Raw genomic sequence first — 143,605 nt, 5'->3', positions numbered from 1 at the left:
ACTTGCTGAGGAGGCAGGGAACTCAAAGACCCACTATGTGATGCTTTTGGGGGTGACCCCCCCCTGAAACAGCCACCTCTCGCTTTTTTCCACCCAGAGCCGGCTCTGCGGCAAGCTGAGGACACAGAGCTGTGAATGGGCATTGGAGGGGGAGTGCATGGCAGGTAAAGGTGGACCCTAGGACCTTCACGTGGAAGGACAGAGACACCTCTCCTCCCCAGTGCAGGCCTGAGCATCCCATCCCCTGCCAAGAGCCCGTGAGACGGGTCCCCCTGACAAAGCCACTGCAGGAGGGGCCACATGGCATTTGAACTGTGAGCCGTGACCTAAACATGGCCCTCAGCATTTTGAAGGTGTTGAGAGCTAGGATCAGAGCACCATCACTTCAAAGCCTGACGTTAATTAGTTCTGCCTGGAGGAGGGGCCCTGAGTTCCCCCTGAGGTCTCAGGCAGCCTTTGTTCTGGGGTCTGTCACTTGAGCAAATGTAACCAAGACGCTCTCTGCAAGGCAGGCTGCTGAAACCTGGGGCGCCCACAGTCACGAAAAAGACACCAGAGTGGGTGGTTGTGTACCGCCTTCTGCAAAGTGTATTCTCGTGGCCCTGTTTCCAAATATAGTCACATTAAGGGTTAGGGCTCTGACATGCGAATTGTGAGGGACGCAATTCAGCCTCTTGCAGATGGATGTACTCTGTGACCTGGAGTTAAAGAAGTGTGCTTCTTTTGTTTTTCCAAATTAAATGTAACCCACTCTGAGCTCATCAGCTTTGTCGTAGGATCGTCCAGCTCCATCGTCTGGGGCCCCTGCCCCGTCCCAGGACCCTGCACAAGGCCTATGGGCGGTGTCCCACCAGGGCCACACTATTTGCAGAGGCCTCTGAGTCTCCGTTTACGCTGGTCAGTTAGCAGGCTTGAGGCTCCCGCCTGCAGCCCCTGAGACCTCAGGGTTAAGTGGTCTCTCTCCTTCAAGCCGGAGGCTCCCTTCAGCTTCTGCGCTGCTTGGCGGGGCTTTTCTTGGAACCGGGCTTGGGAAGCTGGCACTCTCCCCTCCCCGAATCTGGCCACACGCCTCCATGCACCCCCCAACAATCCTGCAGGGGTTTCTCCTCCGGACCTCTGCTCACCCAGCCCGGCTTCCTTTGCAGGCAGCCGTCTTACCCGGCGGGGTGGCCCTGATGGCCAGCGCCCCCTGCTGTCCGAGCATGGAAGCACGTGCTGCTTCAATTCAGCTGGACTGGCCTGGTGTTTCCTGAGCAACCTGTGTGTGTCCACTCCCGTGGGGGACAGGAAGGACAGAAGAGGGGGCTCACAGCCCCTCTGTGAACATTTGGGGAGCAGGGAACAGGGTGCTTCCTGAACCCATAGCAGCTGCAAGCCCTGTGCACGGTGCATGGTGTGTGGTGTGGAAAGGGATGAACGGTGAGCCGTGTCCCAGCCCCTCCAGAGAAGGGCCCTTCCCCGCCACACTGCACCCACCCGGGAGCAGGCAAGGCGCCCCGAGACCTCGGTGGGAGCGGCCAGGACTGGGGGTCTCTGTGGCGCCCACAGGCCCTCCCGCCACCACACCTCCTCCCAGCCCCGTTCTCTGCCCTGGAGAAGGCCTGGCCGCCACCCTGCTGGAGCCGCAGAGCAAGTACACCCTGCAAGTTGGGTTTCCTGAAAAGCTGACCCAGAAATGGAGCTTAGCCTGTGGGAGGTTTACTAAGAGCGCTCTGGGGACCAACACCTGAGGAGGGAGGGGACAGAAGCAGTGAGGACAGGCAGAGGAGTTGAACTAAAACGCAGGCCCCGTGACAGCCTCTGCCAGCCCTGGGAGACCTCTGCGGCTAGGAGTCGTCCTGGGTGGGAATGGGATCCCCGACCCGCATGCATCCCGGATGGGAGCCGGGGAGGGAGCGCAGCATTGCGTGGGCAGCTGCCTGGGCTGGGGGGCTGGAAGCCGCTGGGCAGTCAGTCCTCACTGGAGGGGTCCTGGGCTGAGGGTCCATGCAGGGGTGAGAGGGCGGCTTGACTGGATCTACTCCGGGGCCACCCAGGGCCCCGGGAGGAGGGGGGGTGCACAGATGGTGCCCCAGGAAGCAGGTGGGGGGGAAGCCACAGAGGGCAGAGCAACACCCCTTGTTCTGGGAAGGAATGCAAAATGGGCAGCTGAACAGAGGTGGTCCTAGGAACAGAGGCAGCTGGTGGCATTGGTGTCCCGTGTGGGGCTTTTACAGAAATTGGGGCTTTTACAGAAGTTAGACCCAGTGTCTGCCTCGAAGTGCCTTTGAGACTCTCAAAATGGCTTTGAGGCTCTCCAAGGGCCTTTGAGACTCTCCAAGGGCACAAAATGTGTTCAGGGCCGAGCCCTGCTTTGAGTGGGTAGGTTGATGGGTGGTTGGGGGGCTTCTCAGTGCCCAGCTGATGCTCTGCAGCTCCTGGTAGCCTGGTACTCAGAGGACCAGCTGAGAAAGCCGTGGTACCAATGATGAGAATGAGTGACGTCCCATTCCAAGGACCACGTGTGCAGGCCACCTTACCCACAGGGCTCCTTCCCTCGGTTGAGAGGCCTGTTATAGATGGAATGTTTGTGTTCCCTAAATTCATATGTTGAAACCCTAATCCCAATTGGTGATATTATGAGGTAGAGTCCTTGTGAATGGAATCAGTGGCCTTGTAACAGAGACCCCAGAGAGCCCCCTCGTTCCTTCCACCTGGTGGGGACACAGTGAGAAATCCTCAGTCCAGAGCAGGAAGACGGCTCTCAGCAGAACCTGACCAGGCAGGCACCCTGATCTCGGCCTTCCAGCCTCCAGAACTGTGAGAAATCGCTGTTTGTGGTTTCAGCAGCCTGAGCTAAGACAGGACACAATTTAGTAATTAGATGTTAGTGAGATTGAGAAAATGTCATTAACCCAAATTCCCCTTCAGCAAGGGAAGCACTTCGGAAAGTCCGCGGATTGGAAGTGGGAGAATGTGTGCCCAGAGAAAAAGAGGCCAGGTTATTGTACCAGAAAGGGGGGAGGGTGGAGGGGAGAGCAGAGCAGCCCTGGGAGCTGGGAAGAAACAGAGATGGCGGAGGGCGCCTGTGGCCTGGAAAATCGCCAGCAGGGCGTGGAAAACCATGCAGTGCCCAGAGGGAGGCCCCGGGCCTGAGGCAGCACCGGAAAGGAGAGGTGCAGAAGGACATCAGCCATGGAAGCACGGTTGTCATGCGGAGGGCTCTGTTCCCCCTTAAGACCGTGACATTGGGGTTCCTTCTGGTCAGGGTTATCCAAGACTGAAAGGGGCAGAGAGCCAGGGTGGCCTTGGGAAGCTGGCAGTTGCTTGGGGCCTGTGGACCAGAGCAGGCCACTGCCACCCCCGGTGGGCTGAATGCTGGACTCTCTGGCCTGCCTGGCCGTGGGAAGCCCCAGCCCCAGGGTGAGCTCCCCTCAAGTCTGGCTTCCCAGGACCTTGGTGACAGCCTGCCTGAGGATGGCGCACTGGGTCAAAAGGTCAAGGCTGACTCCTGGCTCCAACCCTGACCCGCGCTGCGCCATTCAATGTGCCGGGTGGCCTGGCAGCTCCACCTGTGATACAGCAACAGGCAGGGAATGTCCAGCCTATGGCAAGGGCTCCGTAAATGTTCGTTCTCAGAACTGTGGTGTGCTTCCTTTAAAAAAACTGCTTTTTTAACAAAAGAAACAGCCAGTTGCTCTTGGTTTGGCCACGAGTCTTCATCATTTTTGTGCGTGGATTCCTCCTGCAGCCTGGAGAGGCTGGTGGGTTTGCCCCAGGATTACAATTGTAAATGCTTACCGTCAAATGCATAGGGTTACAAAGGAAGCCTAATCATTAAAATACAATTATCAACATCATAAAAATTGTGGACCAAAAACATATGTGCCTCTTTAAAGATTTAGGCCTTGGATAAGGTCTAGGGACAAGTTTAATAACTGTCACAAATAATTAGTGAAGAGCTGAGCTGAAACAGTATTTTAAAACATCTGCTCATCTGTGGCGTGATATGAAAATCGCTGAAGTTTCTGTTGGTGACAAAGTCCCAGGAACCAGCTACATTACTGCAGTGTGATACCGACGCACACGGGGAGGGAAGTGCTAGTTTCAGTTAGCACTTAGTGAAAATAAGTGTGTGATGTTTTTCCCCAGCCAGTTCATGACCCCCCTGAACTCACCTCCTGATTCCCACGTTAAGAACCCCTAGTTTAGGCAGAGACACAAGCACACCCAGAACAAATGTTCTTTCTCAAGGGAAGGGTCCTTTTATCAGAGTGTCTTCTTGGTTGTGTAAATGGGGGCTGCCAGGGCACCCACACCCTTCCCTTGGGGTGTGTGGGCTCTGGGCCCTCCGAGACGCTGGCCGGCCCCTGCTGGATAACAGGACTCCCGGTGCCCCTGCATGGCTGCCCAGGCCCGCGGACAGGCCCACCATAGGCCCACACCCTGGGCTGCACCTCACGGCACCTGGCCCGTCTCTCAGGGCCTGGAAGGGCTGGTAGTGATGAGGGAGACTTTGGGGTCCGCCAAGCCACAGGATTTCTCATCTGGCTTTTGGCAGAATAAGTTTCCTGACCTCTGCTCAGAGCGCTAAGTTATTCAGGTCAGGGGCTCAGTTTTGTTCATCCCTAAAACGTAGCAGAGTGCCTGACACATAGTAGGAGCTCAATAAATTGTGTTACATGAATAAGCAAGTGGCATCGGGGCTGAATCCATGCGGTCTGTGCCCTTTACTTCAGAAGGCGGCTTCACCTGGACCGCACCCTCTTCATGCTCCTGCCCATTGGACAGGGGGACCAAGTACCGTCTTGCCCAGGACAGGGGGTTTCCCGGGACAGTGGGCAATTGGTGCAAAAGCTGGAGAAGCCTTGGGCAAACCCAGACAATTTAATCACAGTATGGTGATCCCTCAGTTACTGCGGGTATTACGTTCTAGACCCCCACCCCCGCGATAGGTGAAAGTCTGCAAAGTAGGAACCTTACATTTATTTTAGTATTTATATATATATTAAGGCTCTATAAACCCTTCCCACACACTTATAAACCTTTCCCACTCCCTTATTAACCTTTTCCACACTTTTATAAACACTCCTTATGTTCTTAAACATATTCTACACCCTTAAACCTACGTCACTTTAACAACATACGTATACAGTACCGCAAAATCCCGTGATATGGCGAAAAATCCACAATAACTAATTAAATATTATATTTTTAAAAATCCCGCGATACAGTGAGGCTGCGATAAGTGCACCGCGATACAGACAGGGACCACTGTATATTGAACAGCCTGGCCTCTTTCTGTGTGGGAGCACCTGCCTGCCCCATTTGGGCCAGTTAGCCCCCCATGGGTTGCCGGGTAGAGCTGTATGCCCAGCAGAAACGGGGACCCACAGCAGCTGCATAAGAGCCTCAGATTCACAGAACCATGTAAAAGAGCAAGGCAGTGCCCAACGCCAGTGAGGAGTCTGCAGCGGTAGTTGCCATGGGGACCCTGGATGCTACAGAGCAGAGCCGAAGGACTCTTGTTGGGCGGGAATAGTGAACAAAGCAAGGCTTCCTGGGGAGCAGGGGTCTCCTGGGTCCTAACTGAATGAGGAGGAATCCTCTGCTGTGAAGAGAAAGAAGGCGGTGACTTTACCGGTGTGTGATGTCCCCTATGTTCATTCATCAGTTTCCAGGGGAAACAAAGATGGTCGTCACATGGTCGTTTCTGAGTTTTTGTGGCCTGGGGAGTGAGGTGCTGACCAGCCAGCCTGGGTCCTGGGCCTGTCACGGGGGGCAGTGGGGTGCGCTGCCGACTGTGGACCAAGTGCACCCCCTTGAATGGAAGAGGAGGTGTGGAAGAGAAATCGGGTTTGGGTGTCCAGCTTGGTTGGGGTTCCTTGGAAAGCAGAGCAAGAAGCAAAAGCTCAGGTGTCACCCCTTTGTTAGGGAGAGTGGGCCCAGGGAGCAGGAGGGAGGGAAAGAGGGGTGTAGCTAGGCAGGAGGGGGAGCCAGCCGGCTACAGCTTGGTAGCCAACGTAACGGCATCATCCTCAGAGAAGCTGTATAAATAACTCATCACTCAGAGAAAGGGAGAAGCATTTGTCCCCAGGCAAACCTCTCCCATCAGGTCACTTCCAGGGTGTTAATTGCCAGGACTTCCTGCTTGCCTGTGGCCGATGCAGCGTGGTACACGCTGAGGTCCAGGGAAGCCCCAAGGCAAGAGGAATACAGCCTGAGGCCAGGGGTGCTGGGTTGTACTTGGGTGACACTGGCGAGTCCACACCGGGATAGCAGTCTCAGCCGTGGCTGGGGCGTGGCCAATGGCCCTGATATAAGTGAGAGGGTCCAAAGAGGCACAGAGATGTGTCTGACACAGACAACTTGGGGGGGCGGGGGCTCGTCCTGAAGCTGAAACCAGGGCTGCCTGGCGTTGGCACAGAGAGGTGACTGGGCTGAAGCAAACTCCGGGTTCAGGGAAGCTCAGCCGTCTCTAGTGGGAACCGAGGGGTAATCCTTAGTGCCCCCCACCAGCCCCCAGAAAAGAAAAGGCGGAATGAGCCCCTCCCTGCGGAATCCAGAAAGATCTTATGAAGGCGGCTGGGCACACAGGTCATTAAACCGAAAGAGGTCGGGAACTCTCAGGACCCTCGTTTCCTTGCACGTGGCCCAGAAGCTCTGAAACCGAGCGCTCAGGGGAACCCAGCATTAAACAGCTAAGTCTGAAATTCTGCCGAAGGACCTGGAGGGGTGGCAAGCAGATGCCTGGCCGGTCATCCTGAAAGAACCGGGGTCCATCCAGCCCTGGGTCCTGGCCAGAGAGGAGGGAGGAGTCTGCTCACCTCACTGCTCAGTCAACCCCCAGCCCTCCCCTCTCTGCTGGGGCTCCAAGGTCATGGAATCTGAGGATCTGGGGTCCATCCCTTGGCCTTGTTCACGAGCTACCTGTGCAGGAATAATCAAGGCTTCTGTAGTCTGATAAGAACTTGGCCAAGGTCAAAAAGGACAGTGAAAATAGCAACATGGGGCATCACCAGACTGTGCAGCTTCCGGCCTTGATGACACAGGAAGGCATTTAATATGAATCTAACACATAGGTCCCCTGCCTTGCTTGTCTGGTGCAGACACCCACTCCCCCACGTGCCTCGGGCTCCCCCACAACGCTCAGCACACCATCTGATAACTCGCTGTTTATTCGGGCTCACTAGGCTGAGCTCTGGGAGGGAGGGCCCGTTCCTTGTTCACCGCTCCACGCCACACTACAGGCACCCAGCCATGCTCCAGAAACCTGGGTTTTGTATCTGGGTCTAGGAAGTGGGTCTGTGAGTCACTCCTAGCGGGGAGGGTCAGTGTCCTGCTCATCTCTGTCCCCATTCCCTGGGCACGGCCCAGCCGTTGAATAGAAAGTATCACTTCCTCATTCACTCCCCTTTGGTGCCAGCCCAGTCTGCAGCTGCGGTGAGCCAGGATGTGCAAAGGAACCTCTCCTAACTGCTGGGAAAACTGTGAGGACATCCGCTCTGCGCAGAGACAGCACTGGAGCCGATGGTAGGGTTCCTCCTGGCCTGCCCAGGACACAAGGTGGGGAGTGGTTGTCGTGGGCGGTGTGCGCCCACTTGCCCCGAGGGGTGGCCATGGAGCTGCCCAACCAAACTGGTGGAAGACGGCTCTTCTGAGCCAGGGTCTCTAACCCCCCCAGCTGGGGCCAGCCTTGGAGTGGGGCCACTGAAGCCCCGGGATTATTGGTGCATGTCCCCAAATACTGTTCTTTCCACTCAGTTCTGGCAAACGCGGGTTTTATTACCAGCAACGGCAACACCAGCACAAAGACAGAGTCGGAGAAGATCCAACTGGAAGCTTTCCTCGTCTTAGGGGCACCATCTCTTCTCAGCAAAGTCTGGCCCAGGGAGCCTTGGTGACAGTGGTCGTCTCCTGGGCAACGGGGGGCCAGAATGGGAACTCAGGCCCTGCCGGAGGGGGGTGGTTTTCTCTGCAGTCAGCTGGGCAGCTCTGCTGTGTTGGGGTCCCCTAGGGGAGAGCTGACCGGGTGGGCACTGCAGCTCTATCTGCACTGCAGGCTTGGGAGGTGGGCGCACTGGGGTGGTGAGGAGCTAGGATGTCTCCACGAGGCCTGGGGGAAGAGTGCGCTCCTGAAACAGGCTGCATCAGCCCTTGCACCCCGTATTGCAAAGCCCTCAATCACCTCAGCCCAGGCCCGCACCCCAGGAATCTGGCATTTCTGAACATTTGAGACTCAAGTTTTTCCATCTCTTTTGAAACAGAAAGGAAGGACTTCTGCTCCCTAGACTGGTTGAGTGCTGCCTCATTTCCCAAATCACATGGTGCGCCATCAGATTGCTGTGGACTGCATCGAACCACCTGAAGGCAGAGAGGAACCCAGGGTGGGCCAGCTGTGCCCCTGCTTCCTACAGAAATCCTTCAGCCAGGGACCCCGCAGAAGGGAACAGGGTGGGGGAGGGTGGTCTCCTCTTCAGAGCCTGACCCCACCACTTCCTACCCTTTTCCCATGCCCGCCTTTCCCTAGGCAGCTGATAGCTATACAAGAATAAACCACTCCCAAACCCTGGCTGCTGTGGCTCAGTGGATTGAGCGTCGGCCTGCGAGCCAAGCGTCGCTGGTTTGATTCCCAGTCAGGGCACATGACTAGGTTGCACATCAGGTCCCCAGTTGGGGGCGTGAATGAGAGGCAACCACACAGTGATGTTTCTCTCCCTCTCTTTCTCCTTTCCCCTCTCTCTAAAAATAAATAAATAAACAAACAAATAAATAAATTATTACTAAAAAAAAAAAAGAATAAACCACTCCCAGGTCACCGGATCCAACGAGGTGGGGTGAGCAACGTTAGCATTGTTCCACAGGATGGAAGGCTGTGTTCCACACCATGGCCTAGACACCCCTCTGGTGGTACCTGGAAGACCCTCCGGGAGCCAAGACCAGACTCTGGGCACTTGGCTGCATTTCAGGGAGAGGGGGAGGATTTCAATGAGGTTAACAGAGGCGGGGAGCAAGACCAAAGGTGGGGGGGATGGTATCAGAGACAGGTGCTGAGGGGACAAACGGTGGGAGAAACATCCCACCACTGCCTGGACACCGTGTGTCCTCAGCATTGTCTAACACTGATCTTGAACTCTTTGAGCCCTGAGTTCTGCGTTCTCCCAGCTGCTGCGAGCTCAACAGAGAGCTAATTGAATCCCATCACAACCGAGCGAGGTAGAGGTTGTCCCCAGGTTCAGAAGGGGAGACTGAGACTTGGATTAAATTCCTGGCTCAAATTCACTGGAGCAGCTTGAATCCAATGGCCCAAACAATTTCACCCCTCCCTGTACACATGACGCTTCTCCCCTTGAGGCGGCACTTCTGTTCCCTCCTCTTGTTTCTGGGTTGAGCCCAGAACTACTTTGACCCACAGAACAGAAAAGAAATGATGTTCTGGGACCTCTAAGCCTGGGAATTAAGAAGGCTTGCACTTGGGCTTCCTCCCTTTTGGAACCCAGTCTCCATAGTGTGGGGACGCCCAAGGGATCAAGAGGAGAGGCAACACGTACCACTGAGCTGGTTCCAGACTGTAAAATCTTGAGCAGACACATGCAATTTTAAGTCACAGTTTTGACAGGGTTTCTTATGCAGCAGTAAATAATTGAAAAAAAAAAAAAATCACACAGCCAGGAAGTGGTGGAAATGAGATTCAAACCCAGGTCTTGTAGTCCAGAGTCCCCCCTCTTACCACTGCCCCCTAGCGCTGACAACTACCACTGACAGGTAGGGTAGGATCTGAAGTTCTGACTCCTCCCCGAGATGTCCATGATGCAGGGCAGGTGCTCTAAGTTCCCGGGGACCTCAGGCATCAGAACTTTCCTCCTCACGCAAGTCCCTGAACTCCCAGCCTGGCCTGGAGAGGTGAAGAGCTGGTCTCAGGGTCAGAGCCAATTGCCCGGGGTACAGGCAGGGAGCCCGGGAGGCCTAAGGGATACGTGGACCTCATGAGGTTTTTCTGACCCATTGTTCTCCCCACAGCGCCCCTCCAAGTGTGGATAGAAGTCCCACGTGCTGGGAGGAACATAAGTCAGGAGAGGTCAGGTTGAAGTGGGCAGGTCTGGGTCGTCCTGTCGCCCTTCACCTTCAAGAAGGGGACCTGTTAACACCCCTCAGGGATCCGAGAAAAGACAGGGAATGTGTCCACTACTCAGACATTCCAAAATAAAGAACTTGCAAAGGAGTGACCCCCCCCTCCCCCGCCAAACCAACGCTGCAACTCTTACCCGTCCCCCCACATTAGGCTCACTAACTGCACAGAACATTTCTGAGAATAAGTAGTGTCCCATGAACTGTGTCCCTGCCTTTGGCTTAGTGCAAGCGGCACCCCTGTGACTAGAGAACTTGATATGTGTCCCCAGCTGTTGGGAGGGGGCGGCCTGAAGACCTGGCGGGTGACAAGCTCCTGGGAAACTAATGGTGAGCAGTGAGCTGTGGCTGGAACTGCCTGCTTGGAGCACAGAGCAGGGAGAGAGAGGTGGCCGTGCTGGGCGCGCCCGCGCTGGGGTAGCTTAGCATCAGAGCACGGGGGACAGTCTCAAAGGCACTTAGTCCCAGCCCGAGAAGACGGGAGCTGGCAGAGCATTCACCTGTGTCGGGCTGCAGTGAGAGATGAGGAATGGGGGTGTGACCAAACACTCTCAATGAATCCCTGCCCAGAATGGTGCCAGATACCATCAGTAACCCCTCCTGGGCAGGATCCCCCCCTCCCCCTAGCCCAGTGGTGCTGGAGTAGCCTGGGGAGGTGGAGCCCGGAGTAGGAGCGTGGAATAAAAGCCAGCCACCCTCTCCTTTGCTGGCCACAGGCTTCCCCCGTGGGGCAGGTCTCAGAGGGTGGAGAGGAGCAGCATCAGCTCCAAGTGAACTTGGGAGTCTCCGCTGCTTTTCATAACTAGACATTGTAATGACTGAAATTGGACTTCTGTGCCTAAAGGTGACCCCAGGAAGTTCAATGATCTTGGATGGACCCCCAACCCAGAAACTAGACATCTACCTTAGATTTCATTCAAGATTGGGTGAGAACCAACCCACTGAGCAGGTTTGACAGGGAAGTGGGAAGAAAGAATTAAGGAGTTTTCTGATTACGAGGTTCTCTAGCTCAAGTAACTCAAGATCAGGAAGCACTCGGGCTGATCTGGGCAGGAAGGACTTTACTGGTGGGATGCAGGGTGGCTCAGAGGATCACTGCTGGGCTGGAGAAACTGCTTCAGCAGTCGGGGGCCTGACAAGGGGACCGCGGGCCAGTGTAGGCCAAAGAACCACAGAGAAGGCACCTCCGCCTTCTTCTGCCCATGGGATGCTGGGTGACTTGGTCTTCACTGTCCCCCATTCCGTGTATTTCAAGAAATTATCATCGGAGGCAGCCGTTGTCTCCGATCCAAGCCCTGTTGGTGGGGAGACCCCTAACACAAGAACATGACTCAGAGGCTGCACCCTAAAGCTAAAATTAACATTTCCTAAAAGGGTGAACCCTTAATTGGTTGACCTTAAAGTGGCAGTTTACCTGAAAATGACCAAGATTATGTTTTCTGCCACCAGCTAACCTGGGATTTGAAAATTAAGTTGTTATACAAAATAGATTATTGTAGAAAAAAAAAAAAAGGACACCTTTTGCAGGTGTCTATGAAATTCATACTTACCCCACAGATAAAGTAAAAAGTGAAGAAAATATATCAAATGCTTGAAAAGAGTGCCCCGCCCCCGGCTTCCATCAATAAATGTTGGACAAGGATCCAGGTCAAAGTTACCCTCCCCCTCCCTCCCATCCCCCCCAGCGCACGGCTACCTGCGTCTCCTCTCATCAGGCCTCGGTTAGGTGCACACAGCTTCCGCGGGCCAGGTTGCAGGACAGGTGAGCTTCCAGAGACGAGGCTGGGTGTCTCACAGGTGGGAGGCTGACCCCACCACGACCTCTGTCTGCCCTCACTTCTCCTGCTCTCTGCACTGGTGGCCGGAGCCCGTGAGACGCACAGCAGGTGACAAGGAGAGGCCAGCAGTCTCAGGGTGTCACTGAGCGCGGTACCCACAGCCTCGGGAAAGCACCATGCATCCCTGCTGCCTCCAGCCCCGGACTCCGAGCCTCCCTCCGGGCCCCGAAGGCCCGGTTCCGGAGGGCCATAGGCTCTACCACGCTGCCCTCTGCTCTCTGGCCCACAGAGGGCGCCCTGCTCTCTCCCGCGGGGTTCCCCACCTTCTGCCCTGGCTCCTCACACAGCCTTTGAAGTTCAGGTGCATTCCCTCCTCTGAGCTCCATGCTGTTAGACCACATGCAAACCATGTGCTCTCGGAGCTGGGAAAGACCTTCAGAACAACACCCCCCATGCTCCATTTTACAGAGGGGCGCGCTGGAGCCCAGACCCCAGCATTGGTCCACCACCGCTCCACAGCGCCCCGGTGGTCAGTGCCAGGGTCCAGGCCCCTGGACCTCCAGATGTGGGCCCTTGTCCCTCCAGGGATGCTGAACACATGGCTTCCCCTTAAGGACATGTCCTGTGGGGATGACGGGCTCTTTCTCCTTCTCTGGCAGGACCTGGGGGTGCCCAGAGTCCACCAGGCATCCCTGGGTGGGCAGGGGCCAGACCACCATTCCGTCCCTAAGCATTTATTGAAGCTCTGAGGTCCCTGTTAAGTAAGACTCCAACACCCGTGGGTGGTAACTCCTTCAGGCAGAGGGTTGAGAACAGTTTCCATGGAGACCGCCCAGGCTCTGGTTTCCGTAGCAACACTTGCAGGAGGTTACAGAGCTTCCTATTTATGTCAACTTAACATTTGCAACTGCTCTGTTCTTCAGGCCAACCTGGGCTTAGTACAGGGTTTCCTGTCTAGGAAAGGGGATGGATCACGAGGGCTAGAGGGGAACTGGGTGACCCTGTCGTCAGATGACAGTGAGGACATTTTCTCAGCCAGCAGGCCCTCCCCCATCCTGGCTGCAGGGTGTCTATACACGGAGACATACACACACTTAAATTATAAGGAGGATCCATCTTCATGACATGAGAGGATCTAGTCCTCCAGCTGCCTGCCCTCCAGACAGAACTGTGTAACGTGGTTTGGGGTGCCCTTCCTGAAGTAGCGTGCGCACATCCACAAAGCTATCTTTTAGAAAGTTCACAAACGGGTTATGTGTTCTGGCTTCGCCAACTGCTTTACCCTCATTATACATCTCAGAGAACGTTACACATCAGCACAAATTAGAGCTGCCTCATTCTTTGCAATGGCAGTGACAACGAAAAAATGGTGCTAAAAATAACAACTCCTCGGCTGAGGGAGTTTTGTTTTCAGTTTCTTGCTATTACAACAATAAATATCTTTGTACATACATTTCTGTATACTTGTTTGAGTGTATCCATAGGATAAATTCCTAGCAGAGAAATTGCTTAGTCAAACACATGGCATTTTAAAACTTGATTCTTGTCAAACCAATGTACTGCCATCATGGGTACAAGAGGGCTTGAACATCCTTGAGACGACTGGGCATTATTAAACAAAACCAAACCACAAAACCAATCTCCCTAACTTATTCTATGAGACCAGTAAAAGTAACACAAAAGCCTGAAAAGGAGAGTATGAGAAAGGAAACTTACAGGCCAACCTTACTAATAAACATATACCTAAAACTCCTAAAGAAAATATTAGCAAGCAGAACCCAACAGTGTAGAAACAAGATAATACATCGTGTCCAAATGAGCTATTAATGTTATTCACCACATTTACAAATTAAAGGGGAAAAAAACATGTGAACACATTGATAAAGAAGAAACCATTGATAAAAGAATTAACCAGCTATCCCTGATTAAAAAAGAAAACTAGAAATAGAAGACAACTTCTTTAACCTCAAAAAGAGTATTTTTTCTATTTTCTATAGCTAAAACTATACTCAAGGTCAAATCAAGAATAAACCCAGATTGGTGACTATCACCATGGTACCAGAGCTCCTAGGCAGTGAGGTAGGACTAGAAAAAGAAATAAGTGTTTTAGTTATTTGAATGGAAGAAATAAAATCTATTCATAATCAATATAACTGCTTATGTAGAAAAACAGCAAAAAGTCCTCAGACCACCTCTTAGCATAAGAAAGGCAGCTTGGTGAGTTTGCTGGATCAATATTCAAAAATAAATCACATTTATACATACCAGCAACAAAGAGTTATAAGTATTAATTATAATAATAACAAACATAAGAGACTCAAGCATAATCTAATGAGAGAGCTGCAAAACCTCTATTGACAAAAGTATTAAACTGTATTGGAAAATATTAATGACCCAAATAAAACACGTTCATGGATCAGGACACTGAATATCATAACTGTTTCAATTCTGCCCAAGCGGATCTACAGCTTTAATAACGGCCAATAAAAACTTCAAAAGAACTTTGCACGAAACTTGATAAATTGTTTCTGAAGGGCATGTGAAAACAATGGCCTAAGAATAAGAACGGCATTGCTGGGGAAAACCAAGGTGGTAGACTTATACTACCAGATATCAATGTAGGGGCACCAAATATTCCCTGTAAAAAGTTTCAATATGTAAGTATGTAAGGGCTTTAAATGTTCTTTGTAAGAAGTAGCAAGGACTTGCTAAAAGGCCTTGGAAAAAGGAATGTAAGAAGGAGTGTTATAGCAATTAGTGATTTACAAGCTAAAAGGACTTCAGCCTCTATCACCTCCCATTTGCTTGCTTGTGTCTGGTTTATAACATTTGTGAAGGTTGTGCTTTGCAGAATGTCTAGCCCTTTGAAAATAAATTGCCTCACAGGGAGTTCGTCCCTGGCTGAAGAGCTATGCTGCCGTCGAAGATAACCTTTAGCCTTGCGAATTTCTGTTCCTGTTACTGCCAAGACATTCCTGCAGTCCTGCCCAGCCCCCTCTTCCTAAGGCTGTTTCCCGCCAAAGAAGAAACAAAGAGACTGCACCAGTATAAAAACCCAGCGTTTAGACTCCATTGTAGGTTGGAGCATGTTAGAGACCTGCTCAGGGTCTGCCCAACTCCTGGCCAATATTAAAAATCCTTTGCTTAACTTTATACACCGCTTCAGAGTGTTCAATCTCGCCTATGTAGCCGTAACATTTTGGAGGCCCCAGCGAGATGCCTCTGTAAAGCGGTGCCGCCTTCGGTGAGCCCCCGGGGCTTCGTGCGGTCCCGTGTGTCTAGCTGACGTGTGGCAGGACAGCGGCCGCAAGCTCTGATTGGGAGCAATTCCCTGCGCCTTCAGGAGACACTCGGGAGCTGCTAGAAGCCCTGACGGCCCAGTCTAGAGTAAGCAAAGGACAGAGGACAGCCTCGGCGACAGGTGAGTGGCAACCCATTTGGGCAGCGGACTTGGGCCACTGCCACTGAGACTTGGTCTCTTTTGTCCTCTGGACGCAGAGGTACATATTCCCGAACAGGGAATTTGTTGAAGCCGGCTTGGCTAGCTTCATTTGGATTGTATAGAGCTCTTTTGGTTTTGGGGTTCTGCTGCCTGTAGCCGATGCTGTTCATCTAATCTCAGAAGCCTAGGCGGGGTTTGGGTGGGATTGTTTAACCTCTGAGTGAATGTGTGAGTGAATGTTAAGGTTAAAGTAAAAAAAAAGTTATTTCCTCCTTTTTGTGTGCCTCCACAAACTTCGGTCTATGGAGTCTGAGTGGGCTCTAGCCTCGCAGGAGGAGAGGCCAAGCGGGCATTTGTTTGGCTTCCTTTGGGAGCTCCCAGCCCGTGTTTGTCTGCGCCGTGAGGGGGGAATTGCTCCTGTGCCTTGTGTTCCAGCTCCTAATTGTAATCCAAATTAAGTGCATGTTTGTAGCAGTCACCTTAGCCAACATAAGGGGACGCCAGTCTAAGCCTGCACCCACAGTTCTTGACTGTGTGCTCCAGAATTTCCCCAAGTTCCGGGGACAAAATCCCTTCATAAACTCTGGCACCCTGGAAACATTCTGTAGGTCAGAGTGGCCTGCTTTTGGGGTCGGATAGCCCCCCCCCTTGGGAGTACTTTAAATCTAAATATTATAAGTGTAAAATGGTGTCTCTCGCGAAGCAAAAATGCAACAAGCAGAAGGGAGAGTGTTATTGGGGGAAGTAGCAAGGCAGGAGGGAGCTGTGCCTTGAAAGAGTGGCTCCTGCTCTGCACTTCTAAGGGAAAAGTGTTTTTTTAAGAAGAAAAAAAAAAAGGTATTATCTTGCAGATGGCTAGTGAAGGCCAAACAAACGTGGGTTAGTTTCACATATTCTGTAATCTGGGAAGGCCCCTGGTTCCCAGATCAAATTGCTATCTCTCAAACAGCTGCAGGCGCAGGAGAGGGGGATGGGGAACAGGAAAACCAAGGCTATCAATATGGGCAGTGTCCCCCCCAAAAAATAAGCCTAGGACCCTCTGTGCTGTCTCCTGCTGCCTTGTAGCCCTGGCCAGAGGGATGAGGCTCCTTAAAAATTTCCCCAGAGAACTTGCTTGCAGCATTTCTTTCCACCCCAGGTAACTTCTAGCAATACAGTTTGCATCTGAATACTCCCTGCTGGAGCTGCAAGGAGGGACAATGTTAAATTTGCTAGCGAAGCAGCCGTCTAATCCCCTTGCTACAGGTTACAGAAACAGCAGAATGTCTGTCTCTCCAACATGGAGGGAAAAAAAATGACACTTTTAAAACTCAGGCCGCTCTTTAAACTGGTGCAAGCTGCTTGGGTGCCAATCAGCAACACCTCTAAAGCTGTAACTAAAGAGCCTTCAATCTCCTCACTGCTTCAGCAGGGGGAATGTGCCTGTATCTTAAGGAAAAGTGTTGTTACACATGAATAAAACTAATGTCCATTCTAGACATCCTCTTCAATAGGAAAGAAAGAGGAATAATCAGGTGGGCTGCTATAAGAATATAAAAAAATGCAAGCATCCTCCTGGTCAGGGAATTGTCCTGGCCAAACAAAAGGTTCCCAATAAAATCCTAAATAGAATATAATAGGCCAAATAAAACAATTGAAAAACTTCTCAGGAAAGCTCAAAAGTGTATGTTAGAGAAGAAGAAGAAGCAGGAAGCTTCAGAAAACTGCAGAATATCTATAAATCTAGGGAAATTTTAGCTGCTAAATACTGAGTTTGAGTAGAGTCCTTTACAGTGTGGAAAAGAACAAGAATTGGAAATGGATTATGGTTAAATCTGAATGGGTAAATATATGGAAAGTTTGTGAATGTTGCAGAAGGTCTGTGGAAAGTCATAAAAATGTATAGAAAGGTTGTGAAAGTTTTAAACCTGGGGAAAGGAAACCTCAACTACTTGTGGTCTAATTGTATGGTTACTGTACCTTTGTATTGGCATTTAGCCTTGGGACCTATGAAAGGTCATTTGGAATTCCCTGTGTTGGTATTAGCCATATAATCTGAAAGGAAAATTGAGGTTCCCCAGAGAGAGTTAAAAAGAAAAAAAAAGAAAACTTCACATGTAGGAAAGTGAACAAAAGAAGGTATAAGGCATGGAAATGCAGTTTTAGTAAATATTAGAAGAACAAGGATTTTCCTTCACACTGTATATTTTTCTCCCTACCTGATCCCTCCAGAATTTGGCAATTTAAAGAAGTAAGTAATGACATTAGGTTTCTTTGCATAAAACTAAAAAGACCAGTTGTTAATAAAGGTATTGTTAACCAAGACATTGACTGGAATAATATGCCTGAAAGAGGCATGCTTAGGCTCTGGTTGTTACCAGGAAGCCCTAAGGAACTGGATTTAACTTTTGAAGCTAAGAAAAGCCCATGAGAAAAAAGGCCTGACACCTTGGTTGGTTGTGCGGTTCATGGCAGTCTTTCCAGGGAAGGAACGAAGGTTGCTTTCCTGAAAAATGGCTAGAAGGAACCTCAAGGCACAATGAAAAATCCAAAGGACTTGGGAAAAGCAGGTGTTTACAGGCAAGGCTGAATGGCAGGTGTGTGGCTCAGCTTCTGTGCCCTAGTGGGCAGACTAATAGTCAGCATGAAGGTTCCTTGTATAAGTTCCAGCAAAGTAGACTTAAAAATCATATGTGGTCAATCACTGCTCTTGTTGTGTTTATGCAAATGAACAGGCTAAATTAAAACTGTATTTAATGCAGTTCCTTTAATAACAAGGAGGGTAATCTTAAGGAGAAAAATCGTGACTCAAGGAAAATCGCAATGCTCAGTGCAGCTGTCTATAAAGTTTATCTTCACTTAAATGTTAAACCAGGTCTGTGACATTATCAAGGATGCTTAATTTACAGGCAAGAAGAATGTCAAGTGCCTTGCAACTGGATGTCTTCCCAATAAGACAGTCTCTCCGATTTGGAGACTGGTTTGTGAATTGTGTTGTGTGAATTAACATGTGTGTTCTTTCTGTTTTCACAGGGCATAAGCTTATGATCTCATTACCTGAGTAATTGTACTTATAGGCCTCACTTAAGAAGCCCATCTGCAGTGCCTCCTCCTAAGACTCGACGGTTTGGCTGAACTAAGTGGTTGGGTTGGTAAAGTATGGGGTAGTCTGTGAGCTTCACTTTAAAACTTATTTCTCTTTTCTATCCTAATGACTTGGACAAAAAGGGCCTAAAGGTCTGAGAGGGGGGAAAAACCTAAAATATTTCCCTCAGCCCTAGCTAAGTATAGTGAGCAAAAGAATTTTGGACAGGTGTGACATGCCCTGCACACCTTCCTCCAAAGAAGCCATTTCTTTTCCTAATGTGGGACATTGAAAAATTAATCTCTGTCTTTTGTCATCTAGTGGTTGTGGGTTAAATTATGCCTTTTAACCCTGTTGCCAAATCTGTTGCCTCCAGAATATGACAAGGATGTCAATTTGTCCAACAGTGCCAGCCCTTGGAAACCAAGAATGCCGCTGCCCGGGGACAGCCAACTGACCTGGACTCTGCAAAATCCTTCCCCATAAGGGAGGGCCGCACTCCCCTCCACCCCCACTCTTACTAGAAATTCCTAGACCCAAGGGTAGGTAGGACGACGACCATGTTCAGCTTGAAGCAGCTAGAAGAGCACGAGACCTTCGCCCATTGTCCTCTTATAAAATAAAAGGTCTTAAGTCTAAGGAGGGGAATTATACAGGGGCTTCAGACATTCCTTATAAGAAAAGAAAAAAAACTGGGAATTAGGCTAATTCCTCCCAAGTATACTGCACTACATTGAAAAAAAAGGGTAAGGCAAAAATAAGTACAGTGCCATAAAATTTTCTATCATTTTGAATGTAGTGCTTTCTTTGTTGGTCATTTCCTTAATTGCTATTAATCTTTGACTAGTTTTCAAAGCTGTAAAAACTTATTTTAGTCAGTTCCTAGTTGTTAATTTAATGTTTCCATAAGGGTCTGGAAATTTGTTTTCCATCATCTTGCTAACATTCCATTTGCTCTTCTTATTAATCATTGAATCTACAATGCATGGCACATAGCAAGTGCTTAACAAATGTCTGCTAAATTAAATTGTAAGTGTTTGCTTTAGGTTTGTGAGATATGTTGCTGGTATTTTAATAGAAATTGCATTGAATCTATGAATTGCTTTAAATAATGTGGACATTTTGGAAATGTTAATTCTTCCCATCCGTGGATGTGGTGTATGCTTCCATTTATTTGTGTCTTTCTTAATTTCTTTCTTCAGGGTTGTGTAGCTTTCCGAGTGCAGGTCTTTTGCCTCTTTGGTTAAGTTTATTCCTGAATACTGTTGTTTTTCTTGTTGCTATAGTAAATGGAATTTTTTTCTGGTTTCTATCTCTAATGTTTTGTTGGTATATAGAAACGCTTTTAATTTCTGAATATTAACTTTGTGCCCTGCTGTTTTGTCAAATTCATTTATTAGGTCAAGTAGTTTTTTCGTAAAGTTTGTAAGGTTTTCTATGTATACTATCGTGTCTTCTGCAAGTGGTAACAGTTTTGTCTTCCTTACCAATTTGAATGTCTTTAATTTCTTCCTGTCTAATTGCTGTAGTTAGAACTTCCAACACTGTTTAAAAAAAAAGGAAAAAGGGAAAAAGTAGACATCCTTATCTTGTTCCTAATCTCAGAAGGAATGTTTTCAGTTTTTGTCCACTGAGTAGAGTGTTGGCTTCAGGTTTCTCATATATAGCCTTAATTATGTTAAGGTATGCTCCCTCTATTCCCATTTTGCTAAGGGTTTTCATCATAAATGGGTGTTGTACTTTATCAAATGCTTTTTCTGCATCTATTAATATGATCATGTAATTTTCGTCATTCATTTTGTTTAGGTGATGTATTATATTTATTGATTTGCGAATATTAAACCATCCTTGTGTCCCTGGGATGAATCCCACTTGATCGTAGTGTATAATCTTTTTGATGTATTGCTGGATCCTGTTTGCCAATATTTTGTTGAGAATTTTAGCATCTATGTTCATTAGCGATATTGGCCTGTAGTTTTCTTTCTTTGTTATGTCTTGACCTGGTTTTGAAATTAAGGTAATACTGGCTTCATAGAAAAAGTTTGGAATTTTTCCCTTTTCTTGAATTTTTGGAATAGTTTGAGAAGGGTAGAAGTTAGTTCTTCCCTAAATATTTTGTAAAATTCGCCTGTAAAGCCATCCGGTCCAGGGCTTTTGTGTGCCGGGAAATTTTTGATTACTGTTTCAATTTCCTTCTTTGTTATTGGTCTGTTAAGACTTTCTACTTCTTAATTCTGTTTTGGAAAATTATATGTTTCTAGAAATTTGTCCATTTCATCTAGGTTGTCAAGTTTCTTGCCATATAGTTGTTTATAGTAATTTCTTACAATTTTTTGTATTTCTGTGTTATCGGTCATAATATCTCCTCTTTTGTTTCTAATTTTGTTTATTTGGATTCTTTTTTTCTTTATAAGCCTAGAACCAGCCCCTGCTTTTGTTAATCTTTTAAGTTGTTTGTTTAGTCTCAGTGTCATTTAATTCTGCTCTAACCTTAATAATTTCCTTCCTTCTGCTTGCTCTGGGCTTTGTTTATTATTGTTTTTCTAGTTTTTGTAGCTGTGGGGTTAAATTTTTGTGTGGAGTTCTTCTATCCTCTTTGGGTAGGCCTGTATTGCTATGGACTTTCCTCTAAAGACTGCTTTTGCTGTGTCCCTTTTAGTTTTGGGATGTTGTATACTCATTATCATTTGTTTCTGAAAACTTAATTTCTTCCTTGCAGCTCCTGAAAGCTAGCATTATAAATACCCAACTCCTTATCCTTGCTACTAAGCCCCTCCTGAAAACCAGGGTTTAAAAACCCTACTTATAGTCCCTAGACGTCCCTAATAGGTTTAGTCCAGGGACTAGAGGGGGGATTATGTAGGGGCACCAAATATTCCCTGTAAAAAGTTTCAATATGTAAGTATGTAAGGGCTTTAAATGTTCTTTGTAAGAAGTAGCAAGGACTTGCTAAAAGGCCTTGGAAAAAGGAATGTAAGAAGGAGTGTTATAGCAATTAGTGATTTACAAGCTAAAAGGACTTCAGCCTCTATCACCTCCCATTTGCTTGCTTGTGTCTGGTTTATAACATTTGTGAAGGTTGTGCTTTGCAGAATGTCTAGCCCTTTGAAAATAAATTGCCTCACAGGGAGTTCGTCCCTGGCTGAAGAGCTATGCTGCCGTCGAAGATAACCTTTAGCCTTGCGAATTTCTGTTCCTGTTACTGCCAAGACATTCCTGCAGTCCTGCCCAGCCCCCTCTTCCTAAGGCTGTTTCCCGCCAAAGAAGAAACAAAGAGACTGCACCAGTATAAAAACCCAGCGTTTAGACTCCATTGTAGGTTGGAGCATGTTAGAGACCTGCTCAGGGTCTGCCCAACTCCTGGCCAATATTAAAAATCCTTTGCTTAACTTTATACACCGCTTCAGAGTGTTCAATCTCGCCTATGTAGCCGTAACATCAAGACTAATTTTAAGTGTGGTTATGGCTCAAAGGGTAGGCCCGTTGGGGCCGAATAGAAAGCCCAGGGGTAGACCCTACATCGATGGAAACGTGACTGTATTCCACCCAACACGCATGGAAACAGACACGCTGTAGCTCACGGGGAAAGAGCAAAATGAAACCCAAACCAAAGGAGGTGGTTATCCCTACCTCACACCATACCAGAGAGTATGTTCCAGGGGATCTTTAAATGTAACATACAAAACTTTAAAAAGACACTTCCAGCCAAGATGGGAGCCTAGACAGACACGCTGCATCTCCCTCCACAACTAAGAAGGAACACAACTACCTCAAAACTAGAGACAACCAGAAGTGCCAGAAAATCAAACTGCATGGAAGTCCAACAAACAAAGATATAAAGAAGAATACTCATCCAGGCAGGTAGGAGGGGCGGAGCTGGGGTGGAGAGGACACGGTGTGGTGGTGGCAGCAGCGGCGGCAGCGGCAGGCTGGTGGAGAGCACAGTCACACATTTTAAAAGTCAGGAGGGACACCTGGGAGCGTTCCCAGCTCCTGACCAGACCCCACAGTCACGGTCCCAGCGCCGGGGAAAATCAAGCCTCATTGCTTCCAACTGTGAAAACCCATGGGGGTTGGGGCGGCGGAAGAAACTGCAGGTCTCTCAGCAGAGTCTGCTTGTTTAAAGGGCCCCCACGGTCCTAGGACGTCCGCAGACCCACCCACTCTGGGAATGACGGCCAGGGCAGCAGCTAGAGGGGCACCAGTCCCATATGAAAGTGGGAGAAGTACCTGGAAAAGGTGCGAGTGCTGAGCAAGTGGCATTGTTCCCTCTCGGACACTTCCGCCACATACAGCATCACAAGGTGGTGAAACAGGTCACCCTGTACTGACGAATCCCTAAGGCTCCGCCCCCTATAATGTAAGAGGTGCGACAGCCCGGCCCCAAATCAAAGAGGCAAACACAGAAAGATCAGGAGACAGAGAAGTACGACCCAGAAGCGGGGCAGATCAAGGTCCCAGCGGCACAACTAAGCAACGGGCAGACAGCATGCCTAAGGGACGAGGAGGTGGATAACCTAACAGAAGCACAGTTTAAGGCACTGCTGATTAGGATGCTCACAACGCAGACAACAAAGATTAAACAGGACGGGGAAAGAATGAAGGCCATCCTGGCTGAGAGGAAGGAAAATCCATATGAAACAAGTGGTGAAAGAAAGGAAACTGGGGTTCGAATCAACAAATTGGAACATAATGAAGAAACAAACAGTCAACCAGGACAGAAGGAGGAAGTGAGAATTTAAAAAAACAAGGAGAGGCTTAGGAACCTCTGGGACAGCTATAAAGGTGCCAACATCCGAATCATAAGGGTGCCAGAAGGAGAAGAGGGAGAGCAAGAAATTGAAAAATTATGTGAAAAAATAATGAAGGAAAATTTCCCAAATTTGGTGAACAAAATGGACATATGGGTCCAAGAAGCACAGAGAGTCCCAAACAAGCTAGACCCAGGGAGGACCACACCAAGACACATCATATGCAAAATGCCAAAGGTTAAGGATAAAGAGAGGATCTTAAAAGCAGCAAGAGAGAAGAGAATTACTTACAAAAAATTACCTATAAGACTCAGCTGATTTCTCAAAAGAAACATTGCAGGCAAGAAAGGGCTGGCAAGAAATATTCAAAGTGATGAAAAGCAGGGACCTACAACCAAGATTATTCTATCCAGCAAAGCTATCGTGTAGAATGGAAGGGCAGAGAAAGTGCTTCCCAGACAAGGTAAAGCTGAAGGAGTTCATCATCACCAAGTCATTATTATATGAAATGTCGTCGTCGTTGGCAGCTGTCCGTCTCGAGAGACGATGGTGTAGCTTCTTAAGAGTCTATCTGCACCGCTGAGAATGGTTGTGCAGTCCAACTCGGGAGTGACACGGTATCTGTCTCCTCCCGTGTTGAATCGACATCTTGCGATGACGCTGGAGTGTCCTCTCCAGTGAAGCTGAAGCTACAGAGCCTGGGCAGGGTGATATGGAGGGTCTGCTGCTGCCCATGCAGCAGACCCCCCCTCTCTTCGCAGCTGAAGGGTCCAAGGGAAAGACGGAGTCAATACAGCTTGGCTTCAGGTGCGCCGCAGGAGTTGCCGGTGTTGACTACAACGTCAAACCGCCTTAGGGACTCCGGCTCCGGATTTTCTGTCGGGGTTTACTCCCTTAGCCTTTCCCCTGAAGAGGTATGCCGCAAGGCAGCGGAGGTTTTTTGGAGTCAGAGTTTTCCTTCTCTGATATATGAAATGTAGAAGGGACTTATTTAAGAAAAAATAGATCAAAACTATGAACATTAAAATGACAATGGTATCACAACTATCAACAACAGAAGCTAGGGAATGGAACAAAGGTAAACTAAGCAGGCAACTAGAATGGGAACAGAATCATAGGTGTGGGGAGCATGTGGGGGTAGGGTAGCTGGGAGGGGGAAGGGGGAGAGAGAGGGAAATGGTGCAGGAATTAAGGAGCATAGTAGGAGGGTGGGGAATAGACAGGGGGATGCTGAGAAGAGCTTTATGCACGACCCATGGACATTGACTAAGGGGGGTGGGATTGCTGGAGGGAGGGGGGTTGCTGGGTGGAGGGGAGCAAAGTGAAAAAATTGGGACAACTGGAACATCATAATCAATGAAACATACAAAAAATAAAAATAATAAATAAATAAAACTTTAAAAATATTAGAAGACAATACAGGACAATGTCTCTTTAATCTTGGGATAAAAAAGATTTCTGAAACAAGATGCTAAAAGCTCTAACCGTAAAGAAAAAGAGGGCTAAATTTGACTACGTTAAAATAAATAACCTCTACTCATCCAGGAAACCACAAAGGAAGAAAAGACATGTCACAAACTTGGGTAAGATATTTGCCACACATCACTGACAAGATATGTAAAGATTACATAAAATATATACATATACAAACCACTCTCAGTCAATAAGAAGACAGCAAAACATCCAACAGAAAAATAGGTCAAAGGACACAAATAGGCACTTTATAAAAAAGGAAATTTGAGATAATAATCATACAAAACTTGCCCCACTTTCCTCAGGAAACTGCAAATTAGATCCATAACGACACATTGTTTTACTCTCCATCCACTGGCAAAAAAAAATTCCAAAGAGTTGTTAATATTAAGTGTTGACAAGGATGTGGAGCAAGAATACCCAGGCAGCACAGGTGGGAGTGCGTATGGGTCCAGCTGCTATGAAAACAATCTGGTAGAATTTCATAAGTTGAACATTTGCATCCTATCTGACCCGATGATGCCATTTCTAGGCATATATAGTAGAGAAAACTTCACACAAGTGCACCAGAAGCCTCGTAGAAGAAATGCTCACTGAAGCATTGTGGTACTAGCTAAAAATCAAAAAGAACCCAAATATTCATCGTCAGGAGGCGAGGGAATTAAGTTGTATATTCACATAGTCAACTGATCTACATAGTAGTACAAAAGAATTAAATAATATAGGGGACAAACACGAATCTTAGAAATAAAAGATGGAGGGGCAGAGTTAGAGAATAATACACATATTTTATTACTATTTTTGTAATGTTCAAATCCAAGCAAAACGACATTAGGGATTCATAGATATGTGGAAGAATTATAAAGCAAATTAGAGAAAGTCAGGAGTTATACTTAGCCTGGATTGGATGAGGAGATTGGCTAATATATGGGAAATTAACATATTTTCATGATTGCAATTGGATCTAAGAATAGATGTAATTTTAATGTCCCTTGAGGGTACAGGTGTGGGGGCATGGAAGGTAGGCGCTGGGGTGATGTGGGGGGTCTCTGAACATGGGAGCCAGCATTCCTCACACTGCATGCTTCTCCCCATATCTAGAGACAGCCTACTTGTCTTTCACATAAATCAGGCCTGACTTTGTGACTTGCTTTGACCAAGGATGCCATGAAGGAATGCTCTGGAACTTTGATTTCAGGCCTTCAGAGGACTGGCAGTGAGGGCTTCCCTTCTCTCTGGAAGGTCAGTTGCCAAGCTGTTAGGGAGGCCAGGCTAGGGTATTGATGGAGGTGGAGAGGGGAGGGACCATCCTGAATGGTCCGGTCCGCAAAGCAGGAGGGAGCAGCTAGCCCACCAGTGCTGGAATCCGTCACGCCCAGAAAACACTCCTCCTGCAGAATCAGGAAGCCTTTTGCTTCCCAAGTTAGCAGGTGAGTTTCCGGATGCACATTGGTCACTGTGCTCCGTGCCTCACGTCCCCGTGATTTACAGAGATTTTGTTTACTTTGAAATACATAAACCCTCCCTGCAAAAATGCATCTCCTAGTTTTGTTATTTTCTACGTAACATGTTTAGCAATGATCCATGTGTATTTCTCTGTGAATTGCCTGTTTATATTCTTTGCCTTTTTATTGGGTTGTTAATTTTTCATGATTTTAAGAACTTTGCATGTTACGTCCTATGTTTCAAAAACATTTCCCACAGTGCGCAGCTTATAAATCTTTTGATTTGGTGTTTTGCTGTATATAAATTCTAAGTTTCTGTAGTCCAAGTTATTGGCAGATGTCATGTTGAGAAAGGTTTTTCCGCTTTGAAGATTAACTTTTAAATCATTTCATGGCTTCATGTCATACCTAAAACCTTTGCTCCAAGTAAGATTTTGTTAAAGGATGTAGGGTCCAGGTTAATTGTTATCAAAATGGCTACCCAGTTGTTCCATTAAAAAGAATCCACACGTCCCACACGGAATTTCTGTGAATTTAAGTCAACTTCCACCCTACCCCCGCATCATGTCCTGTTGACCGTTTCCTTTGCTCCACTGAATTCTTTCATTATGGAAGTTTATAATGCTTAATATCTGGAGCCTATTTTCCATGTGTACTTTCCTAAAAAAACTGAATGTGTCAAGTTAAAAAAACAAAACGCTGGCCCTGGCCAGCGTGGCTCCGTGGACTGAGCATCGGCCTGTGAACCACAGGGACGCTGGTTCGATTCTCAGTCAGAGCACCTGCCTGGGTTGCAGGTTAGGTCCCCAGTTGTGGGCGTGTGAGTGGCAACCACTCATTGCTGTTCTCTCTCCTTTCCCTTCTCTCTAAAAATAAATAAAGTCTTAAAAAATATTCTGTTGGCATTTTAATTGATTGCATTGCATTAGATTGCATTAGATTGATGCCTGCAAGGCTGAGAACAAGGAGTGTCTGCATGGAGACTTTTATGTCCCCCACAGGATTATGGGGCCTGTGATCAGGACCAAAGGTGTAGGCCTAGTCTTACCACCTGTCCCCCAAACCTGAGGGCAGGACCCAGGTCCCACTCAGCCAAGGCTCTGGGCAGTGCCCCCTCATCTTTCTCTGCAGAACGTAGACGTGACTCATCATGCCAGACCTCAGCTCGGATCCACCAACAGTTACTTAATGCCCAGAAACCGGGGGGAACATGACACCTTCCCTTGTACTGAAGGACAAGCAACAATGACGTCATCTTCTGTGCATTACCCTGGGGTGGTTTAGAGGCGCCTGAAAGCAGCATGACCTTGGCAAGTTGGGGAAGCTCTTGGGAGCCCTGCCCTTCCCCCTCACCTGCGCTATGTGAGTCTACCTGGTCCCCGAGGGGACCCCGTCAGTCCTGGCTGAACCAGGGCGCAGGCCCATCTCTGCAGGGGTCAGATGCGGAGGCCTGCTGGCTCCTCCCCCACCCCACGGCCCCTGCTGGCTCCTCCTGCCTGCCCCCACCTCCCCCCACGGCCCCTGCTGGCTCCCCCCCCCCACGGCCCCTGCTGGCTCCTCCCGCCTGCCCCTCTGCCCCCCTCACCCCCTGCCACTCCAGCCCCAGGCTCACAACACACGGCACAAGATGCGGTGCCCCCACCTGCCGCTTTCAAGTCAAAGTCAGAAGTCAAAGGCTTTATTGTTCTACAGACACTTCTGAAAAGAGATCTAATTGAGAAAATATACAAAGCGTTCAGAGTTTCGTCTCCAGGAGCTCCGGGCCTGGCTGGAGGTGTCGAGGCCCTCCTGGCTCAGGGCTCAGAACGGTTAGCATATCGAATAATCAGTAAAAACATGCAAAAGGGAGGAGGAAAAGGAAAAACGGCGCATTCCCCCAAAGCAGAGGGGGACAGAGTTTCAGAACAAAGAGGAGGCGGGGTGTGCAGGTACCAGGCGGCTCTCCGTCCCCGTCCCCTCCGCATCATCTCAAACGGCTCCAAGCCGGGAGGAAGCGAGGAGCTGTGCTGTGCTCAGCCCCACAGGGACAGGGGACACGCACTTCCCCTGGGCCCGGTCCCACCGGTCGCAGCTTCGGGACTCTGCTTGTGCTCCGGGGGGGCCAGCGCTGGGGCCCTGGCTCCTCCCTCTTTGGTTCCACTCAGAAATCGATTGTGCTTGACAAACCCACCCCCCCTCCCCCAGTGCCAGGCTCCCTCTGGTGGGCTGAAGGCACTGTCAGGAGTCCTGGGAGACCCCAGGACGGCCACCTTCCCTTGTGCTGTGGGTGAGGCCATCCCTGGGCACAGCCCCCTCAGCCCCCATCCTCAGCCAGGCCAGGAATGGGGACACAGAAGTGTGCCATCACAAGAAAAAGCCTACGGGACTTTCCCAACGGTGCGGACCATTCGGAACCCCACTCCACACCCCGCCCCCTCCATCCTGTCCCCTACCCCAGGACCCCCACATGCCCGACCCCCTAGTCCAGGCCTTTCCCATGGGCCGCCAGCTCAGCTGTGGGCCTGGCCCTGAATGAGCCAACTTCAAGATGGTGGTCACAGAAGCCACCCTGGGGCACCCTCTCTGTCCCCAGGCCCAGAGGTCAGCAGAGGTGGGGGCCTCGAGAGGTCTCGGCTCTGGTACGGCGAGGCGGGCAGGGCCGGACAGGAAGGGGAGACATGTCACACCTATGGAGCAGCATCCAAAGTACAAGCTAAGTGAGGGGAAGGAGGCGGGCCAGAGCCTGGCAGCAGGAGAGGAGAGGCGGGGGTGGGGGCGGGAGGGGCGGAGGCCTCACGCCGCCCCACAGATGAGCGTCTCCACCACGAAGGTGTTCTCGAAGTGGCGGATGGCGTTGCAGTTCTTGGCCGCACGCTTGTTGATCCCTGGAGGGGACAGAGAAATCCCTGTGAGGCCTGTGTCCCGGCCCAGAGCTGGCTGGGCTACAGAAGCCCCCTGCCCGAGCCTGAGCGGGACCGCAGAGCTGGGGGCGGGAGGACGCCCAGGAGAACTAACCGTGGCTCCCCCAGAGCCTGGAGGCAGCGCAGTGAAAGGCCGAGGGCTCCGGAGCTGGCGTCACATGGCCTGGCTCTGCCTCCCTCCTGCCGAGGGTCTTTGGAGGCCCTAATTAACTCCTCTGTACCTCAGTTTCCTCACCTTTAAAAGGGGCAGCAGTAATAATGATGATGATGATGATAACATACGTTTTAAGGGTGTGGAGTGTAAAATGGTGTGTGGTGTGTAGTAAGGGCTCAGTTAACTCGAGCTGTTATGGCTGCTGCTAGCTGAGCTCCTGCCCGCTGCTCTCCAGCTCGGGGCCTGCCACTGCTGGGGACTGCTGGGGACTGCTGTGGTCTGGGGACCAGGGCCCGGGCCACTCACGCCGCCGAGTAGCCCGGCGCCGCAGCCGGTAGGTGTCCTTCCCGTTGCACAGGTGGTAGATGAAGGAGCCCAGGGCCTCCTTGTCGTTCACGTGCTCCGTGACCACCATCTCCTCCTGGATGATGTACGTCTGCGGCAGGTAGGTCCCTCTCTGCAAAGGGAGTGGCCACAGTGCTGCTCAGGCCGCTGGGCCTCCATCCTCTGGTCTCCATCGCTCACCGCTCACTCCCCTCGTCACCACCCTACTGCTCACTCCAGCTGTGCCCCCCAGTGTTGAAATGCACACATGCCCCCCGCTGTCCTGCAGCGGCCCCACAGCTCGGCCTCTAACGTCCCCAGCCACTTCCTGCTGTGCCAAGTACTGTCACCTGCACTGCCCTGCACCCTGCGTGTGTGGGAGTCTGGTCTCCCACTCTAAGGGTAGGGCCCCTGCCTCTCCCTGCATGGACTGGGGCATGGACTGGGGCATGGACTGGGGCATGGGCTAGGGCGTGGACTGGGGCGTGGGCTAGGTCATGGGCTAGGGCGTGGACTGGGGCGTGGGCTAGGTCATGGGCTAGGGCGTGGACTGGGGCGTGGGCTAGGTCATGGGCTAGGGCGTGGACTGGGGCGTGGGCTAGGTCATGGGCTAGGGCATGGACTGGGGCATGGACTGGGGCATGGGCTAGGGCGTGGACTGGGGCGTGGGCTAGGTCATGGGCTAGGGCGTGGACTGGGGCGTGGGCTAGGTCATGGGCTAGGGCGTGGACTGGGGCGTGGGCTAGGTCATGGGCTAGGGCGTGGACTGGGGCGTGGGCAAGAGGCTGCCAAGACCACCGCGCACCTTCACGTTCATGAGGAGCTCCCAGAAGTTGCGAGGAGGCAGCACGATGGTGGTGTTCAGCTCGATGACGTAGCACTTGCCCAGGGAGATGTCGTGGTAGGCGGTCAGACCCTGGAAGGAGAAGGGGTCACATCAGGCCCTGTACGCGAGGGCCTGGCCCAGGCGGGGCCGTGCGAGGCCTTTGGCCAGCAAAGGCAGGAACCCCGCCGGCCACGGCGGTGCACCCCACCACCCTGGACACCTAGACGGCCCCCCCTTTTTCTGCTCCTCTCCTCGCCTGGTTTCTAGGGGCTTCCACTTCCTAGATGAAGACACCAACTCTTCGGTGCCGCTGGTGTCAGAAGGGTGCTTCTCACAGGGTTACAGAGCTGAGGTTCGGGGACACGGCAATGTCCCCACTGTGCGTGTCATCGGAGCCACGAGGCCCCACGCTGGGGACCCTCAGTGAGGAATGCTTCAACCCAGGCTCTTGGGGCTACATGCCCCTCGAGAACACGCTGGTACAGGAATACTTCAATAAAAAAGGGCACCAGCCTGACCCGTGACAGCCAGCATCTGTGGCTGCCTGGTGGCAAGGAGCAAGGACTTTAAAACCCCGACAAAGTTAAATCCTAGCTGTGTCCTACGTGCGGCTGATATAACTGGTCAAAGGACGTCCAAGGCACATCAGTGTTCTCTTTCCATGCCTGTTCTTTCTCAGGACCCCTGGTGGAGTGGGGGCTGCGGGTCCCTGGACCACCCCCTCCCAGCCCCCGTCCCTGGCCAGCCTCACCCGCTGGAAGTCGTGGATGATGTCTGCCGGGTCGCCGCCGCCAAACTGGGGCACAGGCACGTTGATGCGCTCGTAGTTATCTTCGAGGTAAATCTTCACGTCCTCCTCCAGCTCCATCCGCGTGTGGGCCTGGGAGGACAGGGAGTCCTCGTAGAAGACGCCACAGTGGAAGAAGCTGTCGCGGGCCAGCTGAGCCAGGTGCAGAGAGAGACAGACTGGTCACACAGTGCCCTCGGCAGCCACTGAGCATGCCCAGCCACTTCACGCTCCTAAGGCTTGGGGATGGGGGGAGGGGGGCCTGTGAGACCCCTCTCATAGATGGAGAAACTGAGAAACGTGAGGAGCCGGGGCGGGGGGGGTGAGCCGCCACAGCCATTACCTAGGTGGACGACCCCTCTGGGCCTCAGTCTCCCCATCTGTAAAGGGAGGTGCTCCCTCAGGCTTCTTCTGACCTCCGAGTCCATGAGTCTGTGCTTGGGAAATGGGGTGGACCGGCAGGGGAGGACCCAGAAGGACAGACACCTGAGAAAGAGCTTGGGGTGGGCAGGGGGGGCCTCAGGGGCAAACACAGGCACTGGGACAGGAGAAGCTGGGCCCTGGGGGTAGGTGGCGCCCTCTACTGCCACCACAGGGCACTCACCCCTCTTTCCTGCCCTCTGCTGTGGGGCCCTGCAGAACTTGGGGGACAAAGGGGTGGGGGAGGAGCTGAGAGGCAGCCCCTTGTGATTCCAGCTGGTCTCCAACCTCACACAAGCCCCCGCCACCTTCCCTGGGCCGCACACCTCGGGAGAAACCTGGACAAACGCTGTATCCCCCATCTGAGCAGCTAGCCCAATCACTCCATCAGCAAGGGAAGGGAGGCCGATGGAGAGACCGGGTGGACCAGGAGGCCCAGCCTCACTTCCCCGGGGGCTCCTCCATGTGTGCCCACACCACTGGCCTGACCTGGGCAGAACCTCTCTTTGTCTCTGCGCAAGCTCCCGGGATGAGTGGTCACGCGAATCCCACGGGCCCAGGGCACAGACCCGGAGGCTGCTCAGGGGTGCCCCAGTGCCTGGGGATTGTGGTGGGTGAGGAACCCCAGGGTGTGAGTGCGGACTGGGAAGAGAGGGGACCAGAAGCCAGAGTGGGCTGAGGGAAGGGCTGTGGCCACAGGGAATTGGGAAGCAGGCCATGGCGGGGAGGGGAGGGAGGACAAAGGGAAAGTCAGCAGGTTCCAAGGGGAAAGCCCCAGGGAATAGACACTCTTGGGTGGTTTCCACTGTGGGAAAGCTGGGAGTCAACGAAGGTGAAGCCCAGTGCCTGAGGGTGGGAGGATGTCACTTGGGTCCTAAATGACTGGCAAGTCCCAGCCTTTTGGTCCCTCTGAGATTCCCTGTTGCATTTAGGGTTCTTCTTTTGAGCTACCTTTAATTTAACTACTTTCAGTTCCAAGAACGTGGGGGCACGGCCTCCCTCCCCGGTCTGAGTGACCACAAGGTCGCTGTGACCAGGAACCGTTCTCTGGGCCCAGCTTCCTGCTCAGACTGGTTGTGTGGGCAGCTAGGTGGGGCATGACCGTCGCCAGGGTCTCCTTCACAGGAGTGGCAGTGAGTCCGTCTATAAACTGCCCCTACCTTTCTCATTTTGTAACCTGACAACCAAACACAAAATGCAATTCCTTCAAACGTGACTCACAGGCACGAGGTTCGGACTCTGAAGGGACCACAGAGCCCCAGTTCTGCTGGCTCTGAGCTTCTGGTGACGATGGCCCAGGGTGACACTGTGGGGAAGGGCTTTGGGCCACACGGGGCCCGGATTCCAATCCCAGGCCCCCGCCCCCCCAGCCTGCTGACTGTACTCCTGGGGGTGTCCCGACGACCTCAGGTGTGTCTGATGACATGGGTGAGGACACTCTTCCAGGGTCTGGGGGCGTTAGGGACAGGGCCCAGTCCTGACTTCTGGACCAGAGCTGGCTCCTCAGACACGGGGCTGAGGGCGGGCGGGCCTGAGCCCCAGGAGGCTCCAGGCAGCGGGGAAGATGCAGGTGCCCTGCGCCAGCTTGGGCACCCCTCCCACCTGGGGGGCATGGCTGGGGCTGCCCGCTGCCCCTCCTGCCAAACCCCAAGCGCCTGGCTCTCACCTGCTCCCACCGCCCTCTCCTGCCCGCTCCCACACCCACTGCAGACTCGTACCCTCCCCCGGCTCCTCTCCAAACGCCCCCTTTCTCTGGAGCCCAGCCCCCCTGCCGGGCCTCACCTGGGCGAGGAAGAAGTGCCTGTAGATGTAGACGGAGGCGAACACGAGGCCCGTCAGCAGCACGGCCACGCCCATCGCCAGGTAGCACATGCCGCCCACGGAGGCCCCCTTCCTGCGGCGGTGGTAGGGCGGCCGCTCCTCCTGCGGAGAGCGGTGTAGGGTCAGCGAGGTGGGGGTCCTGCACCCTGGAACCCTCCCACCCCTTTCCCAAAGTGAGACACCCCACCCCGCTGGCTGGGCAGGACGGACGCTCGGGACAGGTGGGGCATGGTCTGGGAGGAAGGAAGGCCGCAGGCTCTCCAGCTGCTCCGCGCGCGGAGACTGAAGCCCACCGCCGACCACGTGAAATGACGTGCGGTGGCCCAGCAGGTGCATCTGGAATTCCCTGAGCCATGAGTCCCCTTCACGGGAGCAGCTGCGACCACAGCATATTCTTTCAGGCATAGAAGGTGGGGGGTGCACAGACATGGCCTTTGGGGCGCTGCCAGAGCTAGTCACCTACAGCAACCAGGGTGCTCTGGGCAGCGGGGAGTCTCAGGGGCTTCTGAGGTGGGAGTGTCAAGATCCACCTGAAATCTGGAGCCCACAGGGTGCACTGGAGTGAGGGCAGTGGCAGAGCGCGGTGGCTGACTGATGGGGACAGGGCTCCAGGAGGCCCCCAGGGTCTGGGCGTGGGTGCCCCTCTCGGCCCAGCCAGGCAGCACCGCGCCCGGGATCCCCGCTGCGCAGAGCTCAGCCTCCCAGGGCGGTGACGGGCCCACCCAGGCCCCAGATGGCAGCGCAGGGCAGGCTGTTGGGAGTGGGGCCTGCGGGGTGACGTCCGGGGGCGTCCGGGGGCTTCCGGGAGCCGGGGCACTTGTGCCGGGACGGAAACGTGGCCGTCGCAGCAGCGGCTGCCCCCAGGGTGAAAACCTGCTCTGGGAGCCAGACTTGGGCTCAGGACAGGAGCTCCCGGGCTGCCAAGAAGCAAACCAACCCAACCCCCTCCAGGCCCGTGTGGCTGGGCGGAGGGGATGAAGGTCTGTGTATGAACCTCAGTAACACCGCTTTACCCGGACGGAGCCTGCGCCTCAGCCCCTCAGCCGGTGTGTGACCTTGATCTTCCCTCATCTCCCTGCCTGTCCTCCCTATGGCACCCCGCGCGAACCAGGCCCTCATTCACCCCAGGATGCTGCAAAGGTGCCAGGCCCGTCTCTGCCACCAGTGTGTACCGACCAGTCCCTCCTCCGCGGGGTTCAGAGACAGGGGTGGGCGGGGGGGAGGTCAGAGGCGGAGTCGAGGATCCCCCCCCCACCCCGCCCCCTGCCCCGAGGAGCTGGGCAGTGTGTGGGAAGGGCAGGCGCTCCAGCCCAGAGCCCAGCTTCTCCCTCGGCCTCTGTCACTGCCTGCCTGCCTAGCTCCTTTGTGCTGCGTTTCCTCTCTCCCTTCATCCTGCGCAGGTGGCAGCAGGGTGGGGACACAGTTCAGGTCCAGGTTACCCAGGACAGACCCCCATCTCTCAGCACAGGAGGTCCAGTCTGGGACGGAGGGGGCTCACAGCCTGATGCGTCCCTCAGGTCCCCGGCTCAGCACACATGGGGGTGTGCGGCCCGGGCCTCAGAGGCGAGTCCCATCAGAGGGGCTGGTGCCCTGCTGCCTGGGGAGGGCAGAAAAGGCCTGGAGGACCCTCTGCTCTCTGGACACGTCCATCACCAGGCCGGGCAGCCCCCAGCCTCAGCAGTCATAGGGTGAGACACCACTGAGAGGTGTCCCTGCCTGTCCTGCCCTCCCGCAGCCCCCGCCCCCCCCCCCCCAGGTCTGGGCTCCAAGGAGCTCACCTGGTCAGAGCAGGTCCCACCCACTGCAGGCCTGGGGCCTCCACCCAGCCTGGCCCTGCTGCAGGGGGTCGTGGGATCAAGACCAGAGAAACATGTTTGTGAAACCACCCACTGGCCGGCATCTCTCCTCAGCACCCTGGGACTCCCTGGGGGCCCTGACCAAGGTCATAGCACACTTGGCCACTGCCCACAGGACCCCGAGGGACAGCTGCCACCTGGGGGAGGCAGGCACTGCAACGGCTTCCACTTCCCAAGGGGCTCCCAGGAGCAGCGCAAGACAGGGCGACCCAAGAGCCAGGCTCTGCCAGCATCTCACAGGGGGGCAAGCCACCCCAGGGGCTCCAGCCCTCGGGAGTGGGTCCTAAGGAATGCGGATGTGGTCGACCCAGCTGGCGGGCCGGGCTGCGGGACCCAGTGGTGAGAGCTGGATCCAGCATGGGGCCCCCTGCGGCCCTTCCCCCTCCCCGCAGGTTCTCCGGTGAAATGTGAAGGGGCAGCCTCCTCACAGTTTTGTCCTCAGGGGGGTTTTGTGGGAGATTAGAGGAGACAAAGAACCTGAAAGCCCTCAGTGAAGGCAAAAGTGCTAGATAAAAACAGATCTTTATCAGCCCACCTTTTCCTTTTTAGGGCCACCACTTGGGCAGCTGTTGAGGCTGCGTGTGGGTGTGGGTGGAGGGCCATGTCAGGCTCACGCTCCTTCCTTTAGGAACACCAGAGAAGTAAGCTTGTAAAAACTGCTTAAAAAAAAAAAAAACCTACAGTCCAAGGGCTACAAGGGCCTGCCCCACACAGTAACTACACGGTCAAGGTGAAACCTGCCAGTGAGAGCGGCCTTTCTGCCTCGGGCTGGGTCAGGTGTTTCTCAGGGGAGGGGCGGTCAGAGAGGACAGAGGAAGGAGGAGGGGGGCTGGCGTGGCCCTGGGGAATGTGAGGGGTGGCTGCCATGGCTGACACTGCCTTGTGTCCTCACGACTCTGTAGGGCCCACTGTGAAGGTTGGGGATCCCCCACCCTTCCTAAATGTGCAGTGGACAAATGGCGCCCCGGCCAGCCTCTGTTGACAGCTGCCAGCACACACCCGGGGCCCACACCCTGCTCCCCGCCCGGCCCCTCAATCCCCCGGAAGCACCGTGGCCGAGCTGTGGTTGGAAGAATAAGCAGAACCAGAGGCTGTCACGAGGCAGATAGGAAACCACTGATGTCCCTGATTCCAGGCACAAGGGCCCACACAGAGGGGAGGGCCCCAGGACCCTGCCCCAACGCTGTCTTTGCTTCCCAGGCTCAGCTTTACACAAGCAAGACCAAGGCTTGAGTTCCCAAGCCCTGGCCCATTCGCAGGCCCCTCGCACTGACCACCGGCAGCAGAACAGAGGCCCCCGGGGAGCGCAGTCAGCCTGGGCCAGAACCTGGGGCCTCACCCTTGGGGTCCCTGGCTGCCCAGCTCACTCGGGGAGACGGCCCAGGAAGCCTCCAAGCTGCTTCATCTGTCAGGCTGAAGACCCAGGAAAACGCAGCCCCCCACGTGAAGCAGTTACCCCCCGGCCAGGCATTCAGGGTCTTCCATTTAGAACGTAGGAAAATACTGCATAGTGTTTCCACGGCAACTGGGCTTTCTGAGCAAAGTGCCTGGCTGTGCAGTCTTGCGGGACACGTGAGCCAGACCTGCGGGGAGCTGACGGGGGCCCAGGCCTCTGCCTGCTGGCTTCACTCAGCCCCACAGTGGTGCTCATTAAATGACTGAGCAACGCCTGGGCCAAAACAGTCAGGGGCACCCAGCCAAACGGAGCATTAACTCAGCAGACCCTCGTGGCTCCTCTGCTGCCTTCCTCGGCGACAGAGTCCAAATTAACCGCAAGCAGCTTAAGCTACAGTTGCAGGCCGTAGAAAGAGGCTATCCAGGACCCAGACTTCGCTCACTGCAGGCCAGGACCCCAGGACCAATGGCTAGCGGGGAGCGGTCTCCCCTCGCCAGCATCTTTCCCAGACTGCAGATCACAGAGACAAGGGCGTGTGTGTGCGTGAGACAGGACCTGACAGGGTGTGGGGAGAATGGGCAAATGCTGTGTTCAGAAGTACAGATATCAGCTGGGAACATGTCCACAGGGGCTCATGACTTTGCCAACACAGGAGCCCCATTTTGACTTTGCATGAGTGGAACCCCATTCCTGTCCCGGTTGCAGGTGGGCGAGGAGGAGGGTGGGCCTCCGAGGACACTCCCACACAGCCCTCCGCTCTGCTTGGCTGGTCTGGGTGGATTCTCTCTTCTATTCCGCTCCACTCCTGATGGTCAAGAGGAGACACCAGAAAAAGTCTCCAGAGGAAGGGATAAAAGCAGGCTTCTGGGGGAACTCTCCCAGGGGAGAGAGCTCAGAGAGGCTGCACTCCTGTGATTTCACCATAAACGTTTTTCTTTTTTCTTTGTCACTAAGAAAGACTCATTCTCCCTGGCACTCTGCAGGCAGCCTTGAACATGCAAGGTCAGGCGGGGGGAATGGGAAAGAAAGCAAGCAGAAATGTCGGCTGACAGAGGCCCTCTGGGAAGGCCCAGGGAGGGCCAGGAATAGGACAGCCCCAAGTCCCCACACTGCCACAGGGCAGGACCCGAGCTGGAGCGCCTTTCCAACAAGGTCCTTTCATCCCAGCCCCCGGGGCCTGTGGGTATTGAAGCCTATGGTGGGAGGATTCCAAGTCTGGCCAGACCCACCCTCCTAGCTGGCAGGGACCCACCCCCAACCTCCTGGGAGACCGAGCTCCCCCCCTGCCAAGGGCCTGAGGCCAGGGCACAGGAGGTGAAATCTGATTCCCAGGTATGCAGGCTGGGGAGGGAGTGACACAGGGGCCATTAATCAAAGGTAAAAGCCAGAGAGAAAATTACAGCGCTGAGCCGATGGCTGTATTGAACGTGATTCTTTCCTCTTGCAGCCCCCAAGCCGGGTGGAGTCCGTACAGGCCCACACCTGTGTTTGTGTGTGTGTGTTCTGTGTGTGTGTACGGGCGGACACAGGCAGACTGCGGGGGAGGGGAGGGCCTGAGAGGTGCAGGGCTGGCCAAGTTCACGACCGTGCACACCTATCCTCAGGTGTCAGGTTTTAATCCTCCCCCTGGGCCCCCACTGCTCCCTCTCCCCAGTGAAGAATAACGGGGCCAGAAGGGGCTAAGGCAGAGAGCTTCCCTGCCATCTGCCCCGGGCATCCGCCCGCCGAGCAGGCTTCTCATTATCTCAAGAGCTGAACACCACGTGGGGCGAGTGGGCAGCCGGAGGCCCAGCTGGGCCCCAACCCCCATCCCTTCCCGGCCCACTGAGGCACTTCCCACCAGGAACACGTCTGGGAACACACTCCTTGTGTTTTCAGTTTTTGCTCAGAAGCCGCGGGAGCCCACTCTGAGGGTGCCTCCGCCGGCCCCAGGCCTGCACCCAGGTACATTTCACAGGGCAGCCGGGAGAGGGAGGCGAGCCGCTGCTGCGAGGCCTTCGCACGCCCCTCTGTTCATGCCGTGGTTCCTCCTCGGCTCTGGACCTTATCGTTGGGTCCAGTTCAGTGACCAAGAAGGGGTCTAGAGCGCCCCCCCCCCCCCGAAGAGACCTTCTCATAAGCTTTCCTCTGCATCCCCAACCGAAGTGGCACAAAGCCAAACGACCTGTGTTGATGAAGCAGGTCCCAGGGCCTACCCCTCAGCCTGCCTGTCCCTGTCCTTCTGTGCCCTAGTAAATGGCTGATGCTCTGTCCTTGGCTACATCTGTGAGAGCTGGCGCCTGCTGTGCTCACTGCCCGGGCCCTGGACGTGGGAAATGTGCCCACTGGCCAGGCAAGGCCACCAGAGGCTGGCAGAAGTGAATTTCTCCCAAGACCACATTCCAGCAGAGTCGAGATGGCATATCCAAGGCCCCTGGGCATCACCTCAGGGTCTCAGCAGCTGCAGAAATTCACTAATATGCACATCTGTGCTACAGGTGTTGGACTTGAACCCTCCTCCTGGGCGCCCAGGAGCGGACCCTACCCAGCAAGGCCTGGGGGAAGAGGCTTGCTCAGCAGGCTCAAGGCCACCACAGACAGCACCAGGAAGAGGTGGCCATTTCCATTTCACGCTGGGTGCAGAGGAAGAAAGGATGCTCGATTTCGGAGCCAGAGCCTGGAGGTCAGTTATTGCTAAGGGGATGCTGGCGTTGCCACCCTGCCTGCCGGACACCATCAGCAGGCTACTCCTGGAGAACGTGCCACGCCTGCAAAATCCCATGGACCTGCTGATGGGGTTTGAATTACATCCTCCCGCTGTCTGGCTGGTCCTCCCTCCTCCCTGAATCCCATAGCTCTCAGAGCCAGGGGCTGTTCTCCAGGTCCCTGCTGGGTGCCAGGCAGCCGGGAGAAGGGGCAAGAATGCTGCCTGGGGCCCCCTCACCCCTGCACCCCCCAAGGCTGGGCAGAAAGGGGGAAGCAAGCTTGGGAAGTGCTCCTTGCAAACTTTTAAAGCTGCAGACCAGTCTTCACATACGGAGCGCCACTCCCCATCCAGGCATCAGCCAAAGATGGAGCTGCTCTGGTGGGGGCTCACCAGCCCCCCAACCCAGCCCAGGCGGTCACGGATGCTGCAGTGACCACAGTAAGGCAGGGGAGCTCACCCAGGCTCCTCACATTCTGCACTCAGGGTGTTTGCTCAGGCTGTGACACCCGCGTCTTAGGCCCCTCTCCAGAGTTCCCTCTTGCAAGGCATTGGTGAGGTGTGTGTGAGCCATAAACGTGGGGAGGGCGGAGGCGCGGAGGGAGAGTCCTCAGCGGCCAGCCTCAGGGAGAGGCAGGGAGTACACAAAGGCTTTTCTTCGAAGTCCTGTCTCGATGGGGGTTGGGGGGACCTGGGTGCTCCCCAAGACCGTCGTGGGAGACGCTGCGTAGGCAGCTTTGTCCGGACACTAGAAAGCCTGGCTGGCATCCCCGCCCGCGCCACGCGTCCTGGCCCGGCCGGGCCCTTCCCGGGTCAGGCTTCATGCCGCCCAGTTTCCCACCGCGGAAATGCCTTCTCTCCCGGGGTCCCTTGAGGCGCGGGACGCCGGAGGGGCGCGGTGCATGGAGGCCCACCCCCACCGAGCGCGGCCGGGATGGTGGGGGACACTCGGGCATTGGGGGAGCCTCCCCACGGGCGGAGGGGGCAGCCCGAGCGAGAGCCAGGAGAGGAAAGAAGAGGGGACACGGGGTGGGTGGGATCCGGGCGTGCAGTCTCGGAACCCCGAGCCTCGAACCCCGGGCATCCGGCCCGGCGGTTTAGGTTTATTTCCACCACTTCCCGGTCCACCGATTCAGGTGCAGAGCAGCAGCGCGTCCTCCGCCCCTGGCAGCCCCTCCAACACCCCCGTTTGGGAAAAAAATCAATGGTCTCTCTCCCATCGTTGGCACCAGACTCCCTGCGCCCCTCAGCCACGGCCCACCCATCGGACCCACCGCCCTACTTTGGAAAAACTACGTTCACCCCTCCTCCCATCCCCCACCTGGGGACGCGACTCTCGGCCCCTCCCCCTTGATTGGAACCAGACGCAGACCCCCACCGACAGCGTTCCTCGAACTTCTTCGGCCCAGCCCCCTCCCTTTATTTTGGGGCTGGGTTGCTAGGGTCCCTGTACTTATGAAAGAGCCTTTGAGCGCTTCCCGAACCCTGGGGGACCAGCGACTCAGACGCCCCATCTCCCACACTTGGGACCTAGGGGTTCGGCTGCCGCTTTAGGACAGGACCCAAGCGCCCTCCCCACTCTGCGATGGACGGTCCATTCCCGACGCCCACCCCGGCTGCGCTCCCGGCTCCGGGGCCCCGCTGCCTCTCGGGCAGTCCCCGCGGCCGGCGAGGCTCGCCCTGGTCCCCCGCCTGAGCCCCGGCCCCTCTTACCCCAGCCGGCGTCAGCAGGATCTCCGCGGCCGGGCCGGCCGCCGGGGCCGAGGCCGAAGCCGAGGCCGAGGCCGAAGCCTTGTCGGCCTTGTCGCCCTTGATGCCGGCCACGGCGGGCTGGAAGCTGATTTTCACCATGGCTGCGCCGGGCCTCGGGTCCGCTACCTGTGCAGCCTCCGAGCAGCCTCCGCTCCGCACTCTGCAGGCACCGGAAGTTTGGATCCTGCTCGCGTCCCTTTCTCTAACCCCACCTCCAGCCCTCCACGCCACCGCCCCCAACTGGGGTGCCTTGGCGCCCGCTGCGTCTGCGCCCCCCCCGCACCCCCCCCCCCCCCCGCCAACTTCCCGCCCGCTAGGTGCGCAGTGACCCCTGCCGGGCGTGCTGCTGGGACCTGCGGAGGACCGAGGTTCACTCTCTCCCTCCCTCCTCCCTTCCATCCGCCCATCCTTGCATCCTTCCATCCAGGCAGGACCCAGCCCTCTTCCAAGCCTTATCCCTTCCAGCTCCCTCTGCAACACCAGACTCTCCAGAACACACGGCCTGTCCAACTGTGTTTGCTAGGCAAATGCAGCTTCGAGACAAGTTCCCAGGCTCACTTTCCTCTTCCCTCCTCTTTGGAAACTTGGAGCCTCCACTGTCCCTGCTCCCAGCTCCCTGCTCTGGTTTCTTCCCTGTCCTGGGCCCTGGGAGGAGGCTTCAAGGCCAGGCACCCCCTTGCTTGCTGCATCCTGCATCTTGCCTCCGTCCACACCTCATTCATTCTCCATCCTTTTTCCTTCCTCCTTCATCTCCCCAGCTGGGGGTCCCTGGGGCGCATGCGGAGGACGCTGGGAGTGGAGGAATGAAGGCAGCCTGCAAAGTGAGGTGGGTACAGCCACAGGGTCATTGTCCTTAGGCTTGGTTTCCAGTTGGGACTCTGCTCCTGCAAAGCATCAGGGGTATTGGGGAGGAGCAGGGCCTTCTTAGGTATCTCTTGGCACCAAAACCTGGGGTCAGCTGCCCTAGTTCAGGCTGGACAGGGGACAGTGCCTAGCAAACCACACACAACCCTGAACACCAGCTTCGGTTGTGCAGTTGGAAAGGCAGGGGAGTCTGAGAGCTTTTTGGGGACAGTCCAGTCTTTCACTGACGTCTCCTACCTGTAGTGTCTTGGTTGGCTGCCTTGAGTCCAGGGTACTTACGTCCCAGACCCAGCATCCGAGGGCAGATCTTGGATGAAGCCAGCAGCCTTGAGGACAGACAGATCCAGAAGGAAGGTCTAAGTGATGCAAAGGCCATCAGCGTGGGGAACAGGGAGGGGAACGGGGCGATGGAAGAAGGTCTGGGGGAAGCCAAGAGGATTTTGGTTTTGATGAGGAAGAGAGAGGAGGTGCTGTTGACCTCGGAGGTGAATCTTGGTTGTGGAGAAGCTAAGCTCCCAGCCCTCCGTTAGATTCCCACCCGGCACCCCCAACATTTATTCCTCCACGCAGAACATGTTTTCTAAGTGACCCTATGTGCCAAGCTTGTGTTAAATAAGTCCTGTGGCAGAAACACCGGAGAGCCCCCCAGCATTCAAGGGCCTGATTACGTTTGTCCCTTCATCTGCCAAATTCTCTCACGTGTGTTACCTCCACTCCTTTCGCCCCAGTCCCCGAGACCTTCCGGCGCCCTCGTGTTGGTGACAGAAACAAGGATCACAGAGCCCGTAGTGGGCAGATCTCTGGTGGGCAAGGCAGGACCATCTGGCAGAAGCAGCCACCTCCCCGAGGTAGGCACACTTGAACCCTGCCTTCTCTGGCCTGGGTTAAGTCCCTCTGCCCTGTGTACCCTCAGCACCATGTACACAGAAGTGTGTACCTTTCCTTATCCTTGACCTTGGGCCCTGCACCCACTAAGTGCCAGGCCCACATCCTGCTGCAGTGATTCCTAAACTTTCTGGTCTCAGGACCTCAAAGAGCTTTGATTTAGGTGGGTTATGTCTATCAACATTTACTAATTAGGAATAAAACCCAGAAAAATTTAAAACACAAGAGGACACCTACTTCATTAACTGTCGAAGGAATGTCACCATATGTTGCACAGCTTCTAGAAAATTCCATGAATGAGAGACAAAGACTGAAAAGGGAAATAACATCTTAGTGTTATTGCAAAAATAGTCTTGACCTTGCAGGCTTCCTAGATGGGTCCTGAGGGCCGCTGGGGTTCCTGGACCACACCTGCAGAACTGCTGCTCTGGTTGGTGCTCAAGTCAAGAACCCACAGTCCATGGATCTACGACACACAGTCTTTCATATGTTAACACCTCTGAAATCAAGATTTTTTTACGATTAAAATTAGCAGTGATTTTTTTCCTTATACCTAAGGCAATGTTGTGTCTTACAATACACAGCCTTAAAGCGGATCCTATAACCAGTCAATGACCACAGGGCTCCCGGAGGCAGTATGAGGTTAACAGCATACACTGAGCTTTGTGGGTTCAGGCAAGCAGAACAGGACAATGAACTTGGGGACCAGGGGGTACAGCCAGGGCCCCATGGCAGATGCCAGATCTAGGCAAGAACGATAGACAGGGTGTAGATGGGTGACAGGGACAGGAGAGGCACACTGGGTGGGAGAAGGTCAGGCTTGGCTGGGTGCCCTTGCCCAGCATTTCAGCCACAGCCAGTCCTTGTCCTCTGTCCTTTCACCCAAGTGACGAACTCCTCCTGCATCATCATGCCCTTTGGAGCCACTGGGCCACCTCCTCTTCTGGACAGCCCATGTGAATGGTGGCTCTCGGAGCCAAGCAACGAATGGGTGTGGCTTCGTTCTCCAAGTCATCCTCAGAGTGAGGACCCTGACCAGCAGCACCAGCAGCACCTGGGGACTTGTTAGAAAGACAGACAATCTCATTCCTGAACTCGGGGAATGCTGTGTTTAACAAGGCCTTGGGGATTCTGATGCGCGCTCCAGCTGGAGGACTACCGCTTTCCTCACTCTGTCCACACTCCCGCTGCCCCCCTGTCCTCTCCAGACAGACCGCCCTCTCCTCAGCAGCTGAGCTCACCCCTTTCTCCCCAGAGAATGTGGAAGCCGTCCTTGCCGGAGGCAGATCCATCCCCCACCAGCAGCTTGCCGATGGCTACTGTGGTCCCTCCTGGCCCTTCAGGTTGGAGGAGGAGTCTGTGTGTCTTCGCCCTCCTCAGACCCATCCCGCCTTCTTGGGAAGATGCCCCCCACCCCACCCCACCCCGTCCCAGCCCCCAGGCCTCGGTCATTCCCCCACCCCCAACTCAGCACGTTGCTTTACTCCAGTCTCAGGTCTCCCTTCCTTCCTATCAGCTCCGAAACACGCTTGCGTTAACCTTGGAAGAAAACAAAACACTTCCTTTGACCCCTTGTCCCCTGCACTTGTTATCCACCCTATTTTGTCATTTTCTTCTTGGCCAAACTTTTAGAAAATTCGGTCTCCATTTCCTCATTCCTCCCATATTCATCCTAGCTGGATCCGGCTTCTGTCCTCACACCTCCACCTGGTTCTCAAACCTCATGCCACCTGGGCTGTCCTTGGGCTGCTGGCCACGCCCGCTCCTGCGACTCCTCCCCCTCCCCCTCAGCCAAGGTGAGGAGGGGAATTGGCCCCAGTGGGAAGATCTCCTGGAATCAACCCCCACAACCAGTCATTTAAAAACCCAAACCCCAAATGTGAACTTTGACATGTGTTTACCTCTTTCTTCAAATCGAGTTGAGGGCTGTTCCTCAGGGATATCTGGTTTAGTACAACGCAAAGCGCTGATTATTTGAGACTCGCGGCGCTAACCAAGCCGTGGATGCTCGGTGGCGTGGCCTGCTGGAAGTGCAACGATCTCGGACGGGGTACCGTCGCCACCCTTCGTTCTACCGGCTCCCCAGAACGTAAGTCCCTCTTGTAACTTCCAGTTTGCACCCTCTGACCAACATCTCGTTCCCCTGACCCGCCAGCCTGTGGTAACCGCCTTTCTACCCTGTTTCTATGGGTTCAACTACTGTAGACCCCACACACAAACGAGATGACACAGCAGCTGTCTGCCTTTGTCTGGTTTACTTCACTCAGTATGAGACCCTTCCGGGGCATCCATGTTGTCACAGAGACAGGATTTTATTCTTTGTTATGGCTGAATAAATACCCCATTGTGTACACGTGCTCCACATTTCCTTTGTCCAGTCATCTGCGGGGACACCTAGGTGGTTTCCACGTCTTGGCCAAGGTGTGCATAACGCTGCGGTGATCACGGGAGTGCACATGTCTTTTCAAGATACAGATTTCGTTAACTCTGAGTGTAGTACACCCAGTAGTGGAATTGCTGGATCTGATGTTAGTTCTATTTTTAAATTTGTGAGGAACTTCCATACTGTTTTCCATAATGGCTGTACCTGGTAAGTATATTGAAAAGATAGTTTCTCTGAAAAAATCGGTAGGAAGAGATGAATCTCTGGAAAATCTAATAAATAAGAGAAAATATTAGTATGAGAAAGAGGATATATAGATAAGGTGGATATTACAAATATCTAATAAATATGAATATTACAAAGTGGATGATGTTATGGAAAAGTATAAATAGCCAACATGAACTCAAGAAGTGGAAAATCATAATGCCCTGTAATCAAGGGAATTACTGAAAAGAGTTCTCAAGCAATTATCTCAAAAAAATGGCTCTGAGTAGCCAGACCACTTATCTGGATGGTTCTTTCAAACTGAAGGAACTGGCTCTATTGATGCTTCAGTTAATTTTAGGCATAGATTATATATTCTGACACAACAATCTGACAAATAAAAGCGAGAAAAATAATGTTATGAATGGAGATACAAAAATTCAATGGTACATTAGAAAAACAGCGGAGTTCCAGCAAGTAGAACTTTGAAGAATAAAGACACAGATTTCAGGTTCGAAAATCTATTGGGGGAGAAATTGCTTGGTAAAATAATGCTTAAAAGTAGTAGCTAATCAAACTTGAAAAGAATAAAGAAAATAAAACATATGATAAAACCCACAAAAACCACTGTTAATACTATTATATTTCCTCCAATATGTGTGTGTGCTGTGTTTCTCCCCCACTACAAAACAGGGACAACAGTGTGTGTGTGTGTGTGTGTGTGTGTGTGTGTGTGTGTGTGTGTACATTCTCAAGCTAGGGGTGATCCGGAACTTTAGGCCGCATTTTGCCATGCCTGCCCCCACTTGGGTTGGGGAGGGCAGGTGCTGCTGGCCGCTGGTGGTCAGAAGCCAGAGATGCTGCTGACACCCTACAGTGCATAGGACAGTCCCCACAACAAAGAATTATCCAGTCTAAAATGTCAACTGTGTCAAGGTTGAGAGACCCTGATTAGTAGTCTGCTTTTCTCCTCTTTAATTTCAGCATTTTCTCATGTGCTAAGCAGGCAGAATGCCCTCCTCCCACTCCCAAGATAATCCATGCCCTATTCTTTCGAACCGGTGAATTTGTAACCTTGTACGGTGAAAGGAACTTTATAGACATTATTAAGCTTATGAACCTTAAAATCGGGAGATTATTCTGGATTCTGAGTGATCACATGATCCCTTAAAAGCAGAGAACTTTCTCTGGCTAGAGTGAGAGAGATGTGGCAGAGGAGAATTCAGAGAGCTCTGAAGCACGCAGGACCGCAGGACCGGACCGTGTCGCTGGGGTGTGGGTGGGGGATGGGCAACGTGATAAAGAATCCAGGTGCCCTTCAGGCTCTGAGAGGCTCCGAGCTGACGCCAAGAAAACAGAGGCCTCAGCCCCACCACCACACGGAACTGAATTCTGCCCCAAACCTGCATGAGGCTGGAAGTACATTCCCCCCATCCCCCAGAGCCCCCAGGTAAGCAGCTCAAGCTGGCAGGCCTGCTTTTCACCTTGCGAGGCCAGGAGCAGAGGAAACAGCAGGACTCCCACCCCCACCCCCACCCCATACTGCTGATGTACAGAACGCTGAGATAAGGAACTCACGGTAGTATGTTACAGCAGCAGTATAAAACGAATCCACCTGGCATAATTAAAAATTCTCACCTATTCGTAAGCAGCCTGGGCCCCTCTGCCACACCCCACACCGAATTCACCAGAAGGTTCCCTGGGCTCTGGCTCCAAAGTGTATCCAGACCGGCCCGCTTTCCCCACCTTGGTCCCGCCACCCTCTTACCTGGACCATCTCCGTCGGTCTTCCACTTGGACCTTTGCATCGTGGTCTCCCCAGTCCCCGCAAAGTCTGTGCCCCAACACCCGCCAGAGGATGCACTTCTAATGTCAACCAGACCACCGCCTGCCTCTGCCTAAAACCTGCCGATTTCCCAGTTCTTTCAGAATAAAGCCTGCATTAGCTCCGGTTACGTCACCCACACTAAGCTCTGGCTGGGGGCCCCCAGGCCCTTCCCAGTCGGCCTGCCTGTACCCTTCCCATCATTTCTGTTCGTGTGTCGATCCTCACAACGACGGAGAAGAGCCTTTGTACATTCAGAATATTAGCTTTGCCCATCAGAACTCACGTATTTTTCCATTTTGACACCTGCCCTTTTATTATTATTATGGCATTCATGGACTGTTTTCATATATAAATCCCTCAAAGTTTCCGCTATGATTTCTTCTGTGCCTGTACACTTAGATTCTTTCTTCTTTAAACTTATATCCTCACCAGTATTTTCTCTTAGCATTGTTATATACACAGAACATCGAAATTGTTAGTCATTACTTTCACAGTTCTTGGCAAGTGTAATGCATTGCCTTCTCAAGACAAATTTTAGGATGATTTTTTTCATTTGTCTGCAAACACCTATCAGGATTTTTATTGAAGTTGCTTTAATTTGGGGAAGAGGTGGCATTCTTAAGTATATTTTATTGATTATGCTATTACAGCTGTCCCATTGTTCCCCCTTTGCCTCCCACTGCCCAGTACCCCCTTCCCTCCAGCAATCCCCCGCTTAGTTCATGTCCATGGGTCGTGCATATAAGTTCCTCGATTTCTTCATTTCCTATTTATTCTTAACTTCCCCATTTTGTTCCTACCATTATGCTTCTTAATCCCTGCACCCCCCCCCCATTTCTCCCCCTTCCCCCTCCCAGCTGACAACCCTCCAAATGATCCCCACAGTTGATTCTGTTCCTATTCTGGTTGCTTGCTTAGTTTTTGTTTTTTAGATTCAGCTGTTGATAATTGTGGGTTTGTTGTCATTTTAATGTTCATAGTTGTGATCTTCTGTTTCTTAAGTAAGCCCCTTTCATTTGGCTTTCCAAGTCCCCTGAACTGGAGAAAAGGTGCCCACCACCCACCCCAAGCTTTATTTCTTGAGCACCTGCTTGGTGCTGGGCACCGGAGACTCCCAGCGAGGGATGGACACGGTCTGTTTTCAAGGCGGCTTTATATTCTGGGACATGGGAAGGAGTGGACTCCAGATCTGCTTGGAAGCAGAGTCAGAAGAACTGGGACAGGGACTGTGTGAGGGGAGGAAGGAAAGAAATGACTCCCGAGACTGGCTGGATGGTGGGGAAATGAGAGGACCGCAGGGTGGAGAGTCGAGAGTTTTCTGAGGCCTGCTGGACTTGAGGTGCCCTTAAGCATCCAGGTGACGGCAAAGGGCAGTCTGACAGGTGAGTGCCGGAAGGAGGTTGAACTTGGGACTCAGCAGCTTAAAGTCAAGGGGCTGGATGAGGCCCCCTAGAAATAGCTCACTGATAGAGATGCCAAGGCCCAGGTTAAGTTTTGTTATATTAGGTTTTAATTTGTGTTTAAAAATACATTTGCCCTGGTCAGTGTGGCTCAGTGGACTGAGCATCGCCCTGCAAACCAAAAGGTCGCTGGTTCGATTCCTGGTCAGGGCACATCCTGGGTTGTGGGCCAGGTCCTCAGTTGGGGGCATGCAAGAGGCAACCCCACATTGATGTTTCTCTCCCTTTCTCCCTCTCTAAAAATAAATAGAATCTTTTAAACAAAAATAGTTTTATTTCTCTTGTGATTTCTTTCTTGACACATGGATTATGGTGAAGAGTGTTCTTTAATTTCCAAATATTTGGAGATTTGAGAGGTATTTTTATGTAACTGATTTCTAATTTATTTCTATTGTGGTCAGAGAACATACTCTATATAATTGTAATCCCTTTCCTTTCAAATTTGTTGAGACTCGCATGTAGTTGAAGTTGACAACATTCCACGTGCACTTGAAACAATGTGTATTTGTTTGGGGTTTAACCTTCTGTAGCTGCCAGGGATGGCAGGTAGTTGCTAATGGTATGCAAATTTCCCATATCCTCACCGACTTAAAAATGAATTAACTAAATGTTTTAGAACAGTTTTAGATTCACAAAACATTACTCATATGGTACAGAGAGTTCCCACATAACCCACACTCAACTTCACTTATTATTAACATCTTACATTTGTGTGATAATTTTATTACAATTAACGAATCAATACCAATACACTGTTAGGAACTAAAGTTCAAACTTTATTCTTATTTCCTAAGTTTTTACTTAACACACTTTTTCTGTTCCAGGGTCTCCCTGGGCATTTAGTTGTCACATGTCCTTGACTTCACGGTGACAGTTTCTCAAACTTTCCTTGTTTTGATGACCTTGACTGTTTTGACATATTTTGTAAAATGTCCCCCAGAATGGATTTGTCTGACGGTTTTGTCATGATTAGACTGGAGTCATAGGGTTTGGGGAGGCAGACCACAGACATAAAATCCCATTTTAATTTTTTATTGTATTTTTTAACATAACCTTTTAGTCTCCTTAGCCCCCCCCGCCCCCAAGCTAAAATCCCATTTTATATCAAATATTATCAACATGACTTATCCCCGTTGATGCCGACCCTGGTCACCTGGACGTTCTGTACTTTATCTGGCAAACCAGCCCTCTCGCTCCTCCGCTGATGTCCATTTGGAACATCAGGATGTAAAATTAATCTTTCAGATATTAAAATTCTTCCTAATTTTTGTCCGATGCAGGAATGTTCTCGTCTCAAGTCCCCAAGGTCCCTCTCTGCCCGCGGAGCTCTCTGCATACCGTCACGAGGTGCCTCTCACGTGAGAGAAGCTGGATTCCGTCAGCTTTTGAATTTTCCTGCCGGAATGGTGGCTTGTGCTCCGCAGGTGTCCAGCCAGGCTGGTCCGGCCATCTGCTTTGGGAAGCGTCTCCCCTAACATTAAAGGGCACAACCTCTCCTCTCTAGATCAAACACTTGGCGAATACTCATGTATTTTTTTTCCTTTGGTGTTTTTTATAATTTCAGTGCAGCTTTTAAATATGAGTGTACTGATCACTTCATCAGCTAATTTAATGTACATTCAATTTATTTTAAAGTGTTTTTTTTTTTTTAAAGATTTTATTTACTTTTAGAGAGAGGGGAAGGGAAGGAGAAAGAGGGAGAGAAACATCAATGTGTGAGAGATACATTGATTAGTTCTCTCTCACACACGCCCAACCAGGGACCTGGCCCACAACCCAGGCCTGTGCCCTGACTGGGAATCGAACCGGCAACCCTTTGGTTCACAGGCCGGTACTCAATTCACTGAGCCACACCAGCCAGGGATCTTTTAAAGTGCTTTAAAATAACCCTTTAATTGCATGACATCAGTCAGTTTCTGCAAAAGTTCTGATTAATCTTCTAGGGAGTCTGTTTTCTGGTGCATTTATTACATCTGATCCCAAGTTCGTGTGAGTCTTCTCCCAGGAAGGCCACCTAGTGACTCCTCTTCGGCAAGTGGCCACCTCGAGGCTTGATCTGATTTTCTTCAGTTTCCCTTTTTTGGCTTCTTGTGAAAGCAGCTTCATGCATCCCCGAAGATCATCGTTTTCATCCAAAGCATCTCTGGTCCTGTCTGAAGTTTCATTTTGTTTTTTCTTCCTGACGTATTTTGAAGGCTGTTCCAGCTACAGGTAGATATAGGAAGTGTTTTGATGCTTCGTCTAAAAACCGATGTGTCTTGTAATGCTGGCCATCAGCACAACTTGTCCTGAATGTTCAGATTTCTTTTTGAAATGTCCTTTTCTAAAAGCCTCTATTTTAAGCCTGAGGCAAGAGTTGGTGGTTTCCAGCTCTTTATTAATGGGCTCCAGTTTCTTTTTTTTTTAAAGATTTAATTTTTTTCCTTTGAGATAGCTTTAGGCATTTTGGTATGCCTCGTACCAGCTTCCTTTAGATTGATACTAACTCAATTCTGCATAGAAATTTCACTTCGCTGTAGTTCACTTCTATCCCCCTCTCTTTCAAGTTGTTATTGTCATAGTCAAGCTACATTCCATCATTTGTCTTATCTATGTAACTATCAATCTATCCATTCCACCTATCTACCTACCATCTATCTTTCTGCTATAAACATGACACTACAGTGTCATATGCATTCCCTGCATTAAGTGCAGGACACGAGATTCCTGCCATGTCAGCCCACTGGAGCTTTCACCAGCCAGATCCGAAGTGGTGGCCCGTGAATGTCCTCCCCACATGCCCAGTCCGCTTCTGGCTCTGCTACCTACTGCCATGTAGTCTTGGCTGAGTGGCTTAATGTCTCTGTGCCTGTGTCCTCTCTGTGAAATTAGAACACTAGAGGACCTATCCACGGCAGTCTCATGAGGACCGAGTCATCTTTTGCAAAGCGCTTGGTAATCACCCAGCCAATGTTAACAAGAGTTACTGGCAGGTAACGAAGAACCTTGGAAGAACGAGAATCTCCTGACATGGGGGTTTAGGTGGACTTGGATGGAGGGGTAGCAAATACTTCCCTACCCATTCTCACAAAATATAAACGAAATCGATACTCACTCTGGATTGCATCACCCTATGATTGAATTTCTAATTGTTTCCTAAGGAGGAAAAGCGCTTTCTTCTAATTTTAGACGGCCTGCTGTAACCGTTCCAAGGAGGTGTGACCCGCAACCTTGAGGCTAAAGGGGTTTGAGGCAGAGCGAACACAATTTGCTGTTGGCCGGATGGGAGGAGCAGGTGAGCGCCAAGGCAAGGAGTCGAGAGGATGGTCGCTGGTATCAGAAACGAGAGCCCCGAGCTCAGGGGCCTGGCAGGTGGGCCGGTGTCAGTTCCGGTTTGGACCTGGGACTTCGGGGGCTACTGACCGACCTGGTGCCGCGGTCCACGGGTGCTCAAGAGAGCAGACGCTGGAGAAGGGCCTGCAGGTGCCGCTCGGTCCCCTCCCACCCTGAAGACCTTTCGCCTTGTGTTCAGTGACACGTGCTGGGTGTGAATCCTCCCCCTCCCTGCCCCCACAGCCTTTTTTTTGGATCACTTATGTTGTTTCCACCGTTTTATTATAAAACGTTTTAAGTATACAGAAAACTGAGTTTTAGCCCTGGCTGGTGTGGCTCAGTGGATTGAGCGCCAGCCTGCACACCAAAGGGTCACCAGTTCGATTCCCAGTCAGGGCACGTGCCAGGGCTGTGGGCCAGGTCCCCAGCTGAGGGTGCACAAGAGGCAACCACACATTCATGTTTCTCTCCCTCTCCTTCTCCCTCCTTTCCCTTCTCTCTAAAAATGAATAAAATCTTAAAAAGAAAATTGAATTTTATAGGGGAAAATGATAAAATGGGGGAGAAAAGACAAACTTCCCATGCAGAAAATTCCAAGTAATTGATGTAGATACTCTCAAGGAGGTGGAGCCTAAGCCCTCCGCCCCTCGCTTCTGGAGCGTGGGCACCCAGAGCGACCCCTTCCCCAGCCAGGGGACTGTGGCCAACACCCACAGGGGGTGGTGCTGAGCACCTTCCATGGAATGTAATGACCGTGACACTTGACCCAAATCCAGTCTCCTTCTAGTCATGAGAAAACCACCAGACAAATCCCAGCCTGACCAGTACACCTCGAACTGATGTCGAGAAAACAAGGACAGTCTGAGACGCTGCAGCCAGAGGGGCCGAAGGGGACACAGTGACTAGATGTCACGTGGGGTCCTGGGTGGGCCCCTTGCATAGAAAAGGACGTTAGGGGAAAACTAAGGCAGTCTGAGTAACGCAGACTTTAACTATAATAACTCATCAGTATGGGCCCACTGATCACGACAAATGTACCAAACTAACTGAAGGCGTCAGTAACAGGAGAGACAGGCAGGGTTTATGAGAACTCTCTGTACGACCTTTGCAATTTTTCTGTAAACCCAAAACTCTTCTAAAAAATAAAATTAAAAAAAGAAAGTCACAGGCTCTCAACTGTCCACTCCTCTTGTTCAAAACGATGCTCAGGAAGCCTGGTCTCAGGTCGCTTCATATTTATTTTTCCCCTCGTTTTACCCCACGAACGCCTTGGTCCCCGGCTCAGCAGCTGCTAGAAACAAGCTCTACCGCCACCCAGTGGACGTTTCAAATTAAAGCGCTTGAGGGGCGGGGGCGCCCCTGCCTGGGAGAAGACTCTGAACTCAGGCTGCCCACGAACCAGCCCCTTCTCCACGGATCCCCCATTCTGATTCTGGACTTCTTCGAATTCTGCCCCAAGTCCCAGCTGTGCAACCACGTGGTGGGGTTAAACTACGCTTTTCAAGTCTTTTTTGGAAGGTGGAGGAATTGGGCATTTTCCAGGTTCGATGACCACAAGGAGCAATTTCTGTCCCGCTGCTTTTGAAATATTAATAATGAGTCTGGAGGCTTCAGCTGGCTGGACCCCAGGGACTGGGCCTGGGGCCTCAGGCAGCAGGAGCGGCAGTCACGAGCCATCCTGCTGTGTGCTGGACCACGTGGTACCTGCTAGTCAGGCTTTGACACACACGCTGTGGCCACAGAGGCGCGAGGGACAGGAAAGGTGCTTCTGGAAGGGCGGCCACCGTGTTTTGCATCCCATGGCCTCATCCATGTGGGTGGCCACAGGCACGGCTGTCCGTGCCTCTGGGTTAGGAAGAACAAGATGAGCGTGTCTAGCTTGGGTTTGCCCAGAAGCTGAGCTGGGGCCAAGGGTTTGATCCCAGGAAGCCCTGGTACAGGGTCAGATACGAGCCAGGGGAGGGGAAGGATCAGATGAAAGCGGTGCCGTGAAACCATGAACGCGGTGGCCCTGGAGCCAGTCCCGCTTATTCCAGCTGGGGTCCTGGGCACCGGGGCTCGGGCCGCTTCTGGGGACATTAGCTACACTTCTGGTGTCCTGGGCCACAATAAGCAGCTTTCAGAGGCAGGAGCGGGTGCCAAGGGGCTGGGGTGGGGCACGGCCAGGTCCTCGTAGTACGTGCACGTGATGGGGCTCAGCACCCCACGCTGCTCCCCGCACCTCATCCCCAATGGAGCGAGACCCCAGGCGGGGAGAGTGCAGCATCACACGGAGATTCAGCTGAGCACGGTGCCACATGGGTGAGGGGTGGGGCCCTCACCGCTTCCTGCACACAGGCGAGACTTCTAGGCAGGGAGATGAAAAGGTTTTTGGTGTGTAGAAGTGGGTGTGGGGGGGAGGAGAGGGGAGGGAGCCAGCTGGGGGGCAGCCTTGTCCGGAAGCTTCCCCTAAATCTCCAGCCAACGGAAGGCCCCGCTACTGCACACTAGAGAAGGACCATGTTCTCTCCTTGGAACGCCGAGTATTTAGGTGACAAAACGTATTACCAAGAACAGTTCTGATGAGCTGAAGCTCATTCTGTGGAGCAGGCTGGGAAATAGAAACCTTTCCCCCAAATCTCCACTGTCCTCCTGGAGCGCTGCCTAGATCAAGTGCTTCCCAAACTGCGGGGACTCACGCTCCCGCACAGTAGCCCGGCGGCCGCCACCTTGAAGACCTAGATCCCCAGGAGGGGCCAGGCACCTGCCCTCAGCCCAATGACCCCACGGGGAACCCAACGTCATTTCCCAAGACCACTGTGGGCAGACCCAACATGGAAGCCTCGTGCCTGCGTCGGGCTGCCCGGAAGCGAAGTGCGGGCAGGTGGAAGCTGAGGGCCCACTGTTCCTGGGGGTGTGTTGGGGGGGCGCTCCCTCCCCATCCTGGGGCTGGCTCTCGGGGTCCCCCAAGATCACTTCCAGATGGCAGTGTGAGGGATCTCACCTTGTCCTGGATGCCTTCGGGAAACCAGATGGTCGGAGAGGCCATCAGGCTCTGGAGGACGTGGTGAGGACTCAGAAACGGCCAGGAAGAACGGCTCCTACCAACCCAGAAGGAGCTGAAGGGGAGCGTGGCCGGGGCCACTGTCCTCTGTCCTGAGGGGCGTTTCTGCGGATTCTCAGCTGGGATCACTCCCTGCGTGGACTGGCTGGAGCCCCCAGAGGGCACAGCGGTGGAGCACTGCCGCCTCTGCTGCCACAGCCCCGTCGCGCCAGAACCTTATCGGCAAGGCAGGCAGGGCAGTAGCCACACTGCATGGGGCAGCCCGAGGCTCGGCTTCTTTTTCTTCTGTTTTTGCAGGAAGAGGGGACACCTGACTGGTGATCAGCAGGAAGAACTTGCGCTAAAGTGTGAATCTAGTCCCCCGTGCGGCCGCCCCGTCTGACGTGTGACTCCTGCGTTCACACTCAGAGAAGGGCCACGAGTTCTGACCTCAGGCGACCCTGCCATCTTGGAGAGCTGGAACGTACAAAGAGCAAGAGCCACTGAGAAGAAACGGCAACAGGTAAGGTATCGTTCCGACGAGGCGCTCCTGGCAGGGGCAGGCCCACTGCGTCACGCGGCAACGGGCAGAACAGCAGCCGAGGACAGGCTGTGCGCGCCAGGTGCCCCTGGGGGCCGCAGCATCTGCCAGGGGCCATGCGCCACTGTGCCTGCCGTCCTCACTGTAATTTCACGCGAGTGACTTACCACAGTCCGGCCAAGTGCTTTGGTTCCACCGCAGCGTGAATAATGAAGGGTCACAGAAGCGCCAGGAGGGACTGGCTCCTCCAGTGCCGCGTGTCAGGGCGATGCTGTTACAGGGCTGATAACACTTGGCTGCGGAAGGAGGGGCGGGGCAGCGCCGAGCCCTGCGATGTGAGAACCCCGCCTGACACCAGAAACGAGACCCCGAATAAAATAAGAAGACTTGAGAGAGGCGTGCGCACGTGTGCTGTTCCCGGCTCCGGTTTGTCACAGGAGCTGTCCTCGTGTCTCGTGACGGGACCGGTCACAGGGACACAGATGCCAGGATCTGTAAGACACTGTCACACCAGCAGCACTGTTTCTCCAAAATTTTATTTGAATTTAAATTACAGGGCCAGCCAGATAGTCGCGTAAGAAGTTTGCTTTTCCTCAGGAGAAAGGAATGCTCCCCTGGCATTGCCAACAACTGGATACATTTCCTCCTTTTTCTAAGGGATAAAAACCACATGGGGTAACTGACATATGTGAAATTAACCCTTTAGAACACACAGAGAAACCACTTCCAGTATAATGGTTTTGGTAATATGAATATATTAAATGATCATAACTTCTAATGCAACTTTTTAACTTTGAGAGCTTTCACATTTTTGTTTAAAAACAAACGAATGAACGAACCCCCCCAAACGAATAAAGGAACCCCCCAGATCTTAACCACCTCCAGGCTCCCGGGCAACAGCACCATGCCGGGCTCCGACACGCCGCCCACCCCTCGCTGCCCCACGCCTGAGAGCTAGCTACGCCGCATTGCCGAGCGGGAGCCGCTCTGTGGTTCCATCTGAGAACCAGCTTGGCAAGGAACCCTTTCTTCCACTTGGTGTCACGCTCTCACCTTAAACCCTGACACCCAGCACTGGCGACGAGGGCCAGACACCTCGTCACGGCCAAGTCTGCCACCCCAAACACCTTGATGTTTTCATTTCAAGAAGCTAAGATCGCTTTCCCTACTTCCAATGGAACATGAAGGATTTTACACAGATGGTGGTAAAGACAGCCTCAGGAAAACCAATTATAATGCAGACTGCCGTTTAATTAAATAGAATAAAAAAATCTCTATTTTCTGGAGCTATTTTCCTAACTGGTGTTTCCACAACCTGATGAAACATCACTTGGGAGTCTCATTTTACTGGCCGATAAATAATTCAATTAGTAAGAGACTAGCAAAAAATAATCATATAAATTTCTTAGTCAGCCACAGCCATGCTGAATTCGAACTGGCAAACTCTGATTTGTAAGTTGTTAGTTGTGATCTTTGTACCACTAAGATGAACAGATACCATTCTAATAACTTTACAGAGCTACATTCTAGGAGACGCTGTTCTGCCGTGATCACAGTAACAAAAAAGTGGTGCAAAATCAGTTACTTTATAAATACTGATAATTTGCAGCATCGAGGAATAGGACATTAAAAAAAATAAATTTCCCCATAGAACACCCAGGACTAGGAACTCTTCTTTTCCTAAGAGAAGCCAAAGTCTTAATTACTCAGTCTCACAACTACGGTACTGGATTACTTACTCTAACCAGGAGCGGTGCTCTACAGAGGTTTCCCCCCACACAGAGAATCAGCATTAATTTAGCATAATCGGTATCTTCCACAGAGCTAGCAAACCCATGACTCATTCACATGAGTGAAGCCCATATTATGCAGGCAAGTGGAGCTGACCGGACCCCACGGATGGCACCCCATCGGATAACTGAATACGGAGGGCTGGTTGACTTTTTCCTTTTAATGCTGTGATACTTAAATGTTAAATCAGCATTTTCATGTGATCTGAAGTATTTCAATTACATATGAGCATTCATTTTTTGCAAAAACTCAAAATTAGGTAATAGTTACATACTAATACAATAACATTCCTCTGCTGTACAAATTAAATCATTTAAAAGAAATGAGCATTCTAAGAATTATATACAAAAGAAACCTGTAAGCATTGTTGAAACGAAAACGCAAGGTGTCGTTACTAGCTCTACTATTTGAAAAGACCTTCCAAAAGGGAAATTAACAAACACCTTCCAACATATCCAGGTTTATAAGTCTTAAGAAAATCAAATGTCAAGAAATTCTAGAAAGCTGTGAAAAGCATATACACATCTTCCTCACGACCTTATGAAGCTTCACACTTTCAGGAAGTTGCTAAGTTTCAGTATCAAGTTATTTGCATGTCACCTTGATCCACCCATAAAGCTTACACTGTGGGGACGCTCCACCCGCTCTCAAATCAGCACGGTCTTCCTTCAGTGCGCGAAGGCAGACAGTCCCACCGAGTACCCACGCTCAGCTCTTAACAAAGACACGCCACCCGCAGGCTAATCTGAGCCTCCCGACGCCTCCCGTCCCTCCGCCACACCATCACCTGTCCTTCCGCCCTCACGAACCTAGCTGTGTTCACAACTCCTACAGCAAACAGGGTCTCTGAATTCTGAAATGACACAAAGATCAAGAAAAAGTCCACGTGTGCTCTAGTGTGCGAGAAAGCGGCAGCTACGGTCTCCAGGGCCGACTAAAACGAAACAAACAAGGGGAAATGAAAACCGTTCACTTAACAGCAGATGAGCAGTAATGTTCCATGAATCCGTAAGAGTGCCTGATGCTGGCGCGCTAACAGCAAGTGCAGGGTTTGGGTTTAATATTGTGGGTGTTGACGGGCAGTCAGGCTTCTTGCTGGGCTGGTCTCTTCAAGTCCCTGATCTGTTTGACTAAATAGGTCTTCTCGTCGTTAAACTGCTCGTCCTCGGTCCTGTCGTTCTGGAACTTGCTGAGGAACTCTATGAGTTTGGTCTGGTTCTTGAGGAGGATGTCCAGGATGGGCTGCGTCTTGTTAGGGTTGGCAACAAACACCTGCCGGAGAGAAGCCACCGTCAGCCCCGGGGAAGAACAAGAGGGCGCGCGCAGGCCACGGCCAGCCCTTCCGTCCCTGGGGCATGTGGGGAGGCTGGAATAACTCGGTCAGAGGTCTGTGCTTTGGAAAATCTTATTTTACAGTTTGAAAATTTAAAAAGTCTTACATGTCTTAGTGCAAAAAGGACTGGCACGTTCATTCATGCTCTGAAACTCGGCAGTTGGTATTAAATATAGACGCTGGTTTTAGGATAAAATGGCATAAAAGGTCAGAATGGATTTCGAGACTAAAACCCCCACGGAAGCACGAAGACACGGGCTAACCCTCACTTTGTGATTAATAACCTTCTATGGCAAAGACAAGCGGCGCCCTCTGTAAACGAACTTAAGTTTGTTCTCCAATCTAAATGGTTTGCCCTGTTCGTGGGTCTGTTTTTCTGTTTAAACGCTGTACCATGCAGGCATGAAAATTACCTGAATTGTATCACTTCGATTACTAAAGTGGAGCTAATAATATTGCAGAAGTTCGTAAACGAAATGAGATGAGCAACCTGAGAAGAAAATACCGTTTATGGTCTCAGTACTCTACCTTAAAAACGTGGAAGGCCTCAAACTGGATGTTACGACTTTTGTCTCGTAGAAGGTTCATCATTAATTTGAGGTTCTCGGGTTTACTGATGTATTTTGTCATAATTGTGAAGTTGTGCCGGTCTAGTAGCAGCTCGCCGAGAAGCTGAGAAGACAGTGAAAGAATTACTCCACATCAGGGTTCGAAGGAAAACCGAAGTTAAAGAGAGGCCACGCAGCCACCGTCACTATCACCAGGCGCTCCAAAGACAGAGGACGCGAGCGGCACCACGACCTGGGTGCTGGAGCGCCTGCCTTCCCTGCGGGCGTTTAAACCTGGGGTGGGTCCTACCTGCTCCCGGAGAGAACGTTCAGGATACGTGGCCCCAAATTCAAGACTGTCAGAGCTTAACTAAAAATTAATTTTATCTATCTGAATCTCACAGGACAAAGGGTCACGTCCAAAGTTTTCCAAACACTTAACTTCAACACATGCCAAAGTCATATCTGATTCAGAAAGGTTTATAAAATTGAAAATGTTTCTGTTCCTTCTTAAGCCAAGTATCCTGAGAACACTCCACTTTTTCCTTCGTGCCTTCTCATCACTAATAACAACAATTAATTAATAACATCAACTAAGTTAAAAAGAAACCTGTACCTTTAGGGCTGAGTTCTATCTATAAAGGTGGGTTATACTTTAATCAGCCCGTAACTTTCAAGTTGTCACTGCTTAGTCTAGATTTTTCTCTTTTGGAAACCAGTAGTCACCTCTGCATGTGGTCAGCGCCCAGGCCTAGCCGGGGCCTAGTGTGTGGTGCTGTGACCTGCAGTGGGGCAGGGCCGAGCCGTGGCCTGTGGACAGAGGCAGAAGCCCAGTCATGGGGGGACTGCCCCCGCACTCGCCCGCCTGGGCCCGAATCCTGGCTCCCCGCTCCTCGTGCGCTAGGGAACCTCCAACGGCATCATTCATAACCTGCTTCGACACAAAGCAGCCAGGCCTGTCTGTGCTTCATAGCTTCACCACTCACACTGTCCCCCTGTCCCCGCCCCCGCCAGCAAGTCCCTGACATTTGGGCACCAACCTGACCGAATAGATAGGATACTACGTTTTAAAAATAGGCTTCAAAATCTACAGCACTGCCTTGTTAAGAGATCAGGTCCTCTTCAGAACCCTGTATGCTGCCCTCTAACGTACAAGGAGGGGGGCAGGTGCCTCATGTGGGCCGCCGAGGAACCCCGTTCCTCGGCACCGAATTTTGACTGTGGACAACGCATTTTCCCTGACGGTCTGACTAGCATGCTTCTCTTCTCCCGAACCCAACACTCAAACACAGGGTGAAGAAAAACGAAGTACACAAAGCAAATAATCCGTCATACCTTGAGTGACTGTCTTTTTGTCACATAATTTTCTGAATGAAGTAACTTCTCATATTCACTGAAGAACTAAGACAAAAAATACATATCAGTTATTTATCTTTTGAAGACTGGTAGATAACGTTACAGAGCGGAGCGGAAACTTCGCACGTTGTGAAGACCTGTCACTGCCGGAGCCCCCACCCCACCCCACGGGCCCCACGCCCTTCCTCTGGGAAGAGAGCTCCCGGGACTGGCGTCCCCAGCTCTACACAGGCCCACGTGCGGCTTAAGCCGGGTCCTCTTCTGTCCCCCAAACCCCACATGCACGAAACGTAACTCCCGTGCCCTGTCTCCTCACTGGTGAGTAAGCCATCATCTCCTGGTGCGGCATCAGAAAACTCACACTCCTCACCGACGAGCGCGCCACAAGCCCCAGCCAAGCCCCGAAGAGGACGGCGCGGAGACACCCCGCCAGGGACAGAAGGGAGAAGGCGCGCAGCACTGCACTGGGTCGGCAGACGCCCCGGAGAGCGCAGGATGCGGGCGCCGATGTGAGGACGGGAGGGGCTTCACTTAGAAGAGGGGGCAGCGTCCTCGGGGGATAAACACGGAAGGACCCAGCATGAGGAGAGACCTGAAGGGCGCAGACTGCTGCAGGCTGAGAACTGACCGGTGTCCCCCAGATTTACACAGTGGAGCTCACTAGCAAGAACAGTGTCACCAGAGGGTGCGCAGGGAAGTAGGAACTGGAAATGCGGGACCCATGGGGGCCAGAGCTCCCCTGTGAGAAGTGCGAAGGCCAGATGGCTTTAAGACCCCCTGCCCGGCTGTTTTACTACAGTAGCTTTTACCACACAAGCGCACACACACAATCGGTGTAACCACAGTAGCTTTTACCACACGAGCGCACACACACACACATCGGTGTAACCACAGTAGCTTTTACCACACGAGCGCACACACACACATCGGCCTGTTCTCCTACAGCAGCTTTGGAAGTCCCACGGCTTTGCAGCGCTAGCAGGGCCGCCTGAGGCTGCACTGGCCGCGGTGGGTGGCAGAGGGTGCAGCTCTGGGATCTAAAACTGTCCGTGTCCTGGACTTTACGCTGGGTCTTCAGGGGCCATTCATCTGTGGTTTTAAGGAGGGGCTGGCAAACTACGGCTCACAGGCCAAAGCCAGCCCGCTGCCTATTTTTAAAAATAAAGTCTTACTGGGGTATAGCCATGCTTACTCTTTTACTGTAAACACTCATTTATGCACTTTTATTTCTGCTTTTGCGGTCCACCAGGCAGGAGAGCTGACGGAGACCTCAGGGTCTATGAAGCCTCAAACGTTTACCATCTGGCCCTTTGCAGAGAAGGTCTCCTCAGCCTCGGCGTGGAGCTGCCTGTGCGCGGTTTCTTTGCTCACCTCTGGGCTAAAGAGCTGGGATGGGTATCTACGCGCTTAGGTAAGCAAGGCAGACATCTATTTTCGGAGAAGGCTGTCAACCCTGCCTTCTCAGAGGCCATCAAACCGGACTCCCTTTCATTAGTAACATGCAGTACGTACACCTCAAGTTCTTGACAGAAAGGCCAAGTCAAGATATTTCTGCTACATAATTCTGAGCTGCAAGGAATCAATCTCATGCACTCCTCCAGACGTGTGAGGTCTGTCCTGCACCTGGACAGACAGAGGACAGGCGCTGTTTGGGCTCCTCAGAGACCTGCTTGCGGAACCACATTTTAGCTCAGCATCTTCGTGACTGCAGTCACCTCGAGGATGCGTCTGTTAAATGACAACTGTCATTTCATTCCCTGCTAGGAGTGCCAACAACGAGAGAAATTTGTTCCAGGTCTCGGTGCTAGAAAACGTTGTTTCTTTTGAGCAGCAGGCATCTCTTCTGCTTCTTACAGACTGTGATCTTTTAATTAACTTTATTTCCCTCTATGCTTTGGTTGTAACAAAGCTCAAAGCCAAGGTGTCCAGGGTTTTAGAGCATGTATTTTGGTGTAATAACCTCACCTCCGACTTAACGTAAATCACCCACAATCCCCCTACGTGCCTTCTCTGAGCTGACTGTACTGCATACATTTCACCTGAATTTTTCTAAAATCCTGTTAACCCATGTCATCTGTTAATAACAGGCAGGAAAACCTTTTACTGCAAAATGAAACCAATGTCACTGGCTACAGCAAATTTCCTGGACTCTCGTTAGTATGTATCTTTGGTAGGCTTTAGGTTAAGATCCTGGTATGTTAAAAAGAACCTTCAAGACCACATGGTAATGAAAATGTTGCAGCGCTGTCACGCACGTGACTTACACACTCCTCTTTAGTCCCCACAGCAACCCTGTAGGCAGGTACTGCTATGAGCCCCTTGTACAGAGGGAGCCCCTGAAGGCACAGAGGGAGAATGGAGGCCCTGCCCATGGTCCGGGGGCACACCAGAGGGCAGGGCCTGGAAGCCCACGCTTCTAACTACTGTAAAAAGGCACCAATGAAATGACCAAGCTGCCATTTTAGACCAAGAAACACACAAAAAGGAACACACTCATATTCAACTACACACAGGCAGAAGTAAAAATCCATGTCCAGCAATGTTCACACCATTTATGAGGCTATTCATGAGGGACCTACTACCTCCTGTGCATTGTGTTATGATGTTACTGGGAGTAGGAGGGAAATGCAGGGAACAGGGAACACAAAAGAATTAGCACAGATTCTGATATTTTAAGATTTTTGTAAGATTTTATAAGAATCTTATAATTTAGTTGAAGAACAGAGTGAACAATGAAGATCAGCAATACGCAGGATTTCAAAAATTCAAATGACTAGTCAAGGACAAAACCTAAGCCTAAGCTTGAGAGGTGCACAGGGGCTTGAAGTGGGCTGTTACAATGCGACCCCTCGAAGCACCAGGAGAGCTTGACGGGGAAGTCACATTCGTGTGGCACGAGGAGGTGCGCGCGTGCCTCGTGGCGAGCAGAACCATGAGGTGGAGGAAAACACCTGACACCGGGGCCTGAAGGCAGCTGTGCAGGTCAAGGTCAGGCTATCAGTGCACTCAGAATCATGGCCCGGCTTTGGGGGCGCTGTTACTAGGAAGTCTGACATCAGCTCAAGCTGGAAGGGACCTCGCTGCTAGGCTTGTTCAACGTCCTCACTTTACAAATAAGGATGGACTGCAGAGTCCCCGAGTGGTAATGGCCTTGGTAGTGACGGGAGCCCGCCGCAGATCAGGGCGGAAGCGGGACCAGCCTGTTTCAGGCTGGAGCTCATCCCCCTGTCAGCTGCTGCCTCCCATTCGCTTTCTTTGTCAGCATATTCTCCTGTTATCTCAACTGTGTAGCATACACCATTCAGCACAAAGCCCTTTACCCTCTTCTAAAGCAAGAGAAGACAAAGCGCGGTGCACCAATCAAAAAGGGCCAAGCCTGCTCCTGACCCAGGAACACGCCACACCTTGTTTCAGGAGAGAAATGATTATGTCATCGCCTTAAAACTTTACACACGCAGAATAAACGTTCTGGTGCAAAATATAATTTAAACCTTTAAATTCTGGTAACAAAACTTAAAATTTGCTATTTTAGAATAGTATTTCATATACTTACTCTATCATAATGCTGTTCCAGAAATTCTGCACTGAGCAATTTATGTCTTGTAAGCAAATCCTAGAAAAAGAAAATATAGTAAAAAAGTTGTTCTGCATACGACTTAATTTAGAAAAGAGAATCCTAAAACATTACACACCATTTTACCTAATAAACAGTTGTTAAAATTACTATACTCAAAAACATTTAAACATGAATTGTATTAAAAACACTGATTTTGAAGACGAGTAAACAAAATCAATAATTTAAAACTGTGATTTTAATGATTATGATTAATCACACATCTATGGTTCTCAAGAGGAAAAATTTAAAAACAAACATGTAAGGCGATGAAAATATACACTCAAAGGAAGAGAATGAAGAATCGAAATGAAATAAAAGCAAACAATTGTGACAGAATATCAAATACAGTACCGCTCCTGGAGGAAAAAGAGGAAATTTCTCTAATTAGAAAAAGTACAGGAAGTCCCACTTTCTTCCTCTTAAATTCAGTTGCATTCAGTTTCAAAGCTAATGCAATCTTTTGCAGAGGTAGGATTTTTTTTAAAGCCCTGTCATTTTATAAACACTAGCTCCTAAGTAAGCAGAATAATGCTGCTAGAAATTAAGAGCAAAAACTAGTAGGACTGCGAGTCTAATTCTGCATTACCATGAAAGAGCGCGTACGCCTCGCCCCACGGGTTTCCCTGGAAACAAGTCAAGGATCGTTCATTCAGAAAAGCAGCGACTATGTGCCAGGTAAAGTTCTAGGTGCTAGGGTCACAAAGAAAAAAGACGTGGCCCCTGTCTTCAAGGACCTGGAAGTGAGCGATGACTAGCCAGCTGGGGAAAAAAGGGAGTGTGTGAGAGCAGGAGCGGCCGGCCAACAGTCGGTAACTTACTGAGTTAGATCCCCTCAGAGCCCCTACTGGAGGGAGTGGCGTCAGCGCTCCCCTTTCCCAGAACCCCCTTCCCTTGTGTTCTCTGCTGTTTATGTTAGGAGTCCCCCAGGTTGCAATGAACTGGGGGTTCCTGAGGATGTCCAAGCGCCGTGGAAAAGGGGCGTGCTTTCAGAGGTGCCCCGCGGTCACACCAACACGGGCAACACCATGGCTCTGCCGCCTCTGTGGGCTCCAGCAGCAGAGGTTTGCAGGGTGCTGTCCGTCGCCCACTCTGCCAGCACCGCCCCCGACAGGCGCGCAGGCCCAGGCTTCCCTCCCCTTCGGACCACATGCGAGCATCACCTCCCCAGGGAACCCTTCCTGCCTGGTCACCAGCACGAAAGCGTGGTCACAGGTGTGACTTTACATCTGGGGGATTACCTGATGAACGTCTCATGCTCAACTATACATTCTATGAACACTGGGTATATTTTTACTAATCTTTGAATGCCCAGCACACGGTAAAAGCTTAATATCTAACAAATAAATGAATGAGCCAACAAAAGCAGGGAATGTTTGAGAAAATGTCATATTAAGCAAAGTTCAAAGTATGCTTTTAAGAAGGCTTCTAATTCCACCCCAAAGATTTACAGGTGTTTACACTGCTGGATAGGGTATATAGCATATGCCCAGGAAAGACCTACCAATTTATTCTAAAACCCCTGTAGGGATTAAAGAGGGTTTATTTGGAGTACCTGAGGAGTCCCCTAAGAAAGGCTACGAGGCGCCCCACCCCGTGCAGGGGAGGAGGAGGAAACGAAGGGGGTGGGAGTATTGATATTATCTCGGTGTGTCCTGGGGCAGAGATAAGGGAGAGAGAAACAAGAGACCCTGACCCGGCGCCGTCCCAAGCCTGCCTGTTAAGAGCACTTCCTGCCTCCGACAGGCCACGTGGTCTGGAGCCTCCCGGGCAGGGGTCTGCCTGTGCGGCTCACTGCGGAAGCCCACGCAGGGCAGCCCTGGGGCTCGCGGGATGAACCGCAGGCACACACGAGTACGTGAACTACGGGACCTGAGCTGCGTGCCGCCTCTCCTTCCCGGGGGAGACCGCTGGAGGCCAGTGTGAGCAAGCAGAGAGGAGCCCAGTGCGCACGGGGAAGGCGTCTCACAGGCAGTGGCCCTCGCCTGGGGCTGGGCTCGTAGGAACAGGCAAGTGGGAAGTATGGCTTTAAAAAGCAAAGGTCCTACACACGTGCTGCAGGTCTGAGCAGGGAGAGTTTTGCGCTGGGGCTGTATTCCCAGTAGGAGCAGGAGGCTCCCAGGGGGACACATGTGAAGAGGGCCCGCCCACATCTCCCTCCCTATCTAGGGGAGTCTCCTCCCTATCACCTGGCTTAAAGGGAACATGAAACCCAGAGCACCACTGCCAATCTAGGAATCAAATCCCAACGGCCTTGGGGTAGGAGAGAGCAGAGGGGTGCTCTGAGATTACTAACGTAGGGCTGAGCGCCGGGGCCCCCCAGGATGAAAGCCCGTAGTGAAGAAGGGCCCCGCCAGGGCAGGGCCTGGAGGGGACAGTTCGCCATTAGCAGGAAAGGAGCCACTGCTGAGAGCCAGCACGGAGAAAAATGCCTGATACGGAGCTGGGAGATGAGAGGGGATGTGGGCTGTACCTCTGTCTGCTGAGATGAGGAGGAACCTGACCTTAGGACTAGAGCCAGGAACTCTGGACAGCCCCAGCCAGGGCGTGGGGACAGGAGCCAACAGAACAGAGGATGAAGGGAAATGGCTGTGTGGTCAGTATCCGGTCAGCAACCTGCCAAAGTGACAGGGTGCGTGCGGTCCCAGGCCGCAGAGCTGCCAGGCTGGCCAGCGGGGGAAGAACAGGATTGCTATTTCCCATGTGTCTAAATTCCAGTACATCCAAGGCCCTGGTGTGACTTGGAGAAAGGTCAGGAACCATATCCCAAGTCCGGCAGATTAAGCAGCCAACTTTTAGGGTGGGTTGATTTTAATAAGATTCTTAAAAATTATGTTAAGTTTGGGCCCCAAATTACATGCGACGAAGACAGCCCTGGAACCCCGGAAGAAACGCTGCTAAGCCAGAGGGCTGACTTTGACAGAGCCGTGGCAAGTCGTCTGCCCAATTTCCCGCTTGATGCTGGAGCACGTGTGTCCAAGGAAAAGAAACCCCGTTCTTCTACTGTCTGGTTCCCCTGGGAGCTCTTGGAGTTAGCATGCTTGTCCCGAGCTAGGTCAAGGCCTATGCCCCGGGTACTTCCAGGAACAGGTGTAACCCGTTTCCCTGCGGCCCCCATTCACGCAGAGCAGCGCTCTCACGGCAAGTCCCTACCGAGTCTTCTCGGCTAAATACGCCGGGTTCCTTTAACCACTCCTCGAATGAGGTTCTGGGTGCCCCTCCCCACCTAATGTCTTCTGAAAGTCATCTACTGGCCTATGTGCTCTTAAAGTGCAGCACCTGGAATGGAACACATTAATGTGCTGCTGCCTGGTAAGCTCATAGTGGGGAGGTACCCTCAGCAGCTCCTTGGGTCACACTCTGTGTGGCCGCATGTAGCTTTGGGGGAACACCGTCAGACTGTTTATTTTTAATGGATGTATTCAGACTTCTGTTTACTCATAGTGGGCTCTGTCGTCAGACTGCCTGGGTTCAAACCCCGGCTCCCCATTTACTCTCTGCCTTCACTCAACATTTCTAGGCTTCAGTGTCCTGATCTGTAAAGGAGGTAATAGCAACACTTTCTTCGTAGGGTTGTTTGAGTATGATAAGAAGTTACTCACATTTTAGTAACCATTGCATTAGTATTGCTATTATTATCATGCCTACTCCCTCATCCCATATTTATTCCATATCTATTGAGGCCTCAGCTGCATGTATTTCATTTTATCTGCTCTATCCTGGCCTCTGTGGGTCCTCAGGAAGCCTTATTTGTTACCCCTTGTTAGTCACTTGCTACCACTCCCGTCATGGCCATCACCTACACATTTGGTAGTTGTGCCCTGTCACCCTTCATCTAGGTCACTGATAATGACCGACTTGGCCGGGTGGAGGGCCCCCAGAAGTCTCTCTCCAGGGGGACAGCAATCCATTTTCCAGCACCCTATGGGTACAGCACCCAGGGAGTCGTGGATCCCTGCACTGAAACTCCATCCAGCTCCGAATCTTGTTATTGTTTACATGGGAACAGGCCTGTACAATTACTCAACATCTAGTGTGGCCTCACCGTCACAAAGGAATCCTAACAGCTGCTGTTTACAGCACTAATTCTGTGTGAGGCCACAGGCACCTGACACACGGCGGCGTTAGACCTGCATTTCAGCAGATGAAGACACAGGTCAGATCAGCAGCGGAGCCGGGAACTGAATGAACCCTGGCAGGCGCGCCTTCAGGCCCCCTGATCCACTGGCATCGCCGAGATTAGCGTGACTGCACTTGCTCTCAGTGAACTCATGCTGGCTGTGGGTACTCGGTTTCCTTTCCAAAATGCTAAGATACCATCTCTTTAGAAATACTTTCTAGAACCTTATACAGGTACAACATCAAGCTCCAAGCTTCACCAGCCTCCCTGGGGAATTTACCTTCTTTTACTCTGGAAAATTGGAAATGTATTTGTTGGCCTTCTGATGCCCCTCACACTCTCCTAATTCCTTTAAAAAAATCACTAACAAATATCTGGCCACTGATTTAACTGTCTCAGTATCAATCCTTTGTGCTACAAACTTGGACACATTTAGAGCAGGTAGTTTTAATTTCCTTTTGAGACTCGGCCCCTTTCCAGGGGCCTGAAGTCCAGGCTTAAGGATGCGCGGCGTCTGTGTGTAAGGTTCCGTGTGCAGAATGCCTTTTTGGGGAAGTGGCTTCGGTCACAATCTCAAAGGACAGCATGATCCACGGACCCGTTCTCCTTCTTCTCATAGAACTTCTCTCTGCAAAGAGGACCTCTGCCTCTCCGTCAGCATCTGCGGCGTCAGGCCGACTCGCCCCCGCCGGTCTTCCCGTTGTGCAGACTCTCTGGGAGCTCCCTGGGTGGGGGTGGGGGCCTCAGTCTGTTTGTAGGCTACGTTTCTCTGTTGTCTCGGGTCTGGCCTCTCACCTGGGGCTTTGGGAGGGCTCCTATTTAATGGCCTCTCCGCTCTCCCTGCCACCAGGAGCGGCTGAGATACGGCACCCCTGCGAGCTTCGCTCTCCCTCCTCGAGCTCGTCCTCAGACCCCCACGAGGTTTTCAGTTCCCCCTTCTCAGGTGGAGACTACCTACCGTCTGGCTGTGCCCAGTCTGTCCCTCTGTGGCTACCAGGACCCAGCAAGGTTGCTCTTCCCACAGGGATTCCACCACCTTGCCGTGAATTTAGTTTGGAGGAGCAACCCTAACTGAGATGACATTATCAGCGAGGTCAATCAAGACTCTGTCAGATACCGGGACTCACATTCCTGGCACCCAGTCGGCACACCCGTCTCACCTGTTGGTCAATTCTGCCACCCGTGCCAGGAGCACGTCACCCGCGTCCTCCTGGGCCGGGCGGTCCGGCCGCATTCTCCCACGCCTCTGATGCCCTCCCCGCCCTTCTCCCACAGAGCTGACACTCCCTGGGACCCATGGCCTTCTTTCCACACAGGGGCACCTCCTCCTCGCGACACAGGTGCTGCGACGCCTCCCTTCCTAACGGATCTGCTGTCTCTGAACGGGGCGCTCCCTCCACCTAAAGCGTGACTCCCACCCCATCGCGGGCGGCGATGACTCAGGGGTCATGTGACCACTCTGTTACGGTCCCAAACTCACTTTGTCTGGCTTTGTACGTGGACATGTACGTATCTGAGGTCTGACCGAGAGCTTCTGACGTCCTTTTTAATAGTTTCAGGGAAATAAACCCCTGGGCACCTCTCACACTGTTGTTTTATTCTTATTCAATGTGAAACCCTAGAGGCCAGATCGCCAGGTTTTCCTCCTATTTTAAGGGTGTTCATTCGCTGAGGGGTGTATTTTACCCAGAAACCAAGGCCTGCGCTCACCTCGGGGGCTCTTTACAACCAGAAAACAGCTCTTACAAGAACACTGGCCACTTCTCATTGTAACAGTGCTCATGGTCTAAGCACAGCAGTCTGCAGGTTAGCACAGTAAATTCTGATTATATTAAAATGGCAGTCTAAAGAAAGACTTGCCTTCATTGTGAAAACCACTAAGAAAGATCACTGCTTTATTTATATACCTCACACGGCACAGAACCTTGCAGTTCAAAGCAAAAATGTGCATGCTGTATAGAGACAGCCTATCATCCGTGCGCTTAACTCAGACAAATACACAACAGGGAGATGGGGGGCGGGTGGCGCAACAGAACAACCTGAAAGTGCAGGCAGCGCTGCCCCCCCACGCCCTGCGCTGGCGCCGCGGGAGAAAGGAGATGGGAGCGCACTGTCCCCCGGGCTTCCTTAACCAGGGAAACCGGACGGTACGCCCGCCGCAGGAGAACAGCCTGGCTGGGACCGCCCTGTGCTGTGCCTGATGGGTAGCTGAACAGAAAGGTATACTTCCTGCCTGTCCTTTAGAAAGACAACAAAGGGAGAATCTAACCTTTCCACCCTTTTAAAGCCGTGACTATTCAAATACCTGAGTCACACAGACACATACAGGGCGGGCAAAAGCAGGCTTACCGCTGTTCATACGGAAAACATGAACAAATAATAAGCCAGGAATGAACTGTGTTTCGCGGACCCACTGCAACAGTAAACCCACTTTGCCCCCCACGTGGTACGTAAACTGTCTTCTCCCCCCGCTAGGGGGCAGCAGTGGACAGACTAGGAGGGTGGAGGTTTAGGAAACACAGCACCTGTAAATCTGACTTGGAATATTTAAAATCCTCTGGTTTTTATGTGTTACCTTGAATGTAGCGAATGCATCTGACGCTATGTCAAATGTTGACATTTCAACATATCTGAAGAAATCATAAAACTGTTCTGACCACAGAATGATTTTTGCAAGGGGTTCATGCCGGATGCACTCTCGTAACATTATTCCACAATTGAGAGCTATTTCTGGAGATTCATACCTGCAAAAAGAAAAAACAAATATGACTTCCCTTTCAAAGCTCCAACACTGAACAGTTCCAATTTCTAGAACAGGAGGTTTCGGATGCGTCCTGACTGAGGGAACACAGCAGGCCACACATGGCCTCTCTCAGAGGAGTACATATGTGCTCAGGTGAATTTCCTCTTTAGGGCACACACTCATTTGTCAGTGAGGTTTGCTGCAACCCAAAGGAAAATAACAGGCCCGGTAGGGATCGTGTGAATAAAAACTCATTATTTAAGCTAAAACATTTGAAGAGAAGTATTTAGGGCCACCCCTCCCAACAGGGATTAGTTTTACGTGTGGGACGCTCTCAGCACTTCAGAAGACCCAAAAGCTGAATCAAAAAGCAACCAGAAACAAAGTTTCCTAAATCCAGACTCTAAACAGCTCTGTCACATACACAGCATTTATAATTCATTGTTTCAATTCAATACCCCAAACAGGCCTTTTGAGATGCTTGGCAAAGCGTAGCCCCTCTGGAGTCGGGAGCCTGGTCCTGGCTGCCAGTCATAAGGCACCCTCGGCTGCTGCGGGGGGCACAGGGCACGCCCCCGCACCCTCCTCTACACCCATCTCAGCGCCTCATGTCCCCTTCTCCTTCCCCCTTCCCTGTGCTCAGAAAGGCAAGCTCACTGCTCCTCACCAGCAGCCCTCTCCCTCCCGATCCGCGCCAAGCCCTGGCACCGGCTCTGCCATCGCTCGGACACACACCGCCCTTCCTCCACTTCCTTTCAAGCCGCATGCACGGGAGGAACGTCCTTCCCGCTCAATCTCCTGCGGTCTCCTGCAATCCAATTCCCGCTCCCAGAAGCCCACAAGCACAGGCCTCTCTGGGACAGCACAGATTCTAACCCCTAGCGACCTGCTGCCCATGCAGCTCCCTCTCAAAGAAGAGACTCGCCCAGCTCTCCTTTCCACCCCTCTGACTGCTCTTGCGTTTGGTCCGGCGGAGGTCTCTCCCCGGTGTCTCCAGCTGCTGGGGAGGCCACGCAATCCTCTGGTGGAAACCAGGACTCCTCAATGTCCCTGCTCAGGTCTGCACCTGAATGAAGGCATTTTCTGTTGTCTCTGGACAACTTCAGTTAAAGGTCTGCCACCAACACCACATCTAAAATCAAGTCTCATCTTCCTCCAGAAAACAGGCCGCCACCCCTGCTTCCTCATCTCTCGAAGCTGGCATCACTGGTGTGTTTCAGATGCCTGCGTCTGAGACAGGTCTGAGAGAACCTCCCGTGACACCGGAATTGCTGACTGTGCTGACAGTGTGGTGGCTGCTAGCCACACGTGTCCACCGAACACCTGCAATTTGGCTAACATGACTAAGGGGCTGCATTTTAAATATTACTTAAATTAATTTGAAATTAAATAACTGCTTGTGGTTTCCAGGTACTGTATGGGACAACACAAGTCCAACCTCACCCTCTCTATCTGCTCCCAACTGTCCCATTTCCAAAGCCACCAGGCCTTTTCAATGCTTCTTTGGAGCGTCTTAGTTTCCGTTCCTGTTATCTGTTCCCACTGCTGCACTGACTCACACCTGGAGAAATGCAGGGTCCCTAACCAGCACCCGTGTTAAAGCTAGCTCTGTCTTAGCCCATCTACCCAACACACAAGTGTATCCACAGCACCTCCAGCTTAGGAGTCCAAATCGAACAAAGGCAGATGCCTGGGCTTTGCGTCCAGGCTTCCCCTCACCAGATCTCTTCCTGGGCACAGCATCGTCTCCCATTTGGCATAAAGCACCCCAATCACCTCCTTATTGTTGCAGGTCACTGAGTTCATTTCTGCCCCTGTATCCACTCTCTTTTTTTTCTGCAAATTCTAAACCATCTGAACTTCACTCCTAAGGCCCATCTTTTACCGACTCTTGCCGTGCCAACTAAACCCACATTTTACCCTCTGAAATCCCAGCGTACTAACTCATCTAGTCGTAGTATCCTTTTGCTGTACAAAGGTTCATCATAGATCCTCAAAACGACACTGCTTTGTATCATTTCTAATAAGGCAGCTAGACTGCTGACTGGCTCTCTGGTGATTAAATGCTCACAAAATGGCCAATCCTACAATTTATCTGCGCTGCTCTGGAATAAGGAGACTAGAAACACAAGGGTAAGACAGTTTGGTTCAACAAGTCGGACAGGTTTTGATGGTGGTTAGTCAAGCTTATCTTACATGATTAAACTATAAACCAATGATTACAAGGCAAACAGAACAGTTAGGCTGTACAACCTATTAGCACTAGAGTGGAGAACACATTAACATTTAAATCGCCAGAGCAAAAACTGCCTCTCCATGCAGCCTAACACCAGCAGAGAGACTATTTTCAAATGCAAACTAAACACTGGCAGTGAAACCCCCCAAATATCTAACATTGAAGTACCACAGTCTGGGCAGATGATCACACTGTATACAAGTCGTCTAAACTAACTGAGCAACAAAAGCACAAAAGTCTTAAAAGGTAGTTCACAGGGCTCCTTGAAGAAATGGTTATTTGCAGGTCCAAGGAAGGAACCCGCACAAAATAAGCAGGGGACTCCTTGTGCCAGACAGCACAGACGCAGTCAAGAGACCGATGGCAGCTGGCTAGAAGGACGCAGGAGCCAACATGAAGGAGAGGACTCTCGATGGCCCAAGATGGGACAGTCCAGACATAAAATTTGAATGTGATATGGGGACGGATTGAAACACATTAAATGTATGTAAAAAAACCCCAAATCCCTGAGTTCACAGATGCCAGGGATCCAAGTGCACAGAGGTAAGTCCACGTGAGGACACAGCAAGAAGGCGGCCGTCTGCAGGCCAAGGGGAGAGGCCTCAGGAGACCAAGTCTGCTGACACCCTGATCTTGGACTTGCTGTGATCCGGGACTGAGAAAATGAATGTTTTCTAAGCCACCAAGGCTGTGGTGTTCTGTCATGGCTGCCCTACAAACTAAATGCTTCAAGTGTACGATCTATGTAAACCTGGGTTAATCTTCCTGAGCTCCAGTTTCCTCATTTACAGAATGGTATTTGCAGGACTGAACTACACACTTTGAGGATAAAATGAGGTTATCATCACAGAGTCTGCCTCACAGTAAGAGCTAAATGGTAGCTATTATTACTATTGCTGTAATTATAATAATGATCATTATCACAGTTGTTATCAGTGTCTTCAGAGGGACAGTTATCAGGCCCCTTCCCTATATGATTGAAAAGTGAGCAATATTGTTACATACCCAAAATATATCTTTTTGTAATCACAAGCCTGCCTTTTTTTTTTTTTAAATCCTCATATATATATTTTTTTCATTGCTTTTAGAGACAGAGGAAAGGAGAGAGAAACACCGAGGGGAGAGAGAAGCACCGAACGGCTGCCTCCCATACGCTTCTGGACCGGGGATCACATGTAGTCAGACTGGGGAATGAACACGACCCAGGTATATGCCCTGACCGGGAATCGAACCCATGACCCTTCGGTTATGGGTTGACGCTCTATTCACTGAGCCACACTGGCCAGGACCACGAGTCTGTTTTTATAGATAAGAAAATATTCTTTTAAAAGATTTTTTGGGTCTGGTAAGAAGGCTTGAAGATTAAAAACAAAACAAAACTATGGCTATGAAACATCAAAACAAACAGAAAAAACCCTCGAGTTCATAATGACCCAATCACCAATTTAAGAGAATAGAGGATAAAGAACACGTTAATGAAATTATAGGGATGCATATCCAAAATATGTGATTTTTTCACACACACACAAATATGATTTATTTTCGGATGTACGGACGAATGGGAGCTTTAAACTTCCTCTTTAAATTGTATCTTAATATTTTTACTTACATGATGTTTGATCGTGTTCTTATCACACCCCTGACTACTCTAAAGTGAAAATGTTGGCAGAGATAACTACTTTATAGATTTTAATAATGATGGCTTTCCATGGAAAAGGAAATTATTGGCTTTGAAAAAACACAAAGGCTCCTGGAAGTGCTTGAAGAATACCAAAATTTCAGACTACTGCCTTCATGTTCTACACAGAATTCTTGGGTGGATTCAACAACAAAAGTCAGGTGCCGGAAGTTCTGTATGGCAACATCTGAAGAAGCAACACAGAGTCCGAAATAGAAAAAAGGAAACAGAATGCTGGCGTCCAGCACGCGCACTGACTCATGCTCTGTCGGAGCAAGTCTGAACTTGGGGGAGTGTGAAACCACGCGGATCAGGATCAGAGTGAGGCCAGCTGTGCAGCAGGGGCAGCGAGCAGGCCGGCTCCCGCCGACGGGCAGGCCCGGGAAACGGCGGCCCCCCGCTTGGCGGGCCCACCAGTGCTGGGGCACACAGACGCACCCCATGACCAGAGCTGACAGACAACCCGGTGTGCGGCAACAGGAGGTTACCTTCCCACTCAGGGTGGCTCAGCGCTGAGGAAGAGGACTTGCTTTGTTTTGAAGTTTAAGTTTTTAGGCTTTTTCGACTTTTTTTTTTAAACTGACAAACTACCCAAACATAAATGCCCGCTTAGTCCAGTCGTAATTCCAGGAAGATGCACTGAGTTACCAAATGGGCTGGCCCGTGATTGGACACACAGGTGAAGAGCAAAGGGTTCTACTTCACGGACAAGCTCTCGGTTGACCGACCAAGTTAAGCTACAGAGCATCCATGCCCCACTTACTGGGCAGCCTTTCCTGCCTTGCAGCGCGCGTGTCTCTCCCAGGATGTCTTCAAATACGCGCTTTAATGGACATTTCACACCCCTGACCTTTTTATATCTTAGAGAACAGAAATAAGACCACAGAGGACATTTTTGTTCAGTCACATATGACTTAAAAAGTCAAAGGCTTGTGATTCACCTACCTTTATACTTCCATGGGCATTTTCAAGTTCAATCTAGCTCACAGGCTGAATTTTAAGGTGGAAAATTTGCTCAAGATCAACCAAAAAATGAGCCAAGCAAACCACACAGCATGCGTTCCCACAGTCACACCCTGTTTTTGCCCAAGACCATCTTTCCTTTTTAATTTTCAACAGAGAATATAAATTTTATTACATTGTACATACCCTTTCAATAACATGAACAAAATATTCTGTTGGGTGCAGATGTATTCAACAGTAGGAGTTCTTGTACCAATTTGTCTTCTGAGAATATTGTTGAATATTTGAGCCACATCTTTTTTGCCCTATTAGGAATATAATCATTAAAATATTTACCTGACTAAACATCAAAAAGCCCATCCACCCTCCCATATAAACGCAAATTAAGGCATTGCATATTTATAATTATGACCAAATATATGACCTTAAAACATTCAGACATTAAATTTTCTTATTTCTTTATAATTTCAAATTCGGAGTTTTAATAGAACACTATTTTTAACCTGAGCAATGCATTGACAAAGTGAAATCTCACTACATATTTCAGCCATTACCAACCCTCAGAATCATGCTGACTCAGATATGAAAAAGAAACCTTGCTATATTTTTACAATGTTCAGGGACCTGATTCTCACTCAAATGGTACAGGTAGCCTAAATAGGATGCTTTTATAGTGATGGAAAGAGAAACTGTAGGCTACTAATAATAAGAATGAAAGAATTCTATAAGAAGCTGAGGTTCAATGGTAAGTAGATACATACCCCGATTAAACTAGGCCTACTTGAGACAGACTTTATACAGATTAATAATGAAGGTGCTAGGTATCACATGATGCAGTAGTTCAGAGGTCAGAATGACACCACTGTGTTTACCTAAACAAAATAGATGGATGGGGTTGGGGGGAGCAATGGGGGAAAAACTGGGACAACTATAATAGAAAAACAATAAATAAATTTTTAAAAGATAGATGGACATTATTACTATACAGTGAACCTTACAAACTGCACAGGAAAGTAACAAACGCAGCCCTGGATGCCAGGAGCTGCCTCAGAACGGCCACTTGTCGGGGGCTGGAACGCCTGCCGGCGCCTGAGCCAACAACAGCTCTCCAACGCCAGAGAGCATCCTGGGGCCCACGCGCGTCAGGATTTGTAATAGCATCTCTTAGAACCAGTCTCAAGGGCATACGCTTCTTTCAAATTTATGTCTCTAAGGTCCCAAATGAATATTAACTTCAGTGGCCAGACTGGGGAATGGGATGGGTGGACAGAGTTCGAGAAGGAACTGGATGTTCAGTGCATTCCCAACATTGCAGAGAAAATAAAACTCCTGTTGTTGAAAGTTGATACACTATTAAAAATAGATTAAATCAGCTATATAAATGGAAAATAGTTCTCCTTGTTCTACAGGATAAATAAATTCTTACTCTCTTTTATCATCAATTTATATGTGAGTAAACTAGGAACCCCCTGCTCATATCCCTCTCAAAAACTGAATCCGGCTATATGCCTGCCATATTCCCCCCTGGTCTTTCATGCACCTGCGCAGACACCCAGTCACTGAGGACGACAGACACTGGGGCTTAAAACAAAGCGCACCCATAATAAAGAACCGAAGAATCACAGTCAGGCTGGAGCCCCTCATTAACATACATGTATACACGCTGCTCAGACTGGCGCAGAGACCATTATCCTCACTGTCACACTGACTAAACCCTTTGCATGGCACAGTCTGGCTGGGTAAGCCTGGGACACGGTCTCAGATGCCGACCAGAGCCAGGCAGGAGATGCAGACGAGTAAGGAGGCCCCAGGACAGAGAAGCAGGCTGCGCTGTCTGCCACGCGCCCAAGTGCAACCGCCTGCGTCACGGGGCAGTTGCTCCTCTGCTCCAACTGAGAGACTGTGTTAGGACTCTGGGCCTAATATTACCAGAGTCAAAATTTTCAAGAGAGGCCAGAAATTCAAAATTGTGTATAAAATATCCTACTATTTAAACGACATCCTAACTTAAACATTTATAAGCAGTGCCAAGCAAAACACATATGATCTCTGCTGTAATGAGTTCTCAACGGGTAAAAACCAAAACAAACACAAAAAACCCCAAACAAACAAAGCCCTGGATGTTCTTGGAGATATCGTCTACCTCTAACACTCTCACATTCCATGGGCGTCTTTAGTGTTTATCCCTTGAGAACCAAGGACCAGTGAGTTATGTAAAATAGCAGCTGTTTATTAAACAACCTAAATGAAAGGGGGCATGACGAACACCTAGGCAACTTCCTGTAGGACGTGCGGGAAAAAGGGGAGAAAACCCGGCCCAAGCCTGGGACGCCCTGCGCTCCTGGCCTGGCTCTGCTAACGAGGCCGCGGCCTGGGCGTCCTTACAGGTCCGCCAGCCCTGAGTCAAGAGCTGGACAGAACCCTCAGCTGATTCAAAGAAGGGAGCACAGGGACGAGGACTGGGACCAGGGTGCTGCTGGTGACAAAGAAGACACGGTTTGCTACCTCGAAGTCGATGAGCTGCAGGTCCGCGACCAGGGTGCTCAGCAGCCCGCTGTTGTACAGCTCCTGGGCGAGCTGGGCCACCGCCTCCGTCTGCGGCTCCTTTTCGTTTGTGCCGTAGAGAATTTCCTTCATGGCAACCAGGTTTTTGGAAACTTCTTCTGTGGCCTGATTTTGGGGGAGAGGAGGAAAACAATTCATTTTAACAAACATATATAACACAGCACCCACATGTGTTAAATTGCTTCGCTACGCATGATAAACCCACGGGCCTACGTACAAGACAAAAAGGTGGACACAGCCCAAAGCTGCCCTCAGGAGCTCAACACTGCGCATGTATACACACACGTGTGAGCCAACATGCGTGCTTGGCAGGGAAGACCAGCAGATTCACAACACGTACGCCTGAACACTGAAAATAATACTATGACAGAAACAGAACAGGGAGAAAAGGTTCACTTCTGCATCATATGGGAGGGAAACAACACAGCAGAGACCCCTGGGCTGACCCAGAGACTGGAGACACTGACAAGCAAGATCTGGGAAAGGGGGACTGAGGGGCAAGAACGGGCAGGAGCCAGGGATGAGGGAGAGGGAGACACACAGGGTCTGTCAAAAAAAAAGGTGTGGAGGAAACAAGGGAGTGACGGCAGAAAACGAAGCTGAAAAAGGCTTTGGATGCAAAGGTAAAATGTTAGCGATAAAGAAAATGTCACTAAAGCGCTTCTGCTTCTGGTCAAGATGGAGGACCAGGGGCCAGATTTTACCTCCCCCCATGAAGAGCCTGAAGAACAGAACACTATGAACAACACATTTCAAACAGGGACCTTCAGGGAGCAGAGGACGGCGGTCACTGCGGGAAGGGAAACAAATGAAACGAACTTCCCAACTGCCCTCGCCTCGTGCCTGGAGAGGGAAGGGAGCCAGCAGGGCAGGCGGCCTGGCCCCTGCGGAGGCGGAGGACTCTGGTGTCTGCAGCGGGGAGAGAACCACACGGAGGCGGCCTGGAGAGCTGACTGAGAGGCACGTGCACGCGAGGGAAGTACCCAAGGCCAGGGGACAGGGAGCTCACACAGGCTGGGAACGGTTCTTGGTCCCCAAAACCCAGGACAAGCTAGCTCACGTTCACAAGGCATATAGCAGAGATTTCAAAGGGTTTTATTTTGGTCAATAATAAGGAGAAAAAGCAATCAAGAGACACAGCCCTGCAAGTGACACAGGTGACAGAATGAATAAACAAGGACGTTAGAACTTACTATAACTACAGTCAGTGTGCTCAGGAAAAGATGAACAGGTTAAATGAAGGTATGAAAAACATTAAAAAAAGATTCAAATCAAGACTTAGAAATAAAACTACAATGTCTGAAATAAAAATTACACTGGACAGAATTAACAGCAGATTAGACACTGCATAAGAAATTGTTAGTAAATATAAAGACAGAGCAATAAAAACTATCCAAAATGAAACAGGGGGTAAAGCACATCAGTGAGTGAGAGGGTAGCAGCAAGCAGCCTCATATATGTGTGACTACAGGCCCAAAGGAGGGGAGAGGACAGACAAACTACATGAAGACATAATGGCTAAAAAATTACCAAATTTGATGAAAACTATAATCCCATGGAGCCAATATATTTTAAAAATTCTAAGAACAAGAAACAGAAAGAAAACTACATCGAAGCATGGAATAATAAAATTGCTACTATTCAGTGAAGAGAAAAACTCAAAAGCAACCAGAGGGTAAAAATATCAGGACATGTTTAAGTCCTACAGGCAGAAGGAAAACAACCCAAGATGAAAACCTGCACATACACACAGGAATAAGAGCACTGGAGACAGCAATGTGGGCAAATACACACGACTTCCCCCTGTATCATTTTAAAAAATGCCTTGAAAAGACATTTGGCTACTTAAGGCATCAATAATTATGCACTCTGAGCTTACGACACACGCAGAACAAAAACGTGACCACAACAATTCAAAGGTGGGTAGTGGAATGTAGTTAAGGTTCTTACATAGGCAGCAGAATGATATTTCTTGAAGAAACACTGCAGTAAGTTAAAGTTATGAACTGTGGGTCCTAAAGGAACCACTAAAAATACAAAATGACTCGTAGCTACTAACAAAGGGGACTCAAGTAGCGTGCGAAAGGTGTGTGAAGAACAGAAAGGCTACAGACAGACATATAAACGGAAGCGTTGGTGACAGAAACCACTTCAAGGAGACCGGTTAGCCCGTATTGACAGGACACAGGCATTTAATGAGACCTAAAGAATCCCCTCGTTCCATGGTACTCCTTTCTCCAACCTTCTGTCCTCCTTACTCCATGATCACCTTGCTTCACCTTCAATAGTCCCAGTGTCTGCATTGTTCGCAGATTTCAGAAGCGGGGCGCCGTTAGAACATTTTGCGAGACAAACATTGCCTCGCTCGCGTGTCTGCTGGCCCCGGGGCTGCACTGCAGATCGGGCAGCACCCTGCCTTCTCTTTCACAGAAAGGCCCCCCTGCGAAGGCAGCCTGACCATCTCCCCTAACAGTTTCTGCAGGACACCGCTCAGCTTCTCTACCACCCTCCCACGGAAGACAGGGCTCATGTTCCAACCCGATTCAAGTGGAATAATGCAGAAGACGCAAGACCCCGCTTTCCTACAAATGTCACAAATGTTAACGTAGCCCAAGACTACTTCTGAGCTACTTTTGCTATATCGTATAGTTCATTTAAAGCCAGATCTGTGAATGACAGCGCAATGAAGGCTTTAACTCTTCCCACTCTGTGGAGGCATTTCTGGATTGGGAAGGACATCCATTACATTGGCTATCATTCTTCTCTTTGTATCATCTGAAAATCTGATCAGTGTCCTTCCCATGGCCTCAATCATTAACCAAAATGCTGAAAAAGATATAACCACAAGGGAGCCTATCATTATGCCTTTGAATCATCCTGTTCTTTTCAGTAACAATCTACTTCCTAATGATCCTGGGGCGTGGCTGCTTACACATGTGCCTATTTCCAAATCTGATTCAAAGGACTTCTGTTAAATAGTTTGATCAAATAAGAATATCTAAGTCATCCTCTTAATACAGTAATCCCATTATGAAATCTTAGTATCAGTGTTAAGCAGATTCTTTACTTCTTCCAGTCCGCTGTCACTACCCTACTGTTAATGACTCAGATTTCTGACAGTCTGTCACCCCATATACCAATTTTAGGTACCCCTGATTGTACTTTTTCTGGTCCAGTAGATAAAATCACTTATCAACAGTAAATGTTCTCTTAAAATTTCATTACATTGTTGCCTTTTCAATTTCATTTTATTTATCTTCATTCTTAAGATGATTCTCTTTGACGGGGAAGAATCTGACATCTAGTAGGCTTACTGAGCCTATTTTCTGTTGATTTTATACCTGCGACCCTAAGGAGTAGGCCTCAGCCCCCTGGCTTCTCCAGCGAGATCAAAGTTTTGAGGCTCACAGTAACACTTCAACACCCAGTTTACACTCTTCTTTGAAATCATGATATGACTTTAAAGATGAATTCAGACCACTCTCTGCTCTCTTCTGATAGCAGAAGATGACCCGGAAGGCAGGAAGGTGATGGTGCCAGCTGGAGGGCATGGGGTTTCTTTTTGAGGTGATGGAATATTCTAAGACTGACTGTGGTTATGGCTGCACATTATCTGTGAATAAATGGAAAACCACTGAATGACACACTTTAAAGGGGAGAATTACATGATATGGGTTATGTCTCAATAAAAATGTTTAAAAATGAGGAAGGAGGAGCAAGGAAGCAGAAAGCTACTTAGGGTATTTCTGAGATGAAGAGCCACCCGAGTTCACATGCGAAGCCTTCTTCTTCCTCTCCTGAGGTGACACTGTCACCTCCGCTACAGGTGGGGGGGACACACGTGTGGAATTCCCTCATCTGCTGACTGCATTTATCACCCATTCTGATCCTCCCTGCTTCTGTACTCCAGCCTTCTCAGGAACTCACCCTGTGATCTCATTTGCTTCTCATGTAGTCAGCTCCCCTCCCACTTGATTTTTTTCCTCCCATCAGTTTTAAATATGATGAAGACCCCCATGAACAAAACCAAATACACTCCCTTGACTCCGTAAGCCTCTCCCAGCCACTGCCCACCATCATGACGCCTCTCAGAACACCTGCCGGGTTTGCTGGAGTCCCCGCCCCTTCCCTCTTCGCTCTCCGGCCCAATCACATGTGGCTCCTTACTTCACAGCTCTTAGCCTTCAGTCTCCACTCCATGTGAGCTCCTGGCAGCGCTGTAGTTGCTGATGACACCCTTCCTTTAAAACCGCTCCTCCCTTGTCCTCTGTGACTCAACCACCACCCGAATTTTTTCCTTCCTGCCTCCCTGGTTGCTTCTCAGGTCTCCTTTTTGGCCCGTCCTCCCTGGCTAGACCATTTACATATTGGGAATTCCTCAAGGCAGAGTACAAGGCCTCTTCTCAGTCCATCATGACCTCACCCACACCCACAGCTTTAATTAACACCCCGATGCCGATGCCTCAGATTCCCATCTCTGATCCAGTTCTCTCACTAATATGTTCAGCAGCCCACTCGAAATGTCTCCACTTGGACGCCCCAAGGTACCTCAAACCTCACACATGCAAAACAACGCATGATCTCGCTCCAATGCTGGTATTCTTCCCTGTTCCCTATTTCAGGGAACGGAACCACTACAGATGTATGTTGCACTGGCTAAAAAGTTTGTTTTTTCCCCGAAAGATGGCTCTAGTAGCGCTTTGTTGTCTTTAACTTTATTTGAAACAATTTTGTTAGATTGTATTGGGACAGCTACCCTATCAGATAGTGTGCATTTAAGAAACATCAAAACTGGTGAGTTTTTGTGTAGCCATTCCAATACTGAAGATGGAAGAAAACACGCAACATTTTGGCATGTTATGCTTTATTATTTCAAGAAACATAAAAATGTGACTGAAATGCAAAAAATAAAAAGATCTGTGCGGTGTATGGAGAAGGTGTGTGACTGATGGCATGTGTCAGAAGGGATTTGTGATGTTTCATGCTGGAGATTTCTCGCTCCACGGTCCAGTGGACCAGTTGAAGTTGACAGTGACCAAATCAAGACATTAATTGAGAACAATCAACATTGAACCATGCGGGAGACAGTCGACATACTCAAAATATCCAAATCGATAGTTATTGGTGAAATTGAAAATATGTCTTTTGTTTTACGGGAAAAAAACATACAGGCTATTTGGCCAACCCAATACAGATCAGAAACTTAGGAATTATCCTTAACTCCTCTTCACCCTGCCCCGACGTCCACTTCATCACCGAGTCTCCCTAATTCACCCATTTACCCCCCACCCCCCACATCACTACCCAAGTCAGAGTCACCGTAACTACAACCTAGCTGGTCTACTAAGTAGCCTACTGACTGTTTCCTGGAATCCCTTACAAACCATTCTCCGTATCAAACCTACAATGATCTTTTTATAACACAAATATGATCGTCATTCCCTCTGCTAGGCTTCAATTACCGACTGCTCTTACGATGGAGACAACTCCTTCTCAACACGGCCTGTAGAAGCACGCACGGCCGGACCCGGCCTCTCTGACCTTACCCTGCACCGTAACCTCTCCCCTAGTACCCACACGCTAACGCCCCGGCACACGGGTCCCCTTTCAGAGTCCGTGCGCATGTGGCGGCCTACGCTTGGGGTGTCCTGTGTGCCCGTACCATGCCCCACCTCCTGACCAGCTCCTATTCTTCCTGCAACGCTCAGGGTAGTGATCACGTCCTCAGAGAAGCCTTTCTAGGTAAATTCTATCATACATTCTCCTACCACCATGCACTTCTTCACGGCATCTCTCCAGTTGTATGCAATGCTGCGGTTCCTTCTGATTCCCAACTGATGTCTGTTTCCTTCTACATTCTAGTAGGAGACCAGTGCTTGCAGGTGCTCCATACATGCTTGATGAGTGGTTGAACATCAGCACACCTGATCACTCAGATATAAAATCCAGATGAAAACTGGATGTAAAGAAATATGCAACACCATAAAGTCAAGGATTTCCCCCTGAAATGTAGCGCTGATATAGGGACCTGAAGGAAGAACACCTTGAAATCTCTCACGAAGCAAGTTAAAGGTAGAGACCTGAACGAGTTAAGTGGTGAGCAAGGAACCTCCTTTTCTGCCTCTGGGGAGGGCGAGAAGGATACTTCCATTTTTCACTTGCTCTATTTCAGATTTGTCTGAATGTTAAACAATTTACTTTTTCCTACTTGTTTTTTAAAATATTTTATTTATTTATTTTTAGAGAGAGGGGACGGGAGGGAGAAAAAGAGGGAGAGAAACATCAATGTGTGGTTGCCTCTCACACACCCCCAACTGGGGACCCAGCCCGCAACCCAGGCATGTGCCCTGACTGGGAATCGAATGGGTGACTCTTTGGCTCGCAGGCCGGCACTCAGTCCGCTGACCCACACCAGCCGGGGCCACATTTTCCTGTTTTAAAGAGCAAAACGATAAAGAGAATGAGATAAACAGATTAAAGTGTTCACTATGTTGGAGTGACCTCATTTCTGCTTCTGTCTCATCCCCAAGAGACAGCCCCCTCACAATTTTAAAACTTCTAACAAATAGTTAAGTATATGTCTATATATTTAAGTAGGTCTACCAACCACTCCTTACACAATGCAAAACAAAAAGCTAAAGACTGGAATGGGTCTTAACATAGCGAAAAGCCTGACTCAAACTATCCAGAAATAGATAACAGCACTGGGGACAAGAGATGTCCAAACCTGGTCGTTTCCATGGTTAGTTTCTGTCTACACAATCAGCAGCATAATAGAAAAGAAAAACTAAAATTCATCAACTTTATTTTTAGCAGTCTTGATAAGTGAGATTAAATTCACATTTCAAATGATGACTTTTAAGTTTATAAATATTTCAAAAATTTCTGTTCCCCATTACATGAACAATTACAAGTTTGATTAAACAAAGCTTTAAAAACTGTCCAACTATTACTAAAAGATGATCAGAAAAGCTTAAGAAGTATTCCACCAGAAAAGGCAATGCAGTAAGTACTTATGGAAGGGTGCCACACACAGAACAAATAAGTCTGAGCTCCTTGCTTCGATCTGATTTGGTTCCCTTCACATTAGTGACCCTGCCCAGGCCCCCATCTCTGGCTCTTCGACCACATCTTCCTTAGACCACATCTTCCTTATCGGTCACCTCCTTGGCCTGTCCCCTCACACCTACTGAGTCAGCCATTCACACCTACAGCTCCTCCTACCACTGTACCCTTTCCAAGCTGCTGAGATCATCATGTCACCGAACCCACCGGGCCCCGAAGACCACGCTACCTGTCCTGCTAAGAGGGCAGATCTCAGAGCTCCCTGTGCTCGCAGCTCCCGGCCTCCGCTCCCCTAACGAACCTTTCCCGACCCTCTCCCCCGCCCGGGCTCCCGGGGCTTGCAGGGCGCTGAGCACTGCGGAAAGTGGCATGCCTGGGCACCCTCGGGGCACTGAAGCGCCTACTGTTCGATGCCTTCAGTCCAGTCCAAAACACTCCTTCACCCTGGGCTGACTTAAAACCAGTAACTCCTAGTAGCAAATACTTCAGTTGTTCCGCTTCCCTCACCATACTTTATTCTCTCCCTCTCCCTCTCTGCTCTGTACTGGAACACCTACCTTCACTGCTTCTATACTGAGACAGACTTCTTAACAAAAACACCTCCAGCTTCTTCCATCCATCTTGACGTATTTCTGTAACCCTCTGTCTCAACCCTGGAGACACACCAGGATCACCCGGGAGGCTTTAAAAAGTGAACAGTAACAGACTACTGACCTCATGTGCCTCCTGACAGGGCACAGCATCATTGCCATGGTTTTTTTTTTGTTGCCAAAAAGGCATCACCTGCATTGAATCGCGAAGAAACATCAGCCAAATGCAATTTAAGGGACATTCTACAGAAAACTGGCCGGTACTTCCCAAATGTGCAAAGGGCATGAAAGCCAAGGACTGAGAAGCTGTCCCAGAGGAAAGGAGGCTAAGGAGAGGTCACAACTAAACGCAACGTGCTGTCCTGAACTGATCCTGGTCCAAAAAAAGGGCACTAGCAGGAAAACTGCTGAAATCTGAAAAAAGCTCTGTGGATTAGTTAATAGTATTACGTCAATGTTTTTACTGATTTTGATCACTTTACTGTGATTATGTAAAATGTGAAGTTGGGTGAAGGCATTCTTTTTCAACCATTTTGTAAGTATAAAAAAGTCCATTAATCCTCATATTTTGCTTTTCCTTCACAGGTAAGAAGCATCCCCCCTTAGCTGCCAGGCTGGATACTGGTCCTGCCTCAGTCCCCCACCCCCGTGCAGTGGGGCCAGCCTTGCGGCCTCATGGAAGCTTGCCTGGCCAGATGACTGCTGAGACCCATCCCATTTTTTAAGATCTCAAATTCCATATAAGGGTCCTCCCAAGTCCCTTGGGCTGCCATCTCCTTACACTCTGGCCCCAGACCTCTCTGTCTCTTCTCAAGCCACCCTGAAGCCCGAACACTCCCGCCCCGCCCCCTCCACGCTCAGGCCCCTGCGTCCATGAGCCCTCCCCTCACTCCCGACCCTCCCCCTCAGATGGGATGGGACGCCAGTGCAGTTGTGACCTTCTTTCAGGCCCTGGCCTTGCAGCTTTGCATCTTCTCACCTGCAACTCCCATGTCCCCAGGACGCATACTCAAGGGCTTTGCAAAGGGCTGGCTTCCACCTCCTCGTGCCCTCCTCACTGCAGTGGCTGAGCTGGTGACTCACACGTGGCCTGACTCCATGTTTTGTTAACTGAGTGAACTGTCTAGGACGTTTCATCCAAGACAGAGGCTACACTCGCGTGGTCAGGGAGCCTCACGCCACGTTTCATGGGCACAGGCTCCCAACAGGAGAACCGTGGGAAAGGAGTCCCCCACAGCACGTCCGCTCGCTCGGCTGCAGAATGAAGTGCAGCGTGCCTCACCAGCTTGCCCACTGCTGCATCCTCCAGGTGAGTGGCTTTGGGGCCGTGGTTACCCCTGTGTGGTTGTACTGAACAGCCAGAGTGGGAGTTTGGGGACACCCACTAGAGGAGAGTCACAGAGAAGAGTCTGGGGCTTGGCAGAGCTTCTGAGTCAAGGCTCCGAGTTGTGAGGCATCATTTCCAACTGCCAGGGGTGCCAGGGGCATTAATCCTACGCCTCGAAGCCTCACTGACTTCCACATACCACCGATCGTTAATTAATATCTTTTAAAACTATCTTTAAATTTGACTATTTCAGTTACAGGGTCAACTTAAGCAGTAACCACTGTTCCAAAATTCGCACCTAATACTCATCGCACTATAGTAACAACATCAGAACTATACTTCTCTCACTCCCAGGGGAAGGAGACAAGTCATCACTTCAAATTTCTAAGGGTGGTCTCCATGACAACTTATTCAACTAGAACTAAGGCTGTGAGACTTTCCACTGCCTGCTTTCCCATTAAAAAATATGAGGTGGAAAAGTAAGTAATTAGCAAGCCAAACATTGCTGGAAACGGCCTATTTCACGACTTCCAAAAATGCAGGCTCCGTATTACATCTCTCACCTGACCCCACCACTGCACTGTTTTACCGCTCTCAGCGGCAGCTGCTCAGACACACGGCAGTGATGCAGAAACAGCAATCTGGGAAGACTACAGGAGATCCTCCCTTCTCCCTGGTGCCGCCAGGCCGCGTCCCTGATGGGCTCCTTGTCCTCCTCACACACTCCTCCTCGGGGCCCAACAAGGCCCAGCTACTCAGTAGATCCCAAAGTGGCCTTGTGGTGGCAAGCGATAGGTGACAACGTGGCTACTCAGATGGAGGTACAGGGTTGTGTCTGGTGGGACCTAAGACTGGGCCTGCCCACTCTCTCACCCCCAATTTTTAATAGACAAAATTACTCGTAAAACCTGACCTTAATAATATAAAGCACACTTAAAGACAAACAAGGGTGAAGTGGTTAAAGTGTAGATGTGACTAATCAGAAATTAAAAGGCAAATATGTAACCTTAGAAAAGATATTCTTACTTCATAATAATAATTAACTTAAATTGATAGACCATGTTTTCCGTCCTATCCGAGGCAAAGACTTCTGAAAGATACACCGGTGGGAGAAAAATAAATTGGTACAACTTTACTGTAGAGGAATTTGGCAAAATGTAAAAAAAAAACAATTATCCCACCGACCTGGTTAAACCATGGGGTACCCACAGAATGGAAGACAACAGCAAGCCTTAAGATAATTAAGTACATCCACACTGACATGCAAAGATGTCAATATTAAAATTAAAAAGCCCCGACTGTTGTGGCTCAGTGCGTTGAACATCATCTTGCAAACTGAAAGGTCGCTGGTTTGATTCCAGTCAGGGCACACGACTGGTTTGTGGGTCCGGTCCCTCCCTGGTTGGGGGTGTGTGAGAGGCAACCAATCGATGTTTCTCTCTAAAAATAAATAAATATTTTTAAAAAAATTTAAAGGAAACCAGGTTATCTAACAGCATGTTCCCATGTTCATGTACTTATTTGCCCTAGAGAGGAAGGGCAGGAGATGGAATGTGGACGAGACTCTGTAAGGATATCCCACCGTGTTAACAGCAGTAACTTCATGTGGTAGTGGAATTAAGATGAGCTATATATTTTCTTTATACTCAACTGTATTTTCTGAAAATTTTAGATAGATAAATATAGAAATCAATGAAAACTATCAGGCTTATGAAGGAAGCACAGAGCGCTCGCGCACGCGCACACACACACACACACACACACACACAACACCCCCCCCCCCCCCGCATTACCTAGCACTCATGGAAAGAGAACAAGGGAAAAATTGCGCATTTCAGCCTCCTCTCCCCGCACCAAGTGATTTCAAATAAACAGGACTTTGACAAACAGGTGCTGAAGGGAGAGGTTTGGAGCCAGAGATAAAAAGACAACATTTCTTAAACCAGTCAGTCAGGAAGAGAAAGCCCAATTCTGGGGCAGAGAAAACAGCTTTGGAATTGGAATGTTAAGGCGGAAGTGATGCCGCAGCCCAGAATCACAGCATCTCAGGTGCTGAGAGATGCCAGCAATGTTTAAATGCTTTGGGGGCCCATCGCTATCCTACTCCTGCCTGCCACCATTTTTTAAAAGTATAAACCCTGTACAGAACCCCAATATACAGAATAAAGTAAAAATAAAAAAGTGAATAAAAGGAGGAAGAGTACCTGAAACTACGGTCTACCTGCTTCTCTAGAGCACTCTTTGCACCTAAGTGGAACATTAAGTTTAAAGCAAAACACATACTTGCCCTGCTCCCCGCCTCCCCCTTTCAAAACAAAGTAAGAATCCCTGCTATCTCTCTCATCAGAAGTATCAAGTTTCTCCAGATAAGCAGGTCGCAAACTTTTTGTGGGTCATATGGTCTCTGCCACAACTATTCAGCTCTTGCCACTGCAGCAGGAAAGCAGCCACAGACCACAGGTCAATGAACGGGCATGGCTGTGTTCCAATAAAACTTTATTTACAAAGCCAGGTAATGGGCTGACCTGGGCCACAGCTTATTGACCCATGCCCGGGAAATATTTGGTGGGCAGAGAAAATAGGCCACAGGGTCTGTGACCCTGGGGTTCACGGTAGACAGCCACCAAACCTCTCAATTCTCCCTCGGAAATTGACTCTCTCACATCCTGCTTCTCCTCCTCCTCACCCTCCAGCATTCCTTGCCATCAGAGTTGTCTCAACAAGTTCAGCTTCAGCCATTATTATATGAGTCTTTCCAGACGCACTCCCAACCTGATCCCATCTCTGACGCTGAAACACTGCTAATGGGAATGTAAAATGGACAGCAACCCTAAAAGTTTGGTGTTTTATAAAACGGAACATCTGCTTACCACATGACTCAAGAGAGCATTCTTAGGCATTTGTCCCACAGAAAGGAAAACTTAAGTTCACACAAAACCGGTATAAAAATGTTCAGAGCAGCTTTATCTGTAATAGCCTAGATGTGCATCATCGGGCGAACGGTTAAACGCACGGTGGTACAACCACAGCATGGAATACTACTCAGCCGCCAAAAGGGATTACTGATACTCACACGACTTGCATGGGTCTCACGGGAACTAAGTGGAGTGAAAAAAACCAATCCACTTATAAAACATTCTTGAAATAACACAATTACAGATTTAGAAAACAGATCAGTGGTTGCCAGCAAGGGTTAGGAAGAGGGGGAGAGGAAGCAGGTGTGGCTATAAAGGGATAGCAAGAGGGGCCTTGTGGTGATGGAACAGCTGAATCTTGACTGTGCTGGTGGTTACAAAGAAACCACATAGCTATACATGTGATAGAACTGTGCATGGCCCCACACACACTCACACGCATACATGTATAAAACTGGTGAAATCTGGATACGGCCTGTGGGCTGTACCAGTGTGAATTTCCTGGTCTTGCTATTGTATGTAGCTACGTGCGACGTTCCCATTGAGGGAAACTGGGTAAAAGGTACCAGGCTCTCCCTGTGTACTTTTGTACATCTTCCTATGAATTAGTAATTACTTAAAAATAAAGATTTAAAGCAACAAAACAACAGATTTCTTCTGCGCTCTTTATATGTTTAGGCTGTATGAGAGTAAGGATCTTTTCAATCCACCACAACCTACACCTTCAGCGTCACTCCCCCCCATTCACTTACATCCAACCGCCCCTGTAAAGCCACTCTGAACTTGTCACTACTTTTCTGAATATGCCAGAGTGTGTGGTTTCACGTTCCACTCCCTCTCATTCTTTGCCTACTGAACATCTTAAAAACCGGATCAAATGTCACTTCAAACTTAATGCTATCTCTGAAGAGGTAGTGACTGCTTCATTCTTTTGGGTCCACAGAATTTCATGGATACTTCCAAGTACCTCTATACTATATTATATTATTTACATACTTATTTTATCTCCTAGGTTATAAACTCCTTAAAAACAGAGAGAAAAACCGATCCATGTGCCCATCTATCTGCCCAAATATACAAGTGCACTAAAATGTCCCTGCGTTCAATCAAATTGAGAATCTTTAAAAAAAGATCACAATGAAATTACTTCCATGGTCACCTTCTGCATAAAACTGTCTTGCTATATGCCATACACATGAATGTGGCATAATAAAATTCCCATAATTGAGGTGGGCACCACTGTTTATAAAGTCATCCTTTTCAGAAACAATTTTGAAATGATTAAGCAGGATTTTCCATGTTTCTGTCCATCATTAGTTTATATAATCAAATTTACTATAACTCACACATAAGTATTTATTATTGAGAAATGCCTCAAAGGACCCAAATATTTCTGGGGTGGGGGTTTAAGTCCATTTATTATTTTGTCTTATATTTTACTTTTCTTTTGAGTTTCTTCATACCTATGTTTTAGCAAGACTCATTTTAAACAAAAGCCCTCTGAATATGTACTAATCTATATGTACTGCCTTAAATATCAATTCATCTTCAAAAAGCTATTAGATGACCTCAGTGAAAAAGGAAGTTCTTAAATCAAAGTAAATTAAGATCAAGAATGTGAGATGAAATCTAGAAGTAACTTGAGTAATACTGTCCATGCCAAATATTTGATAATGACAGCAATTCTATTATCACTGTAATTCTGATATTAACTTTCAAAAAAAAAAAAAAAGATCCTATACACATATACACACGTATGCACACATGCACAACTTTATTAAAGAAAATGTCTGACTATTCTTCTAAGCTGAAAGATCATGGACTAAGAAAAACCTATTAATAACCTCCTGGTGTCAAAGATTACTCTCAACAAGTTTAGTAACCATGAGTCACTGTTAAATGGCCATGCTATGAAAAGATCCTCCCTTCCCCCTCTTAAGTATGCCCGCAAACTTATTCCTCCCCTGAAATGAGTGAATACAGCCATTCAACACTGTGAACACCCTCATTCAGTGAGGAAGGGAACCAAGTGTATGCCGAGAGAGGCAGCCATACCTTCTTTATATAGCGTGCAGTGGGCAAAGGGTGTATAAATAGTCACTTCGTACACCAGGCCTATGTGGCCGTCAGCAGTGGAAGAACAAATTCCACCCCACCCCACTCCACTCCCATGCCCCAGTCACCTAAAAATAAGAATGCTAAGATAAACCATTTTTCCTCTAAAGGTGTGAGGGAAGTGGTTTTCAAATTATTTTAAAAAGGTGTGACATGGTTCCTAAGGGACTAATCTATTTGTATTACACACAATTCTTAATATGGCAATTGTATACCACATAAAACAAATAAAAGTACAAACATTACAAGTAAGGGAGTAAGCACTCAAATGTTCTATTTATCATTTGTCTATAACATCACAGGAAATGAATGAGAAAATGACTATGGATATAATAAATAAAGCAGAAATGGGCATTATTTTTACCATGGGTTTGGCAGAGTTAGGAATGAATACCATCTTAGACTCTAATATGATGGGTTACCTAGGAAAAAAAAATTTTTTTTTAAAATGTGGACTGAGAATAATAACAACAGGAAGCTCTTCTACCTCAAAATAAGATGGAGGCACCTTGCAAAACACAGTGTTGTATCAACGTAAGGATGAATCAGCCATGCAAGCTTGCGTTCCTTCTGCAAGACCTGGGTGGTGCTCTAGCCACACCGACACACATCCAGAGACAGGAGGCTTGCTGTCTACCAAGGAAGCCAACATCCACCTATTATTTTTCCTAATATCAAGATGAAAGTGGACTCCCCGCTTTACTTCCATTCGTAGCTCTTAATTCTATCTCCTACCACTGTCTGCAACCTTTCCTCTCCTCCTAGTAGGTGATCCCCTAAAAACATTTTACTAAGAAGTCTAGGGCTCAAATTTTGTTCTCTACTTCATATCTCCAAATCTCTCCATTATTTCTCAAGGCAGACTTTTGGATTTCTGCACCAGCCTGGTCACGCTCCTCTCAACCCACTCTAGCTCCTCAAGTATGGACTTGTCTACACAGAGAAGACGATCACTTTGAATTTAAGTAGTGTATTTTCTACTGCATCCACCTATGCTTTCAACAGACTTCCTGGGGGCCTCATTACACTGTCTATTCTCAGGGCCAACTCCTGTGCTTTCCAAGCCACCTGTATCTCAGACGGCACATGGGTAGTCTCTTCTCTCTTTACTGAATCGTAACTGACATAAAACGAACCACACATATTTAAAGAGCACGCCTTGGTAAGTTTGGACTGGCTGACACATCCCTGACTCATCCAAATGGGGAACGTTTCCATCAGCACCAAGGCTCTTCTGTGGTCCACCTACTCCATCAACCCCGTTCTAACCCCGCACGTCCCTCCAAACCCAAAGCAACTACGGATCTGCTTTCTGTCATAGTGGTTTCCATAGGTTTTGTATAAATAGAACCATACATTATATGCTCTTTGTAGTCTGGCTTGTTTCACGCAACATTTAATTATTTGAGATTCATTCGCGCTGCTGTGTGTAGCAACAGTGCATCCTTTTTTATTGCTGAGTAGTACTCTGAACTGTTGGCGTACTCCAACTAGTTTATTTACACACCTGGGCTCTTTCCTGCTCTGGACGATTACAAATAGCGCTGCTATTAACACTTACGTGCCAGCCTCTGTAGGAATATATATATATATATATACATATCTTGTTCTGTTGGTAAGTGCCTAGGAGTGAAACGGCCAGATGTAAGTTTAGCTTTTAAAGAAACTGCCAACCTTTTTCCAAAGTGGCTGCATCACCGTAGAGTCCCAGCAGCAGTTCCGGCTGCTCTGCATCATCTCTAGCATTTGGTCTGGCCAGCATTTTCAATTCTAGCCGTTCTGCCGGTGTGCAGTGGTAACCCAACATATTTCCACTTGGAAGATACCAGGGCCGACAGAGCAGACCTCTTGAGAAGGGCCATTTATGTCACTGCACCTGTGGGCGGGAGCACTAAAGGGGACGTGCTTGGCCACCGTCATAAAACTCAGAGCACACCTGGCTATCATGCCCCCTATCAGTCACCAACTCAGCATACCCTAATCCCCGTCTGATCCTATTTAGTAGAAGAGTTCAGAAGAATCCTAAGGTGACAGCGTTTCATGTTAACTCTGCTTTGTACTCCATTTTCCATAAATACAAACAGCTATTGAGCCCTGTCTGTGGAAGGCTTATATTCTAACAGGGGGAGGAAACATTGAAGATACCACGAAGTATATTAAAAATGTTAACTGCCACACAGGACAATACAAAAGAACAAGATCAGGGGGAGCAGGAATGCCAGAGGGCAGGGGTGCATCTGAACAGGGGTTGTTGGGTCAAGAGTGATGCTGAGCAAACCCTCGAAAGCAGTAAGGTGTGGGCCCAGCAGGGAGCTGAGGGAACAACATTCCAGGCGAAGGGAACTGTCAAATGCAAGGACCTGAAGACAAGAGTGTGACCGGAGTGCGTAAAAGAGGAAGCTGGTCTGGGGGGAGCACAAAGAGAAGGGACCACGGAAGCCATGGGCTAGGGTCGCATTTACTTTTCGGTAAAAGGGCCGACCGTAAATATTTTACCCTTTTCAGGCCACACAAGGTTGCACGTTCTTCTTTGCTTTTTAAAACCAACCCTTTAGAAATGGAGAAACGATTCCCAGCTCGTGAGCCCTACGACACCACGAGTGGGCAGGATTCGGGCTACAGACGCTAGCCCGAGCCCTCGTAAGGACGTCCACTTTACACTGAGGAAAACACCACGTGACTCATGTTTTAGAAGAAAGAATCACTACCGCTGGAGGGGGCATGGGAGAGAGGCTGACCAGAGGTCACTGCAGTCACCAGCGGAGAGAGAATGACGGCTCAGACCAGGGTGGTAACTAGAAAAACGGGGAGAAGTGGTTAGAGTCAGGCTTTCTTTCCCCGCCAGATGCAGCAGACGGACCTGCGCTCCTAACTGGCCGTGGGGAGGGTGAGGGGAGTCATGACTGGTTTGAACAACTAGAAGGACGGAATCTCATTAACCGTTATGGGGAAAACAACAAGGAGATGTATAAAGTATGTGTTTGGTTCCAAAACAAAGTGGAATTCGTAGCCCTTAGGTCCTGCCACAACTTTAAGGCATTTTATTTATACTTCCAGAACTGCAGGCTCCTTTTTCTGTCAAGTTACAAGAAGATCCTGCATGATTTGAATAATGTTGCTTTAAGCTCAAAAATTGATTTGAGAAGAAATGGCACCTTAACTATATTTCATTTGATAACACAGACTAAGTATTCTATTGGCCTCTCAATAAGGTTTTACAATTTTTTTTTCATATACAATAGGTTCTTGTATACTTCCCGATCAAAGTATTCTCAGACATCTTTTGTTGCTATTATAAATGAAATACTTTTTAAAAGTTATAATTTCTAGATAACTTTGAGTGATATTTATAAAAGCTTATGAATTTCCTATTCATTTAGCAGCTCTAGTGAACTCTCGTCTGTTCACGGTTCTCTTGTTTTGTGAAGATATACGAATCTCCCAACATTATAATTTTCCCTCTTTATTCGCAACAGCTTTTATTTCTAAACCATTTCTTTATGCATTGGGTAGGATTTCCAGAGCAATGCTAAAGAAGTTGTAGTAAGCACTCTGGTTTTCATGAAACCTGTCAGTCTTTAGTATGCTGTCAAAGTGGTTTTTCATGGTTTTTAATTCAGTGATTAGGCTTTTATCTTTCCACTGTTTCCAGGTCTCAGTTCCCTCTCATCACCGCTTGAATTATCTACTACTCCCCGGGTTGTGCTCCAGGTTCCCAGTTGCGGGCATGTGATGCTTCTCTTCCTCTCTTTCTCCCTCCCTTCCCCTCTCTCTAAAAACAAATAAATAAAATTTAAAATAAAAAAATTTATTTTTCAAAAATTCAATTAGTTTTCTTTGCTTTGTTTGTCATAATAGCAGAGGTCTTTTTGTGCTTAGGTTTGCAGCAGGAGTTCCCGGCACTTTGGGTCAGATAAATCTTGGGGATGGTTGGGGAGGCTGTCCTATGTTTAGCAGCATGTCTGGCCTATACTAATTAGATGCCGTAGTGGCCTCCCTGTGTTATAAGCAACGATGTCCCGAAGCATTCTCTAATGTCCCCTTGGAGGGCAAAGCTGGCCCTGGTTGAAAGTCACTGGTCTTAGTCCAGTAGATGATAGGCATGCCATCAGAGACTGAGCTTGCTTTCTATCATTACAGGACTCATCTCCAATGTCACTTCCCCAATGAGACTTCCCCCATATAACCCACCTAACTTGGGGTCCTCCCCCTACCCACCACCACCCACACACGCACACATACACCTTCCACTAACTACCACAGATTTCAAAGTGTGGACCCCTTGGGGTCCGTGGGGTCAAAACTGTCTTCCTGTCAAAGTACCACATTATTTGCCCCTTTGCACTATATCATCATTTGCACTGATGGTCGGGACCCCTAAGCCAGAGTCAAGGCAGTGACACCGAACTATGCCAGCCATCACTGCAGTTTTTGTCACTATGCACTCAGTTAAAAAAGAAAAGGGCATGAAAAGGAGTAGAGCTGACTATTTGCCTTCAACGAACAGAGGCAAGTTGAGATGCCAGAACACAAAAAATAGGGAGGGGCTGAAATTCACCTAGAGAGGCAGAGGTCAGGTCCCAAAGGGCCTTGGGTGCCACTCAAGGAGTCTGCACTGAAGGGTTAAGGCAAGCGAGCCATTTTAGAAATCAGAAAGGTCCTGAGGACCTTCATCAAGTAGGGCTGGAAGTCAGAACCCGTTCACAGACCCGCCAGAAGCAGGGGCTCGCGCTACTTGGCGAGAGATGACGTCCCAGAGGAGGGCGGGGAGACGAGCTGGGGGTGGGCCAGGGTGCGGGCTGGGGTGGGTGGATGGGCAGGAGAAGATGCTCTCTATGGGGAACACAGAACCCAAAAGAAACGCAAACCGGGACTGATTAATTTTAAAAAATACTGTCCAACACATACCTTTTCTGCTTTTTTGTCAGAAATGTCTTGCTTCTCCAGAACAGCCATGCTCTCCTTCAGGTTCTTCACGATGTCTGCTGGGGATTTGTGAGACTTCCCAAACGGGAACGGCATGGCGGCCACGACAGAGGCCTCGTTGCGCTCCGCCTGCTTCACCTGGGGGCGCAGAACACGGCATGCGTCAGAGAAGGGTGCTGTCAACAGCAGACATACTCTCCAAATCCTAATTTGGGGAGAAAACCAGCGTTTGAGAAAGTAACTTTACGTGACTTTCAAAACCACTAGGACTGGGAAACCTACCAGGATACGCGAGAAACGGTGACACAGAGACACCTGAGCACGCACAACACGGTCACTTTTCAGAAGCCTTTCTGTCCCCCGTCTTCCGACCACCCATCTGAGGCCCGTGCGGGGGCTGACAGTGCAGGGGCTGCAGCTGCCACCCACAAGGCGGCGAGGTCTGCCAGGCCGAGGCTGAGCACTGAGTGCAGAACCGGCCTGGGTCTGTTTGGAGCCGAAGCGTCCCTCGCCCACACCCTCCACCTCCAGCCCACAGACCCCTCTCTTCTACGGCTGAGAGAACGGAGGCAGAAGGGCAGACCAGGAGCTCGGCCGAACAACACCAGCGACAGGCCCACCCTCCGGCCTCCCAGAGGCTTTTCCTCAGTGTTCTCGCTGTGCCCCCAACGCTCTGACGGGCACCCCCCCCCCCCCAGGGCCCTCCTACCTTCCTCTTCAGCCAGCCACAGGGTCTCGGAGCTGGAGAGAAGCCTGGAGAGCCCTGGACAAAGCTTCTGCCGGACCCTTAAACCCCCTAAGTGCCAGCTGCCACGCATACTCTTTCCACTGGGATACGACCATCTCCCACGAAGGGACTCCCTGCACAACACCCTGCAGAGAATGAACCTCGGGAAGTTCCCAATTTTTTGTGGGTAGCAGCAAACAAATTCCCACCGCATAAACCACAATATTACATCATGCAACAGGAGACAGCAGCTCTGCCCAGAACTCACCTTGAAAAAACCAAGTTACCAAGACAAACTTGGGGAACATGTCAGAAGTTTTTATTTCTTTCACTAAATAAAGTTACACTCGTCGGCATTAAACCTCTTATAAGACCCCAAAAGATAACACTTTTGAGAAGAACCTTACAGATCACTTAGATCAGTGGTTTTCAGAATGAGTTCCGAACTCCTATATTTAACTGCCCCAGGTGCCGACCCCACCTCTTCCAAACCAGAGGCGAATCTCAGATACCTCAACCCTGATTTCTTTTCCTCCCACAAAACATAAAATATGTCTGTTGCATAGCATTATAATATTTCTTTTGAACTCTAAGACTTCATTTGAAGAAAGTATTTGAATGTTTTTTCCTCAAGTTTGAGATACAGTGACCTACATAATCTGATTACAAAAATACATTCAGGGGGCAGCATGCAAATAAGTGCTAACGTTAAACCTACAATTAAGTCATGAAGAGGTATGTTATTTTGTGATATTTTGATATGATCTGTTCTGAGCACTCTCTATATCCAAATATCACCTCACCTTCTGCCAGCCTGTAAACCCTTTACAGTTTAAATTAAAACCACATCTTCATTAACCAAAGGGAAATGTCCTCAAACACAGGTTCTCAAAATTCAAAGATGCATAAATTCCCTTCCGAACATCTTTTCTTCTGAACAAGAAGTCTGGGTCAACCACAGGCAAGCTGCTCCCACGTGGCTGTTCTACATTCTCTCTCTGATTACCTGGCTAGATCCAAATCCTAGGCCGTTCCTTCCCACTACACCCTTATTTCTCACTTCTGTTTTCCGAGGCGGGTGAGGGGCAATGCAGGCTGATTTTCTCCATAAACGTGGTGGATTCGCACCATCAGCGCTCTGAAAATACCATCTTCCCTAGCTGTACTCTGCGACCAATGGCCGGGGCACCCCCGTCCGCGCTGGGTGGGGGGTGGGAACGCCACGGTATTTTGCAGGAAGTGTCACGGTGCTATGCAACGGAGATATTTTCAGCTCTGGCTCAGTGGTGGAAGAAGTGACTTTCCAGGGCAAAGGGGGTTTAAAAAGGTCCTGCCACACACACCACATGCTGGTCACAGCAGAAAAGAGCTGCGCCGCTGAAGAGAACACAGACGAGGAGACGCACGGCAATCACCCCTCGCCGTTAGCACACCGGCAGCCAAGATTCTGCAGAACCTGTAAGCTAGTAAGACTGCACTTTGAGAAAACACAGTGAGCAACGGGTACCCAAAACGAGGAGCGGTCACTCCTCGGCGGGATCCAGCCATGGTGCCGAGGCTCCTCGTGACACGCTCATGTTCGCCCTCTCCCTGTCCCCTCCCTCTCTCACCCTCCACACTTCACACATTCTTTTATGGTTTGTTGTTTTTAATGTAATTGAACTATAATTATTAAGTAAAAGATATAAATAATTTTATTACAAAACTTGTCAATAAGAACTACAAAGTTCTTACTTTACAGTATAATGAACAAATCCTCTCTTTCCTTTAAAGTCCTCAATTCACCAATTCTTACACAACTCAACTGTCCAAGATTTTGCAGGACAAAGACAGGGAAATAACTAAAACTGCCTCAGACTTTGGTTCTTATGTCTAAGTTTGCTATGTATTAAGCTTAAATATCTTATACTAATGTATGCCACTCAGTGATACAACCTTTAAAATAATTAACTGACAACATGGAAAAGTTTAAAATTAATGAGTGGCTCCTAAGTGATGACCAACAGGCAGACCACGCAGGTGCCTAGAACGTCGCTAAAAGGGTGCGGAGAGCAATGCCTTACAAAATAAAGCTCTTTGTAAACATGCTAGGTTAGTGCGCACAGAGCTCCTGAGCATGACTGTTACTGAACTTACACGTGCAAGAAAGAGAACACGAGCGGCCCAAGGCCAACGCTAAGACTGCTGTGGTGAACCTACGGACTGCCACACGAGCACGCTCAGAAAAGCCACGGAGGAGACACCAGAAACGATCAATCCAGAGCGGAGAGGCGGTACACTTCTGGGGAGAAGGAAAAGGGGGAAACCGGCATTTTCTTATTACAAGCCCTTTTTGTAACTATTGGCATCCTTCACTTATACACATGTATAGTTTTGATAAACAGAAAAACTAAGTTTAAAGAAATCAACGGGTAATACGAAGCAACCCATCCTTATTACATAAAAAGTCCTATCCATAAGACAACTGAATGGAAGGCCAAATGACAGAGAAAAGTGAGGCTCAAAAGTAAGGCTACCCGTTAACTTATCCTATTAATTGTGAAAGCTAGATAGAGCCAGTAGGATCAGCAGTGTTTTTCAAACTTTGATCACGATCTCTAAGTAAGAAATTCACTGAATTACACACATGTGTATGCACGTGCGCACACAAAACTATAACTGATATTTTCTACTGTATTCAACTTTATTTTTTTTAAATATGTATGACTGAACAGATCCATAAATCACTCACTGATTTTAGCAATTATAAAGAGGAACAAAAAGATCTGAAACCAAGTACAAACTTAGTTTTACGAAGAGGTTAGCTTCATTGTTTCAACTCTTGCTTCAGTCTAGTTTCAGTCCTTACTCACGAGAAACAGTTCACCCCCTTGTCAAACACCAAACGTCAACCCACAATGCTCAACGAGAGCAAAGGCATCGCTAAGGGACTCTTCAGCCCACACCGCTCTGTCCTGGGAGCAGGAGCCGAGGGAGAAGAGCCTTCCAAAGGGCCTGGTCCACCAACAAGCAATATATTATAAACGTGGTACCATTCAAAGTGCAGGACCTTGAAGGGTGTGCAACACACAGGTACGTGCCTGAGTTTTTGAACTAACAATCCCGAGAGTACGGGGATTCCCAGGCTGAAGGTAGCGATGGTTAGACAAGGGTTACCATGACCAAAAGACATCTTTCAACCTAACAATGCGCCTGCCTTTCTGATTTCCCCCTTCCCTCCTTTATCACCAGCAGTATTTCATTAGAAGTATTTGGGGGAATTTTAGGGAACAATAACAGCAAAACCCCACTGATGAAGGCCCTTCAATGACTTTTCCTTGACCTTAAAATAAAACCCAAGCTCCTTACCAGGGCCATCTAGGCTTTACACGTATGCTCACGGCACAACCAGCCCTCTGGCTTTCATTACAGACACCTGCCCACACTGAGATCCTTTCTGTTCCCCGAATATGCCACTCCTAAGCCTGGGCACCACACTTGCAAATACCGTAAAAACCTTAATTTTTAAGTCTAGATGGTGGATACATGGGTTTTTATTTTTACTCAACTTTTCTGTATGTTCAAATATTTTCCATAGCAGTATTTTAAAACTGCCTAAACTATGTTTTGGACATAACTGGTGTTCATTTAGAAAATGGACTAAAATACATATTGTAATTGAAAAAATTTACATAGCTTTTAAATACAACTAATTTCCCCCTGTCCTAGTCTCTACACCCCCGCGCCCCACAATTGGTTCATAATACACCTCAGCAGGACTCCTTGGGTTAAGCCAACCAAAATTCTGGATGCAACTGGGAGAAAGCCAGCCACTGTTAGGACTCTAAAGGGGCTTGGAAACCCACACCTACCTTCCTCACACTGGACGTAGGCATGCTCCTCAAGATAATCAGTGGTGTACGCTTTAATCCCAAAGAAAAAGAAGGCCTGCGGTGCAAATTTAACTTGAAAATTTGAGGGAGAAGTGGGGAGGGCAGCGGTGGAGAATAATTTACCATACTACTTTCAGTTTAAAATTGACATTTATGGAATTGCACGCTAAGTCTGCACAAAGAAACCTGCATGACCCTCCCACCGCACACCCCTTAGCTTTCAGGCACTGCTCTCCTCTAATTGTTTTCCTGGCTCTCCAAACGCTCCTTCTTTCTGCATTTAATTCAGTGACTCATCTTTCTGTCCTTCAAGGTCCCACCCTTGGCTGTCTCTTTACCCTATATTCTCTGAGTGATCTCATCTACGCATAGTGTCAGCGACCTGAAATCTACTTCCTGCCCCAACCAACTGGCCTACATGTCCAACGGCTACTCCTTACAGATAGATGTCCTCCAGGGAACGTGAACCTCACCCCAAACCCTGCTTCTGTTCCCATGTTGCCCCTGGAGAGTGAGCAGATCCAGGGTTCACCCCATCACAAAATTCAGTCATGATACCAGATTCTTTATGTCTGTCTTAATAATAACCCTTCCATATGTAATCAGTTCACAATTTTAGTCAACTCTATTTTCTAAATGTCTCTATCCCTACAAATAGCAAGTGTGCAGACCTTCACTATACTCCACACAGGGCAGTGGTTGTTGTCAGCGGGGCCAGTATCAGCTCTAGGGGATGTTTGGAAAATTTGGTTGTCAATGATTGTCACATTCACTGACCACTGAAATCATTATCTTTAAAAAAGCGTTGCTTTTTGTGTTCTTCACTTAAGCGCAGCCTTCTGCTAACTTCGATGTCCTTGTGGGCAGAGGGGGAGGTTGGGGGTCAGAATAATGATAGGCTATCTACTCCTGTATCTATGCTCATAACTGAGAGTTAAGTCTCTCACTTTTAAAACCTGGGTATGCTGTGTCTTGTGCAGAACTCAAACATTAAAGGCCCACCCAAGACAGAAGGTCACGGTCACCTGCAAGCCTGTGGAGACAACTGGTGTTGACCGTCTCGTGTGCACCCCCCTTTTTGTTCCTTACGCTCTGCATTTGTGGTCTCAGCACTAAGAGGCTACTCCTTTCTCCAGAACAGATGAAGACCAGATGATATCAGAAATGGTCACGTCCACCTTGGAAAGCACAAACATTTCAAGTCACTGCGCTGTAATACTCCTAGGAGTCCAAGTAGCTCCACCCCAAGAAAGTGCAGAAACCCACTCAGAAAACTCAGCAGAAAAGCAAGGTCTAACGCCATTAGAATGAGGACTGTTAGGCATGCCCTTCCTAGCCAGTCTGACTGCTTGTGGCGTGTGCTGCGTACTCCTCACCTGTACACTGACTAACACTGAAAAGCACTCAAGTGGCCGGTAAGCCGTTCATCAGAACATGCATTCAAATACCAACTGTGCCCTCACTAGTCGCCCCAAACGCAAGGCACGGAGAGTACCCGCTCTAAAGACAGCCTTCTGACGTGTGTGCAGTGGGTGTAAGTGTTAGAGACAATAATGAAAAGGTGCCGAATGAGAACACCTTCCTAGACAGCTGAGTTCACAGGCCTCGACATTAACGTGTTACGTCTGACTCATAAACTTGGTGGTCAAATGCAAAAACTACAAACAAACAAAAAACCCCCCACACAGTAAGACTGTTGCCTACAAGGACTACTAAGGTACTTAGTTAAGCAGTCACAGAAAGTGTGCAATTTCAAACAAGTGCTGAGCGTCTACAACATGCCAGGCGCTGTATCGGGCACACCAGACCGTCCACACAGGGCAGGGCCGCCACGTGAAGCACGGTAGTTGCCCCCAGGCTCAAACCCCACCTCACCCATGCCGAGGCTGACATACACCTTTCTAAGCGCCCTTTTGTCATCTCCAATGGAAGAGTTACCTTACAACTTAGTGTAAGAATTACACAAAGTTACAGTACACCTGCATAAATAAACCTGAATAAATAACAGCAAAGGATAGTCATGTGGAGTTTTTTTCCTTCTAAAATCTGATTCGTGACTACTATGTCCAGAACCAAACTGGGGTTTAAAAAAAAAAGCTATCTACGCAGGCTAACAATATAAAACGTGCTTTCGGAAGGTTAGGATACATGCTCTTCTTAGCTGCAATAAGATGCATTGACTTAGCTCCATGAAAATAAACCGTGAGTAGCTTTAGGAAGCAGCTGAATCTTTGGTTAAAGACCAAAGCCACCAAATACACAGCGCATCAACCACGTCCAAACCAAAACGAAGTGTCTGAGAGCACACAAGACTCTGGAGTGGGTTTTGCAAGTCTTGCTGAGGCTGATGATTTTCAGCCCTGGGTGCTCGGCAGGAGTCACCCCGACACTTTAACAGCCTAGACAGCAGCGGCATGCACAGCAGCGTCAGCTCCCGCACTCGGCCCTCCCCCTCATGAAGCGCCGTCTGCTCGGTCCCTCCCCCAGTGACTTCCCGTTTCACACCGATATTGGGTGTGTGTGTCAGGATTCAAGGCAGCGAGCCTCTTGACTCCAAATTCTACTCTTTGTATTTATTTGTCCAAGTATTCGAAATGGATGACATAAGTACGGTTTAATTATCAAACATGGTAACCACAAATACATTCACTGAGTGACTTTTTAAAAACACTGATTTAAAAACTCTGACTAAATAGGCAAAAGGCAATTTCTACAATCACTGTGAGTTAAACAAGGGTGAAGAAGGGCGCCCCCCCACCCAGTGACCCCTACCACTAAGAGATAAAAAACTGGCCCATACCCCTGCTTCATATGCTTCTGAGGCCCGTTATCGCTCATTATCGACAACCTGAGATCCTCTCCCATTAAATCTCACAAAGGTACTGCATGGAGAGCCAGGCTACGACACTGCATACTATTTTCTAGTCCCATCCAAGTCTCCCAAACACAAGCACAGGTCTGAGCGATTGTCAGCTTCTCCATCCACTCATCCTTTGGGAAAACGCCGTCTTAACTAAAACAGAGTTATTTTAGGTATATGCTCCCCCCCGCCCCGCCCCCAGCCAAACATGGAAGAAAAACACCCAGATGTTTTCAGAGACTTTAAATTCTTTTAACATTTTCAGAATTTAAAGGTGTGGGTGGGGGTAGAGTATTGTTAGTGGAACATTCTCCACGATCCTGGAGCTAAATGTACCTATCAGATATGTCACGTGGACTGTTAATTCCATTTTTGTAATCTAAAGTAGTAAATATTTCTTATGTGAACCTATCTTTAATAGTATTCCTATTAAATTTTTAGTGAAAAAAATCCCATTTTAAATTATTAGCTTTTGTTCTGAATTAAAGAATGAATACTTAATGAAATGGGCTTAGTAAACATATTTAGAAATAATTTCACTTTGCCTTCTTCTAAAATAGGATTTCTGTTAATCCTTAAAGTTTCTCTTACATTAAATATGGGAATGTTAAATTATGAAAATTGATGAAATATGTTCTAATGGTAAAATTCATTCTTTATTTGAGCAACAAAGCATGAAAGATACCTGTTTATAGGAAAGGGTTTTGCTTTAGTAGCTGATTTTTAGACAAGCCATTTTACATGATCTACATCAGCTCTTGTAAAAAAATAAAAATAAAAATAAAAGCTGTGTGTTCATTTCACAAACAGGAATCTAATGTTACACCTCGAACACTTACTGAGGAAATCGTTCCGCCACTGTCAAATTACACTGTGGTGATTTCAGCATACCACGGAGTCATTATGAAATTTGAAGACAAAAGTTACACTAATTAAGTATAGTAGAATATTTCAAGCTGCCTTAAATCCTTTCTGAAACAAGGCAAGGCATGTATAAACACCCACTCAATTCTAGAATTTACTTAAAGATATGGTTAGAAGTATTACCCAGACTGAACATAGCTAAGTTTAACTCTGAGAAGAATGTATCATGAGCTCTATGACTTCATGCTTGTAAGTTTAAACAAAGTTTAAAACTACTCCTTCATAGCTGAAATCAGTGGATCGATACAACTCATCAGTCGGCAGGGGGTCCCGGGACCACGGCAGACTGCTCTGTAACTATTTCAGCACAAATACTCTCAGGTCATACTGCGTCTTATTTCTAACGCGTTACTTACGTCCCTTCCCTTCTGTACAGTACGTGCCCAGCTTTTCTTTGCCTTAAGGGACCAGCGGGGTTGTCCTGGAATTCATATAAAACGGGTACAGGGAAAGAAACTCCTTGGCTTTCTCTCCACTACCTGACGCAGGAGTCACCAAATATTTGTCAGTTCTTCATCGTTATAAAAACTGAAGAACCAACCCCAGACCTGCCCACCTTGGAGAGCAGTTTTTCATAAATAATGACTGAACAAAGGGCTGCTCTGGCCACAGAAAGAGCACACAATGTTCTGTGCAGTTCCGTGTACCAGATACCAGGGCAGAGAAGCCAAGAAGACTGAGCGACTCAAGTGGATATCAGTCTGAGAGTCAAAACGTGAATATTCTTAACTTGTACCAAAGGCTTCCGCCAATTTGCCCTGCTATCAACAGCGCCAGGGCTGCCAGTTCCTTATCCAGTTCCTTCTCCGCTATCAGCACTAGGCTCTATTAACCCCTTCTTTGCTTTTGACTTTTTCCAATCTGTTCGAGTAAAAAAACGCTGCTTTCTTCACCTCCACCTCTTCCCACCCCCTCATCAATTCAATTCTTTTGATTTGAATCGCTATTGATGACAATGCACATGGCTTCATGCCTATTATCCACCTGTATTTCCTTAGTAAAATTATCTGTACATCTATACTGTTCATTAGTCTACTAGACTTGGAGTCTTTTTCTTATAAACCTGTATGCAGGATATTGTATAATTATGAATATTATCCCTTTGGCTGTTATTTTTTTCAAATATGCTCTCCTTGCCCTGGCTGGTGGCTCAGCTTGTTGGAGTGTTGCCCCCGCACACCAAAAAGTTGAGGGTTTGATCCTGGTCAGGGCACATACCTAGGCTGTAGGCTTGACCCCCAGTTGGGGCGCATATGGGAGGCAACCAAGAGATGTTTCTCACATTGGCGTATCTCCCCCCCCACCCCATGTGGCTGCTCTCTATGGAACAATCTGATTGACTGAAGTCTTCTCCACGTGTTCCATTGTGGGCCACATCTTCCCCCACTGCTTCCTACTGCATTTTGGGATATAGCTGCAGACTGAACAATTATTTCTATGAAATTGCTTCTGTTTAGATTCAGCACACAGTATGACACAAATTATGTCTTGGATCGTGACTCTGTTGTCCAGTGTATTATTAGCTTTCCCCGCCAGAACCCTGTCAACTACAACTCTGACCAGCAAGTCACACAGGTCTTCCTTGGCTCCCTGGTAAAGGCACAAACACAGAAGCTTTCCAGTTCAAGCCTGTTATGACTCTCTACTGTGTGTACAGTCATTTAAACAACCACAAGGCCACCAAGCCACCCAACTGCATTACCACGAGTAGTGACGGCTTACAGATTTGACCTCACGGCACACGTATATTCACACATTAAACATAAGTACCCTCCCCCACACAAAGTATCACCAAACAGCACTTACCCATACCATGTAAAATTACACTGACGCTCCCTATTCTCTGCCGTTCTACCTTAGTCCCCTGCACCGCACCTTCCCTTTACAAATGCTAGTCAGCCCACTAGGCTGATTCCACAATCAGCTGAGAGGATGGAACCTGCAGTTTGTAAAACAGATTTAAAATTAATTTGAGTAGCTCATTTATTAATGACAGCTATCTTATTACATTGCCGAACTTCTCAAAATATTTCAAGGCCAAAAGATTTTAGCACATGGTTTAAGACTTAAAATTATAGTTTCATATTACAAAGCAGTCTTCAGAAACATCTGTGACACATAACTAAATAACTGGTTTCCATGAGCATTTTAAAGGTCTTTTATCTATATGGATCTGCTATCTTTAGTTTTATCTACACTGATTCATTCGGGTATTCTAACTAAGAGTTATATTATCATAGTTTTAGAATTAGTTTCAAAACAGGTGAACTTCAGCTATTTCTTTACAAATTAACACTGTATTTTAACACTATGAAAGGTTAATCTATGTCCACATTTTAAAATGTGAAAGTCAATCTTCAAGTATGAAATTTTAAACCCATTTTTTTTTCTTATATTTACTGCTCACTTTGCTACAAGGCTGTGTACACATGGCCCATATGATGATGGGTAAACACCATGGCCTCGCCTGGGTTTTGGTAAATAGGAAAAGCAAATAGTCAGTTCTGCTCTTTAAAAAAGATAATTCCTTAAAAAGAATACATGGTCCAAACCTGAACTGTAAACAAATAAAAAATATGAACAAAGTTCAAATATGAAATAAAGCCTTTTACAAAATTATCTTCTGTGTCAACCAAGATAAATGCTGTGGTCCTAAAAAGTTACACCTGAGAAGGGTGAAATGATTTTTACTTTCTTCCTTTGAGTCAATCTGATGAAGAACCATACAATAGTCTGAAAAACAATTTTTTTTTTAAGTTTGCAACTGTAAAACTTACTTCTAGAGGATCAGATGTAAACCTGGAAAATCACTCTCCTTCAAGGTCCAAGCATTGCTATTTCTGTTCTGGCCAAATGCCCACAAAAGCACCAACGTGCCACAAAACCAGCCTGAGCTACAGCACCATAGTTGGAGATTGGAAGGTCTGTTTTCCTTTTAAACTGCTCAAAGGCCACCTTGTGGTGGTATTTAGTGTAAATAGACTTTTTCCAGCAGAAGTATTTAGAGTCACAGAATAAACAATGACATGGCCCTGTGGAGGAGCACGTGGAACACGGCACCCAGGGATGATTTCTCTGAGACTCCTCTCTTAACAGTCGATATATCCTCTCCTCTCCTCAATGCTGACACACTAACTGGCATGTGGAGTCTTCTTGGTCCTGGGTTGAGAGAAAAATTCTAGATGAGATAATGAGGCTATGAAACATTTCATTCCAGAGGAAGTAACTGAAGTTCATTTCTCAAATGATCGGCATGATCAAATAGAAAAGCTCCTGCTTGTGCTTTGGGAGGAAAAAAATTCCCAATTCCACAGCCAAAACTTGCTGGTGGACCACAAGATGTGGTCATGCCTCATCGCTGGGACACATTCCCCGGGAGGTGTTCCAGGACGCAGAGTACGGCTGTGCGACAGGGCATGCACACAGGAGCACTGAAATCTACAGAAGGCTTATTAACACATGCCACCAAGCAGCATGAAAAGAACCCCCAAAAGTGATCTGGGGAGCAAATTCAGAGGACAGACTGAGCACTCTGTGCTGAAGGCCTCAGACTTCAACAGAGGAGATACTTCTTGAACTGTGTTTTGTAAGAGTCGGAAAATGTATTACAATTGGCTGGAGAGTTTTATGCAGCAATCTAAACAATCATAAGGAAACAAAAACTATTTTGTAATTTCACCAAGCTCTGGTGGGTAATCAAGTACTGAGCAAAAAGGCAGGCAGAAAGTGAAAAACTGGCCATAAACCGGAGTTCTGTTTACAGAGTAACCACATGCCTTCATTTACTGCTCAGAGAACATTCCACACTTTATGGAGTGGTGTTTCCAGGTGAGCGCTGACATCCCAGCACAGTCACAAGGGAAACTCGCCTTTTAATCTGAAAGCTGCATCTCAAATGCACAATAAACACACCTTATATCCAAGAGAGAATAAAAAGTTAAGTTTCAGCTAGAGGCCCCGAAACAGAAGAGTGACAATGGATACCTTTACTTACATTAAAAACTTGTTTCTTTCTACAAAACTTTTGAACGTGACATTTCGTCTTCCCTTTACTATTTCAGCAGAAGAATGCTGCTAACTCAAGTGAATGTGATGACTGAACAAAATATTTAGGAACGTCTTCTGTAATCTGCACAGAAGCGTACATATAGACCTCACCTGGGTGCAGGCCTCAAAAATCTACCTTTTGGGTTTTAACTTGATCTCCCAAATGCTGAAGTGACAGCTAACCATATTACCAACTTGTCAAAATCTGAGTAGCTCAAACAGGAAGTTAATGTTAATTAAAATTAGGTTTTCTGTGTTTTGGGGAATGGTGGAGTGCACGGATCAGTGACTGTGAAAATTTCCCAGAGTACAATGGCATTGGCCATGAACCGGACAGTGGCTGCTAAGCCTTCTTTCTAAGGCCTGGTGCACGTGCGGGTCCCTCTCCTCTCCAGCCCAAACGCTTCACTTTTATCACGTTTTTATATTTGGGCTTCTGTGTCTGGCATTTAACAGTTTTTAAAAAATGACTACTTTATGATATCCTGTCCATTAAATATGTCTGCATGTTAAACACTGCATTATTTTCTGAAGGACACACTGACCAGGACTAGATTTAAAAGGAAGTCCAATTTCCAAAGACAAATACTATAGCTCAGCTAATTGTTAGAGCTGAGTGATTACTTGGACTTCTCCAGTGCCAATTTAATAAAAAGTCCAGGGGTATGAATAATTACAGAGCATCAGAAAAGTCATGATTTCACTGCACTCCAGCCTCAAACCGTTCCTTATGTTTCACACTAAAATACCTTAAACCTGAACTCAGGTACTTCACTCCTGCAGACCCCGCGAGAGCCCAGAGCCTGCATTACAAGGGATCCAGGGGCCCCAGTTCTTGGAAAAATTACACTTCTTCTAAGTGGCTGGTTTGTTGTTTACCTCATCAACACGGTCTTGGAATTGATCTTGTTTTCTTCTTTGTTCTGGCTACTCAAACTCAAAGCCAAATGCGTGGTCCTCACCTAGCCCATGTGGAAGACAGGCATGTATCTGTGTGCTAGTCCTGCACACAAATACATTTTGCTCTGTATCTAATTCTTTGGGGTAAGGGGAAGAATGGGACAGAGAGGAAAGAGAAAAGGAATCATACCCCTCATTCTTTCCATTTCCCTCAAACGCAAGGCAAGGAACACGGAAAGTAAGTCGCTGATTTCAGTGCGAGAGCACGGCTTTTAACCTCACTGCAGGATACATCTGTTAAATACTGCACGCTCTCGGGTGTCAGTCCCCTTGCTCAGGTGGAAACAGGAACACAGCTAGAGAGACGTCCTATCTGAGGACGAGTTACTAAGTTAAATCCAGCGGCGGGAGGGTGTCGGGGCAGCCAGCATGCGTGGCGCACATGAAGCTCAGGCCCTTGCACCCCCTCCCTTCCACGTTCCATCATTTCTGCCTGGGAGCCAACGGCCGGGCCCCTCGCAGGAGACCACGTGAGGCGGGCACGCAGCTCCCCCTCTGCCCCCGGAGCGCCTGCTCTGCCTGCGATGCCTGCTTACGCCCTCTCGTTCTCCCTCCTGGAGGTAAAGATAAGTTTAAGTATTTCCAAGTTTATCCAGGCCCTTATTATGTGTGAGGCGTTACAAACATTAAGGTCTAAAAGTGGCTGCCTTTACAAAAAAATATTTTTTAACCAGTTACAGAAAATGTATTCTATTCAACTACTGTAAAAAGTACCATTCAAAAATTAACAGCTGAGCTGTACGTTCAAACCCATTTCCTGTATGCTCCTGAAGTTCTTCGAGGAAATCGGGAAAATGAGAACGTGACTGGGGGTGAGGGTGGGGGTGGGGCCAGCAGGCCCAGGGCACCAGGGAAGCGGAGAATGACGCCGTAAACCAAGACGCCACCCAACGTGCAGACTGAAAGCAGGTTAACAAAGCGGAACCAGGTCCCACCCCGGGCAGCAAACGCCCAGTCCCGCCTTCTGTATTTTCGGGGTTGCTGAGTTAATTTAAGTGTGCTGGCTTTTTAGTGAGGGGTGGGGTTCCTCTGGGCTCCTGGGCCCCAGTCCTTGACAGACCCCTCTGGGTCCTGTGGAGATCTATGGCCAGAGAAGCTAGGGGGGAGCCTGTTTTTAAGGCTGAAAGAGAGCTAAAGGACAAAATAATAGGAAGCAAACTGTGGCCCAATACCCAGGAAGTCCACCCAACTTATATCATGGGCACCTAAGCAAATCAGATAGGAGGACGAGAACCCCAACAACCCGCACCGACAGGAAGGTCATGGGGCGACTTTTTATTGCTTCCAGAACCACCTTCTTCTGGCAACTGCCCCCCACCCCACCCTGACACACACCATTACCACGGCTCCAACAGGAGAGGCGATAGTCCTGTAAGCACCACACCTGCGCTGGGCCCAGCAAAGTAACCAAGAGGGGAGGCAGACCCCCATTTCCGAGGGGCCGAAGCTCCAGGAAAGAACGCTAATGAGACGCAGGCAGCCAGGCTTCCTGCCGGGCCGGAGAAAGCCGGTGTGCACAGGAGGACGCGCTGGGCAAGCAGAGACACGGCACGGCCACAAAGGAGCTTGTGTTTCTGCTCCCAGCTGCCCGTGGGACCCAGGTGCGTGTCTGCCTTTCCCCACCCCTTGTGTTTGACTCTTCCCCGAGGTGAACTGTCACTGAATCTCTGCCCCGTTGACGGAAACAGGAGAGTTCCGAGGACCACAGGGGCTACCTCCTGCCTAGGCTCCAGGTTCAGCCTACAAAGGCGGCTACAAAAGGGCAGGCCTAGCCATGTGCCCAAGTGACCCCTGCGAGCGCCCCAGCTGGCCCGGCCTACTGTGCACACCCACTCTGGGGGCTGGAGGTATGCAATGTGTCACGGCAGGACATAGGGAGAAACATTAAAACAACTGAAAACAGACATGTATGTTTATTCTCACAAATGGAGAATAAAGTTCAAGATCATATAAGCAAATAAAAATCACACGCAAATGTTTCCCTAAACTGAACTCTCAAGATGGTGTCGTGAAACTCCTGATTTTTCTCTTGGATACAGCTGCTCTCCAACTTGGAAGGAAGAAGGAAAAGGAAGTAGAAAGAATTAAGGATAACCCAAATATGTAAGTGTATGGACACAGGTGCGCATATCAGCTCCCTGAACAGTCCTCCCCGAGAGCCACACGGCGCTCAACAACAGCCACGGGGAGACCAGAGCCCCCAGCTTCTCCCTCTCCATCAGTCCCTGAGAAGCCGTGACGCGGGCGGAGGAAGAGTGAACGCAGGTGAAAACGTGGTGTTTACACTTAGAACCTCTCCGTGTCTGACTGAGGCAAAGCAGAACATTTCTGAGTTAGAGCATCACCGTTCTCAGAGGAAAGTCAAAGCAAGCCACCGGAAACCCTCTTGGTTCCCACGGACGCCGCGCCAGCTCCTTGGCTGCATAATTAGCGCCTCAAAATTAAGCAACTGGAGGGAGAGGTACCTAGAATCCGCCAGACAGCCTTGTGCCCTCAGCATCAAAAAATGAGAGGAGGGGGTATCCAAACAGTTTTGCAGTTGCTAAATGTTGGTGAACATAATCTATCACCCACCCCGGGACGATCTGGGGAACACAGAGGGGCACCATGAATAATTATGTGGGGGCAACGGGCAAACCAGGGCACCTGGTCACTCGTACTAAAGCGTGGCTATCTTGCCTCCCCTGCGACCCGCCAACTCTTCTGTGCGTGTAAACGACTTCCTCGCCCTTTTCTAGAGAGGGGAAAGCACCCTGCACGCAGAGCCTCGCCTCGCAGGGTCACCTGCATATACATGTGTGTTGGTGATAATGAAGACTAGCTCTCCGGGCAGTACCTGGTACTTCCAATCGGTAAACACCTACAACTCACGCGGGTTATGACGGAATACGTCTACGTCAGGGTATAAGTAGTTCTTCAGCTTCCCACCAACTCCTCTGCTCCAGGTCAGCGGGTCAATGGGTTGCCACCTCACCTCTAAGCACATACTTAAATATTATGATTCCCCCCATCCGGCTCCTTGCTGCAGGGATCAGAACAGGCTGATTCAACTGATCTAATTTCCCAGCAGCCCAGGATCTCAATGTGAGCTTTTTTTCCCACCCAGTGAATCCTGGCTTATGCATCCTTGTGTTTGAAAATTATAAAAAACACATTTCACAGACACCCCTGGATCTTCACAAGCTGGGAGGCTAAAAGGAAACCGACAGTGAGGGAGTGTGTTTGAGCTGTAAGTGAAGGTAAGGTGTTCGTTCGGTGGCTCTTAAAACTCAAGCATGTGGTCTTAAGACTGACTGGTAACCCCGAAACTATGAAACACTGAGCCCCCTGCTACCAGATGGCTTCGCTGGGCTACCAGCTCTCCTCTGAAGACCAGGGTGTTCTCAGCACTAAGCTCACTTTCCTTAGGTGGTGACACTGTGTCACGTGACCGTCCTGCATCAAAGCAGCGCAGCCTCGAGTGGAAAAGTCTCACTTGCTCCAATGTCTTTAACAATTCAATGATTCAAGAAGTAAATTATTTTCTTCTTCCTCCCAACAGCTAGTATAGCTAGCTGTTTTAAAATAACAGCTTTATTTGCATATAATTGCCATACCATTCAATTCACCTATTTAAAGCATGCAGTTCAATAGTTTTTAGTACATTCAGAGTTGTGCAGCCATCACCATAATTAATAAAACAACTAGATTTTTAAAAAGAGATCACTCACAGTAGGAATGAAAAATAAATATACATTATTTTATTTTCCCTTGCCTTACATGAAATAAACATCTTAAGACTTTGGATATACACCGGACCAAACAAGTTCTCAGGAAGGCCCACTGGGCAGTGTGTGAAACTGCTTTACCTCCCGTCTCAACGCATCCCTACTAGCCTAGGCATTAGCGCTTATAAAAAAGTATTTAACGGCCTCCACCCATTGTTTATTTGCACTTCTTTTATTTGGCCACGATCCTAATTGACTGCTTACTTGTCCAGTGTTTTAGCCTTCAATTAGTCTGAAAAACAGCGTGCTTTGTGGGTTAAGAGCAGGAGCTCTGATCAGGCCCCAGTCTGAATCCAGTTGTGCTTTTTAACAGAGGTGTGTACCAAAACCCTTGGGCAAGACATTTACCTTCTGCATCTCAATTATTTATAAAATGACAGGAATACTGTTAAAATTTTAACTAATAAAATGCCCAGGGTGGCATTTCAAATATAAGAAAAGCTTACTAATAAGTGGCAGTTACTGGTTTGTGTGAGCTGTTACTATTCTGAGATACATATTAACACTTTGTCTATCATCATGTAAAATCTTTTCCCATGTTTATCTTAGGTTTTCTTCTTTCAGTAGCTTGCTTCTTCATCCAAAGGTCTGCGAAATATTCACAAGTGTTCTTCTTTCTACTCTTTTATTTTTTTAACTCATTCTTGCACCAGATTTATTTTCATAAAGGGTAATTATCAAAGTTGATTTTTGCAAAGAAAAACCAATTGTCTAAGTAACCTTTGGCTAAATAATCCTTCCTCCTTCCAAAGAAGGCGTACGATGGTGAAGAGGCACATGAAAAGAGGTCCAGCATCACTAACCATTAGGGAAATGCAAATCCAAACCACACTGAGAACAGCCTTGACCAAAAACAACAAGTCCTGGAAAGGATGCGGAGAAAAGGGAATTCTTGAATAATGTTGATAGGAAAGAAATTAATGCAGCCGCTATGGAAAACAGTATAGAGATTCCTCAAAAGTTATGACCCAGCTATTCTACTTCTGAGTACTTGTCCAAAGAATACAAAAACACGAATTCAAAAAGATAACCGCATACCTATGTTCACTGCAACATTACTTACAACAGCCAAGGTAGGAAAATAACCTAAATGTCCACTGACAGACGAGCAGAGAAAGACTATGTGGTATATTACACAACAGACTATTACTCAGCCCCAGAAAAGATGAAACCCTCCCATTTGCAACAGCATGGACTGACGCTGAGGGTAAGAGGCTAAGTGAAAGAAGAAAAGAAAAACACCATGAGTTCACTCATATGTAGAATTAAAGAACCTAACAAACGACAAACGTATAAACCAATGCTACCTCAATTAAAAAACAAACCCTTGCTCCTTCCCCGCTGATGTATGTATGTATATATACCACTTACTGAGCTGCCTTAGCTGACTTTTTATTTTTATTTTTTTCCTTTATCCTCACCCAAGGACGAGCCCATGGATTTTAGAGAGGGGAAAAGGGAGAGAAACATCCATGTAAGAGAGGAACACCGATTCGCTGCCTCCTGTTTGAGCCCTGATCAGGGACTGAACCCACAACTCAGACATGCGCCCTGACCAGGAATTGAACCTGTGACCCTTCAGTTTACGGGAGGACAGTCCAACCAACTGAGCCACACCAACCAGGGCCTAAGTTGACTTTTTAAAAATCTGACTGTACTCGCTGGCCAATAATTTAACTTGGGAAAGTTTCTTGCCTGGCTTCATTCAGTTTTCACACGCAACAACACGGTAACTCTCCATTCTTAAGTCATTTTGCACTCAATTATGTTTATAATTTTCTTCAGAGAGAACCCAAACAATTCATCTAGATGCCCCCACCTTATGCATCTCACATTTTGTTCCTTTGTTTTTACTCCCAATATTTTTATAATTGGATATTTCTAGCAAGAAAAATGCTACCAATTTTTAAATATCTTTATTTAGTATACAGCCAACTTACTGAAGTCTTTTTAGTTTTTCAATGAATTCTATTGGTTCTCCTAAGCTTAAGATTGTGACATCTGCAAATATTGCTAATTTCCACCATTTTCCCTAACAGTTATACCCTTTATTCTTGCTTTGGCCAGGATAATACCAAGCATCACAAGTGTTATCGGGCATGCCTATTTTATTCTCCGATTTCAAGGGAATTCCATCAGTAGGCTGTTTGCTGTTGCCTTAAGGCAGATATTCTTTTACCTGCCGGATTGGTGAGAACTGCTGCATTAGCACGTCATCCTGGCACATACTGAGATAAAATGGTGCCACACCGTAAGGGGTCACAACCAGGCTCTGTGACTTACCATCAGTTTAAGCTTGGGTAGGTCATTTAACCGCTTGGCCTAAATTTCTTTATCCGTAAAATGAGGGTAATAACAACCTCTTTCTTAGGGTTGTTAAGAATTAACTGAGATAATATATTTAGAACAATGCCTGGCACACAGTAAATACCAAGTGCTGCCTGTTATTTGTCCTCTAACCAAAAGAATTTCCTATTTAATTAAACTTGCTGGTTTTACTCAGGATTTGCATGGCTGCTTCCATAAGAAAAACTGGAACATAGTTTTCTTCCTTTGTAATATCTTATCAGGTTGTCTCATATTTTATTAGGTTTCTAAGAGTTTATGGTATTTTTGAAACATGAATTTGGTATCTTTTGGTATTTTTGTAGGATCTAAAATAAGTCAGATGGTTTACTGATACTTTTTCTTACAAATTTTTAAAAATAACGAATTTCTGTAGAATCTAGGTCTGGAGTGTCCGACCCTTTCTTTGGTTGGGAGGCCGTGACCCTTGATATATATTTAATACGGTCCACGACTGACAATCTGCTCAAGTGCTCCACTTCAGACAACTGCGAAAAGCAATCAGTTCTCCACACGCATCGATAAATCTTTCCAAGTTGTCCGGGACATACAAATGGAAACCCAGTGTCTTCTCTAGTCACTTCCTTCTAGACGTACTCCCGTTTCTTGTTTCTCCTCTGTTTCTTCCTCCTTCCTCCTCGCAACAAACAAAAGCCTCTGTAAAAGATAGTTTTGCCCTTTCCAAACACCTGTGGGGCACTTGTATATAAATACAACATCCTAAGCTAAGAACACTCACCCCCGTCTTCCTTTTACTCCTGAAACAGTTTCGTAAGCTAAAGAAGAATAAGCTCCCGTCCCCCCAGCCCCCCAAGTGTGTCACTTCTGAGAGGAATGAACGTCCCCCGTTGTCCAGCTCTCCCCATCAGCTTCGCTTCCACCCCCTCACTCCCTAGAGTCTGCAGAACAAGAGCAAGACCAGCTCTAGAGTCAATAAGAGGGTGACACCCAACCTGAAAGAACAGGAACAAAGGATGTTTAACGACCCAGGACTAGGAAGCGCCTCCTCTGCCATGCGCACACACACGTGTCCCCAGTCCTAGTTCCTTCTGCCTCCCTGAGACGCGAGGCACAGGGGCGCGCACACAGCCTAGGAAGTCCCTTACGCAGTTATATTCTAGTGCAGTGAACGTAAGTAAAATTATATTGTGAAAACATCTGAATGACTTTTAAGTCCTATAACATTTCAACTTAAATTACACAATTCTTCAAATAGTCTCCACTATGAATCCTTGCAGGCATCCATATCCTGGCCCCAGCCTATCAAAGACATTGAACAGAATCCTACCAGGAAAGGAAATACTAATGGATGGGAGCTTCCAGGAAGCAGCACTTTGCTAAGGACTCACCCCCTTCTGGAATCTGCCCAGTAGTAGTCCAGTCTGGTCTCTATGATCTGTAGACTCCACTCTTTTTATTTCTGAAAACCAGTACTTAGCTTCTCTAACCTTCCCGCACAGCTCCCTCTCCTCACGGCTCCACAAAGACTGCAGACAGTGACGCGGTGACACGGAAGTTGTCTGTGCCCCAGGGTGTCATGCATCCTCACCAGATGACTTGCCGTCCGCTGTTTCTGTAACGGAAATTTCCTAAGTTCCAGGATGACTCTACATTCTTTTACCACGTGGTGGAGGCAACAGGGTACGGAGGGTTACAAGCACGCACTCTGGGACAAGGGTTTTAAACCTCAGGCCCTTTTCCAGGTGGGTGTCTTCAGACCAACTACTTAGCTTCTTTTCTTCCGTTTACTCACTTGAAAATACGGGGATGAAAATAGGGTTACTGTAGGATTAAGTGAGGTAAACAGAGAAGGAGGCCTTAAACTTTATGCCAGCAGGTAACATACATGTACGTACCAAGTCAGCAGTGACAGGGTCAGCAAACGGAGGTTAGTAAGAGTAAGTACACTAACAGAGAAACAATAACACAAGAATACACTCGCCACCGGAACCCGCTCTCGTCCCACCCCGTCCTGACCCTTCTCACTTCACTCCTCCTGCTCACACACGCAGGCTCCGTATGCGACTTTCCCACTGAACTGGCACGCCTTGGGGATGCCGACCTGGCCCTCTCATTCCAGCCACGTCAGGACACACCGAGGGCAAATGGCAGTAAAAGGAACAGAGGCACACCCACGGAGGGCTGGACAACATGACACGCCTCAGCAGGCGACACAGTCGCCCGAGGCTGCCAGGGATGCTCAGGACAAGAGAGCAGCCTGCACACTGGACTCAGTCCCCACCATGTTCATCTCCTCTACCTGCCCCTTCTCTACAAAATTAACCCCCCAACAGAAATATAAAATATGGAGGATGAGGGAATGAAAGAGCTGCAGAAACAGGGATAAAACATGAATAGCAACTTTTACCTTGGTCTTCTTTCAGTGAATTAAAACGATAAGAATGCTAAATTAATCACTGGCATAGGTATGTACATATTCGTATTTAATTACATGCTATAAAGAAAGATTACTCTAAATTTAAGGTACTGTTAAAAAAGAATAGCTTAAATTATATACAATAATACAGCATAGATTTCAGCAACTAGGAGTCTATTTGCAACTATGAGCCGAACGGACCTAAAGCGGGCCCTTTCGGCGATTTTCAAACCTGCTGCTCAGAGAGCTGGTGTCACAACGAATGACACGCCCAGCTCCAGATCAGAGCCCAGGCTCACCTGAAGTCTGCTTCAACACTCTCAAAGTCTTAAAATATTTTTGCAAGTGTGTGTACGGTGCAGCAGAAAGAGCTTTTAAGCTTCAGTTATCACAAAAGCTGAAATGTATCGGGCACTTCAAGCATATCAGACACACTGAGTCCTCACGACTGCTTTACAGGCAGGTTCTATCCTGGAGGTCACACGGGCTTTTCACAACGGGCCAAGGCAACACAACCAGAAACGAAATCCAGGAATTCTAAGATTAGAGCTCCCCCCCACCCCCCTGCCCCTTATCTCTAGGCTGGACCTTAGTTTTCTCATCACTATAGTTAAGGCCTAGGTATTGTTTCATGAAACTTCTTTTCCAGTTTTGACAGTGTGTTAATGTACCTGTTGGGTCACTGATAGTTTCTCACTGTGGGTTGAAGTTAAAAAAAAAAGAAAGAAAAAGAAAAAAAGGGACTGAAAAGCTACTGACCTAAGGTGTTTATTCCTTTACTTAATGAAACTGAAAATAAGTTATTCCAACCTTAGCTGGAGTCCAAACCTGATAGAAGTAATCATTCTAATCAAAAAGTAAGTGTTTTGAATTCCATACTAATAAGTATGTAAATAAGAGTTTCTCAATTGTGTTCCAAAAGAACCTTCCTTCCAGATGTTTGCGGGTATTTTCCAGGGGAGGGGGTGTTTTGGCAAATTGGGAAATACTGTACATTATATTTCCTTCCTGGACAGTCCCATTGCACCTTATTAAAAACACTGCCCTGGCTGGAGTGGCTCGGTTGGTTGGAGTGTTGTCCTGTAAAAACTGAAAGGTCGTGAGTTCGATTCCTGATCAGGACACATGTTTGGGTTGTGGGCCAGGTCCCTGGTCAGGTCCAGAGGCAGCCAGTCGGTGCTTCTCTCTCCCACCAATGTTTCTCTCCCTTTCTCTTTCCCTTCCTTCCCCTCTAAGTAAGAAACAAAAAACTTGACAAGCTCCGCAGAAAAACAATGATATAACCACCATTAAAATTAAAATTTGATTAACTGTTTTCAACTCAAGTGTTTTCCCAAACACAAATTTCATTCTCTCCCACCAACAGCTACTAATCTCTCGTAAGACTAGTTTTCTGCAAACAGTTTGGGAAATACTGTTTTATGTAAACTTAATGGGAAAAGGGTCTCAATAAGCTTCAGCTATTATAGCAAGTAAGCCCAAATATAGCAGAGATAAATAAAATTCACAGAAAATTGTAATTTGGTTAGGTAGTTCATCTCTGCTGAGCAGTTTTATCAGAACATTACAAAGTTGTATCATTTAATAAATATGTAGAGAAACAATGTATTATATTGATAACTCTGAACATGAAGTGGGGGAAGAAGAGAGTGAAAAGAAAAAAGGTAAAAAGAAACCTGCAATTACAATGTATTATAATCTTCTGTACAAAATTTATGTACATAGGAAATCTATTGCGATGAAGCTTACATACAGAGGAACAAAGGCTGAACAGAGAATAAAACCATACTGTAAATAAAGAGCCAAAATATCTGGAAATATCACATTGTCTCCCTGCTGGAGAATCTAGAAGTAAATGAACTGGCTGAAAACAAGCCATCAAAGAGGGGGACAGTTGCTTACCTAGACTAGGAACACTTAGGGACCAGCACATAGAACAGGACCCAGCATAATGGGCAAAAAAAACTGCCTGTGGAACAAATTAATTCATAATAGATGTTTAAGGAGTTATGAATGCTCTGCGGAGGGGAACCTCACCGTCATCTCCTTATCAGTGACTGAACCCTGGGCTGGACACAATGCTGGGGTCAAGGCCGGCATACCACCTTGATGTAGGTAGAGGCTCAGTACCTATTATAGACAAGGAACACTATCTAATGCACGTTCCTCTTCACATCCTCAAAGTTGAGTCTACATTTTCTTTTCCATCCCCACTGTCTTGGTTAATGGTCTTCCTCTCCCCAAACGAAGAGCTCACAGAACTTCATGGCATAGAGTACTAAGAAGTTGACAGTAAAACTTGATGTGAGGCTTGAGGACTTTGTTAACCATTAACTTGACTTACTAAAAGCTTATACTTTGCAACTATGTAACATTCAGCCGTTAACCATTTATTCATAACTATGAAAGTAAAAAATTTAAAGATACACATTTTGATGTTACATTACCTGACGCAGAGAACTACCCTGCAGTGATATGTAACACGGGGCACCCGAGGTGCATGCCCAAACGCTCTCCTACAGAAACTGACTTTCAGACCACAGACACAAAGGAGCAGTACCTAGTCCAGGCGAAAAAGGCACGTCAGAAAGCCCATGCAGGATCACGGAAGATAAGAGCAAGAGAGACAAGAAGGGTTCGCAGTCTGGTCCTCCCAGTGTAATAAGGGGATGACTGACGCCCAGAAAGGGGGAGTGACTTGCCCAGAGTGACATGATTAGTCATCCAGCCAGGACGCAGGCCAGATCTTCCAGGTCCCGGGCTCCTGCGTCTCCCACTGTGATACAAGGCCTCCCATCTTCTCGGCAAGACTAATATGGAAAATAAACACCGGCCTAACTAAAACTATAAACCACTAATCAAATGATGACTCTGTACAACTAGAGCATTTAGAATAAACCACCTTATTTTGTATTTTGAAGTGTGATTATTGTCTAGAAATTAAAATCCTCATTAGGCTATATTTACAAAACTTCATTCTAAAGTACTAAATAAAGAATGGTCAGCATGAAACCAAGAACTTACCGAGGAAAACAAAACGATTTCACATGAGAATGAACATTCTGGAGTGAGGCAGATCTGGGGTCAAGTCCTAGCTCGGCTGTGCCCTGCCTGTGCGGCCCTGGACAAGCGCCCGCCTTGGCTTCCCGTCTGCAAGGGCGCGGGGAGGCAGCATGCCCACCTCAGAGGTTTGCCCCACATTTAATGGGGCTGAAATGGTCGTTTTTCTCCTCAATCTATTTTTGTCCATCTCCCTTGATTTTTGTCTACTTCAACTTTTAACTTCATACAACCACCCCCAAAACACTTGCCAGCTGAAGCATAATTATAGACATTAGTATATTCAACATCTTAAAACAAGAATTAAGTGACAAAGAGGTTAGTATGTGAATGCAATCTTTGTAAATGTTACTGAAAAGGTTCCCAGAAGACATTACTGCATAAAGTATAAAGCAATTTCTTTCAAGACGACTGGATGAAGAACGAGGAGAACCAGGCTCTATCTACATCAGGCCTGGCTAACAAGCTGCACAAGCCTAAGCAAGTGCCTCCACTCCGCAGAAAGCCCCACGGGTCCCAGCTCGGAGCCACACAGCGCTCGAGGTGAGGTGGGCCCCCGCGCGCCCCAGTGCAGAGAGAACCGTTCTGACCAGCTTCTGAAGCGCTCAGTCTCTCCCACCCGAACAGTGTACGGCCCCGGCACCATCACGGAACTCACTGTCCCGCACCGGGTACGCGCCTGGCCCTGCTGTAAGCACGTCAGATGTAGTAGCTCATTTAAACTCCCTACAAGCCCTGCCCAAGGAGGCTAAGCTAGAGAGAAGGGAAGGAACTTGCCGAAAGTTAAGAGCCCAAAACAGGGTTAGGGTTCAACAGTCCAAGTCGGGCTGCACCTGTGCTTTTACCCACTGACTCAGACTTCTGTAAATCCCAGAGCGGGCCTTAACTACAGACATGGGAACAGAAACCTGTGCTGCTCCTTCCTTGTGACTAAATACAGCTGATACATACTCTAAGGTGGAGGGGAGAACAGTGACTAACATGTTAACAGCACCCTGTAAAAGAGCAAATTACAGTTCATCAAAGTTATAAAGTAGCCACTTAATCAAGATCAAGCTACAGCCCCCTGGCAATGGGCAAGGAGACACCTGAGAGGTGGCGCTGCTCTCTATCAGTCAGGGGCAAAGCAGACGCCGAGTCCTCAGTTCATACCTGTGCTGGCAGCCAGCGCGGTTTCATGCCTGGGGCACATAAAATAAAAATGAATTAATTCGTTAAAAAAAAAACAAAAAACAAAAAACAAGCTACAATGTGTATATGTTGTTTCTCCGACAACATTTTAGGAAAAGAAAGCGTTGTGAGGTTATAACGTTACATAACATTCTACGTCCTTGGGGATCAACAAAGTATATGCTGGATAATGCTCCCAAGGAATACTTATCATTAAACCAGACTGTCACTAAACACTGGGTAACTAGGTTTTCTCAACTTTGTAACTATGCATATGAAAATGTATACACTGAACAAGCAAAAACCAACCAGCACCTAAAAACTGTGTTCAGAGTATCAAAATCTCAAGTTAGACACAACATATTAAGGATTATTCAAACAGGCATGTGCTAGACACTGCCAACGCAAATGGCCAGGGAAGGAGCTACCTCCCTCCTTCGGGGCCACTTCACACCTGACTGACCTCTTGCAATTCTCTGAATGCCATTCCTTCTTCCTCTGCCAGCTCAACATCACAGCTGCCAACAGAACACAATTCTGCCTTCATCACATCCCTTCTATCTCCAGCGAAAGAAAGTTAAAAGCACAGTGGGGCCAGGAAGCTCAGGGCCATAGAAATAGCACCTCGGAGGACGAAGCCCACATATGCGTACCCTCAAACCAAATGCTGACGGCAACGAGCTGTTAACCTGAATTTCATCACCATTGGTCTATCACCGGCCACTCAGTCCCTCAATACTCTTCCAGTAATCTTGGAAGGCCCAGGAAACAGAAGCGGAACACGGAGTATTTCCTCTTGGGCTGGTCTACTTTACAAACGCAGTGGGTAGAGACAGTGGCCCTACCCGCGTACTGGGGACTTTTGATAAAGGTGAGCTTTAGGGTCCAGCTGGAGAGTCACTAGGGTGGTGAAACACTCAAAGAAAGGACTCTCGTATTCCTTCTTTAACTAGAGATGGATCCAACACCAGCCTAAAGTGTCATGCAATTTTTAGGCTACTTGGCTTGATATGCATTCACACAAATACAAGGTTCTTTACACCTGAATAATTAAACAACAAACAAGTCACAAGCAATCTAAGTCAGAGGTTCAGAGATTTGATCGTCTTTCCCACAATTTTATCATACACCAAAGTTTCACCAACATTTTGCCATTATCCATACTGACCCCACCTATCATACTTGTATTTCTATACCACCAGACAACATTCATAAAATCAGATTCCTAATTAAAAGGAGCCACAGAAAAGAGGAAGATGGATTTTTCAAAGAGACACCACCAGAAACGTAACCAGAACACACTACCTGAAGTGAAATTATACCCTATATTGAATTTTATTTTTGCGTAACATGGCAGTCAGGTGGGGGGACAATTTGGATTTGTGTCTGTATTTTTATGGCAAATGGTGAAACTGAATGATCAGTGATCAACCTCTCCTGGAAAAAAAGGCTCTTAGAAAAGTGGGGCAGAAATTAACAGAAACCTATGACCTACAAATGATGACCTAAAGAAAAACCTTTAGTAAATATTCAAAAGTAATAAAGGATGCCTTGTGGCATGCACATTTGTAAAATACAAATAAAGATTCAAATAAAACCAAATTATAAAACCAAACCCCATACTTAAACTGAACTTTCTCGGCTATTCTTTTCTATTGACTTTATGAAAATGTATACGATCTAGCTCAGCATCTCATTTTATATGCCATTAGAAACAGGAACAGAGACCTCATTAATACATTTTAGAATGCAAAGCACAAGGGGAAAAACTGGTTTAAACAAGAACCTGCAGTCTAAATGTTAATGAACTAAAGTGAACTGCCTGGAAATAAAACAAGTCCCTTTTGTTATATCAGCAAATTATTCCATGACAAACTCTATATTTACTAAAGAAATGAAATAGAAAACTAAATGAATCTAGCCTGAATCTTTGTAATGTCACGATCAAAAGTGGATAGTCTATACAGATGGCCCCAGTACAAATACTATTTTTTGTGGGGGGTGGGGGAGGGGATAGAAATGGGAGATGCATCACACTATATAGAAGACACACCAGCTATGAAAGTAATCTTTTTATAATGCCTTGGAAAAAAGTACACGCTCTCATATTACAGAGATGTGTGACCTCTTCCATACCCGATGACAAGATGCAATCCAAATAAAATTTATTCAACAAGCCACAGGATCCAAATTGCACAAAGAAGTTAATAAATATACTTCAAAGAAGAAACCTTTAGGAAAAATTCTGTCCACAGTAGCAGTTATTAAATAAAATGCATGACTACTGCATTTTATCTGATGTAAACAATGCAACCTTGTCAGGAAAAAAAAAAAAGAAAAAAACCATTTAAGAAGACTTCCTTTATTTGGGTAAAAATATTTTATATGAAAATATTTAATGACAAAAAAAAGCTTCATAAAAGTATTTTATATATAAAGTTCATTTCATTATGTAAAGAAAAATAATTTTAAAAGACTGAAAAGAACATGTGCTGAAATGTTAACAGTAACCAAACAAATGGTAAGATTACAGAAAATAACTAAGAAATTTTCCAGTACTTCCTGCATCTCACAACTTTAAGTGAAAAAAGTGAGCCATTCCCTTGTCATATAAGCAAACAACAAATAAGTGCTTACGGAACGAACAGGTCCTCAGCTGCTTCCACAGATTCTAGACTTCAAATACAGACACTTCCTTGGTAGTAATTTTTTTAAATACACAGAATAAAGCTAATGGTTTTTGCTTCTAGCTCTCCTATAAATATTTTCATAACTAAAAATAAAGAAAAGTTTACCTTTCTATAAAAAGGTTCTGTGTCCAACTCTCTATCCCAGAATAAAACGATTTTTTAAACTCACCAACTTAGACTGCTCTACACAAATGTCATCTCAGAGGCGCCCTGGCCGGCTCAGAAATCCCAACGTCAGTCCGCGGCGCGAGAAGTGCGACGCCTTTCAGGGAGCGGCGGGGCAGGAACGCCCTAGGCGGCGACGGGCTATTCTAAACGCGCACCTCCACGGCCTCCGCAGAGCCTGACGTCTGGCGAAGCTTTCTGCAGAAGGAGCTTTGCTTAGCCCGGACACGGGTTTACTGGAGCATCTGGGAAAGTGTCACAATCGATCTCAAACTCCATTACATTCGAGGTACAGAGTGCCAGCTCCTGACGGGGCCTCCTCGCCTTTCTTCCCCAAGAGCGCCTTCCACATGCCCTCGCTTACGTTTCCGGGCTCGTGAGTCACTGAGACACGAGCTCTGAGCTTCCTCGCGAACGCCACTCAAGCAGCTCGTGTCCAGCATTCGGGGACCCGGCCCCCAAACACGCCGTCAGTCCGCCCCCACGTCCCCCCGCGGCCCCAGGCGACGACACGAGCCGTCCGCTCCGTCTAGGCTACGCCTTTTTACCTGCGTCCTGCAGCCGCGCCGCCCCTGCACTCCCAAGCCCTTCCCGGCCGCCCAGACCCCCCGGGGCAGCGCCGCGCCCAGGAAGCCCTCCAGATTTCCTGCCGGGCGGAAGTGAGCGACCGGTCCGGTCCTCCCCTGGCTCCTTCCTAGCACCTGGCCGTTCCCTCACAGGACTTCGATCGCCTCCTTGCTGGTCTCGCGTTATCTGCGGGCCGGTCTCTCACCCCCACCGGCGCGTCGGCGCCTCGCGGCGGGAGCCCGCGCGGGCCCCGGCTCACCTTCGAATCCCTCGGGCGCGCACGACCGGGGCGCCCGCACGCAGTCAGCGCTCCGGCCGGCTCAACAGACCTCGGGGACGCGGCGGCCGCACGGTTCCCCACCAGAAACCAGTTAGGCACTCTCCCGGCAGGGGCCCCACGGAGAGGCTACCTGCCTCCGGGTCACAGGAAGTTTACGGGGGCCGCGCTGGGCGGGAGTGACAAGTGGCCCGGGCCGCCCTGCCCTGCCCTCCGGACTCCGGCCTGGGACGCTCCCCAGCCGCGGGAGGGTGGCAGGCGAGCCCGGGGCGCCCAGAGCCCGCCGCAGGCCCCTGGGCGCGGCACCGGCGAGGGCCAGCGGGGAAGGCTCGCCGCGGGGGCCGGGCCCGGGCCGCCGCCGCCGCAGCCGCCCGAGAAAATGGAGGCAGCCCCGGGGCCGGGCAGGCGGAAGCCGGGCGGGCGTCCGCGCCGGGAGCGGGGCAGGGCCGGGGGTCACTCACGGGGATGGGCCCGGCGGCTTCCTCTCCGCCTCCGAGTCGTCGCCGTCCCCGTCCTCGGCCGCCGCCGCCTCGGGCTGCTCGCTCGGTCCCCGCGGCGCGGCTCCGGCGCTCGGCCCCTCCGTTGTCTTCCGCCTACTCCTGCTCCCGGCAGCGGGCTACCTCGGCGGCGGCGGCGGCGGCAGCTGCGCGGGCGGACGACGGCCCAGGGGCTCCCGCGGCGGCCGCCGCACTGCTGCGCTCAGTCGTCCGGGCTGCTGCTGCGGGGCCCGGCACCGCCTTCGCCTTCGCCTTCGCCTTCGCCTGGCTGCCGGAGGCTCAGTGGCTCTCAGGCCGCGGCGCTCCCCGTTCCCGTCCCGAGCCCGGCTTTGACGTGCGCACTGCGCAGCCGCCGAGGGCGCGACGTCGGGCGGCGCCGCTACGCCCCTCTTCGGTCTCGGGCGCCCCCTGGCGGCCGGGAGGACTCAGCGCCGGAGTCCCCGCCGAGGCCGAAGAGGGAGGGGGACGCGGAGAAGAGCAGAAGCTGGGAAGGGAGTTCCTCTTGTCTCATCGGCCACGGAAATGTCGGTGCTGAGCCCCTTCTCTTCTGTCTGAGCGCGCTCCCTGAGGGACTCTCACGCTCGCTTCCCAGGACCACTTCCTCAGCTCTTCACAAAGCTCTGTTTCTGCTGAAGACCGAGAGCCGGCTTCGCGTAGATGGAGTCCGTCATCCTTGAGAGGGACAGCTAACTCCCATTTTGGCATCCTCAGACAGAGCGTGATGCGATGACGTGGATGGAATGATCCAGATTAATAGGATTCAGCAGCCTGGATTGAAACCCCAGCGCCACCGTGTAGTCTCCATGGGCTATTTCCTGTCCCTACGCTTGGGTGCCCTGCCCCCCCCGCCCCCCCCCCCCAGCACGCGAATGCAGACTAATGAGGATGAATGAATGAGAAAATGCATCGCAAAGCCCAGAGAGCAGAATCTGGACCGTAAAAACGCCGACGTGTATATTTTTGTTTCTTTCTGTTGATTTGTTGGGGGTTTTTTTTTTGTATTTGTGCTCGGACAGGGATTTTTGAGCATCTACAGCGCGCCAGTCACTGTCCTAGGTGGTGGGGCAGAAACCCAAAACAGTCCCTGCTCCCGAGACAAGCAGTAAACGAATAAACCAGCACCTGTGTGACAATGGATGGTTTTCAGTGCTGTGGAGAAAACCATCACAGGCCGGGGAAGGGAGAGAGAGCAGGGTGTTGTTATTTATAGCTCTCCTGTACAGGTAGCAGCTGCAGGAAGAAAGAGCATGCTGTGCGTGGAAGGGCAGAGGGAGCAAGCAGCAAGGACCCCACCAAGGCGACATCCCTGGGGGAGAGAAGAGGCAGAGACCAGGGCCCACATAGGCTGAAATGAGGCCTTTGGTTTTTACTCTGAATGAGGCGGGAAGATCTTTGGAGGGTTTTCAGCACAGAAAGGATGTGGTCTGACATTTTAAAAGGATCACGCAGGTTGTGTTGTGAAAACCAGACTGAAGGGCAGGAGGCTTTCAGCTGGGAGACCTGTTAGAAAACTTGAAATAATCCAGTTGACAGAAGACAGCCTCGGTCCAGGGTGGTGGCAGGGAGGGGTAAAGAAGTGCTTGGGTTCTAGACACATTTAAAAGGTAGAGCTGAGCCCTGGCCAGGTAGCTCAGTGGGTTAGAGCATCATCCCCATACGCCAAGGTTGCATGCTCGCTCTCTGGTCAGGGTGCATGCAAGAGTCGACCAATGACTGCATCAATGCGTGGAACAACACATTGATGTTTCTCTCTCTCTCTCTCTTCCTCCTTCCCTCTCTCCTTTCCTCCCTTTCTCCCTTTCTCACTCCTCTCTCTTTCCCCTTCCTTTCTCTTTCTAAAATCAATTTTTAAAAATTAAAAAAGTAAAAGCTAGAGCTGATAGTATTTTGCTGATTTCTAAGGTTTTTTTTTTTTTTTTTTTTCATTTCCTCAAGCAGTGGGAAAATACAATATGGTGAAATGGGGGAGACTTAAACAGAAGCGTATAAGAAGAGAGGAACTCGGGAAGACATTTGGGGCAAATTAACTTTGAACTGCTTGTCAGACACCCAAGTAGGAAGATGAATATAGAAGTCTGGGGGTTGGAGGACAGGTCTGGGATGCAGAGAGAATTTTGGGAGTCTTCAGAGTAAGTAAAATCTCAAGGGTCAATGACATCATTTAGGGAATGAGTGCTAATAATGGACAAAGCCAAGGATGAGCCGGAAGCCCCCAACACTTGAGAGGTCAGGGAGATGACAAGCAACCAGCAAAAGATTTCTGAGGACAGGAGCCAGGGTGGCAGGAAAAGAGCCAGGAGAACTTCATGTGCTGGAAGACCGAGGGATGGAGGATGGATCAATGCCACTGGTACTGGTTGGTGTTGGTGATTGGTCATTGGTTTCAGCACCAGAATGGTAACTAGTGGCCTTGCTGGGAGCTATTTCAGCAGGGGTGGGGCAGTGGGGGTGGAAAAACCTCAGTGGAGTGGCTCTAGAAAGAACGAGACCTAGAAAGAGCTCTAGCAACCATGTTCTAGAGAACATGAGCGCAGAGAACTTGTTCATAAAGTTTTATTCTAAAGAGGAGCAGAGAAATGAGGTGGTTGCTGGAGGAGAATGTGGGGTCAAACAGATTTTTCAACATTTCTTTTTTTTGTGTTTAAGATGGGAGCTATTACAGGCAGCTTAAGTGCAGATGGGGATGATTCAGTCGTGAGGGGAAATCTGATGGGAGGAGCAGGGGGCATTTTCTAGAGAGCTGTCTTTGAGTGGAGGGTCTGGCTTGGACACCAGGTGTACACTGCCCTTCACTCACAGGGACAGAGGGCAGGGGTCTGGTGGATGAGGCGCCAGAACATGTGGACGTTCCCGTCTGAGGACTTCTGTTTTCTTAGGAAAACTGGAAGCAAGGTCATCAGCTCCGAGTGGAGGGAAGAGGAGGAGCAAAGCAGGACCAGTCAGCAGGGTTATTCTGTGTTTTTCACCGGCCACTGTTGCTGGGAAGATGAGAAGTTGAATGTAACGAGGGTTAATTTTGTTAGGGAGCTCCATGGAGAAAGAGCAAAGGAAGGACAGGGTTACAAGGAAGTAATAATAATAATGGCCGACCGTTGACTGAAAGCCAGGTAGGAGGCAGTGAGGAAATGGGGGCAGAGGGGGCGTTGGGAGGGGAGACATCCTGTAGGGGTTGGAAGGCCCACGGGACGGTGGGTGAAAGGACTGTTGGGACCTGCGCAGAAGGGAAGATGAGCTGGAAGGGAGGAGGAGCCGGCTGGGGAGCTGGGTGGCTCACACTGAGGTCAGGGAAGCAGTAGTTTTCAGTAAATGGCAAGGCCTGGGGCGGCTTCTCAAACTCTAACGTGCAGGGAATTACTGAGGGATCTTGTCGAAATGCAAGTACGTGACTCCATTGGTCTGGGAAGGCGGGGGGAGGGTGGCACATTATTCTTAATCTTGTTATGATCTTGATACCGAAACCTCAACAAATGCAAACACACACACACACACACACCCCAAAAAAATAAAACAAAAAAACCAGCTGGACTAATCTTGCTAGTGCATCTATAGGAAAAACCTAAATAAAAGGTTTGGAATGTAAGTAAAATAGCAGCGTGTTACAGGAAAAGTCCATCCCAACCACGGACCACTTATGTCAAGTGTCTTAGGGGCTGTAGGGAAGGCCAGAAAGAAGTCAGCATATGACAAAGTCCTGAGCAGGCTGGTTCCCAAGCTGCTCTGGGCTCCTCTCTAGCAACCGTGGAAGGGGGTGCCAGGCCCTCCTGAGTGAGCGGAGCGCACGTTGTATCTAATTTTGAAGCTTTGTTCAGTAAGGACTTTACCCCACAGACCCCTCTTTTTAAAGATGAGAGTTCTTTTTATTTTAGTCCCAAAGGGAGGCCTTTGATTGTGCTGACACCCCACAGAAACCAGGCGAGACCCAATTTTCCCACACAATAAAAGACCACATGGGGGTGGATAATCCCACAGACAAGTTTTTGATTCCTTTGCTCTAAGGGTCAGAGCAGGATTCCAGCAAGACGGCAGACGGTTCTGGACCAGGAACAGATTCTGAAGCCAAAGCGGAAGGACCCCTGTTATTTGACCGCTTGACTTTATATCTTTTCCCATCCTTCCCCTGGGCTCTCTGGGAAGCCCGGTCTATTGCTATATCCCATTGTAGGCACAAGCTCTCCCTGAGAAATTTCGGCACCTTTTCATTTTGAAACTCCCCTCCCAGAGGCACCTCACTCTCCCTGGCCAGGTCCATAGAGCTCAGAGTCAGAAAGCATGGCTGCCGTTCTCGGCTGCTGGCTCCGGGGTCAGTCTCCCATCGCCGTCCCTTGCCTTCCTCTCCTCCACTGCAGCTGGGTCTTGGCAGGACGACACCTCCCTGCTGTAATCGCACCAGCTGTGAAAGGACTTTGGAGCCTGACTCACGGCTTCCCTTCCCACCCCATCCCACCCCACCCCACACCTGACTTCTCCTGGGCCACGCAAATGCCACTCATCTAATATGGTAGGTCATAGTTCCCTCCCATTCTCTGCCCCGGTGACCTTCACTTCCACCCCACTCCATCCAACAGCCACTCGCCCAGCCTCACCCTGGTCTGTCAGGCCCCACCACTCTACCTTTGACACTTGACCTTTATACCTCCCCTGCTTAATTGCTCCTTCCATCTACCCACACTGCCCATAGCCCCGTACCTACCAAACCTGCTCTAAAGCTCATTGAAACTGTTCATTCAACAAATACTGAGAGCACGTGATTACTGAGCACAGGCTGTGGGAGTGGCTCTGCTCCCAGGAAGCTTGTGGGCCACAGGCAATGATGAAAGAAGGACACCTGAAGCAGGACTGAGGGTTAGCCAGTTGGAGATGAGAAATATTCAAGGGAAATCACGCAAGTAGCACCAAAAGCCAGAAAGCACAGCGAATTTGGGGAAGGGCACACGAGTAGTTTAATCTATGGAGCTGAGAGGTTGAGCTGGAAGAGGCAATTTTTTTTATTGCTATTTCTCTCCCCTCCAACTTTATCAACATATTATTACTGTATAACATCCGTAAGTTTAAGGTGTACAAGATGATGATTAGATACAAGTTTATTTTGCAAAATGATTACCACAGTGAGGTTAGTTAACACCTTCATTTCCTGACATAGTTCTGATGTTGTGTGTATGTGTGTGGTGATATCACTTAAAATCTACTCTCAATAATTTTTAAGTATATACGTCCAGTAGTGTTCATTATAGCCATCATGCTGTACATCAGATCCCCAGGTCTTATTTATCTTACAGCTGGGAGTTTGTACCCATTGACCAGACATCTCCCATCTTTTCTACCTGCAACCCCTGGCAACCACCCGTCTGCTCTCTATTTCTGTGAGTTGAGCTCTTTTAGATTCTTCATATAAGTGAGCAATACAGCTTTTGTCTTTCTCTGCGAAATGCATTTCACTTAACAGGATGCCTCGAGGTCCATCCATGTTGTCACCAGTAGCAGGACTGAGGAGGGGAGTTGGCACGGATGAAAAGCCGTATCGCTCATGTTAAGAAGACTGAGTTTCAACATGAAGACAGAGGAGGCAGTTTGGATGAAGGAGGCATGGAAAGCTGAAGCCATGGAGTGACGCGCTCAAGTGTGCACTTTCGGTTTAGAAACGCCGTGCTGATCCTGTGTGCACGGGGGGTGAGAAGAAGGTTCGATCAGAGGTAGTGAGGACAGTCAGAGGCACTGTCATCCTGGCAAGAGAGAATGGGGCCGGAGCCAGACAGTGGCAGTGGTCGCAGGCAAGAGCGAATCGGTTGGGAATAAAAAATATTTAGAAGACAGTACTTGGTGATTGGATGGACACAGACGGCACGGGAGAATGAGGAATAGGGGGTGGGGACCAGGCTTTTGGACAGTAGGGCTAGTTAGTTAGATGGACATCACTGAGGACCAATCAGAAGACAAGAGGAAACCAGGGCAGGTTATGCCCGACAGGTGCGTTTCCAGGGAAAGAACAGTTTAGTGCTGCGGCAAGGTCAAGTAATACGAGGCTGGGCGCTATTGATGGGATGTGGCAACAGGAGGTTTTGGGTCCTAGGAGAGAGCTGGACCAGCGGCTGAAGAAGCACTGGGGTGGCTGTGGGTTTAACACGTGACTGAGAGAGATGGAAATGGACATAATGAAAATAGGTCACATTTTCCAAACGGGAAAGTGGAAAGGAAGGCCTGCAAGAGAGGGTTTAGAAGACAGCCGACACCTGAACATGATTTTTTGTTTTGTTTTATTTTATTTTAAAGATGTTATTTGTTTATTTTTAGAGAGAGAGGAAGAGAGGGAGAGAAACATCAATGTGTGGTTGCCTCTCACGCACCCCCAACTGGGGACCTGGCTCACGACCCAGGCATGTGCCCTGAATCGAACTAGCGACACTTTGGTTTGCAGGCTGGTGCTCAATCCAGTGAGCCACACCAGCCAGGGCTTTGAGCATGTTTAAATGCCAATGGGAAGAAACAAAGAAATTGAAGATACAGGAAAGAGAAGAAATCATGGCTTCATGGGACCACAGGAGAAGGAAGAGGGCTCCTTCCTTGTCACAGCAAAGAAAGAAGAGGATAAATGTCCAGGGAGCTGGTTGGTGGGATGAAATGGGGTGGGTGGCGGGTGTGGGGGGCAGTTCCTGGGAGTTCAAGTATGAAGAATGTGTTTTGTTAGGAAGAAAGAGAGTTGGCCCTAAAGTGTAGTGGCTGATTGTTACAGAATGAGAAAGAAGAAGGTATAAGACACAACCAGAATGGATACAGAAAGTTGTAAGTTACAGCCCCGCTCTCCTTCCTGGGAGCACGCCCACGCCTCTCCTCCCTCTCGGGTGCATCTCCTAAAACTCCAAGGGTCCCCATGAGACTTGCCACCAGGGGAGCAGCGGGCAGCGGCAGCTCATCCCCAGCTAACCCCTGAACCTGTCTCCAAGGCCCCCTTTCCTCTGACTTTTCAGTGAACCCAGAAGAGCTCTGCCTTGCCTCACTCTGTCGCTGTGACTTTATTTCTCAGTGAACCAAAGCGGCCCAGCTTGGGCTCATTTCTTCCCCATAACATTTCTAGGGACCCACAGCTGCCCCGCCTACATGCTCTCCTGCTGCTGCTTCTATCCTAAGCCCTTCCTTGTTTCACTGTCCCCAGCATTAAGAAGCATACTCGTAAGATAAAAGTTATAAATTCTAGAAAAGGGAATTTTCCTTGTCCTGGTCAAAGCTGGCTGAGGTTTGATGGATTTATTGATATGATTTTCAAAAAGAGCTTTAGTATTAGATATAACGATGCAAAACTATAATTTGTTTTCCTCTCTGTTAAAACGAGGAAAAGATTGGCCCGCCCTTCATACGAGCTTGCCGTAGATAACATTCCCCTAAAGATGGCCAAGGCCCAATCCCTGGAACCTGCCCGTCTGTACCTTTACGTGATAAAAGGAACTTTACAGATGTGGTTAAGTTAGGGGCCCGAGGTGGGGGAGATTATCCTGGAGCATCTGCTGGGCTCCGGGTAGTCACAAGGGTCCCTCTAAAGTGGAGGCAGGTGTTCAGATGACAAGGAAACAAGAGAGTGGAATATGTTCACTGTTGGCTTTGAGGACGAGGAAGGGGCCGCGAGCCAGGAATGAAAAGAGCCTCTAGGAGCTGGAAAAGGGAGGACATGGAGTCTCTCCCAAGGCCCCCAGAAGGACTGGTCTCTGCCGACACCTTGACCTGAACTCAGCGAGACCAATCTTGGATTTTTGATCTCCAACACCAGATGATAACAGATTTATTTTAAGCTCTTAAATTTGTGCTGATTTGTTAGAGCAGCGACAGGCAATGAATACAAGGCTGTAGGGTTATTCTTTACCTTCTGTGTAGCCTAGATATCAAAGATTCCTCTACGGTTTATGTTGAGTTTATTATGTCCTTGGTTACTTAAGAGAACAATGTTTTCTCATGAAGGAAAGAGCTGAGAGCCTTTACAATCATGCTACTGCCTTTGTTTATTTAAAAAATGCTTTATTATCACTTTAAGTAAGCAGCTGAATATTATTTCTCAGGAACTCATAATCCTGCCTTATTCAGGTATTCAAATCTCCTGACAACTTTTGATATTTTGCCTTCCCCAAATTGATCCTAAATGATACCTTTTGCCCCTGAACTGTCTTTGAGATTTCCCACAGGAAAAACCACGAAGGGTCTGTTCCTTTATCTTGTGAACAGGGAAATGCCAGAAAGCAATGAGGTTTATTTGATGATTCCTATAGAGGAGCCGAGAGGGAAGGGCTGTTACATCAGGTCCCGTGCTGCTAAGCGTGCCTGGGGTTAAATAGGCGTGATGAAATGAAATTACGTTCCGTTTCAGGAGCTGTGCTGTGTGGAGACCCCTAGAGATGTGTGAGTGCCCTCACTGGCCCCGGCGTTTCTTGGTGATGCCGTACCTGAGAGGGGTTGTCAGTCATAACTTCAGCTATTTCTTTTTAAACATTGTTTCTGTTGAATTTGTTGGGGTGATATTGGTTAATAAAATTATATAGGTTTCAGTTGTACAATTCTGTAATACATCTGATATTGTATTGTGCATTTACCACCCAAAGTCAAGTCTCCTCCTATCGCTGTTTATCCCTCTTTTACTCTCTTCTACCTGCTCCACCCTGGGGAGGCGATTACCTTCTGGTAGTCACCATACTGTTGTCTGTCGCCATGAGTATTTTCAGCTATTTTTTAAAATTGATTTTGAGAGAGAGAGAGAGGAGGGAGACAGAGAGAGCGAGAGAGAGAGAGAGAGAGAGAGAGAGAGAGAGAGAGAGAGATTAATTTGCTATTCCACTTCTTTAGGCATTCCCTGGTTTATCCTTGTATGTGCCCTGACCTGAGTATTGAACCCGCAACCTTGGTGTATGGGGACGATGCTCTAACTAACTGAGCTACCCAGCCAGGGCTCAGCTACTACTTAAAATGGTAACTTGGTCACAACTTTTAAAAATTAAAAAAAAAAAACTTTACATTCCCCCTTTAAAAAAAAAAAGAACTTAAAATTTTATTTTTCAATTACAGTTTACATTCCCTATTATTTCATACTAGTTTCAGGTATACAGCATAGACAACTTTTTAAGTTGAATCTAGCGTGTACTAGGGTGGCCAGTTTTAGTTGAGAACCCACATTATTTAACAATGGAGTTATATTAATATACAAATGTTTAGGACGTATTCCAGATTTATATAGTCTTTATAGTTAATTTTTTAAATTATACATTTAGTAAATTCATGGAATATTATGTCAGAATTTGTATATGTCATATGCGAAGTTTTTTTCCTCTGTAAGGATTATGTTCTTCCATTTTTTTACCTGACCCGCAACCCAGGCATGTGCCCTGACTGGGAATTGAACCGGCGACCCTTTGGTTCATAGGCCTGCACTCAATCCATTGAGCCACACCAGCCCGGGCTGTTCCTCCATTTTTATAAATTAGATTTAATCCACCCTTACTCATTATGTTAATAGATAGTTGCCTAAAATGTTTCCTGAAATGACTTTATTATTTTGGTTTATATGCCACATAAACAAGTCTATTTCCTTGTCAGCTTTGCTATTATTGTTATGAATTCCCAGCAGATCTTCTACTTTGGAAACTTGTCAGTAATGGGTTATCCACAGGCATTTTTTGTTGTTTTACTCTGACGGTGGCCTGAAAGTACTTGCAATCAGCCACAGACTAGAGTGATTATCTTTGACAAAGAAAGGCTGTCTCAGAGTCCCAGGGAAAAGGAGTGGGTTAGGTACTTTGGGGTTTGGGCTTCTGAGGGCCTCATTTAAACAACATTGAGACCGCACCAGGAGGCTGAGTCAGGATGCTAGAACTTTAGTTGAGAGGCAGATGAGTTCATGAAACTAATAGCCCTGAATCCAGTGGAACAAGAATTAATTACCTAGGACTAAATGAATGGATGAGGGATGATGATGAGTTTTGTTTGGAATAGTGCTAATGTTGTTTTAATGTTCTGTTTTCTGAATATATAAGAAACCACATTCTCCTTTCTCTTAAGCTATCTATAATTCCTAACAACTTGGTAGACCAGAAACAAATCTTGCTAACCAGAAACAAATCATTGGTGAATATCTTATTCTCCTTCCTTGATCCCTCCAAAACTCAGAAACCCTTATGAGTGCTCTTAATTGCAAAACAATATAATTATTTGCATAGGTTTAATAAGAATCTATCTGTCTTCCTTGATAACAGAATATAATTGGAAACATTGGTTACAAACCCAAGGCTTTGCCTGAAATATCGTATTTGGGTTTGATGCTCATTTCATCAGAATTGACTTGATACTTTTAAGGGACTAAAGTCGACTTTCTGGAGACAATGGGAAACAGGTACCAGCCCTATTGGGAGAACTGGCCTGGTACCTGGCTTACAAAGTTCCCAGCCTTACAGGTGAGTATGAAATCACTTCGTGCCAGGTCTGTGAGACGTGGGGTGTTTGGGAAACCTTGAGAAGAGAGGAATTTGCTCTAATTTATAATTACCGCAGGTGAATTTGATGGCTTGGCTCCGTGGTCTCAAGATGCTTTCAAAAGTCTGACCTGAGGTTCCTTATTAAAGCTTCAGGCAAAACAAAGTCAAGGCCCATGTGATAAATTGCCATTCTTGTTATATCTATGCAGTCAGGCTGAATTTAATGAGACCAGCCTTAATTTGCAATCACGAAGAATCTTCCTCTGAGACTACCTTTTCCAAACTGAGGGGGACTAAAAAGGGAAATTTTGTGTTTCAGTACGCAGCATACCCTTCCAGGTGATCAGACTCTCGCTTTGCTCACTGCCTTTGAGTTTTTTGCACCTCTTTGTCCATTACAGGTCTGACCACTGTGCAAACTGTCTTGTCTGGTGAGATTTCATTGACTTCTTTCAGCCACCCCTGGCGGGAAAACCAGTTTTTTACCTGCCTTTAAACTGGACTGGATCTGTCGCCTTGTTAAATGGTTGATTCTTACCCAATTTTCAAGTCTTCCAGTTTTCTTCAGTCTGACTACAATCCTTCAATCCGATGTTTCAGACTTTTCTACCACTCTCCTGACTCAGCATCGCCAGGTACTAAAACTTGACTATGCAGATCCCTATCAGACTCTAGGTTGCTTTGCAGGTGGCCTTGCCCTTGGAATCCAAAGAAGCCCTCTGAGCTGAAGCCTGATGACTTGGCATTGACCTTGAAGGAACCAACACCACAGCGGACCAGGCACGGGGTTGGAATTCTCCCTGGAAAAGCTGCTGCTGGACCACTGAGGAAGTCCAACAAGATGGGTCATATGTGCCCTTGGATGAGAGGGAGCCAAGACTATGCACAGCATCACCAAGAACACAGACATCTTAGCTTGGGGGAACTCAACAGGGTTCTGTAAGTATAAATTATACTGAGTTTCAAAGACTTGGTACCACAACAGACAAGCAAACAAACAAACACAAAACAAGGAATTCATGAAGTGGTGCTACACAATTTTCTACTGCTGACGTCTAGTATCCACTGGACTGGCGAGGGCCCGTCTTCTGTACCACCCAGGTCTGAACACCCCTTTCTGGAAACAGTGGTAGCCTTAAGTCTCAAGGTCCCACTCCTGGCTCTTTACTTTAATGCAGTGGTTCTCAACCTTCCTGATGCCGCGACCCTTTAATACAGTTCCTCATGTTGTGGTGACCCCCAACCATAACTAAAGCATAGTGATTAATCACAAAAACAATATGTAATTATATATGTGTCTTTCGATGGTCTTAGGTGACCCTGTGAAAGGGTCATTCGACCCCCAAGGGGGTCGCGACCCACAGGTTGAGAACCGCTGCTTTAATGTAACTCCCATACTATTATTTCCCTATTTTAGGCATTCCTCTTTTAAGATGTCTCATCTCCAGGACCCTAAAACAACTGACCTTTGCCACCACCTCTCAGCAGCTGGTTCGATTAGATTTATAGGAACAACACCAGCAAGGATCCTGGAGAGACCATTTGTTGGGCCCTGCTTCATCCTGTTGGGAGTTTTCTGCTTAAAACTCTGAGTTGTTCAGTGACAAACAATATTTGTCTTGAACAAAAAGGGAAACTGATGAGGTTGAACTTCACTGGAGCCCTGGGCAACCTCAGAGTGATGGTTAAGAAGTCTCCCCACCGTTCTGTGCTTCAGAAATGACAAACCAGCTACCCACAAAGGGCCACGCTCTCCTCAGAGTTTCCACGAGAAGTCTCCTCTTCATCCTTCCTCGTGACCCCCATAAGACTCTAAGATGGCTCCCTTGTTTACCTGCTTCTATTAAAAAATCCCAGGCTTCCTTCATTTTCTTTGAGAAGTCCCTGATTAATGAATATTCTCCTTATTGCGTAGCCTGAATGAAACCATCTCCTTAATTATCTGGTGGAATTTGTCTCTCATCGCTCCAGCGAGGACCTCCCTTGGATGGCAGCCAGCAAGTCACCCCTGACTGTCCTGTGACTTTGTGTGAATATTCCGCATAGTTAGACTCTAGTTTCCCTTCCTGACTAGTGTCTCCTGTCTTGGTGGCCCCAGTCCTGATACTGGGATGCACTGTTTTAGTTGGAGCTCCCAGTTTTCCTTCATCACAAAGACAGCAGTCCCAGCAGCTGTGGTCAAATTTTGCTAATTCCCTACAGTAAGTTTCTTCTAGATTGTCATGAGTGGAAGACCCGAGCTTCAGACGATGACTATACGCATTGAGCTATGCTTCTGGAATGATCTGGGGGAGGGCACCTCTCTCCAGAGTGTTCGTTGTGAGGATTTGCTAAGGCTCCATGTCCGATATCCAGGTGAATCTGACACCACGGGTTTCCAGTGAGGAGGGGCCAGGAGTGGCTGGGGAGCTTGAGGGTCTGCTCTTGGCAGCAGTGGGGTCCCTCAATAGCAGGGATTCCTCTGCGCGGCCTCTCTTCTGTCCACCATGGTGTGGGCCAGAGTTCAGAGGGCTCTTTGACACCCTGCAATCTGCCTGCCGTGGCTATGATTACATTTACCTGCAATTCTACAGGTAGCTAGGTCCTTTCTGCCATTAGGGGGGAGGGGAGGGTCTCGGTTCCTGGTCCATGATGCCATTCTTAGGCACTGGGAGGGGAGGGCTAGAAAGGAGCCTAGATCGAGCTGAGGAATGTGCTTGGGTGGTTAGTGCCTTGCTATTGTGTGTGTGTGTGTGTGTGTGTGTGTGTGTGTGTGTGTGTGTGTTGTGTACAAGTGAATGATGTGTGTGAGAGTGAGCACGAACGTGTATAAATGTGAGGGAGGTGCAGCGGGGGTCAGCCTATACCACTTATTTAGAAAGCCCCGCCCCGCCCCAGAGAGCGCATGCGTGCTGGACTGATCAGGAAGACAAGCAGACATAGAACCCTCTTAATCTGGCATTTTCTGGCCAGTTCATTGCTTCCCCCCTAAATTGGGGTGAGCCTGCCCACTGGGACAGGCTTCAATCCAGGCATACCTGACCTCTTACTGAAGGGCGACCTGTGACCTCTGGCAGGGTGAGCACTTGCTTACTTTCTGGAAGCAGGAGGATTTAGGGGTCAGGGCCATCCAGGGGGTGGGATGAGGCATCAGGACTATAGTCAAAGCAGTGGCCTTGGCTGGAATCCAGGCTTCTCGACATCTGCCGCAGTGGGAGAGAGCCCTGGGAAGTTGCCGCCACTGTTTCCAGAAAGGGTTGTTCAGACCCGGATGGTAGAGAAGGCGGGCTCCCGCCAGTCCAAGCATGGTCTGGGTGGCAGCATGGCACATGCCTGGACTGGTGCAGCTAGGATGTAGGTGATGGACTGGGCACCTGGCCACCGCGTGCGAGCAGGAACCCCAGGCAGGAGCTGCAGTATGTCTGGCTACCTTAGGATTGACGGAGAAGGTATTATTTGCATTGCCACAGTGTCTGATTGAGGAGCACGTACATGAGGTATGCAGGGTGTGCTGGAGATGACCCAGATCAAATCCATCCACTGGAACTTGACTTCTTTCAGGCTGGGGACACATGTGCGCAGTGACAATCTCCGTGCAGATCCTGCAACCCCCAGTTTTTCAGCCATACTGATCTCTCTACTAGCCACCCCAGGACTGTTCCAATAAATATCCAACCACATCTCCACCTGCCTGGGGACAGGGACTGACTGTGCTGTAAACAAAGTTTCAAATTAAAACAGATCAAAGCTACTTTCAAAAGGTATAAAATACAAACAAAGTAACATTTTCGTTACAAGCGTCTAGAGTCTGTAGGTCTGAGCGGATGACTAGTGTTCAGTGGCCCAAGTCTATTTCAGGGTCACGACACCACAAGCCACCCCAGAGCTCAGGCTGGGTTGTGGGTAGACGAGGTATCTCTAAAAATGAAATCCCACCCATTCACCAATATTCATTGCTTGTGCCTGATGAAAATTACCAAGCAGATTCACCTTAACAGCATGGGGTGTTTTTAATTATAAAATCACATTACAACAGCCCAATTTCTATCTCAGCATTTCCAATGTAAGTTCCATCACTGACTGCTTGAACAAAAATCATTTCTAAAGGAGTCATCTTGATTAAGGGACAAATTACATCATGGAAAATATTTCTAAACATGTTGCTATTTGCCAAGCTATCTTATGATTAAAAAAAACAAAACAAAACAAAAAACCCTTAGTTCTGCATTTTTGTATGACCTGTCATTTTTGAATGTAAATCTGCTAATATACAACCTGATATCTTCACTTAGCGAAACTGGCCACACGTATCCCATCGTGCACAGAATTATCTAATAACACTGACCATTTTTACACTTGCTCACTTCTGCCATAGAGGTAATATAACAACTGGCAATTCTACTCCCAAAGCAATTCATTAATAATTCCCTTCCCTTCAAGTAATGAGTGTCCTGAGTCACTGCTTACCCAGGTTTCTTCATAAGCTTGTTTTCTAAGGTCCTTTCCTGATTCCTAGCATTGTGACCTGCAAAACCAAAAACGTTTGATCTCCTGCAGAACTTCTCCAGATCAATACAGATCAAACCCTGATTTACTTTAAGTATTACCCCACTCCATTAAGAAATGAAATCCTTTTATAAAAAACATTTCAAAAACCAAACTGCAATTTCGAGTGTTAAACTCAGGTATCATACAAATACTTAGATAGTCACACACTAAGACAATTCTAACAAAACCGATACAATTCAAGTTGAACAAATCACTTGTGGTGTTTGGGGTGAGGGTTGAGGGTAGACAGTGAGGTGGGAAAGAGCTGGATTCTAAACCATGGGTAAATTTTGCCCTGGCCAGGTTGCTCAGCTGCTTAGAGTGTTATCCCGATACACCGAGGTTGTGGGTTCAATCCCCGGGCTCAGGGCCCATACAAGAATCAACCAATGAATGCATGAATGGGTAGAATAACAAATTGATGTTTCTCTCTCTTTGTCTCTAAAACCAATAACAATAATAATAATCAAAGAAGAACCAGGAGTACATTTCAGCATTCTTTCTAGATCTACTCCCACGTACCTAGCAGTGTCCCTTCATTTCTTTAAAACTCAGTGGGGAGCTTTGCACCAAACGAAGTTCTCTATCTTTGCCATGGAAAAGAAAACATTTCATATTTTCAACTTCTGGCTTTACAGTAATCAAGGTTCATGGCTTCTCAACTCTTTCAGGTCTCTCTGGCTCTGTGCGTCTAAGGATTATTTGTTCTTCGGGATGTTCTTTGCTCCTTGCTGAGTCATTGGGGCTCTGCCTTTCCCCGGCTTGGAGCCAACATTCCTTACAGATCAGTTGCAATTGTACAGTTCCAATGAGGTCATCGATTAATATGGTGCCTTTACTTTTTCTTCTCTCTGTGTTCTCTCCCCGCCCCGCACCCCCCCCCCCCCATTTAGCCTTTTATTCCAGTCCTATCAGCAAGAGAAGCACACTCTACCCAACAAATCTTGCAGGGGCACTTCTTAAAGCTC

General features: G+C 48.7%; 2 protein-coding genes and 1 long non-coding RNA gene across 3 annotated transcripts; 1 reads left to right on the top strand and 2 right to left on the bottom strand.

Annotated features, from left to right (window-relative positions):
• The first annotated feature begins 6,527 nt into the window (after nt 1–6,527).
• LOC150022768 (uncharacterized) lies at nt 6,528–8,355 on the top strand. Its single transcript, XR_016509692.1, has 3 exons — nt 6,528–7,512; nt 7,744–7,879; nt 8,247–8,355. It is a non-coding gene; the product is annotated as an uncharacterized LOC150022768 (long non-coding RNA).
• Nucleotides 8,356–28,796: 20,441 nt separating this feature from the next.
• Nucleotides 28,797–41,212, bottom strand: ITM2C (integral membrane protein 2C). Its single transcript, XM_090284929.1, has 6 exons — nt 40,941–41,212; nt 33,254–33,394; nt 31,016–31,204; nt 30,244–30,354; nt 29,421–29,571; nt 28,797–28,924 (listed from the first exon to the last, which is right to left on the bottom strand). The coding sequence occupies exons 1-6, from the start codon at nt 41,076–41,078 to the stop codon at nt 28,833–28,835; spliced, it is 822 nt and encodes a 273-aa protein (XP_090141055.1). The 5' UTR covers nt 41,079–41,212; the 3' UTR covers nt 28,797–28,832.
• Nucleotides 41,213–57,414: 16,202 nt separating this feature from the next.
• Nucleotides 57,415–127,773, bottom strand: CAB39 (calcium binding protein 39). Its single transcript, XM_090284927.1, has 9 exons — nt 127,633–127,773; nt 97,345–97,567; nt 78,365–78,529; nt 76,046–76,164; nt 70,815–70,983; nt 64,060–64,119; nt 60,486–60,551; nt 59,131–59,274; nt 57,415–58,541 (listed from the first exon to the last, which is right to left on the bottom strand). Exons 2-9 carry the CDS (start codon nt 97,456–97,458, stop codon nt 58,353–58,355), a joined length of 1,026 nt encoding a protein of 341 aa, XP_090141053.1. The 5' UTR covers nt 97,459–97,567; nt 127,633–127,773; the 3' UTR covers nt 57,415–58,352.
• Between the last annotated feature and the right edge of the window lie 15,832 nt (nt 127,774–143,605).

Source organism: Furipterus horrens, unplaced genomic scaffold (assembly GCF_987537825.1).
Source record: "Furipterus horrens unplaced genomic scaffold, mFurHor1.1.pri manual_scaffold_1, whole genome shotgun sequence".
Classification (NCBI taxonomy): Eukaryota; Metazoa; Chordata; class Mammalia; order Chiroptera; family Furipteridae; genus Furipterus; species Furipterus horrens.
The sequence above is the reverse complement of the archived record's forward strand: the minus strand, read 5'-3'. Positions and strand labels throughout refer to the sequence as shown.

Coding starts and splice junctions, on each gene's coding strand:
- CAB39 (XM_090284927.1), bottom strand. CDS start 97,458: ATGCCGTTCCCGTTTGGGAAGTCTCACAAATCCCCAGCAGACATCGTG. Junction 76,165..78,364: donor TGCAGCTCATCGACTTCGAG/GTAGCAAACCGT, acceptor TATTCCTAATAG/GGCAAAAAAGATGTGGCTCA. Junction 59,275..60,485: donor CAAAAAGACAGTCACTCAAG/GTATGACGGATT, acceptor CTGTCTTCTCAG/CTTCTCGGCGAGCTGCTACT.
- ITM2C (XM_090284929.1), bottom strand. CDS start 41,078: ATGGTGAAAATCAGCTTCCAGCCCGCCGTGGCCGGCATCAAGGGCGAC. Junction 33,395..40,940: donor TCCTGCTGACGCCGGCTGGG/GTAAGAGGGGCC, acceptor CGCTCTCCGCAG/GAGGAGCGGCCGCCCTACCA. Junction 29,572..30,243: donor AGCTCCTCATGAACGTGAAG/GTGCGCGGTGGT, acceptor CTCCCTTTGCAG/AGAGGGACCTACCTGCCGCA.